The sequence below is a fragment of the Python bivittatus genome, unplaced genomic scaffold (genome assembly GCF_059951505.1).
Source record: "Python bivittatus isolate LINGU-HERP-01145 unplaced genomic scaffold, Pbiv_v1 ctg000470_np1212, whole genome shotgun sequence".
NCBI classification, from domain to species: Eukaryota; Metazoa; Chordata; class Lepidosauria; order Squamata; family Pythonidae; genus Python; species Python bivittatus.
Genome location: NW_028277065.1, coordinates 1638207 through 1741876, shown reverse-complemented (window position 1 = coordinate 1741876; position 103670 = coordinate 1638207). Strand labels below are relative to the sequence as shown.

At 35.8% G+C, this 103670-nt stretch overlaps 11 protein-coding genes and 1 pseudogene across 11 annotated transcripts; 9 read left to right on the top strand and 3 right to left on the bottom strand.

The window, feature by feature from the left end:
• Positions 1-7427: 7427 nt before the first annotated feature.
• LOC103057062 (olfactory receptor 14A16-like) lies at positions 7428-8384 on the bottom strand. Its single transcript, XM_007442072.4, has one exon. It carries the CDS (start codon positions 8382-8384, stop codon positions 7428-7430), a length of 957 nt encoding a protein of 318 aa, XP_007442134.4.
• A 6339-nt stretch (positions 8385-14723) lies between these two features.
• On the top strand, positions 14724-15668 carry LOC107326519 (olfactory receptor 14A16-like). The gene has a single exon (XM_088143060.1). The coding sequence runs from the start codon at positions 14730-14732 to the stop codon at positions 15666-15668; it is 939 nt and encodes a 312-aa protein (XP_087999186.1). The 5' UTR covers positions 14724-14729.
• Positions 15669-24022: 8354 nt separating this feature from the next.
• Positions 24023-24940, top strand: LOC103057307 (olfactory receptor 14A16-like). Its single transcript, XM_007442073.3, has one exon. The coding sequence runs from the start codon at positions 24023-24025 to the stop codon at positions 24938-24940; it is 918 nt and encodes a 305-aa protein (XP_007442135.3).
• A 5136-nt stretch (positions 24941-30076) lies between these two features.
• Positions 30077-31027, top strand: LOC148215570 (olfactory receptor 14A16-like). Its single transcript, XM_088143058.1, has one exon. It carries the CDS (start codon positions 30089-30091, stop codon positions 31025-31027), a length of 939 nt encoding a protein of 312 aa, XP_087999184.1. The 5' UTR covers positions 30077-30088.
• A 7620-nt stretch (positions 31028-38647) lies between these two features.
• LOC112542511 (olfactory receptor 14A16-like) lies at positions 38648-39598 on the top strand. Its single transcript, XM_088142974.1, has one exon. It carries the CDS (start codon positions 38657-38659, stop codon positions 39596-39598), a length of 942 nt encoding a protein of 313 aa, XP_087999100.1. The 5' UTR covers positions 38648-38656.
• Positions 39599-45317: 5719 nt separating this feature from the next.
• Positions 45318-46244, bottom strand: LOC112542512 (olfactory receptor 14A16-like). Its single transcript, XM_025175585.2, has one exon. It carries the CDS (start codon positions 46233-46235, stop codon positions 45318-45320), a length of 918 nt encoding a protein of 305 aa, XP_025031353.2. The 5' UTR covers positions 46236-46244.
• A 4641-nt stretch (positions 46245-50885) lies between these two features.
• LOC148215569 (olfactory receptor 14A16-like) lies at positions 50886-51836 on the top strand. Its single transcript, XM_088142973.1, has one exon. It carries the CDS (start codon positions 50898-50900, stop codon positions 51834-51836), a length of 939 nt encoding a protein of 312 aa, XP_087999099.1. The 5' UTR covers positions 50886-50897.
• An 11441-nt stretch (positions 51837-63277) lies between these two features.
• On the top strand, positions 63278-64219 carry LOC148215568 (olfactory receptor 14A16-like). Its single transcript, XM_088142972.1, has one exon. It carries the CDS (start codon positions 63278-63280, stop codon positions 64217-64219), a length of 942 nt encoding a protein of 313 aa, XP_087999098.1.
• Positions 64220-64935: 716 nt separating this feature from the next.
• On the top strand, positions 64936-65886 carry LOC148215567 (olfactory receptor 14A16-like; annotated as a pseudogene).
• A 9731-nt stretch (positions 65887-75617) lies between these two features.
• On the top strand, positions 75618-76574 carry LOC112542390 (olfactory receptor 14A16-like). Its single transcript, XM_025175082.2, has one exon. It carries the CDS (start codon positions 75618-75620, stop codon positions 76572-76574), a length of 957 nt encoding a protein of 318 aa, XP_025030850.2.
• Positions 76575-88167: 11593 nt separating this feature from the next.
• LOC148215566 (olfactory receptor 14A16-like) lies at positions 88168-89085 on the bottom strand. The gene has a single exon (XM_088143057.1). The coding sequence runs from the start codon at positions 89083-89085 to the stop codon at positions 88168-88170; it is 918 nt and encodes a 305-aa protein (XP_087999183.1).
• Positions 89086-98479: 9394 nt separating this feature from the next.
• Positions 98480-99430, top strand: LOC112542389 (olfactory receptor 14A16-like). The gene has a single exon (XM_088142971.1). It carries the CDS (start codon positions 98489-98491, stop codon positions 99428-99430), a length of 942 nt encoding a protein of 313 aa, XP_087999097.1. The 5' UTR covers positions 98480-98488.
• Positions 99431-103670: the final 4240 nt, after the last annotated feature.

Genomic DNA, 103670 nt, shown 5'->3' with positions numbered 1-103670 from the left:
ACTGCTCAAATCTTGCTCGAATAAATACCGCCCTAAGATATTTGGGCATTTCTGTGTTTAAATACTTGGCAATTTGGAAGGTGCATTTATAACAGCTCATCCATTTCAGTGAGCCAACCTTACTAAGGTTGGCTATGTTTTTCTCTGCTTCCATATCCAAAGATTCTTTGTGTGGCAATCTTTTTAGCTTGTTCTCTGGAAACAGTTGGCCATGAGATGGGGAGACCACAGCTCCTAATATAATTTGTCAATTGCATTATCCAAGAAGTCTGTAACTGAGATTTTGTCTGTTCTAACAAACAAACACAATTTAGGGAGTCTGTCAGTTTCCATAACGTTGATTTTGCACCAATAATTGCTAAAGAACAAATTGTGTGAATTCCCAATTTGGCTCTAACCTCAGCAGCTGAAGTTCTTTCATCCACACCGAGGATACTTCTTAGATGCTGTGATTGCATTTGTTCTAATAATGATATGTGTTTTAAGCCCCAAACTTCAGTGCCATATAAAAGCATAGGAGTAACCTTGACCTTGTATACTGTGATAATTGGGGCTAAGGAGCCTGGATAACTATGATTTATTAATCTGAGCACTAAATTCATACATGCTCTTGCTCTAAGTGTGCTCCTTTGCTCATGAGGAAGCCAAGATCTGGTCTCAAAGAAGATTACCCCTAGGTAATGGAAGGTATTAACTTGCTTTATTGTCTCACCATCAAGTAGCCATCTATCGTTATGATGTCATTTTCCAAAGACCATAATTTTTTACTTTGATTTACTAATGATTAGATAATTATTATGACAGTAGGAGCCAAGTCTTCTTAACAACCTACACAACCCAACTTGCAAAGTTGATAGTAAAATCATATTGTCACCTCATAGCAAGGTATTATGATATGTGTTTAACACCTTAGGCATATCTACTTCAGGGTCCTTCATTGGTCCTGGTAAGTCATTAACATATAGGTTAAATAACAATGGTGCAAGTATGCATCCTTGTCTTACCCCTTTACAAGTATCAATCTTCTTGTTATGGCTCCATTAATCCCAAACCGCACTTTCAAACTAGTGCTTATATAAAAGGCTTTGAACAACCCCAGCAGTCTGGGTTCCATTCCAAGGACAGTCAATTTCCTCCATAATATTTCTCTATTTACTGTGCCAGATGCTGAACTAAGATCTATAAAGGCAGCAAACAGTTGTTTCCCCTTACTGATATATTTTGTAACCAGATGGTTCAAGACAAAACAGTTATCAATAGTAGATCATCTCTGCTAAAGCCAGCTTGCTCTTCCATAAGAATACACTTTTTATCTATCCAACTCTTGACTCTACTCAGAAGGAACAATTTAGCCACAATATCTATTAGGCTAATGGGCCGATAATTTCTAGGGTCCTTTTTATTCCCTTTTTTGTATATTGGAACTACTATTGCCAACTTCCACCCAGCTGGGATATGGCAAGTATTATTTATATGTGTAAATAAACTTGTGAATAGAGAGGCCCACCAGTCAGGATATTTTTTGAATAGCTCAGCTGGTAGAAAGTCCTCCCAGGAGGGTTTATTGTACTTCAAGTACTTTATTGTACTTTTATGATAGATTTGATCTTGTTTTCTAATACTGGTGGCCAAAGAGGTGAGGCTTACGTAATTGATAAATCACGTAAGAAACTGTTTCTGAACAGGTTCTGATAGAGCGAACAGGTAATGATAGTAGTTTTCCCATTCCTTGGCAGAGATGGTATATTGAATGCAAATCTCCATCCTTTCAGGATTCCAGCTGCAGAATGCCAAAATATAGCCGAGTTACGACTTTTTGCCGACAGCTCAAGTCCAGAACAAATTGAGGCAGCATAGCTTTTTTCTTTGATTTAATGAGCTTCTTAAATTTGCTTCTAAGAGACAGCATCTTAGCTTGTATATGTACAGAGAGATGCCTTTGTGCAAGTCTCATATCTGCCTTTAATTTCTTTTTCATTAAATGGCATTCATTGTCAAACCAAGGAGATTTACTTATACAGAAACATTTGGAGAAGGGTTTAGTTATGAGGTGTTTCTTTAACTTATGGCACAAATGTTAAATGCATTGGAGACTGACTGCTAGTCAGCCATGGGTTACTGGGTTATTAAGGCCCAACTGACAGCATTCTCTGATTTGAGGCTATTCAGTATTGTCTTGGTATCTACTTTGGGCCATATTAACCTTTTATTTTGACTTGTTTGAGCTGTTAAGAGGCAATTTTTAGCAACCAGATCCAGGTCTCCATCAAAAATCCTCCTGAAATAAACACCATCCTCCCCTCTATCTCTGAGTAAAGCCTCATTTTCAGAGTAAGGGCATTCATCTACTTCCCAGTCCAAAGAGGAGTAATAATTGTTTACAGAGGTTATAAGGTGAGAAGGAGAAGGAAAAGGAGACTTACATGTAGTGTCCTTAAGCTGGAGCAGGTCCTTTATCTTTGGTTGCCTAGAGGTCATTGCAACCTTGTCTTGTTCGGGGTTTCCTCTCTTCTGGATCTCCAGTTTGTGCCTTCTTTTAATCTTTCTTTTCAAGTTCTTTTTTGTCCCTGCTTTATAATTTTGCATACTTGATTACTGTTTGAAGTTAGGATAGCAAGCTAATTACTAAAACTACTTGAATAAAACTACACAAAAGGACTAAAATGAGTAACAGTTCCAGAGCTCTTTACAGAGCTGTCACTCTATCACCATCTTGGATCCACCTCACTGGAAAATAAAAATCATATAAAGAAGCAGCTCAGTTATTAACAAAACATTTAATCTTGATCACATACATTAATATTGGTCAACCTTACATTAGGACAATTATTAGATCATATACAAAGAGAGAACACAGACCATCAGTCCAACTTTGCAAGGCCAAGATGATATTGTCTTTACACTGTGACAGAATAATCTTTTTCTTAGTTTCTTTAGTTTCTTTGACTCCTTCTGGACAGGAAAAGATTATCATAGGCAATTAATACAAGAAAGAAATATGGGTACTGTATTATACATAATAATAGTTATATATACATACTATTAAATCATACTGTTTCCAGTGTCAAGGTTACCCATTCTTAATCGGCAAAAGGGCACCTGAAACTTTTAAAAACATATACACAATGCTTTCTTTCCCCTCCTTTCTACATGGTATATGACAAGGTACATCAAATCCGCCTTTGTCAGAATGGAGTACGTTGACAAAAAGAGACATTTTACAGAAGGAGGCCATAGTAATGGGAAAAACCAAAGAAATTGAAAATATGCAAAATATTGGTTTTTAAGAAGGATTTTTTGCTAATGATCAACATACTAAATATATACTCTAAAATGTACCGATATTTCTTTTTTTGTCTTTCTGTATCCATTTTCCTCAGGCAAATGAATAATGTGGGTTTTTATGACATTTTTATTTTTAAAAAAGCTAGAAAAGGAATACATTTTGAACAGGAAATATTGAAAAATATATTTGGGGGGAGGAGATAGATTAGCTCTCCATTTTTATCCAAGTTTATTCCTCTTAATATCAGACATTATAAATTGTAGTGCTTGAAAACAAAGATATACACTTCAGAATATGTATATGTATTTATGTGTGTGTATATGTGCGTATATATACACTGTGTGTGTGTGTGTGTGTGTGTGTATTTAGCAAGGATGAAGAACTTCTTTACCTGGATCATATCTCAGATCTTAAAGCTGATCACTACATCTGTGAAAAGTAATAGGATTATATCACCCTAAATAAAAATCATGTTCAGTCAAAAAGGGGATTTTTATTACTTTATACATTATGGTCATCCTGTAAGCAATATTGGACAGTTATTTGATAGTTAAAATGCTGAGTACATAGGAATTATGGTCTTTACTTAAGTGTTCTACTTACTACTACTTTTGTTGCTGTTTTGAAATATGCTTGTGCTTTTCCACCATTTTATAGAGTCTAACTTTCTGCTAATAAGAACTGAAAGAAAGAACAGTTATGTCAATCTTGTTTTCTACTGTGCTTCAAGGAGCCACTCACTGGAGATTGATCTTAATTCTCATGCTGAATTGAAAGTCTAAATTACAAAAGAAGAAAAGGACTGATGGTCTTCTATTAGCTATCTTTCATCTTCCATTATACTTGATCATCTTGCCTGGCATCCTGCTGAAAGAGTGTCGTGGATCTTTTTCCTTGGCCCAAAGCCTAAGATACTCCAGTGAAGGCAAAATATTGGTGTAGAATACCAAACAGCATAATTTCCCACAATAATGCCAATGATAATATGCAACAAGGTGTTCTGATGTAAGACTATCAAGTTTCTTGAAATATTTTAATAACTTCAAGTAAAATCAGAGATTAAAAGTGCAGCAGGGACACTGTGAGGCATATGCAAAATGTTCCCCAGAAAGCTCTTCTAGATGGTCTTTAAGTTAGCAAAAGTTTGAATTCCATGTTGAAATGTCTGTCCTATAAAACTCTTTGTCTCATTAGAAATCCTCTAATGAATCTTGTGGCTCTCTAAGGAGCAGATACATTAGAACCTATTAGAAGATTGTTATTTTTATCTCCCAAAGTTACCTAAACTTATCAGAGATTTTGACAAAGAACAATTGGTCCAAGGCAGAGGTTTAAGATTTGGGAACAACTGCCAATGTGCTAAAATCACAGATAATACATTTATTTTTATTAACATCCTTATTCCTCATCCCCTCAACATTACAGATATATATGAATGCAGTTGAATTTTAAATTACCATCAGTTTGATGTATTTGTAAGTTTAATTTTTCTCTTAGACATGTTTTGTCTTTAGAACAAAGATCCATAAGAATAGTTCAGAGTGTAGCCCATGCTTCCTGCTTCTGCTCCTAAATATACAGAAAAAGAACAGAGAAGGGATGGAATGCAGTTCTCTTCCAAGTTTCGAAACACAATCATCCTTGTGAAATATTCCAGAGTTGTTCCACGAAGTATACCTTCATGCCTCAAACCTTCATTACTCATGACAAAGTAAAATGGCTATTTGTTTCCTCTGATATCTCCCTTGGCAGTTTTCATAAACACTTCCTGTTACTGGGACAGGCGGATGAGGTTTTGAAATGAACAAAGTGCATTGGTCACCTTCTCACCCTGGGAAAGAGAACCACACCAATTCACCCACTCATGTAGATTCCTGATTAGAATCCATCTTCCTATATGAACCTCAATTGCTCCTAACTTGTTTTAACAGCTGGAATAATTGAGCAGGTCAGCTATTTTATGGGAAAATAACTAATGAAACAGTTTGGTCTAACACAGATGTCTTCAGAGATGCTTCAGTTCTTAGTGAAATGCTTAAGAATAAAATCATAGCTTACTAAGGGGCTGAAACTGCAAACTCTGGGCCTATGTACCAGAGAAGAGGTACTTGGCCCCTTGGTGACCCATGTCAGTTACTCAAGGCTTGCTGACTAAACAACTCAAAAGGTGAAAATGCAAGGTTGGTATGGATATGGGTTTGGGACCTCCTGTCCATTTTCCTATAAAAAAGGCCTTTTTATGAGTTTTGCCTTGCCACTCGCTCAGAGGGCAGAACATTGCATTCTGTCTCCTGTGCAGTTCAACAAAGTTGGCTTAAGCAGATTGGGTCATGGGGAGTTTTTTCCCCTTCCACTGGGGGCTCATATGGGACTGAGTAGAATACTGAGGGAGGCCAGGAAACTTATTAAATTTGAGTCAAGCAGATTGTATGCTCACCACTCATCATCAGGGTCATGGGACTTTTTCCCTTCAGTCTTGTCTTGTCTGGCCACATGCTTACATGTTGTTTTCCTCTTCACTCTCCAATTCATACAAATCCATCTAATCTAATTTTTAATGCTGTATGGTTATTGGTCCCTGCTCCTGTACATGATAACTAGCATTTTTAAAATGTAACCTACTCTAAATCCACAGAGCAAGTCAGTGGCACATTCTGCTCACTTGGAACAACTCAAAATATCTTTGTACTATGGTCAAAAGAGAATTTTGGAAACATGTATGCTTCATTTCATTTAGTGTTTAATTTTTTTAAAAAAGAAAAATCAGTTATCAGTTGCTCCTTTGGGTACAGATGAGATCAAAAAGGAATTATTGATTACAGGTAGTACTAAAACACCAAGACTTCATGGGTATTCAGTTGAATGATATCAAGCCTTTGCTAATATACTTTTCCCCAAACTCTAGCAACTATATAATGAAAATTTTGACAGTTGCATCTTATCTTCTTCCTTGAATAAGCATATCACAATTATAACAAAATGTGGTAAAGATAATTTGTTATGTACTATTTCACTGATCAATGTAGATATTAAAATTTAAACTGTTGCTTTAGCCAAAAGACTTCAGCAAATTATTTCTTTAGCAGTTAAATATGATCAGGTTGATTTTAACAGAAATGGGCATGGATCTGATCATATTTGAGTAGTATTTGATTTGATTGGTTTGAATAAAGACTATAAAGACAAAGCCATAATTCTATTGCTTGGGGTGGAAAAATGTTATTGATTAAATCTACAGATAGCATATCTATGTTACCTTAGTCAGGTAGATAAACTTCTCCAAACCAACTTTCTTAAAAGGTGCTTGTTTGTTTCAGAAAATGAAATCCTGTAATATGTTGGGCTATGGTTATTACTGATTGAATAAAAATCATGGTGATCTAGTATACTTGATCACTGATATTGCTCTGCTTCTATATGAAACAAGGAATCCTACTATCCGTCCCATTACTTGAAAGTAAATATCTGTAACAGTGCCATGAAAGTAAATTAAAACCACACTTTTGGGAAATAGTACACTTTGAACCTACAGAATCATAAAGAATTATCTGAATATTAAAGTTACATTTATAAACAATTAGGGGCAAAGGACCCAGTTCAATATTTCTGCTGTCAGTCACTTGTACAAAGATATGTGTGATCTAGAATAATTGATTAATTACCTTGTTCTGCCTGTATATGAAACAAAGAGCCCCCTAATGTATCACATTACTTGAAAGGAAATACAGTGGTGCTTAAAAGTTTGTGAACCCTCTTTAATCTGCAATACTTCTGCATAAATATGACCTAAATCATGATCTGTTCTAAACACAAGTCATAAAACTAGATAAAGAGAAAGCCAATTAAAAAAGTGAGTCAAAAACATTATCCCTGTTCATTTAATTATTGAGGAAAAGGATCCAAATAATAAACATTATATTAATGTAACAATTGTAAACAATTAGGAAAAAAGGACCCAGTCCAATGTTTCTTATACAAATCACTTGTACAAAATATGTCCTAAATAATTCCCCCTCCCTTCCTTCACATCCAAATACTGTACCTGCAACATTCAAAGAGGCATGTGAGGAGGATCACTCAATGTTTCACAGGGACATTTCTTTTACAGAATATTATGTTTGTCATACTGAAGATGATTCAATCAGATTAGGCAATTCTTTTTGATTTGTGATGTTAATTTCCACACAGCTGCTTGAATGTCCTTGTTCCGGAAGCTATAAATGATGGGATTCAGAACGGGAGGTAAAACTGTATACGAAACAGCAGAGAGTAAGTCTAGAGTAGGAAAGGAAAGAGATTGTGGCCTCATGTATGAAAACAAAGCTGAAGAGATAAATAAAGAAAAAACTGTCAAGTGTGGACTGCAGGTTGAGAAGGCTTTGTATCTTCCTTCAGCTGATGGAATCTTCAGCACAGCAGCGATGATGTAGCCATAAGAAGCGAAAATGAATCCAATACAAAAGGAACCCACAATGAATCCAAATATCCAAATCAGAATTTGGTTAACTTTTGTATCTGTGCAGGAAATCTTTTGTAATTGAGGAATATCACAGAAAAATTGCCCAATTGTGTTTGGCCCACAGAAGTTTAATTGGAAAGTGATTATCGTTTGTAGAGATGCATATAGCAGGGAGCTGACCCAGGAAGTAACTGCCATTTGATTGCAGGTATCCCAGTTTAGGATGAGTCTATATTGCAGGGGATGGCAGATGGCTACATACCGGTCATAAGCCATGATGGTAAGCAAGGAGAGTTCAGAAACTGCAAAAGTAACAATTAACAAAACTTGAGCAACACACCCAGGAAAACTAATTATTTTGTTATTTGTCAATGAAACTGTCATTGATTTGGGGACAGTGGTTGTGATGTAACAAATATCAGTCAGGGACAGGTTGACCAAAAAGAAATACATGGGGGTATGAAGGTGGTGGTTCAGGATCACAACAAACAGAATGACTAAATTCCCAGTTAAGGCTACTAAGTAAATTGATAGAAACATGACAAAATGTAAAAGTTGTACATCGTGGTCATCAGAAAATCCCATCAGAAGAAACTCCATCACAGTGGATTGGTTGGCCATTTCAGCTCTTTCAATCATCCTGTGCACAAATAGATTATGATTGGAGATTAGTAGAGGAAACAAGTGCAATTACTCATATCAATTTACTGCCAGAACATAATTAAAAATCATTGTCAAAATTATTTATCACAAAAGTTAAATGGACATGATTAGTCAAACTGGGCTGAAACAGACTTATTCATTTCCTACATGTGGGCACTTTTTTACTATAATTCAAGATTCAGTAATACCAAATTTTGTGGAAATCCTCAGTTTGTCCCTAAGAATTCTAAAGAAAATGGAATACATTCCACAATATCAGGATGTGGATGAAGGGGAACAATGGGCTGAGAGGGACTCGGGGAGCAAATAGTATGTTTAGGATGATCCACAGTTCACATTATATTAAAATATTTTTAAAAGTATTCTTCGACATCTGTTTGCCTAAACAAAAAAGTGAAAGTATGTATATGTGTGTCTGTGTGCACACACACATGTGTTTGTCTGTGTATTTGTATGTTATTAAGTAACTGAAGAAAAAATGACAGAATCCATAATTGGCAACTCACATTAATCAGAACATCCCATCAGAAATAATGCTATTGTGGTGAATTGGTTGCTTATTATGTATCTTTGCATCACTGTAGACAAAAATAATGATTATAGATTATGAAACATAGTTACTGAAGGAAATAGAGAGAGAGGTATTATAGCTATATATTGTTATTAATATCTGTTTAGTATTTATCTGTAATTAAAAATGAGTATAAATTCAACTGCCAACCATAAGTTACTTACCCCAAAAGTAAAGGGTCACAATATTCAGAACAGGGGGTGCAAGTTTAAGTAGATAGATAGATAGATAGATAGATAGATAGATAGATAGATAGATAGATAGATAGATAGGTAGGTAGGTAGGTAGACAGACAGACAGACAGACAGACAGACAGACAGACGATAGATTCTGCAAATTTCCTCTCTACCTAGGATTCCAAGACAAAAGCCTAATCTTACACAATGGGATCAAATTAACAAGAAGGAACTGTTCTTTCAAACAATATTTTCTAGTAATTCAACAAATCAATAAATAATTTCCACCCACCCACCCTCCTTCCTTCTCTCTCACTCTTTTTTCCTGCAAAGGAAATTGTTGTGTATTTCTATGTATTTCAATTTGCTAACAAGTGGGACTTAATTCAATTTAACTGTTACAGAATTGGTAGCAGGTATTTTTTACACACAGTCAATACTCCTGCCTTTCAGCTATTTCTCTAAAATCTTACCCCAGCTGTCGAGCTCACTCACTTCAGAGTGATGACTGTTGGACAGGTGAGCACAGTTGGTAGACTGAAGATCATAATTACCTATCTCAGCTTTGTATCAAATTATTAATAAGATTTTCAGATTTCTAATATACTTATTCAAGCAATAAGAAAAGCCAGCTGATTACATATTGTATCACTACAAAGAAACAATTAAATATGCACCATGCCTTTCATTAGTATTATTTGATTTGGAGTCAAAGTATGACTAATCGATTTCTGATTAGAATTCTGTACGTACTTACCTGAGCCGAGAAATGCTCTATTTCAAGAGTAAGAAGATATCAACGTAATTCATCTTAATGCTCTGGATGAATTACAGGTACCCACAATTTGCAATGTTTTAATAACTGGAATGAATGAAAAAGAACTCTATTACCCTCTGAATTCTTTGACTGAGAAGAAGACTCTGCCAATCTCCTTAAATATAGATTCTCTATTATAGAAGAATTTCTACTCCATTTCAAGGAATCTCTCCTTTGAGATCACCACAATTCCCATGTTAATAAAGAAATATTAACTTCCCCTTTCATTCTTCTGTATTGGAAGATCTGCCATTAATATTTATCAAATGGCTTTAATGTCTCATTTAGCCCCCACCATACATACATACATACATACATACATACATACATACATACATACATATATATATATATATATATATATATATATAATACAGAACTTGTCATATGTTTGAGAAGCTGTCCACTGAAGTTATCATCCAAAGGCAAGCCTTTCTCTTTTATATGATCACTTAAGGAGCCTGTTGATAACTCTTCAACCAGCAGGAGGATGATAGGTGATGATTCCTCCTTTCCTCTGTGGGTTTATTAACAATAATATAAATCTCTAGTTATGAACTGCTTTATTTTATTACTTGCATATAGAATGCATAGCTATATAGGTTCACATGCAGTATAAAACAGGAACACAGAAAAATAATATCTTAAAACAACCATTTAAAAGCTCTTAAATTCTTTGGGAATGAATCTTTCAGTCCAGCCATTGACTCTAAGATAGCAGTTTTTTTTCTCTCTTCTCCAACAGCTGGAAAAGCTCCTTAAAAGGGCAGAATGGTTAAAAAGGACAGTACATATTCTCAACCCTTCAAAGTAAGTCAGGCCATGAAAGAGACAATGGGAGGATTACTGAAACTCTATGTTACTGTTGTAGGGTATAGTAAGTATCCCTTGAAAGCCTAACAGGGATCCTAATTGAAACGGGGTTAAAACAATAATACCTAGGATCAATACTGCTGAAGGAACAGGATCCCAATCCTCACCAAAGGATTAATATATTCCTTAAGAGGGATGCCTCATGAATAGTGTACTGTAGACCACTATATGGGTATATGTTTATCAAATAAATATTATTTATATTGGACAGATATGCATTTATCTGTGAAAGTAGTAGCAGGCATTTGGAAAAGGCAAAGGATAAAAATCAACCAACTCCAAATGTGTTGTATCAGGAACTGACATTGCTGCTAAATTTAAGAAATAATACAAATAATAATACTTTTTTTTTTTGCTGAAAACCAAATACTTTTATTGATCCATTTTCAAGCAGACTTACATAAAATTATTTATTTTTATTTTTATTTATAAAATTTTATATATATAAATATATATAATATACTTATATTAATATATATATATATATATATATATATATATATATATATATATAAATTCCCCTCTCACCCCTATGGGTGGTACATGCCTTCCTCAATCTCGGGTCCTCTACTAGAGGCCTGGGAGTTTAAGGGTTCTGCTCAGTATCTTTGCTGTCCTAGCACTGCATTCTTCTGCACAGAAAGCTCTGATGTTGTTCCTGGGATCTGTTGGAGCCACTCTCCCAGCTTGGAGTAACAGCCCTAAGTGCTCCTACCACCACTAGGACCATTTTGGCCTTTACTTTCCACATCCTCTCTACTTCTTCCTTCAGGCCCTGGGACTTCTCCAGCTTCTCAGACTCCTTCTTCCTATGTTGCTGTCTCTTGGCACCACTATCACTACCGCTGTCTTCTGATCCTTGTCTACTAACATGATGTCTGGTTGATTGGCCAGTACCTGTACACTGTGCAGATGTTCCTGTGCACAGTGCCAGCTACTTGGTTGTGCCATTCAGTATATGCTGTTCCTGCCTGCATCTTACATCCTGCCACTATGTGTTGGACTGTCTCTGAGGCCTGTTTGCACAACCTGCACCTTGGGTCCTGCCTAGTGTGGTAAATACATGTTTCTATGGATCTGGTGCTTAGTGCCTGTTCTTGTGCTGCTATGATCAATGCCTCAGTGCTGTCTTTTAGTCCAACCCTTTCCAGCCACTGGTAGGATTTCCCAGTGTCAGACACTTCAGCTATCTGTCGATGGTACATCCTATGCAGGGGCTTATCTTGCCATGGTACTTCCTCCATTTGAACTTCCTCCCACATCTGCTGCTGCCTCAGGCATTCTCTCAACATCTCATCTTTGGGTGCCATCTTAATGATGTACAGTAAGGTGTACACTCTCTGGGTGATGGATGTGGGGTAGGAACCTCCATACATTGTGAGGACCTTCCAGGTCTTCACATCCGCAGCGTCCATGTCCTCCTTTGGTCAGCTCACTATATCGGCAGAATATCTGATGACTTGCAGGGAGTACATGTTGATGGCATGGATCTTGTTCTTCCCATTGAGCTGGCTCTTCAGGGACTTTGGTGGTACTTGGATGTTGTACACTCAGGACAAGTTCTGCACAAAAAAAAAAAAAAAAAATGGGGGGGGATACATGACTCATTAAAGCCATCTGCAAAATATTAAGAATCAATGGCAGATCTTCCAATATTAGAAGAAAGAAAGGGGAAGCTAAATTTTATTTATTAACATGTAAAATGCGGTGATCCCAAAGGAGAAATTCCCTGAGCTAGAAGAGAAAACAGACATGTTGTAACTTCTTTCTGCAGAGAAAAACTTTCTTCTACAATAGACCATCTACATTTAAAGTGATTGCCAGAGTCTTCTTCTCAGTCAGAGAATTCAGAGGTAAGTGCAGTTCTCTTCCACACTTTCCAGTTATTAAAACATTGCCAAATTGTGGGCACCTGAAATTCACACAGAGCATCATAAGATGAATTACAGCTTTCCTGGGCTCAGGTAAAAAGTTACAAAACTGTAATCAGAAATAAATTAGTTATACTTTGATTGCAAATCATATTATAATTTATGAAAGGCTCTTGATGCAAACTCACAGTAGGTATTTAATGCTTTGTACTGTAGTAGCTAATTACTAGAATGAACATATATATATATATATATAATGTATATATATATTCATTCTATATATATATATATATATAGAATGAATATATATATATATATATATATATATATATAGAATGAATATATATATATATATATATATATATATATAGAATGAATATATATATATATATATATAATGAATATATATATATATATGTATATAATGAATGAATGTATGTATATATATATATATATATATATATAGAATGAATGAATGAATGCATGTATATATGTATATGTGTGTGTGTGTGTGTGTGTGTGTGTATATATATATATATATATATATAAATAAAATCAGCTAGCTATTCTATTCCAATTAATTAGAATTAAGTCCCAGTGATATTAGAAAAACACAGAAACACACATTATTTTCCTGTGAGGAAAGAAGGAAAAAAGGAAAGAAGGAAAGAAATTATTTATTGGATTTGGTTAATTAGTAAAAATATTCTTTGAAAGAACAGTTCCTTCTTGTTAATTTTATCCCATTTTATAAGATATGGCTTGTTCTTGGATTCCTAGGTAGAGAGGAATTTTAAGGAATTATATGTCTATATCTCTTCTCTATGGTTCTCTCTGTCTCTGTTTCTGTTTCTGTCTCTGTCTCTGTCTCTGTCTCTGTCTCTGTCTCTATCTCTCTCATTTATGTAATTATATGTATGTTGGATGAATAAACTTGTACCCCCTGTTCTGAATATTGTGACCCTTTTCTTTTAGGGGTAAGTAACTTATGGTGGACAGTTGAATTTATACTCATTTTTAATTACAGATAAATACAAACAGCTATTAATAATGATATACTGTATAGCTGTAATACCTCTCTCTATACATTTCCTTCAGTAACTATGTTTCATAGTCTATAATCATTATCTTTTGTCCACAATGATGCAAAGATGTATAATAAGCAGCCAATTCACCATGACAGAGTTCTTTCTGATGGGATGTTCTGATTAGTGTGCAAATTCTGCATTTTGTCATTTTTTTTTCTTCACTTACTTCATAACTGCAATTATACGAACACACACACACACACACACACATCCTTCACTTTTTTGTAGAGGCAAACTGATGTCAAATAATACTTTTAAAAATATTTTAACATAATCTGAACAGTAGATCATTTTAAATCTTGTACATAGATATTGGGTCCCACATTCCCCCTCACTCATTGTTGCTATTCATCAACATCCTGATATTGCAGAATGCATTTTCTTTTCTTCAGAATTCTTAGGGGACAACTGGGGATTTCTGTGTTACTGAATCTTACATTATAGTAAAGAAGTCCCTGTTTATAGGAATGAAAAGGCATGTTTCATCCCAAAATTGACTAATTGTGTCCATTTAACTTTTGAGGTAAATCATTTTGATGAAGATGTTTAACTATGTTGTGGCAGGAAATTGATATGAGTAATTAATTTACTTGCAGGGGCAAGACAAAATTTACCCAGTCCTAGAGATTGCTGGCACCTGGATGATGCTCCCTGAGCTACTGCCAGTTTAACATCTATTCTTGGATTTTATTTATTTTCTATTTATTCAGGACCTTTTATATTGTATTTTTATATCATTTTAACTGCTTTGTAAACTGCCCAGAGTCATTTTTAACAAGAAGGATTGTGATAAATTTGATAGATAGATAGATAGATAGATAGATAGATAGATAGATAGATAGATAGATAGATAGATCTGTATTCCTTTGCTCTCCTAATCTCCAATCATAATCTGTTTTTGTACAGAAAGATTGAAAGAGCTGGAATGGCCAACCAATCCACTGTGATGGAATTTCTTCTGATGGGATTTTCTGATGACCACAATGTACAACTCCTACATTTTGTCATGTTTCTATTCACTTACTTAGTAGCATTTACTGGCAATGTACTCATAATTTTTGTTGTGATCCTAAACCACCACCTTCACACCCCCATGTATTTCTTTTTGGTCAACCTATCCCTGACTGATATTTGTTACATCACAACCACTGTCCCCAAATCAATGGCAGTTTCTCTGACAAATAACAAAATGATTACTTTTCCTGGATGTGTTGCTCAAGTTTTCTTAGTCATTACTAGTGTATGTTCTGAACTTTCCTTGCTTACCATCATGGCTTATGACCGGTATGTAGCCATCTGCCATCCCCTGCAATATAGTTTTATCCTGAACTGGGATACCTGCAATCAAATGGCAGTTACTTCCTGGGTTAGTTGTCTGCTATATACATCTCTACAAACGGTCATGACTTTCCAATTAAACTTCTGTGGGCCAAACACAATTGGGCAGTTTTTCTGTAATATTCCTCAGTTACTAAAGATTTCTTGCACAGATACAAAAGTTAACCAAATTCTGATCTGGGTATTTGGATTCATCGTGCCTTCATTTTGTATTGGATCCATTTTCACTTCTTATGGCTACATCATCGCTGCTGTGCTGAAGATTCCGTCAGCTGAAGGCAGATACAAAGCCTTCTCCACCTGCAGTCCACATTTGACAGTTTTTTCTTTATTCATCTCTTCAGCTTTCTTTTCATACATGAGGCCAAAGTCTCTTTCCTTTCCCACTCTAGATTTACTCTCTGCTGTTTCATATACAGTTTTGCCTCCCGTTCTGAATCCCATCATTTATAGCTTCCGGAACAAGGACATTCAAGCAGCTGTGTGGAAATTAACATCACAGATCAAAAAGTATTTCCTAACCTGATTGAATCATCTTCAGTCTGAAAAATATGATATACCATTAAATGAATGTCCTTGTGAAACCATGGATGATCCTCCTCACATATCACATATCATTCTACCAAAACTGCATGAAGTCCTGATTCATTACTATTACTTATAATAAAAATTCTTTTTTCATCTCATCTGTATCCAAAGAAGCAACTAGTAGTGCTTTCATTTAACTTAAATTAAGATATATCCACAGTGGTGAGGATGTTAGAAAAATGGATTGTCACATTCAGAGGTATTGATTAGTTCATTCTCATTGCCATGGTTTATGCAGACTATATTAGCCATTTGCCTATAGAAAATATATCAGGATGCATGTTTTTAAATGGCTTCTTTCCCTTGAGTTTTCAAGATAACAAAAAAAAGTTATGGTCAACTTATTTACTGAAATTACATTTTTGATCATGTAATACAATCTTTGAACACTTCCCCCCCCCCCCCCATTATACAGTAGAACACAATTACTGATGTTCCCTTCCACTGGTACTGGAGCCAGTAAATCTCTCTCTTTTCTTGTTAAAATGTTTCCATAGTTGCACGTTTTAATGTTGTTTGGATTTCCCTTGAAGGTGGTAAACTTAAGCCAATTTAGGATCTCTATTCCAGTGGACACATGAGCCAAAGAAGGCAACAGAATGAATTTCCACAACAATTGCAAACACCTAAAGGTAACGGATACTCTGAAAAGAGAGCAATGTTCCTTCTTGAAACATTTGGGCATGGAATGCAAACCTGGTTGCTAATGTAGAGACCATCTAGAATAGCTTTTTGAGGACCTCCTGGACTGTCCCCAGAAAGTCCCTGTCAAAATTTTAGGAATGGAAACCTGGTTGCCCTCAATCTCTATCAGAACGTACTTGAAATTATTGCAATATTTCAAGAAATGTGAATCTCATTGAAGCATTATTGGCATTAACAGGAGAGAGCCCTGTGGGAAAACATGCTGTTTGCTATTCTGTAGTAATATTTTGCCTTCACTGGAGAATGGAGAATCTTATTCTTTGGGCCACGGAAAAAAATCCATGACTGGCTCTTTCAGCAGGATGCCAGGCAAGAAGTGTATATAATTCAGCTATTTTCTCACAGAGGGAGGGAGGGAGGGAGGGAAGGAAGGGGAGAGAGAGAGAGAGAGAGAGAGAGAGAGAGAGAGAGGAGTAACTTCTCTTGATATTTGTCTGATCTTACTAGTGCATCACTGAGGAGAGTGTTCGGCAGTCTACACTTCCAAACTTTCCGCTGGTTGATCTGGAAGAGAGATTCTCTATCTTGTTTAATATGGTTTTGGGAATAGGAATTGGGCTTCAATGTGTTGGACTGATTCTTAATTCAATATTGAAAAATTGGAATTTATGAAGAACTTGGATTTATTGTAACTTGTGTTTTGAAAAAGATGATTCTGTTACAGCAGAAAGACAATTTCATCCTGGCCTTATAAAGTTCAACTGATGATATGTCTTTGCTCCATCCATATGAATTGATTCTGTATTGACATAATGGAAGAATTCACCAACAGTAATCTATGTGATCAAGATTAAATGCTGTATTAAAAACCAAGCTGCTTCTTTGTGTGATTTTTAATTTTCCTTTTCTTGAGGGGGGTAGCATTTTTATGTTTTAAAGGAAATAAAATATTTTTTAAAAGAAAAATTATTAAGGTTGTGGCAGTTGGAGGAAGCTGACAAGTCAGCTATTCATTCAGGTAGCTTTTCATGGTCATAAGCTGATTTTCTTTTCTCATGAAAGGGAAAGCTATACATGAAAGTCATAGCTATATCCAGGTTCTTTGACTGCCATAGATTTTGAAGGATGCTTAGCTTATTCTAAACTAAAGAATTCTGTAGACTTCACTGATTCACCACATTTAAAAGAAGCATATCTAAGTAGATGAAGGACTTCCTTTAGTGACCATTTTGCTTCTGAAACAGATTGTATCAAATTGATTGATATCTGTGATATATGGTTCACTAACCAGGACTATTTATTTACTAATTAATATTATTTATTTACTAATTACTAATTAATATTCAGGGGGACATGGTGGCGCAGCGGCTTAATGACGCTGAAAGTTGCCGGCCAGAAATGGTCGACGCTTCAGCGGTTCGAGTCCAGCCTTCGCGTTAACAGGGTGAGCTCCTGTTTCCTCTCCAGTTCCTGTCAACCCAACAGTTCGAAAACTCACGTGAGTAGATAAATGGGGACTCTCACTCCAGTGGGAGGAAAAATACTGGCGGCAGCGCCTTGCAAAAAGGAGTTGGGAGCAGTTGCCGGGTAGCTCAACCGCGCTCACCCGAAAAGGGCGCGAAGCAACGGAAACCCTGCCTCCTGCGCTCGCCAGCTGGGCTCTGCTCTAGGAAGGAGGCACTGGCAAACCACTTCCGAAACACTTGCCTTGAAAACTGCAAGGACTCGTCCAAGCAGTCACTGCAGGGTCATTAATGACTGAGCACAGATTAAAAAAAAAAAAAATTCCTTTACTAAGGAAGAAAGGAAGGAAATTATTTATTTGATTTGGTGAATTAGTAGAAAACATTCTTTGAAAGACCAGTTCCTTCTTGTTAACTTTATCCCATTCTGTAAGATTTGGCTTTTTTCTTGGAATCCTAAGTAGAGAGGAATTTAGCAAAATTATCTATCATTCTATCACTATCTGTCTATACTAGAATTAACATGTATGTTGGATGAATAGACATGCATCCTCCTGTTCTGAATAATGCAACTCTTTACTTTTGGGGTAAGTAACTTATGGTTGACAGTTGAATTTATATTCGATTTTAATTAGAGATAAGTACCAAGTAAATATTAAGAATGACATATAGCTATAATATTATTCTACATATTTTTCCTACAGTAATTATGTTTTATTGTCTATAATCATTATTTTTCGTCCACAATGATTCCAAAATGCATATTTATGAACCAATTCAACATGAAAGGCTTCTTTCTGAAGGGAAGTTGTGATCAATTTGCATTTTTTTCTTCAGATCCTTCATAATCTTAATTATACAGACATACATTTTTCCTTTACTTCTTTGTATAGGCAAAGTGATGTCAAAGAATACTTTCAACAATATTTCAATGCAGTTTCAAGAAATTGATTATTTTAAATACTGTACACAGATTTTTCACCCCCACTTCCTTCAGTTCTGTATTTCTCTTCATCAACACCATGATATTTTGTTGTACTGTAAAAAAATTAACATAATCTTAAGGAATGGATCTTTTCAAATCTTATACATGAGTATTTTTTTCCACCACTCACACCCAACCTATTATTGCTTTTCATCGACATCCTGATGTTATGGAATCCATGTTACTTTCTTCAGAACTCTTAAGGAGCAACTGAGGATTTCTCCAAAATTCTGTATTACTGAACTTTGCACTATAGTATAAAAGTGCCCATGCATAGGGAATAAATAAGCATATGTCCTCTAAAATTGTTTGTTGTGTCCATTTAACTTCTCAAATCAATGAGTCTGACAATGATTTTTAACTATGTTCTGGCAGTAAATTGATATTAGTATCTACATTGAAAAATCATTGCCCCCATATTACGTTCCTCTACTAATCTCCAATTGTAATCTGTTTTTGTACAGAATGATTGAAAGAACCTTTACTGCCTGGAAACATGGAAAGGTCCCTTCTGTGGAGTCCTTGGGGTTCTCTGAGCTTGGTTCTTTTCTTGCAAATGTTTCATTACCCAGCTAGGTAACATCTTCAGTGCTAAAATGGGATGGGGTCCCTTCTGACCTCTTCCTCCACCCATTGTGTAGCTGTGGGCTATGCCCTCTCTTAGGTGACTGTTCCCTGGGCAGCATCCCTTCACCCCATCTTCCAAGGTCTTTCTCAGATACCATTACACATATACAGGCACAACAAGGTAATTGATCAGATATACTAGATCACAACCATATTTCAATAATAACCATAGCTCAACATATTACAGGACTTTTTTCTCTGAAACAGGCAAATAGCTTTTAAGAAATATGGTTTGGAGATGTTTATCTACCAGAGAAAGGTAACATACATATCAAGTCTATAGATCTTGTGAATAACATTTTTCCACCTCAAGTGGTCAAATTGTGGCTTTGTCTTTTCCGTCTTTATTCAGGTCAATCAAATCCAATACTACTCATATATACTGAGAAACATGTCCACTTCTGTTAAAACCAAGCTAATCGTATTTGACTGTTAAAGAAATTATTTGTATCATTCTACTGAAAACCCATGAAGTCCTGGTGCTTTACTATTGTTTGTTATCAAGTAAGCCCTTTCACACATTTTGATTTAATATTGTCTTTTAGCCAAAATTCTTTGTCTGTATGTGATTTTCCTAATTATCTTGATATTGTTAATTTATTTTTGGATATTTTGGATAGTTGAGTGCCAGTTAACTTGTGCTGGTTGATGACTGCAATAAACTTATTATATTGTATAATGTATTGTACTTGTAATCAAAATTTCTTTGTCATCTCATCCATGCCCAAAGGAGTATCAGTATCAGTATCAACTGATTTGTTTTATTAAACATTAAATGAAGTGAAATGTGTGTGTTTAAAAAAAAATTCTTCTGAGCCTAGTATAAAGATATTTTGAGTTATTCCAAATTAACAGAATGTGCCACTGACTTCTTCTGTGGATTTAAAGTGGTTACATTTAAAAACATGCTAGACAACCTGTACAGTAGCACAGATCAATAACCACTGTAGTATTAGAGTTTATATAAGATAGTTTTGTATGAATTGGAGATTGAAATGGAACCCAACATTCAAGCATGTGGCCAGACAAAACAAGACTGAAGGGGAAAAAATTCCATGACCCTCTTGACAAGTGGAGACCAGACAATCTGCTTGAGTCAAGTTAAATAAACTTCCTAGCCTCGCCCAGGATTCCACTCAGTCCCAGATGACCCCCCAATGGAAGCGAAAAAAACTCCCAACCCAATGGACAAGCAAAGACCGCCTGATCTGTTTGAGCCAACTTATTGAACTGCATAGGGGACAAAATGCAATGTTCTAGCCACTGAGCAAGTGACAAGGCTTATAAAAGGGTCTTGTTTACAGGAAAATGGACAGTAGGCCCCAGCCCATATCCATACCAACCTATCATTTTCAACTTTTGATTTGTTTAGTCGCCAAGCCTTGAGTAACTGGCATGAGTCATCAAGAGGCCAAATTCCCCTTCTCCGGTACATTGAGTTTGCAGTTTCAGCCCCTTAGTAAGTTATGATTTTTATCTCAAGCATTATACTAAGAACTGAAACATCTCTGAAAACATCTGTGTTACACCAAACTGTTTTATTAGCTATTTTCCCCTTCAATAGCTGACCTGGTCAATTATTCCAGGTGTTAAACTGTGCTAGGAGCAATTGAATTTCATATGGGAAGATGGATTCTAATGAGTGGGTAAGTTGGAGTAGTTCACTTTGCGAGGGAGACAAAGTGACCACTGCACTTGGGTCATTTCAAAATCTCATTTACCTGCTCCAGTAGCTGGAAGTGTTTATGAAAACTGCCGAGGGAGATTTCAAAGGGAAGCAACATAGCCATTTCACTTTTCCATGAGTAGTGAAGCTGAGTGAGGTTATACTTCATACAGCAACTCTGAAATATTTCACAAGGATGATTGTGTTTCAAAACCTGGAAGAACTGCATTCCATATTTTTTCTGTTTTTTTTTTTTTCCCTCTATATATTTGGGGACAGAAGAAGGAAAAATGGACTGAAATCTTAACTATTCATATAGAACTTTGTCCTAACAGCAAAACATGTAATTTTCAGAGGGGAACAGCCCACCTTATTACCTCTGTGGGAAAAAATAAACAAAAATATCAAAATGATAGTAATTTAAAATTCAACTATTCATTTATATTTTTATATATCTCTATCTCTATCTCTTTATCTCTGTATCTATAGGAGGGGAAATGAGGATTTATTAAAAGTAAATGTATTATCTGTGATTTAAGCAGGTTGGCGGTTTTCCCCAAAACCTAAACCTGTATCTTGGACCAATTGCTCTTTGTCAAAATCTCTAATATGTTTAGATAACTTTGAAAGAAAAATAACAACAATCTTCTAATAGTTTCTAATTCATCTTGTCCTCAGATAGCCACAAGAATCATTAGTGGATTTCTAAGAGGACATAGAGCTCTCATGGGAGTTAGATTTCAGCATGGAATTCAAAACTTTTGCTAACCTAGAGACCATCTAGAAGAGCTTTCTGAGGAACATTTGCATATGCCTCACAGTGTCCCTGCTGCACTTTTAACCCCCATCTTATTTTTCCTGAAGTTATTAAAATATTTAAAGAAATGTGATAAATCTCCCATTGGAACATATTTTTCTATCTTACCATTTGCATTATTGTGGGGAATTATGCTGTTTGATATTCTGTAGCAATACTTTACCTTCACTAGAGAATCTTAAGCTTTGGGCCAAGGAAAAAGATCCATGACTAACTCTTTCAGAAGGATGCCCAGGAAGATGGTCACTTAATTAACTTTTTTTCCCCCCTTAGAGTATGATGATAGAGGAAAGATAGCTAGTAGATGATCATCAGTCCTTTTCTTGTTTTCTAATTTGGACTTTCAATTCAGCATGAGAATTATGATCAATCTCCAGGGGGTGACTCCTTGAAGAACATTAGAAAACTAGGGTGACATAAGTGTTCTTCTTTCAGTTCTTCTTAGCTGAGGGTTAACATGTATAAAATGGTAGAAAAGCACAGGAGGATTTGTACAGTCACTTTTCAAGCATATTTCAAGAGAGCAACAAAAATACTGGTAAGTAGAACATTTAAGTAAAGACCACAATTCTTTTGTGCTCAGGATTTTAACTATCAAATAACAATATTGCTTACAGGAAGACCACACTCTATACTGCTGTAAAAATCCCCTTTTTGACTGAACACGATTTTTATCTAGGGTGATATAATCCTGCTATTTTCACACATCTACTGATCAGCTTTAATACCTGAGATAATGTCCAAGTAGAGAAGTTCTTCATCCCTGTTAATACACACACACACACAAAGATATGTTCGTGTGTGTATGTGTGTGTGTATATGCACACACATATGTATGCATGTATATATGTGACTGTATGTGTGTGTGTGCATGTGAAGTGTATGTGTTTGTTTTCAAGTATTATCATGTATTACGTCTGATGCTAAGAGGAATAAACGGGGATAAAAATTGATATATTAAGAAAAATATCTCAGCTACATCATCACTCACGATGTCATAATACTGAAAAAGAGCTCTTTCTAAGTATAAAAAAGTATTTTTGCTGTTTACTTTTTATTTATTTATTTTAGAAAATTGACTCAGTAAACACATAATAATGATCTGATTATGATATCAAATATAATTTGACACAGATCTTACATAATATATTAAGTCATTTACTTCTTTATGCTGCAATTGGATGCCCACTTACATAACTGTGGGCTCTACTGAATTCAGGGAATGTAAAGCACACAGACATATGTGTAAAACTCAGAAGGACTGTATAGTAATACTCTATAAAAGTGTCTCTGTGTGTGTGTGTGTATGTGTGCAGCACAGGACGGCAATCCTATATCCAGTTTAACTTAAGAAAATTTATCTTTTAATAGAAAACTGTAGCATTATAAAGTTAATATCTTTTCTCCCCCCAAACGTAACTGTAAATGTTTCCTGTTGATTCATGGTTAATTAAATCATTATTTAATTCCTTATTTAAAGAAAACTGAAAATACTTAGAGAAAAAAATTGGTTCCTAAAAGACATATGAATCCATTTTCTATCTTGTTAGCACCTTTTTTAAAATTAAAAAATACATATTCTAAAAACCTACATTATTCATTTATCTGGGAAAATGGAAAGGGAGAGACAGAAAGAGAAATTTATACAGTACAGTATTCGTGTTTTTGTCTATATAGTTAGTACATTCATCAGTAGCAAAATATCCTCCTTACAGACCAGCCATAACATATTGAAGTTTTCCATATCACCCATTTCTTTTCTTTTTCCCATTACTATGATCTCTTTCTATAAAATGACACTTCTTTGTCAATGTAATCCAATCTGAAAAAGGCAGATTTGATATACTTTTTCATATATAATATAGGAAGAAGGAAAAAAAGTCTACATTTTTTTGACAGTTTGAGGTGCCTTTTTCCCTTTTCAGATTGGGTAACCCTAACAGTGGATATATTTCAAATCCTGTGATAATTATAATTTAGTATTATGCATATATAATTCTTACTATAAAGAACTCTGCACCCATATTTCTTTCCACTATTATTTGCCTACAATCATCTCTTTCTCTCCAAAAGGAGTCAAGGAAACTCAATGGCCAACCAATCCACTGTGACAGATTTCCTTCTGATGGCATTTTCAGATGTCCGTGATATGCAAATTCTGTCTTTTGTAATGTTTCTTGTCATTTACTTACTAGCCTTAATTGGAAATCTCCTTCTTGTAGTTGCTGTGATCCTAAATCACCGCCTTCATGCTCCCATGTATTTCTTTTTGGTCAATTTGTCATTCTCTGATGTTTGCTTCATCTCGACGATGATTCCTAAAGCCATGGCCACTTCTTTGACAAACAACAAAGTGATCTCCTTTGTTGGATGTGCTGCTCAGGTCTTCTCCGTCTTCACCTTTGCAGGTTCTGAGCTTGCCTTGCTCACCATCATGGCTTATGACCGTTACGTGTCCATCTGCCATCCTTTGCAATACACGCTAACAATGAACTGGGATGTCTGTTTACAAAAGGCAACTGCTTCCTGGGTAAGCAATTTGATCCATGCTTTGCTACATACCACTCTCACTTTCAGGTTAAATTTCTGCAAATTACACATAATTGAGCAATTTTTCTGTGATGTTCCTCATCTACAAAAGATTTCCTGTTCTGATACAAGAATTAGTCAATTTCTGATTTGGGTTATAGGGATTACTGTAGACTCATTTTGTAGCGGGTTCATTTTTGTGTCCTACGGCTACATCTTCTCTGCTGTGCTAAAAATTCCATCAGTTCAAGGCAGATATAAAGCTTTTTCGACTTGTACTCCTCACCTGATCGTTTTTTCTTTATTTTTGAGCTCTGGTATGTTTGCATATATGAGGCCCCAAACTCTTTCCTTCCATACTTTGGACTTGTTCTCTACTGTTCTCTACACAGTTTTGCCCCCACTACTCAATCCCCTCATTTATAGCTTCAGGAACAAGGACATCCAAGAGGCTGTGTGGAGAATGTTAAAAAAATAAAAGTACAAATTTTATCTATGCAGAGATTTTTTTTCCTTTATAATCATAACTCTCCACATTAAAGCAAGCACTCTTCAAGTGTGTCCTCCATTTGCTTAGAAATGTTAATAAGTATCCAAATGATGAAGGGGCACTTAAAGATATGGCATAGAATTGTGCTACTATTGTAATATTTTGTTTAATATGGTTTTGGGAAGAGAAATTGGGCTTCAGTGTGTTGGATTGTTTCTGAATTCATTACTGAAACTTTGGAATTTATCAAAAAATGAAGAACTTTGGATTTATTGTAACTTGTGTTTTGAAAAGATAATTCTGCTACAGTGGAAAGATAATTTCATCCTAGCCTTGTAAAGGTGGACTGATAGTATGTGTTTGCTCCATCCATATAGAATCAATTCATGTGGATGGAGTAAACACATACCATTCTTGAGGGGGTAGAATTTTACATTGTATGTATTAAAGCAAGTCAAATATTTTAGAAAGAAAAGTACCTTAAGTTGTGGCAGTTGGAGCAAGCTGACAAGTCAAGTGTTCTTTCAAGTAGCTTTTCATGTTCATAAGGTGACTCTTTTTCCCCATTTGTTCCTGACATGAAAGGTAATCTATATCCAGGTTCTTTGAAGGGTGCTTAGTTTATTTCTAAGCTAAGGCATTCTGTAGACTTCACTGCAACACTGTATATAAAAGAAGGATACCTAAGAAGCTGAAGGACTCCTCATGAGCAGAAGCTTTCCAGAGCACATCTGGGCAATCTTCTATCCTCTCCTTATCCAGAAAGGTTCCAAAGAATTGGACTACACAGTGGTTCTCCAGTCTTTGCCCTGTTTGTCATCTCCAGTCTCCCAGAGAAATGTTTCAAATACCATGCCACTCCTAGAAATCCACTATACACTGCACTTAAAAAGAAGCTAAAGGACTTATTTTAGTGACCATCTGGCTTCTGAAACAGATCATATCAATCTGATTGATATTTTGTCATAGACGCTGCACTAACCAGACTACTTATTTATTAATTCAATTGGCCATCTATTCCCCCTCCTTTTTACTGGTATTTCATTAAAATATATTCAGCATTCTTCTTTTTATTCTGTTTGATTTACAAAATGAATCACTGTATGTAAAAGTCAAGATACTAGTTGAATTACATAAATTTAGAGTGCCATTTTCAATAATTTTATTCATGTCTTCTGGATAGTCCAGATTTAGAATAAAAGACCTTACTAACATTGTCATTCCAGAAAATGAACTATTAGTTTACAATTGGCGTCCTCAGCAAAGTGTCTAATCAGTGTTTCTGAGGTGCTCTTCCCTTCCCTTCCCTTCCCTTCCCTTCCCTTCCCTTCCCTTCCCTTCCCTTCCCTTCCCTTCCCTTCCCTTCCCTTCCCTTCCCTTCCCTTCCCTTCCCTTCCCTCCCCTCCCCTCCCCTCCCCTCCCCTTCCCTTCCCTTCCCTTCCCTTCCCTTCCCTTCCCTTCCCTTCCCTTCCCTTCTGGTATTTATGGAGAAAGGAACTATCTATACCAGTGGTCTATTGGGAGTCAGAAAGATGATGTGCAGGAGTTTGGCTGGGCTGTGCCATAGAACAAGAATTGGAAGCACCATTTCCAATATTCTCCACCAATAATTTAGTCTGCCAGAAGTAGTGCCCTTGGTAGCTACTGCTGTTTGTCCTTCTCTCAAAATCATTCTAAAAACTACCCGAAATCTACTTGAGTAAAATAACTCTAGATTTAAAAAAAAAAAAAATCAAAAGAAGTTGATGGATGTTCTTTGCTAGGGGCCAAAAGCCCATGTCCAAATAAATCTTAAACATTTATATACACAGAAAAAGCTCTTCTGGATCCATTCAGCAATCTGTCTGGTCCAGGATCCTATGTCACATCACAGACACATTATTCATTCCAGAAGCTTTCAGTCATGGACATGAGAACAGTAGCCTTGCTCCTCTGTTGCTGTCCAATTCCTCATGTTTTTCCTTTGGGAAAAAATTTGGAACATACTTGGCCAAAATTAAAAGCCGAGGTTTTCTTTTTAAACTTTTACAAAGTTACAGGTGTTTCAATTTTTTTGTTCTTTTCATGTATTGTTAATGTTTTCTTTTGTTTTTGTATACTGTAAATTGTTGACTTTTTATTATTGTTTGTTGTACGTCTGTTTGAAAATGGATCAATAAAAATATTTGGTTTTGGGGGAAAACCAAACTGACAATTATTCTGTATCACTGTATTATTATTATTATTAGATTCTTATCCCACCTTTTTTATATGTAACTCAAGGTGGTGAACATGCCTGATACTCCTGCCTCCTATTTTACCCACAACAAGTCAGCCAGCTTTCATGCCTAAGGGAGGCCTAGAACTCCCAATCTCCTTGTTTCTAGCCAAACACATTCACCACTACACCAGACTGGCTCTCTATTCAGAGACAAGATATCAGTAAGGAGCCCATTCAAACTTAAAGGACGGTTTGCTTTCCATTTGCAGTGTTTGATCTTGCCTCTGATACATATGTTGAAGATAAGTGATATTTATTCCACAAACATATACCCATATAGTGATCCCTAATACAATATTCATGAGGCATCCCTCTTAAGGAACATATTAATTCTTTGGTGAGGACTGGGATCCTGTTCCTTAGGTAGTATTGATCCTAGGAAATATTGTTTTAAGCCTGTTTAAATGGGGGATTCCGTTATTATACAGTACCTACAAGAATTATAGAGTTTCAGTAATCCTTGCAGTGTCTCTGTCCTGGTCTGACCTACTTTGAAGGGCTGATAAAATGTATTGACCTTTTCAACCAGTCTGGCCTTTTAAGGAGCTTTTCCAGCTGTTGGAGAAGACAGAAAAAAAGTGCCGTCTTCCAATACAGAAAAAAGAAAAGGGAAGTTGAATTTTATTTATCAACATGGGAATTGTGATGGTCCCAAAGGAGAGATTCCTTGAAATACAACAGGAAACAGAAATAACTTAAGTTCTTTCTGCAAAGCATAACTTTATTCAACAATAGACAATTCATATTTAAAGAGATTGGCAGAGTCTTCTTCTCAGTTGAAGAATTCAGAGGTAAGTGCAATTCTCTTTCATTCATTCCAGTTATTAAAGCACTGCCAAATTGTGGGTACCTGTAATTCACCCAGAGACTATAAAATGAATAATATTTATATCATCTTACTCCTGAAATAGAGCATTTCTGGGTTCAGGTAAATAGTTACAAAATTGTAGTCAGAAATAAATTAGTTATACTTTGCATCCAAATCATATAATACTTATGAAAGGCTCTTGATGCAAACTCACAGTAGGTATTTAATGCTTTGTTTGTAGGGATAAAGTGTCTATTCAGCTAGCTTTTCTTATTGTTTGAATAAGTATATTAGAAATACTACTTAATAATCATTAATCTGATACAAAGCTGAGATAGGTAATTATGAACTCCAGACTGTGCTCAACTATCTAGCAGTCCTCACACTGAACTCAGTGAGCTTGACATTTGGGGCAAGGTTTTATAGAATATATACATATCTAAAGCTAGAAGTATCTTTAACCCTTGGTTGTGTGTGTGTGTGTGTGTGTCTGTCTATCTATCTATCTATCTATCTATCTATCTATCTATCTATCTATCTATCTACCCAACATCAGCTAACAAATCTGTAAGAGTTAATTTGAATTTGAATTGAGTCCAAGTGATGTTAGCAAATTGGAATACACAGAAAAATATGTTATTTTCTCTTCTGGAAAAACAGAGAGAGATAGAGATAGAGAGATAGAGAAGAAAGGAAGGAAGGAAATTATTCATTGGATTTATTGAATTAGTAGAAAATGTTCTGTGAAAGAACAGTTCCTTCTTGTTAATTTTATCCCATACTGAAAGATGTGGCTTTTTCTTGGAACCCTAGCTACAGAGTAATTTTAAGGAATTATATGTCTATCTCTATGTCTTTCTATATTTCTCTCTCTCTCCCCCCCCCTTCATGTAGCTACCTTATTATATATAAGAAAAAAACATGTATGTTGGATGAATAAATATGCACCCCCCCTTCTGAATAATGTTGCCCTTTACTTTTGGGGTAAGAAACTTATGGTGGACAGTTGAAGTTATACTCATTTTTAATTACAGATAAATACAAACAGATATTAATAATGATATATAGCTATAATACCTCTCTCTCTATATTTCCTTCAGTAACTATGTTTTATAGTCTATAACCATTATCTTTTGTCCGCAATGATGCAAAGATACATAATAAGCAACCAATTCACCATGATAGAGTTCTTTCTGATGGGATGTTCTGATTAATGTGCAAATTCTGCATTTTGTCATGTTTTTTTCAGTTGCTTAATAACCGTAATTATACAGACACAGACACAGACGAACGCGTGCACACACACACACACACACACAGAGAGAGAGAGAGAGAGAGAAACACACAGATCCTTCACTTTTTTTTTGCAGAGGGTTAGGGTTAGGGTTTTAATACTCTTAAAAATATTTTAACATAATTTGAGCAGTGGATGATTTTAAATCTTGTACATAGATATTTGGTTCCACACACCCCCTCAGCCATTATTCCCTTTCATCAACATCCTGATATTGTGGAGTGTACTTTATTTTCTTTAGAAATCTTAGAAAGAAATTGAGGACTTCTGGAAAATTCTGTGTTATTGAATCTTGCATTGGAGTAAAAAAGTACCCATGTATAGGGAATGAATAAACATGTTTCATTCCAATTTGACAAATTGTGTCCATTTAACTTTTGAGGTAACTCATTTTGACAATGATTTTTAACTATGTTCTGGCAGTAAATTGATATGAGTAATTAATTTACTTGCATGGGGCAACAGAATTTTACCCAATCCTGGGAGTGCCTGATGCTTTGATGACACTTCTCGAGTTACTGCCAATTTAACAACTATTCTGGGATTTTATTTATTTTATATTTATTCAGGACCTTTTATGTTGTATTTTTAATTGATTTTAACTGCTTTGTAAACTGCTCAGAGTCTTTTTAATGAGATGATTGGTGACAAATTTTATAAATAAATAAACAAACAAACAAACAAACAAATAAATAAATATAAATAGTCCATTTGTTTCCTCTACTAATCTCCAATCATAATCTGTTTTTGTACAGAATAATGGAAAGAGCTGGAATGGCCAACCAATCTACTGTGATGGAGTTTCTTCTGATGGGATTTTCTGATGACCACGATGTACAACTCCTACATTTTGTCATGTTTCTATTCACTTACTTAGTGGCCTTAACTGGCAATTTACTCATACTTTTTGTTGTGATCCTAAACCACCACCTTCACACCCCCATGTATTTCTTTCTGAGCAACCTATCCATGACTGATATTTGTTACATCACAACCACTGTCCCCAAATCAATGGCAGTTTCTCTGACAGACAACAAAATAATTACTTTTCCTGGGTGTGTTGCTCAAGTTTTCTTAGTCATTACTAGTCTATTTTCTGAACTCTCCTTGCTTACCCTCATGGCTTATGACCGGTATGTAGCCATCTGTCATCCCCTACAATATAGTTTTATCCTGAACTGGGATACCTGCAATCAAATGGCAGTTACTTCCTGGGTCAGTTCCCTGCTTTACGCATCTCTACAAACGATCATGACTTTCCAATTAAATTTCTGTGGGCCAAACACAATTGGGCAGTTTTTCTGTAATATTCCTCAGTTACTAAAGATTTCCTGCACAGATACAAACATTAACCAAATTCTGAATTGGATATTTGGATTCATCGTGCCTTCATTTTGTATTGGATGCATTTTCGCTTCTTATGGCTACATCATCGCTGCTGTGTTGAAGATTCCATCAGCTGAAGGCAGATACAAAGCCTTCTCCACCTGCAGTCCACACTTGACAGTTTTTTCTTTATTCATCTCTTCAGCTTTGTTTTCGTACATGAGGCCAAAGTCTCTTTCCTTTCCTACTCTAGACTTACTCTCTGCTGTTTCGTATACAGTTTTACCTCCCGTTCTGAATCCCATCATTTATAGCCTCCGAAACAAGGACATTCAAACAGCTGTGTGGAAATTAACAGCACAAATGAAAAAGAATTTCTTAACCTGATTGAATCCTCTTCAGTCTCACAAATATAATATTCTCTCAGTGGGAAGTACTTGTGAAACTGTGAGTGATCCTCCTTGCATACATATTTCTCCACTTTTATAGTCTAATCTATAGGACAAACCTTTTGGTTTGAATGTTGTAAATATTTGGATGTGAAGGAGATGAGGGGGGAATAATTTAGGACATATCCTTGTAGAAATGACTGGCATTACAAGTATTGGACTTGGTCCTTTGTTCCTAATTGAGATAACTTTCTTTGTTACTGTAGGATCAAAGTGTATCATTTCCCAATGGAATAGTTTATTTTGCTTCCATGGCACTGATACAGATATGTACTTTAAGTTTCAAGTAATGAGATAGATAGTAGGGTTCTTGGTTTCATATGCAGGCAGAGCAAGACAATTGATCAACTATACTAGATCGCCACCACTTTTATTCAATCAGTAATCACCATAGCTCAACATGTAACAGGATTTCGTGTTCTGACGCAAACAAGCAACTTTTAAGAAAACTGGGACAAGTTGATCTACCTGACTAAGGTGACATACAAATAATTGATTTTATCAATAATTTTTCCACCTCAAGCAGTAGAATTCTGGGTTTCTCTTTTCTGCCTTTATTCAAATCAATCAAATGCCATTCTGGTCAAATATAATCAGTGAAATAGTGCATAAAAAATTAACTTTACCAAGTTTTGATATAATTATGTTTCATTAAATGGGCAAGATAAGATACAACAGTCAAAATTTTCATTATACAGTTAGAGGTTGGGAAAAAGTCTATTAAAAATGACTCTATATCATTCTACCAAAACTCCATGAAGTCCTGAATCATTACTATTACTTATAATAAAAATTCTTTTTTCATCTCATCTGTATCCAAAAAAAGCAATTAGTAATGCTTTCGTTTAACTTAAATTAAGATATATCCACAGTGGTGAGGATGTTAGAAAAATGGATTGTCACATTCAGAGGTACTGATTAGTTCATTGTCATTGCCATGCAGACTATTTTAGCCATCTGCCTATAGAAAATAAATCAGGATGCGGGTTTTTAAATGGCATCTTTCCCTTGAGTTTGCAAAATAAGAAAAAAAAAGTTATGGTCAACTTATTTACTGAAATTACATTTTTGATCATGTAATACAATCTTTGAACAGTTCCCCCCCCCCCCCCATTATACAGTAGAACAAAATTACTGATGTTCCCTTCCACTGGTACTGGAGCCAGTAAATGTCTCTCTCTTTTCTTGTTAAAATGTTTCCATAGTTGCACGTTTTAATGTTGTTTGGATTTCCCTTGAAGTTGGTAAACTTAAGCCAATTTAGGATCTCTATTCCAGTGGACACGTGAGCCAAACAAGGCAACAGAATGCATTTCCACAACAATTGTAAACACCTAAAGGTAACTGATACTCTGAAAAGAGAGCAATGTTCCTTCTTGAAACATTTGGATTTTTCTCTTCAACAGACTTTTTTCTGGTAATTACTTTTGAAGACAGCTTTAACAGCAGTGAAATGTACAGTGGGGGTTATTTTACTTTTTTTTGCTTGGTTGTCTAAAGGAAACCAGTTCATAACTCCCTCCCCCTAGAATATTTCAGTACAAATCTTCCACTGATACATTCTAAGAGTGGGGGCTATTAATTGGCTGCCATTAAAAAAAGTTCCTCAGCACTTTTATAGGACAGAGCTTTGGGCATGAAATGCAAAACTGGTTGCTAATCTAGAGATCCCATCTCATTATTAGCATTAACAGGAGAGAGCCCTGTGGGAAAACATGCTGTTTGCTATTTTGTAGCAATATTTTGCCTTCCCTGGAGAATCTTAAGCTTTGGGCCAGGGCAAAAAATCCATCACTGGATCTTTCAGCAGGATGTCAGGGAAGAAGTTTATTTAATTCAGCTATTTCCTTGCAGTAGGATGGATGGAGGGAGGGAGGGAGAGAGAGAGAAAGGAGTAACTTCCCTTGATATTTGTCTGATCTTACTAGTGCATCACTGAGAAGTGTGTTCAGCAGTCTACACTTCCAGACTTTGCCCTTGGTCAATCTGGAAGACAGATTCTCTAATACTCCAGTGAAACCACACCACTCCTCTTCTGGTCAGGGTGTTGTTAAACATCATTGCCCCTTTCATGGAATAATCTGAATATAATTGGGGGGAGATGGGCAGGGAGAAATTTAATAAACAAACAAACAAACAAACAAACACATACATACATACATACGTACGTACATAGCCTTGAAATGGGAATAGCTAAAGCTCAAATTAGTCTCTCTCCACAGTCAGTTGGGGATGAAAGGCTGTGTTATGTCCTCAAAAAGTAAGTGGAGTGAATCCATGAAGTAGATTCCCTTTCTATATTTTTCACAGTTTTTTTAAAATCATAAAACCCACATTACTCATTTGCCAGGTGAAAATGGAGTGAGAGAGGCAAATACATCTCTTTCTGTCCAGAAGGAGTTAAATCACCTAAATGGCCAATTAATCCACTGTGGCAGAATTTCTTCTAATGGGATTTTCTGATGATCATGATATCCAGATTCCATATTTTGTAGTGTTTCTCATCATTTAGTTAACAGTCTTAATTGGGAATTTTTTTCTAGTTGTAGCTGTGGTCCTAAATCACCACCTTCATGCTCCCATGTATTTCTTTATGGTATAAGATATAAAGCTTTCTCAACATGCACTCCCCACCTGATTTCCCCCCCTTTATTTATGAGCTCTGGTGTGTTTGCATTATTGAGGCCCCAAAGTCTTTCCTCCTCTACCTTGGACTTGCTGTCTGCTGTTCTCTACACAGTTTTTCAACCACCACCCAATCCTCTCATTTATAGCTTCAGGAAGAAGGACATCCAGGAAGCTGTGTGGAGAATGCTTAAAAAAAAAGTATAAGTTTTATCTATGCAGGGCCTTCCCTCTCTCCCTCTCTCTCTCTTTATAAGCATTATTCAGATAGCATACAACTCTAGCATGCAAACTCCCCGCACTAATGCAATCACTCTTTAAGTGGGTCCTCCAAATGCTTAGAAGTGTTAATTACTATATAAATGATGGAAAGGCCACTTAAAGATATGGCACAGAATTGTGCCACTATTGTAATATTTTGTTTAATATGGTTTTGGGAAGAAGAATTGGGCTTCAATGTGATGGACTGATGCTGAATTTAATATTGCAAAGTTGGAAGTTATCAAGAAATGAAGAACTTTGGATTTATTATAACTTGTGTTTTGAAAAAGATAATTCTGTTACAGCAGAAAGACAATTTCATCCTGGCCTTATAAAGACTCATGGTTTGTGTTTGCTCCATCCATATGAATTGATTCTCTATTGACATAATGGAAGGATTCACCAATATTAATCTATGTGATCGAGATTAAATGCTGTGTTAAAAACCAAACTGCTTCTTTGTGTGATCTTTATCTTTCCTTTTCTTGAGGGGGGTATTTGTTTTAAAGCAAATAAAATATTTTAAAAAGAAAACTGCTTTAGGCTGTGGCAGTTGGAGGAAGCTGACAAGTCAAATGTAGCTTTTCATGTTCACAAACTGATTTTCTTTTCCCATGAAAGGGAAAGCTATACATGAAAATCATAGCTATATCCAGGTTCTTTGACTGCCATAGATTTTGAAGGATGCTTAGCTTATTCTAAAGTAAAGAATTCTGTAGACTTCACTGATTCACCACATTTAAAAGAAGCATATCTAAGTAGATGAAGGACTTCCTTTAGTGACCATTTTGCTTCTGAAACGGATTGTATCAAATTGATTGATATCTGTGATATATGCTTCACTAACCAGGACGATTTATTTACTAATTAATATTTCCTTTACTAAGGAAGGAAGGAAGGAAGGAAGGAAGGAAGGAAGGAAGGAAGGAAGGAAGGAAGGAAGGAAGGAAGGAAGGAAGGGATGAAGGAAATTATTTATTTGATTTGGTGAATTAGTAGAAAACATTCTTTGAAAGAACAGTTCCTTCTCATTAATTTTATCCCATTCTGTAAGATTTGGCTTTTTCTTGGAATCCTAAGTAGAGAGGAATTTAGCAAAATTATCTATCATTCTATCACTATCTGTCTATACTAGAATTAACATGTATGTTAGATGACATAGACATGCATCCTCCTGTTCTGAATAATGCAACTCTTTACTTTTAGGGTAAGTAATTTATGGTTGACAGTTGAATTTATATTCGATTTTAATTACAGATAAGTACAAAATAAATATTAAGAATGACATATAGCTATAATATCACTCTACATATTTTTCCTTCAGTAATTTTTATAGTCCATAATCATTACTTTTTGACCACAATGATTCCAAAATACATAATTATCAACCAATTCACCATGAGGGCTTCTTTCTGAAGGAAAGTTCTGATTAATTTGCATTTTTTTCTTCAGTTGCTTCATAATCTTAATTCTACAGATATACATTTTTCCTTTACTTCTTTGTATAGGCAAAGTTATGTCAAAGAATACTTTTAAAAATATTTCAATGCAGTTTCAAGAAATGGATCATTTTAAAATCTGTACACAGATTTTTCACCCCCACTTCCCTCAGTTCTCTATTGCTTTTTATCAACACCATGATATTTTGGTTTATTGTAAAAATTTTAACATAATCTTAAGGAATGGATCATTTTGAATCTTGTACACAAGTATTTTTTCCATTGCTCACACCCAACCTATTATTGCTCATCTACCTGTTCCAGAAGCTGGAAGTGTTTATGAGAACTGCCAAGGGAGATCCCAAAGGGAAGCAATGTAGCCATTTCATTTTGCCAGAAGTAATAAAGATCTGTGAAGTTATACTTCATACAGCAACTCTGAAGTATTTAACAAGGATGTCTGTATTTCAAAGCTTGGAAGAGAACTGTATTTTATATGTTTTTTTCTGCTTTTTTTTTCTCCCCTGTGTATTTGGAGACAGAAGGAGGAAACATGGACTTCAATGTTAACTATTCTTATGGATCTTTTTCTAAAGAGAAAACACGTAATTTTCAGAGGGTATTAGCGAACAAACTTCCTTATTGACTCTATAAGAGACAAAATAAATTTACAAAAATATCGAATTTATGGTAATTAGAAATTCAACTCCATTTCAAATTTAGGTTAATATATATCCGCAGTGTGGAAGGGAGGGGGAATAAGGATGTTAGTAAAAATAATAATAATAATAAAATATATGATCTGTGTTTTAAGCAGGCTGGCAACTGTTCCCAAACCCTAAACTGCGTCTTAGACCAATTGTTCTTTGTCAAAATCTCTTATAAGTTTAGATAACTTTGAGAAATAATAACAACAATATTCTAAAAGGTTCTAATTCATCTTGTCCTCATATAGCCACAAGAATCATTAGTGGATTTTTAACGGGACATAGAGCTCTCTGGGAAAGAGGTTTCAGCATGGAATTCAAAACTTTTGCTAACCTAGAGACCATCTAGAACAGCTTTCTCAGGAACATTTTAGATTTGCTCCAGAGTGTCCCTGTTGCACTTTTAACCTCTATCTGATTTGACCTGAAGTTATTAAAATATTTTAAGAAATGTGATAATCCCCTATTGGAACATATTGTTCTATCTTACAGTTGGCATTATTGTGGGGAATTATGCTGTTTGATATTTTGTAGCAATATTTTGCCTTCACTGGAGAATCTTAAGCTTTGGGCCAAGGAAAAAGATCCACGGCTGGCTCTTTCAGCAGGATGCCAGGCAAGATGCTCACTTAATTCATTTTTTTTTCTCCTTAGAGTAAGATGATAGAGGAAAGATAGCTAGCAGATGATCATCAGTCTTTTTCTTGTTTCCTAATTTAGACTTTCAATTCAGCATGAGAATTATGATCAATCTCCAGGGAGTGACTCCTTGAAGCATGGTAGAAAACTAGTGTGACATAAGTGTTCTTTCTTTCAGTTCTTCTTAGCAGAGAGTTAGAATGTATAAAATGATGGAAAAGCACAGGTGGATTTGTACGGTCACCTTTCAAGCAAATTTCAAGACAGCAACAAAAATACTGGTAAGTAGAACATTTAAGCAAAGACTACAATTCCTATGTGCTCAGGATTTTAACTATCAAGTAATTGTGCAATTTTTTTTACAGGAAGACCATAATGTGTAATGTGATAAAAATCTCCTTTTTGACTGAACATGACTTTTATCTAGGGTGCTATTGTACTGCCATTTTCACAGATTGACTGATCAGCTTCAAGACCTGAGATATAGTCCAAGTAAAGTTCTTAATCCATATGTGTGTGTGTGTGTGTGTGTAGAGTTTATATATAATTTATATATGTAGTATATATATATATATATATATATATATATATATATATATGTGTGTGTGTGTGTGTGTGTGTGTGTGTCTGTGTGTGTCTGTGTGTCTGTGTGTGTATGGAGTGTATGTGTTTGTTTTCAACCATTATCATTCATTAGGTCTGATGGTAAGAGGAATAAACTGGGATAAACATTGATTTATGAAAAAAATGACAGCTACATCATCACTCATAAAGTCATAATACTAAAAAAAGGGCTCTAAGTATAAAAAAGTACTATTGTTGTTTATTTTATTTATCTATTTTTTTTAGAAAATTGACTCAGTAAACACTTGATAATGATCTGATTGTGATATCCATTTTTTTTTTTTAATTTACACAGAACTTATCTGGACCTATTAAGTCATTAACTTCCTTATGCTGCATCTGGATCCCCATTTACCTAGCTGTGGGCTTCACTGAATTCAGGGAACATAAATCACACAGTCATACAGTATGTGTAAAACCCAGAAGGACTGTATAGCAATACTCTATAAAAGTCTGTGTGTGTGTCTGTGTGTGTGTCTGTGTGTATGTCTGTGTCTGTGCAACACAGGATGTCAATTCTATATCCAGTTTAACTTAAGAAAACTTATATTTTAATAGAAATTTCTAGCATTATAAAGTTAATCTCTCTCCTCCCCCCAAATGTAACTGTAAATGTTTCCTGTTGATTCATGGTTAATTAAATCATTATTTAATTCCTTATTTATTTTAAGGAAACTGAAAATACGTAGAGAAAAGTATTGCTTCCTAAAAGATATATGAATTCATTTTCCATCAGGTAAGCAATTTTTTTAAAAAAATAAAAATCTCATAAAAACCTAAATTATTCATTTAACTGGGAATAATGGAAATGGAGAGACAGAAAGAGAAATATATGTACATTTTAGTATATATAGTTAGTACATTCATTACTAGCAAAAATTCCTTCTTACAAACGAGCCTTAACAGATCAAAGTTTTCTGTAGCTTCCATTTATTTTGTTTTTACCATTATTATGGTCTCCTTCTGTAAAATGTCTCTTTTTGTCATTATAATCCATTCTGACAAAGGTGGATTTGATATACTTTTTCATATACAATGTAGAAAGGGCAAAAATATTGGGTACATTTTTTTTAAAAGTTTGACGTGATCTTTTGCCTTTTAAGAATGGGAAACCCTGATACTGACTATATTTGAAACCCTGTGATAATTATAATTTAATAGTATGCATATATCATTATTACTATGAAGAACTCTGTACCCATACTGTATTTCTTTCCTCTATTAATTGCCTATGATCATCTCTTTCTGCCTAGAAGGAGTCAGAGAAACTCAATGGCCAACCAATCCACTGTGACAGAATTCCTTCTGATGGGATTTTCTGATGACCGTGATATGCAAATTCTGTATTTTGTGGTGTTTCTTGCCATTTACTTAATAGCCTTAATTGGAAATCTCCTTCTTGTAGTTGCTGTGATCCTAAATCACCGCCTTCATGCTCCCATGTATTTCTTTTTGGCCAATTTGTCATTCTCTGATGTTTGCTTCATCTCAACTACGATTCCTAAAGCCATGGCCACATCTTTGACAAACAACAGACTGATCTCCTTTGTTGGATGTGCTGCTCAGGTCTTCTCAGTCTTCACCTTTGCATGTTCTGAGCTTGCCTTGCTCACCATCATGGCTTATGACCGTTACGTGGCCATCTGCCATCCTTTGCAATACACGCTAACGATGAACTGGGATGCCTGTTTACAAATGGCAGGTGCCTCCTGGATAAGCAATTTGGTCTATGCTCTGCTGCACACCACTCTCACTTTCAGGTTAAATTTCTCCAAATTACACATAGTTGAGCAATTTTTCTGTGATGTTCCTCAGCTGCAAAAGATTTCCTGTTCTGATACAAGAGTTAATCAAATTCTCATTTTGGTTGTAGGGATTGCTATAGGCTCATTTTGTAGTGGGTTCATTTTTGTGTCCTATGGCTACATCTTCTCTGCTGTGCTAAAATTTCCTTCAGTTCAAGGCAGGTACAAAGCTTTTTCAACATGTATCCCCCACCTGATGGTTTTTTCTTTATTTTTGAGCTCTGCTGTGTTTGCGTATATGAGGCCCCAAAGTCTTTCCTCCCCTACTTTGGACTTGCTCTCTGCTTTTCTCTACACAGTTTTGCCTCCACTACTCAATCCCCTCATTTATAGCTTTAGGAACAAGGACATCCAAAAAGCTGTGTGGAGAACGCTTAAAAAATTAAAAGTACAAGTTTTATCTATGTAGTTGTTCTTTTGTTTACTGATAAGCATTATTCAGATATTTTCTTCATGGAAAGATTGACCAATATTAATCTATGTGATCAAGATTAAATGCTGTGTTAAAAAGTAAGCTGCTTCTTTATGTGATTTTTACTTTTACTTTTCTTTGGAGAGTTAGCATTTTTATGTTTTTAAGCATAAAGAGAGAAAAGGGTTTAGATTGTGGCAGTTGGAAGACAATTTGAAAAGTCAAATTTTCATTCAAGTAGCTTTTCATGTTCATAAACTGACTTTCTTTTCCCATTAGCTTTTATTTCTCACAGGAAAGGTAATCTATATCCAGGTTCTTTGAAGGGTGCTTAGTTTATGTCTACATTCTGTACAGCTCATTGATACATTGTATATAAAAGCAGCATATGTAAGAAGCTGAAGGTCTCCTCATGAGGAGAAGCTGTCTGGAGCACAGTTGGGCAAGATTTCATCCAGAATTATACAAATTTAGCATGCCATTTTAAATACTTATTTTGGGGCCTTTTGAATAGCCCAGATTTTTTGGGGGGGGGGAAGATATAACTAATATTGCCATTCATGAAAATGAACTATTTGTTTAGCCAGATGGTGGATGGGAGGGGAATTTTCCTTTTCCTTTCCTTTTCCTTTTCAGTCTCTGTGGAATTACTGGACAATGGAACTCTCTATTCCAGTGGTCTACTGGAGGTCAGAAGTATGAAGAGGAGGAGATAGGCTGGGCTGTGCCACAGAGTAAGGAGTGAAAGCACCAGTTCCCAGTGTAAATGTTTCTCCACCCATACTTTAGTTTGCCAGAACGAATGCCCTTGGTGGTAACTGCGGTTTGTCCTTCCCTCTCTCAAGCTACAATAAAATCATGCTAAGAAGAACCCAAACTCTGCTCAAGTGGAGTAATTCAAGATGAAACAAGCAAATGAAGTTGCCAGGTATTTTTTGCTAGTAGCCAAGAGCCCTAGCCAAAGGAAATGTTAAACATTTATGTACACATAAAAAGCCCTGTTGGATCCACTCAGCAGTCTGCCTGCTCCAGGGTCCCATGTCACACCACGGGGTCAATATTCATTTCGAATCTTTCAGTTGTGGACATGAGAACAGCAGCTGTGCTCCACTGTTGCTGTCTAACTCCTCATATTTTTCCTTTCGGAAAAATTTTGGAACAGGCTTGGTCAACATTAAAAGCTCAGATATTCTTCTTAAAGTTTTATACAGTTAAAGTTTTTTTTTAATTGTTGGTTCTTTTGTGTGTGTGTGTGCATTTTCTTGTTAAAAGATTTTCCTTTTCTTTCTTTGATTGTTTTGTAAAATAAACTGTGAGTGTGTATAATGAATGTCTGTTTGAAAGTTGATCATTAGTATTTGGTTTGGGTGAAAAAAATATTATTTGTATGATTTCTTAAATTTAGCACCAACCTTAATTCCTGATTCAACACATGTGGAGGTGGTTGAGTTTTATTCCATGCCTCTTCTAAATGCTGCTGCTAATTTCACAGATAAATGCAGTGAAATTTATTCTCTTTCATTATTCTTATTAGATTATTATCCCAAGTTTTTTATATGTAACTCAAGGTGGCAAACATGCCTAACGCTCCTTCATCCTCCTATTTCCTACACAACAACATCCCTGTGAGGTGGGTTGGGCTGAGGGAGACTGACTGGGCCAAAGTCACCCTTTCATGCCTAAAGGAGGCCTGCAACTCACAGTCTCCTGGTTTCTAGCCCAGCATCTTCACCAAACTGGCTCCATTCAGACAAGGTATCTGTAAGATGCCCATTCGATCTTAAAGGATGGTTTGCTTTCCACTCAAAATGTTTGATTTTGCCTCTTGTGCATATGTCAAATGTAAATATTATTTATTCCACAAACATGTACCTGTATAGTGGTCTCTAATACAGTATTCATGAGGCATCCCTTTTAAGGAACATATTAATCCTTTGGTGAGGATTGGGATCCTCTTCCTTCAGCAGTGTTGATCCTAGGAAATACTGCTTCAACCATATTTATATGGGGGAACCCTGTTAGGCTTTCAAGATTCTGTTATTAACCCCTACAACAATAACACATAGTTTCAGTAATCCTTGCAGTGTCTCTGTCCTGGCCTGACCTACTTTGTACAGTTGACAAAATGCACTGTGCTTTTCAACCATTCCACCACCCTTTTAAGGAGCTTTTCCAGCTGTTGGAGAAGACAGGGGGAAAAAAGAAACCTGCTATCTCAGAGTCAATGTCTGGACTGAAAGTTCATTCCAAATGAATTGAAGAGCTATGGTTGTTTTAAGATATTCTTGCGTCCATGTTCTTGTGCTATACTGCCTGTGTACCTGCATAGCTATCCATTCTTTATGTAAGTACTAAAATAAAGCAGTTTCCAAACTAGAGATTTACATTCTAGCACTGAAGATGTTACCTAGCCGGGTAATGAAACATTTGCAAGGAAAGAATCAAGCTCGGAGAACCCCAAGGACTCCACAGACTGTCTGGTCTCCACTCATCAAGAGGGTCATGGGATTCTTTCCCTTCAGTCTTGTTTTGTCTGGCCACATGCTTAAATGTTGTGTTCTTTTCAATCTCTAATTCATACAAATCCATGTTATCTAAACTCTTATACTATGGTGGTTATTGGTCACTGCTACTGTACAGGTTGCCTAGCATTTTTTTTTTTTTGAAATGTAACCACTTTAAATCCAAGAGCAACAAGTCAGTGGCACGTTCTGCTCATTTGGAATAACTAAAAATATCTTTGTACTAAGATCAAAAGAAAATTTTAGAAACACATGTTTCATTTCATTTAATGTTTAATAGCACAAATCAGTTGCTATTTGGTGCTTTGGGAATGGATGAGATGAAAAAGAAATGTTGATTATAAGTACAATACAATATACAATACAATAACTTTATTGCAGTCATTAGCCATCACAAGGGAATTGGCACTCAATTATCCAAAATATCCAAAAATAAATTGACAATAACAGGATCATTAGGAAAATTACATACAGACAACGAATTTTGGCTAAAAGACAATATTAAATCAAAATGTGTGAAAGGGCTTACTTGATAACAAATAATAGTAAAGCACCAGGATTTCATGGGTTTTCAGGAGAATGATATAAATAATTTATTTCACAGTCAAATATGATGAGGTTGATTTTAACAGAAGTGGACATCAATCTGAGTTTGTTTGACTACTATTGGATTTGATTGATTTGAATAAAGATGGAAAAGAGAAACCCACAATTCTCTCACTTCAGGTAGAAAAATGTTATTTGCAAAATCGATAGACTGGATATGTATGTTACCTTTCTCTGGTAGATAAACATCTCCAAACCATATTTCTTAAAAGCTATTTGCCTGTTTCAGAGAATAAAGTCCTGTAACATGTTGAGCTACAGTAATTATTGAAATATGGCTGTGATCTAGTATATCTGATCAGTTACCTTGTTGTGCCTATATATGTGTAGTGGTATCTGAGAAAGACCTTGGAAGATGGGGCGAAGGGATGCTGCCTAGGGAACAGTCACGTAAGAGAGGGCAGAGCCAAGAGCTGCACAATGGGTGGAGGAAGAGGATAGAAGGGACCTTCCCGAGCTTCCAGGCTGTAAAGGCACAGCATTAGGAGATTTGTACTTTCAGACTTCCAAGATTCTGTTAATGTAGCCTTGAAATAAAGTAGAATTAGGTCTTCTGGTTGTGTTTCCTGTCTGGTCTACCTGAGAAGGCTGACAATATAAAACAAGGAGCCCCATTAGAGATCACATTACTTGCAAGTAAATACAGTGGATTTGTATTTGTCATGAATCAATTTGAATTTGCAATAGTTCTGCAGAAATACCACCTAAAACATGATCTGTTCTTCACACAAGTCATAAAAACAAATAAAGAGAAAAACAAAGTCAAAAACATTATACTTGTTTATTTATTAAGGAAAATGATCCAAATAATAATTATTATATTAAAGTAACAGGTATAAACAAGTAGGAGCAAAAGACCCAGTCCAGTGTTTCTGTTGCCAGTCACTCATACAAAGTTATGACCTAAATAATTCCCCCTCTCCTCCTTTACATCCAAATACCTGCAACATTCATACTGAAAGGCTGGGAGATTGTCCTATAGATTAGACTATAGAAATGGAGAAAGATGCACACGAGGAGAGTCACTCATGGTAATTCTATTCCACTCTCCAGAAATTTCAGAGGGAAAGGAAAGGAAAGGAAAGGAAAGGAAAGGAAAGGAAAGGAAAGGAAAGGAAAGGAAGGAAAGGAAAGGAAAGGAAAGGAAAGGAAAGGAAAGGAAAGGAAAGGAAAGGAAAGGAAAGGAAAGGAAAGGAAAGGAAAGGACCCCTCAGATACACCAACTGTCACCTTGCTGAGGACTCCAGTTATAAACTAATAGTTCATTTTCTTGAATGGAAATATTAGCAAGGTTCCCCCTTCCCCCCTTTACATCTGGGCTATTCAAAAGACATGAATATAAGTATTCAAAATGGTAGACTAAATTTGTATAATTCAACTAGCATCTTGTATTTTACACAAGTGACTCATTTTGTAAATCAATAGGAATAAAGATAAGAAGAACATTGAATATACCTTAACGAAATACCAATTAAAAAGAGGGAGAGTGGGTGACCAATTGAATTCGTAAACAAATAGTCCAGGTTAGTGAAGTATGTATCACAAAATATCAATCAGTTTGATAAAATCTGTTTTAGAAGCAAAATGGTTGCTAAAAGAAGTCCTTCATCTTCTTAGATATGCTTCTTTTAAATGTGGTGAATCAGTGAAGTGTACAGAATGCCTTAGTTTAGAATAAGCTAAGCATCCTTCAAAATCTATGGCAGTCAAAGAATCTGGATATAGCTATGCCTTTAATGTATAGCTTTCCCTTTCATGGGAAAAGAAAATCAGCTTATGAACATGAAAAGCTACCTGAATGAACATTTGACTTGTCAGCTTCCTCCAACTGCCACAATCTAAAGCAGTTTTTCTAATATATCTATATCTATATGTATATGTGTATGTATGTATCTAGGTGTGTGTGTGTGTGTGTGTGTGTGTGTGTAGGTAGGTAGGTAGGTAGGTAGGTAGGTAGATAGATACATACATACATACATACATACATACATACATACATACATACATATATTTGCTTTAAAACATGAAAATGCTATCCCCCTCAAGAAAAGGAAAAATAAAAATCACACAAAGAAGCAGCTTGGTTTTTAACAAAGCATTTAATCTTGATCACATAGATTAATATTGGTCAATCTTTCCATTAGGTCAATAGAGAATCAATTCATATGGATGGAGCAAGCACATACCATCAGTCAAACTTTACAAGGCCAGGATGAAAGTGTCCTTCTGCTGTAACATAACTATCTTTTTCAAAACACAAGTTACAAAAAATCCAAAGTTCTTCATTTCTTGATAAATTCCAAATTTTCAATATTGAATTCAGCATCAATTGAACATCTTTAAGTTTAATTCCTCTTCCCAAAACCACATTAAACTAAATATTACAGCAGTGGGACAATTCTATGCCAAATCTTTAAGTGCCCCTTCCATCATTTAGATAGTAATTAACATTTATAAGCATTGGGAAGACTCACTTAAATATTGATTGTTTTCAGATGAAGAGTTTGCATTGCAGAGTTGTATGTTATCAGAATAAAACTTATAAATATATAAAGAAAAAAAAACCTGCATAGAAAAGACTTGCGCATTTATTTTTTTAGCATTCTCCACATAGCCTCTTGGATGTCCTTGTTCCTGAAGCTATAAATGAGGGGATTGAGTAGTGGGGGCAAAACTGTGCAGAGAACAGCAGAGAGCAAGTCCAAAGTAGGGGAGGAAAGACTTTGGGGCCTCATATAGGCAAACATAGCAGAGCTCAAAAATAAAGAAAAAACCATCATGTGGGGAGTACATGTTGAGAAAACTTTATATCTGCCTTGAACTGAAGGGATTTTTAGCACAGCAGAGAGGATGTAGCCACAGGAAATAAAAATGAACCCACTACAAAATGAGTCTGCAATAATCCCTACAACCAAAATCAGTATTTGAGTAATTCTGGTATTAGTACAGGAAATCTTCTGTAAGTGAGGGATGTCACAGAAAAATTGCTGAATCCTATATGACCTGCAGAATTTCCATTGAAATATGATTACAGTTTGTAGCAATGCATGCATCATACAGGTGAACCAGGAAGCAGCTGCCATTTCCATACAAGCATTCCAGTTCAGGATGAGACTGTATCGCAGGGGATGGCAGATGGCCACATAATGGTCATAAGCCATGATGGTGAGCAAGGCAAGTTCAGAACCTGCAAAGGTCAAAACTGAGAAGACCTGAGCAGCACATCCAACATAAGAAATCATTTTGTTGTTTGTCAAAGATGTGGCCATGGCTTTAGGAATCATCGTTGAGATGAAGCAAACATCAAAGAATGACAAATTGACCAAAAAGAAATACATGGGAGTATGAAGGTGATGATTTAGGATCACAGCAACTACAAGAAGGAGATTTCCAATTAAGGTTATTAAGTAAATGGCAAGAAACACCACAAAATACAGAATTTGCATACCACGATCATCAGAAAATCCCATCAGAAGGAAATCTGTCACAGTGGATTGGTTGGCCATTGAGTTTCTCTGACTCCTCCTAGGCAGAAAGAGATGATCATAGGCAATTAATAGAGGAAAGAGATATGGCTACAGAGTTCTTCATACTAAAAATGAATATATGCATACTATTAAATTACTATTATCACAGGGTTTGCAATATATTCAGTATCAGGGTTTCCCATTCTTAAAATTACAAAAGAGCACATCACACTTAAAAAAATGCACCCAATATTTCTGCCCTTTCTACATTATATATGACAAAGCATATCAAATCCACTTTTGTCAGAATGGATTACAATGACAAAAAGAGATATTTTACAGAAGGAGACCATAATAATGGTAAAAACAAAATAAATGGAAGTTACAGAAAACTTTGATATGTTATGGCTGGTTTGTAAGAAGGTTTTTTTTTTTTTTACTAGTGATGAATGTACTAACTATAAACAGTGAAATGTACATATATTTCTCTTTCTGTCACTTCCTTCCCATTTTCCCCAGGTACATGAATAATGCAGGTTTTTATTTTTATTTTTTTAAAGAAACTGCAAACAAGATAGAAAATGAATACATGTGACTTTTAGGGAGCATTACTTTTCCCTAAGTATTTTCACTTTTCTTAAAATGAATAAGGAACTAAATAATGTTTAATCATTTAATATGTTTACAGGAAACATTTATGGCTACATTTGGGGGGATGAGAGAGATTAGGAGCTCTTAATGCTAAAGGTTTCTATTAAACTATAAGTTTTCTTAAGTTAAACTGGATATAGGATTGCCATCCTGTGCTTCACAGATACACACAAACATTCATGAACATCTTTATTGAGTATTATTGTACAGTCCTCCTATATCTTATAGATATGTCTGTGTGATATATGTTCCCTGAATTCATTGGAGCCCACTATAGCATATGATACTATAATCAGAGCATTATCATGTGTTTACCGAGTCAATTTTCTAAAAAAAAAAAAAAAAAATTGTAAAAAAATAATCAATGGAAGTACTTTTGTATACTTAGAAAGAGCTCTTTTTTAGTACTATGACATCATGAGTTTTGATGTAGCTGACATATATTCCTTAATAAATCAATTCTAATCTCAGCTAATTCCTCTTAGCATCAGATATAATGCAGGTAATGCTTGAAAAAAAACACATACATTCAATATCATTCATTCATTCATTCATTCATTCATTCATTCATTCATTCATGTCTATCTATATCTCTATCTCTCTCTCTATCTCTCTATCTTAACAGGGATGCAGAACTTCTTTACTTGGATGTTATATCAGGTATTAAAGCTGATCGATAGATCTGTGAAAATAGCAGTACAATATCACCCTAAATAAAAATCATGTTCAGTCAAAAAGGGGATTTTTACAACAGTATAGAGCGTGGTTTTCCTGTAACCAATATTGTTATTTGATAGTTAAAATCCTGAGCACATAGGAATTGTGGTCTTTACTTAAATGTTCTACTTACTGGTATTTTTGTTGTTCTCTTGAAATATGCTTGAAAGGTGTCTGTACAAATCCACCTGTGGTTTTCCGCCATTTTATACATTCTAACTCCCTGCTAAGAAGGACTGAAAGAAAGAACACTTATGTCACCCTAGTCTTCTACTGTGCTTCAAGGAGTCACCCCCTGGAGATTGATCATAACTCTCATGCTGAATTAGAAGTCTAAATTAGGAAACAAGAAAAGGACTGATGATCATCTGCTAACTATCTTTCCTCTATCATCATACTCTAAGGGGAAAAAAAATGAATTAAGTGAGCAACTTGCCTGGCATCCTGCTGAAAGAGCCAGTCGTGGATCTTTTTCCTTGGCCCAAAGCTTAAGATTCTCCAGTGAAGGCAAAATATTGCTACAGAATATCAAACAGCATAATTCCCCACAATAATGCCAACTGTAAGATAGAACAAGATGTTCCAATGGGAGATTATCACATTTCTTGAAATATTTTAAGAACTTCAGGTCAAATCAGATAGAGGTTAAAAGTGCAACAGGGACACTCTGGAGCAAATGTAAAATGTTCCTCAGAAAGTTCTTCTAGATGGTCTCTAGGTTACCAAAAGTTTTGAATTCCATGCTGAAATCTCTGTCCCATGAGAGCTCTTATGTCCCATTAGAAATCTACTAATGATTCTTGTGGCTATATGAGGACATGATAAATTAGAACCTTAATGACTGTGTTTCAACCTACATATGAAATTGATGATCATTAGCACCTGCTTGGTATAATTGCTTAATCGTACGCCTGACTCTAATCCTTCAAGATCCCTGGCTTTGTGAAAGTGTATAAAGTGTGCAAGTGTAAGAATTGATGCTGTTTTGAAGGCAAAGGGTGGTCACACCAAGTAAAACTTTTGCACAGTACTGTATATTTAATAGACCCATAGAGGAAAGGGGGCACCATCGCCTCAAGTCCTCCTGCTGATTGGAGAATTGGCAGCAGGCTTCTTTAAGTGATCCTATAAAAGAGAAATGTTCTCCTCTGGATGATCACTTGAGTGGTCAGTTTTTTATCTCAGGACAAGTTCTGTGGAAAAAAAAGATAGGGGGTAAATGAGACATTAAAGCCATCTGCTACTGTATATATTAGGAGTCAATGGCAGGTCTTCCAATACAAAAGAAAAAAAGTGGAAATAGCCTTTATTTATTAACATGGTAATTGTGGCGATCCCAAAGGAGAAATTCCTTGAAATTATAAGATAAAACTTAGACAACATAATTTCTTTCTGGAAAGCAAATCTTTCTTCAACAACAGTTGTTGTTGTCTTCTATAGACAACAGAGCATCTATATTTAAAGTGATCGGCAGAGTCTTCTCAGTCAAAGAATTCAGAGGTAAGTGAAGTTCTCTTCCACACTTTCCAGTTATTAAACCATTCCCAAATTGTGAGTACCTGAAATTCACACAGAGCATCATAAGATGAATTATGTTTATAACTTCTTACTCCTGAAATAGACCATTTCTGGGCTCAGGTAAATAGTTACAAAATTGTAATCAGAAATAAATTATACTTTGACTCCAAATCATATTATATTTATGAAAGGCTTTTGATGCAAACTCACAGTAGGTATTTAATGCTTTGTTTGTATGGATAAAGTGTCTATTCAGCTAGCTTTTCTTATTGTTTGAATAAGTATATTAGAAATATTACTTAATAATCATTAATTTGATACAAAGCTGAGATAGGTAATTATGAACTGCAGACTGTGCTCAACTATCTAGCAGTCCTCACACTGAACTCAATAAGCTTGACATTTGGGGCAAGATTTTACAGAATATATAGATATCTAAAGTTAGGAGTATCTGTAACCCTACGGTTGTGTGTGTGTGTGAAGATCTATCTATCTATCTATCTATCTATCTATCTATCTATCTATCTATCTATCTATCTATCTATCTATCTATCTATCCCCAACATCAGCTAACAAATCTGTAACACTTAATTTGAATTTGAATTGAGTCCAAGTGATGTTAGCAAATTGGAATACACCGAAAAATATGTTACTTTCTCTTCTGGAAAAACAGATAGAGATAGAGATAGAGATAGAGATAGAGATAGAGATAGAGATAGAGAAGAAAAGAAGGAAATTATTCATTGGATTTAGTGAATTAGTAGAAAATGTTCTGTGAAAGAACAGTTCCTTCTTGTTAATTTTATTCCATACTGAAAGATGTGGCTTTTTCTTGGAACCCTAGCTACAGAGTAATTTTAAGGAATTATATGTCTATCTCTCTGTCTTTCTATATTTCTCTCTCTCTCTCCCCCCCCACCCCCATGTAGCTGCCTTATTATATATAAGAAAAAAATATGTATGTTGGATGAATAGATATGCACCTCCCTCTTCTGAATAATGTTACCCTTTACTTTTGGGGTAAGTAACTTATGGTGGACAGTTGAATTTATACTCATTTTTAATTACAGATAAATACAAATAGATATTGATAATGATATATAGCTCTAATACCTCTCTCTCTATATTTCCTTCAGTAACTATGTTTTATAGCCTATAATCATTATCTTTTGTCCACAATGATGCAAAGATCCATAATAAGCAACCAATTCACCACGATAGAGTTCTTTCTGATGGGATGTTCTGAATAATGTGCAAATTCTGCATTTTGTCATGTTTTTTTCAGTTACTTAATAACCGGAATTATACACAGACACACATATACACGTGTGCGGAAACACACAGATCCTTCACTTTTTTTTTGCAGAGGGTTAGGGTTAGGGTTTTAATACTCTTAAAAATATTTTAACATAATTTGAGCAGTGGATGATTTTAAATCTTGTACATAGATATTTGGTTCCACACATCCCCTCAGCCATTATTCCCTTTCATCAACATCCTGATATTGTGGAGTGTACTTTATTTTCCTTAGAAATCTTAGAAAGAAACTGAGGATTTCTGCAAAATTCTGTATTACTGAATTTTGCATTAGAGTAAAAAATTGGGATTTTATCTATTTTATATTTATTCAGGACCTTTTATGTTGTATTTTTAATTGATTTTAACTGCTTTGTAAACTGCCCAGAGTCTTTTTAATGAGATGGTTGGTGACAAATGTTATAAATAAATAAATAAAAAATAAATAAAGTCCATTTGTTTCCTCTACTAATCTCCAATCATAATCTGTTTTTGTACAGAATATTTGAAAGAGCTGGAATGGCCAACCAATCCACTGTGATGGAGTTCCTTTTGATGGGATTTTCTGATGACCACGATGTACAACTTTTACATTTTGTCATGTTTCTATCAATTTACTTAGTAGCCTTAACTGGGAATTTAGTCATAATTTTTGTTGTGATCCTGAACCACCACCTTCACACCCCCATGTATTTCCTTCTGAGCCACCTATCCCTGACTGATATTTGTTACATCACAACCACTGTCCCCAAATCAATGGCAGTTTCTCTGACAGACAACAAAGTAATTACTTTTCCTGGGTGTGTTGCTCAAGTTTTCTTAATTGTTACTTTTGGTGTTTCTGAAGTGTCCTTGCTTACCCTCATGGCTTATGACCGGTACGTAGCCATCTGTCATCCCCTACAATATAGTCTCATCCTGAACTGGGATGCCTGCAATCAAATGGCAGTTACTTCCTGGGTCAGCTCCCTGCTTTATGCATCTCTACAAACGGTCATGACTTTCCAATTAAATTTCTGTGGGCCAAACACAATTGGGCAGTTTTTCTGTAATATTCCTCAGTTACTAAAGATTTCCTGCACAGATACAAAAGTTAACCAATTTCTGATCTGGGTATTTGGATTCATCGTGCCTTCATTTTACATTGGATGTATTTTCACTTCTTATGGCTACATCATCACTGCTGTGTTGAAGATTCCATCAGCTGAAGGCAGATACAAAGCCTTCTCCACCTGCAGTCCACACTTGACAGTTTTTTCTTTATTCATCTCTTCAGCTTTGTTTTCATACATGAGGCCACAATCTCTTTCCTTTCCTACTCTAGACTTACTCTCTGCTGTTTCATATACAGTTTTGCCTCCCGTTCTGAATCCCATTATTTATAGCCTCCGGAACAAGGACATTCAAGCAGCTGTGTGGAAATTAACATCACAAATCAAAAAGATTTTAGTATATTAGAAATATTACTTAATAATCACTAATTTGATACAAAGCTGATATAAGTAATTATGAACTGCAAACTGTCCTCAACTGTCTAGTAGTCCTCACACTGAACTCAATGAGCTTGATATTTGGGGCAAGGTTTTACAGAATATATACATATCTAAAGCTAAGAGTATCTGTAACCCTGTGATGGTGTGTGTGTGTGTGTATAGATCTGTCTGTCTGTCTGTCTATCCATCCCCAACATCAGCTAACAATTCTGTAACAGTTAATTTGAATTAAGTCCAAAGGATGTTAGCAAATTTGAATACACAGAAACATAAATTATTTACTCTTGTGGAAAGAGAGAGAGAGAGAGAGAGAGATTAGAGATAGAGAGACAGAGAAGAAAGGAAGGAAATTATTCATTGGATTTGGTGAATTAATAGAAAATATTCTGTGAAAGAACAGTTCCTTGTTAAGGCTGGTGTGGGTCTTCCGGGCTGTGTGGCTGTGTTCTGGAAGTTTTGTTTCCTAACGTTTCGCCAGCATCTGTGACCGGCATCTTCAGAGTGCAGGAGCACAGACAGGAGCAGTTCTCTCTGTGCCCAGGATGATGTGACCCTTTTGTGGGTATTTATAGAGATCTGAAGGGGGGATTGGGGGTTAGGGGGGTTGGGGGGTGGGGGGTTTGGGTTAACGAGTGGCTGCTTGTTTTGGTGTCAGAACATGTGTGTATCTTCCAGGGGGTTAGGCAGGGTTTTTTCTTCTCTTGAGTTAACAAGTGGCTGCTGGGGGTGATTAGCATGTTCATTGTGTGAACTGTTCACAAGTCCTGGTGGTTGAGCTGAGTTCGTTGACCTTTTGCTAACCCCCAGGAAGATACATCACATCACATCATCCTGGGCACAGGTCACATCATCCTGGGCACAGAGAGAAATGCTCCTGTCTGTGCTCCTGCACTCTGAAGATGCCGGTCACAGATGCTGGCGAAACGTTAGGAAACAAACCTTCCAGAACACAGCCACACAGCCTGGAAGACCCACACCAGCCTTCGTATGCCGCCCGTGAAAGCCTTCGACAATACAGTTCCTTGTTAATTTTATCTAATTCTGAAAGATGTGGCTTTTTCTTGGAACCCTAGCTAGAGAGGAATTTTAAGGAATTATATGGAATTATATCTGTATCTCTCTCTGTCTCTCTCTGTCTCTCTCTCTCAGCTATCTTATTATATATAAGAAAAAAACATGTATGTTGGATGAATAAATTTGCACCCCCCTCTTCTGAATAATGTTATCCTTTACTTTTCGGGTAAGGAACTTATGGTGGACAGTTTAATTTATACTCATTTTTAATTACAGAGAAATACAAACATATATTAATAATGATATTCAGCTATAATACTTCCCTCTATCAATCAATCAATTTTATTTCAGTCATAGACCAGCATATAACCAATGACATAGCTCTTACGCTACAGTAGGTATAAAAACAAAAATCATGTTAATAGCATAAAATAGGATGTAGATAGAATTATTGGGATCAAATTGCAGTGTGAAGATATTATAAACAAAAAAATCCTTTGTAGTTACAGTTAGTTTTACAACAAATAATCTAAATACTGTAATTGACTAAAACAAATAACTATAAAATGGTACAAATAATACTAAAGTTTATAAAAGACTAGAAGAGTAATAATTTTTTATACTAACTTGTATCAGATCAATTATTATTTGGTCACAGAGTAGGAAGTTAGAGATAAGATTCACACCTGATTAGGGATGTTACAGCGTATTGTACAGATTGTAAAACAGAATTTAGCTGAGGACAATGAAATAAGATCAGATTGGTCTGATACGAGCAACTTAAGATAGAAGGAGTCCGAACGACCTGGGTGTTTATCAAAAAACTGGGATAATAGTTCCTGGAGAGCATCTGCACAGAGAGGGCAATATAAAATGACGTGTTCCATCGTTTCAATTATTCCTCTGCCACATGGGCATAGTTTTTGATTGAGGGGAATATTTCGATATCTGCCTTCAGTGATAGCTGTTGGAAGGGCGTTGAATCTGGCTAGGGATAATAATACCTCTCTCTATATGTTTCCTTCAATAACTATGTTTTATAGTATATAACCATTATTTTTTGTCCACAATGATGCAAAGATACATAATAACCAACCAATTCACCACGATTGAGTTCTTTCTGATGGTACTGTATGTTCTGATTAACATGGGAATTCTGCATTTTGTCATTTTTTTTTCTTCAGTTACTTCATAATCGTAATTGTACATACACACACATAAACACACACACACACACACCCATCCTTTACTTTTTTGTACAGGCAAACTGATCTCAAATAATACTTTTTAAAAACTTTTAACATAATTTGAACAGTGGATCATTTTAAATCTTTTACATAGATATTTGGTTCCACACCCCCTTCAATCATTGTTGCCCTTCGCCCACATCCTGATATTGTGGAATGTATTTATTTTCTTTAGAATTTTTAGGGAGAAACTGAGGGTTTCTGCAAAATTCAGTATTACTGAATTTTGAATTATCGTAAAAAAAGTGCCCATGTATAGGGAATGAATAAGCATGTTTCCTCCCAATTTGACTAATTTTATCCATTTAACTTTTCAAGTAACTCATTTTGACAATGGTATTTAACTATGTTCTGTTACTAAATTTATAAGAGTAATTCCATTTGTTTCCTCTACAAATCTCCAATCTTAATCTGTTTTTGTACAGAATAATTGAAAGAGGTGGAATGGCCAACCAATCCACTGTGATGGAGTTTCTTCTGATGGGATTTTCTGATAACCACAATGTACAACTTTTACATTTTGTCATGTTTCTATCAATTTACTTAGTAGCCTTAACTGGGAATTTAGTCATTGTGTTTGTTGTCATCCTGAAACACCACCTTCACACCCCCATGTATTTCTTTTTGGTCATTCTATCCCTGACTGATATTTGTTACATCACAACCACTGCCAAATCAATGGCAGTTTCACTGACAAATAACAAAATAATTACTTTTCCTGGATGTGTTGCTCAGTTTTTTTTAGTCATTAGTAGTGCATGTTCTGAACTCTCCTGGCTTACCATCATGGCTTATGACTGTTACATAGCCATCTGCCATCCCCTACAATATAGTCTCATCCTGAAGTGGGATACCTGCAATCAAATGGCAGTTACTTCCTGGGTCAGCTCCCTGCTACATGCATCTCTGCAAATGGTCATCACATTCCAATTAAACTTCTGGGGGCCGAACAGGACTGAGCAATTTTTCTGTAATATTCCTCAGTTACAAAAGATTTCTTGCACTGATACAAAAGTTAACCAACTTCTGATTTGGATATTTGGATTTATCATGCCTTCATTTTGTATTGGATGCATTTTTGCATCTTACTGTGATGGAATGGAATTATGAAGGCCGAGCTCAGGCGCATAAACATTTTCTTAGCTCGCCAGAACCGCGTGGGAGGAACAAGAGGATGAGACTGACACCTCCCTGAGGAATTCACACTGTGAATTGGCTGGAGGACTTTGGGAACTGGGGTTTTAGTCTGGGAAGATTCTTGCTAGAGGTTGTAGCTAATAAATATAGCTGGATTGCATTGGGATTGTCTCTTGGAGTTCCTTGGGCTAGGCCTGACACTTATGGCTATATCTTCTCTGCTGTGCTGAAGATTCCATCAGCTGAAGGCAGACATAAAGCCGCCTTGACCTGCAGTCCATACTTGACAATTTTTTTCTTCATCTCTTCAGCTTTGTTTTCATTTTTGAAGCTACAATCTCTTTCCTTTCCCACTCTAGACTTACTCTCTGCTGTTACATATACAGTTTTGTCTCCTGTTCTGAATCCCATCATTTATAGCTTCCGGAACAAGGACATTCAAGCAGCTGTATGGAAATTAACATCACAAATAAAAAATAAATTCTTAACCTGATTGAATCCTCTTCAGTCTGACAAATATAATATTCTGTTAATGGAATGACCTTGTTAAACTGTGAGTCAATACTAGTAAGATATACTCAGATTCATGTCCACTTCTGTTAAAATCAACCTGATCATATTTGACTGTCAAAGAAATTATTTATATCATTCTAGCACCGAAGAATTCATGCCTTTGAATTGTGGTGCTGGAGAAGACTCTTTGGAGTCCCTTGGACTGCTAGAAGGTCAAACCAATCAATCCTAAAGGAAATCAACCCTGACTGCTCATTGGAACAATTGATACTTAAGCTCAAACTCCGATACTTTGGCCACCTAATGCGAAGAAAGGACTCTTTGGAGAAGACTCTGATGATGGGAAAGATTGAAGGCAAAAGGAGAAGGGGACGGCAGAGGATGAGAAGGTGAGATAGCATCACTGAAGCAATGAGCATGAACCTGAGGAACCTCCGGGAGACAGTGAAGGACAGGAAGGCCTGGCGCGATATGGCTCATGGGGTCATGAAGAGTCGGGCACAACTTAAAAACTGAACAACAACAAAACCAAAAAACCATAAAGTCCTGGTGGTTTACTTTTATTTGTAACCAAGTAAGTCCTTTAGCACATTTTGATTTAATATTGACTTTTAGCCAATTATCAGAGTGCCAATCATCTTGTGCTGGCTAATGAATGCAATAAAGTTATTGTATTGTATATTGTATTGTACTTATAATCACAATTTCTTTTTCATATCATTCATTCCCAAAGGAGCAAGTAGCAACTGATGTGTTTTATTAAAAGTTAAATGAAATGAAAAATGTGTGTTTCTAAAATTTTCTTTTGACCATAGTACAAAGATATTTTGAGTTATTCCAAAGGAACAGAATGTGCCATTGACTTGTTATTCTGTGGATTTAAAGTGGTTAAATTTAAAAATTGCTAGACAACCTATACAGTAGCAGGGACCAATAACTGCCACATTATTAGAGTTTAGATTAGATGTATTTGTATGAATTAGAGATTGAAGTGGAACCCAACATGTAAGCATGTGGCCAGACAAAACAAGACTGAAGGACACAAACTCCCATGACCCTATTGACAAATGGAGACCAGACAGTCTGGTTGAGTCAAGTTAAATAAATGTCCTGGCCTCCCCCCAGCATTCCACTCAATCCCAGATGAGCCCCCAATGGAAGGGGAAAAAACTCCCCATGACCCAGTGGACAAGTGAAGACCACATGATCTGCTTGAGTCAATTTTGTTGAACTGCACAGGGGGGCAGAATATAATGTTCTACCCACTGAGAGGGTGGCAAGACAAACCTTATAAAAGGGTCCTGTTTACAGGAAAAGAGACAGTAAGCCCCGAACCCACATACATACCAACCTAGCATTTTTTACTTTTGATTTGTTTAGTCAGCAAGCTTTGAGTAACTGACATGAGTCATCAAGGGGCCACGATCTTCTTTTCTGGTACATAGGCCCAGAGTTTGCAGTTTCAACCCCTTAATAAGTTACTATTTAATTCTCAAGCATTATACTAAGAACTGAAGCATATCTGAAGTGATAGACCAAACAGTTTCATTACTTATTTTCCCTTTCAATAGCTGATCTGGTCAATTATTCCAGCTGTTAAAATATGCTAGGAGCAATTGAGGTTCATATGGGAAGATGGATGCTAATAAGAGGGTGAGTTGGTGTAGTCTTCTTTGCCAGAGAGAGAAAGTGACCAATGTACTTGGGCCATTTCAAAACCTCATCTACCTGTCTAAGTAGCTGGAAGTGTTTATGCGAACTGCCCAGGGAGATCTCAAAGGGAAGCAACATAGCCATTTCACTTTGCCATGAGTAGGGAGATATGAAGTCTGAAGTTATATTTTGGAGAGAAAATCTGAAGTATTGCAGAAGGATGATTGTGTTTCAAAGCTTGGAAGAGAACTGCATTTCATATGATTTTTCTATATTTTTCTGTATATTTAGGGACAGAAGGAGGCAACATGGACTGCAATCTTAACTGTTTTTATATCTTGGTTCTAAAGACAAAACATGTAATTTTCAGAGGGTATTAGTGAACAAACTTCCTTATTGACTCTGTGGGAAGAATTAAACCTACAAAAATATCAAAGTGATAGTAATTTAAAATTAAACTGTATTCATTTATATTAATATACATATATCTGTAGTTTGAGGGGAAGGGGAATAAGGATGTTAGTAAAAATAAATGTATTATCTGTAATTTAAGCATGTTGGCAGTTGTTCCCAACCCTAAACTTCTGTCTTGGACCAATTGTTCTTTGTCAAAATCTCTTATAAGTTTAGATAACTTTGAGAAATAATAACAATATTTTAAATGATAGAGGAAAAATCGCTAGTAGCTGATCATCAGTCCTTTTCTTGTTTTGTAATTTAGACTTTCAATTCAGGATGAGAATTATGATCAATCTCCAGGGAGTGACTCCTTGAAGCATAGTAGAAAACTAGTGTGACATAAGTGTTCTTTCTTTCAGTTCTTCTTAGAAGAGAGTTAGAATGTATAAAATGGTGGAAAAGGACAGGAGGATTTGTATGGTCACCTTTCAAACATATTTCAAGAGAGCAACAAAAATACTGGTAAGTAGAACATTTAAGTAAAGACCACAATTCCTATGTGCTCAGGATTTTAACTCTCAAGTAACTGTGCAATTTTCTTACAGGAAGACTGTATACTGCTGCAAAAATCCCCTTTTTGACTGAACATGATTTTTATCTAGGGTGATATAATCCTGCTACTTTTCACAGATCTACTGATCAGCTATACTACCTGATATACTGTCCAAGTAAAGAAGTTCTTCATCCCTGTTTTTTTTATACACACACACACACATACACACACAGACATATATATATAAAAATATACATATAAATATGCACATATATAGTATGCATATAAATATATATAGTATGTGTTGGTTTTCAAGCATTATCATCCATTATGTCTGATGCTAAGAGGAATAAACTGAGATTAGAATTGATTTACTAAGAAAAATATGTTAGCTACATCAAAATTCATGATGTCATAGTACTAAAAAAGAGCTCTTTCTAAGTATAGAAAAGTACTTCCACTGATTACTTTTTACACTTTAATTTTTTTAGAAAATTGACTCAGTAAAGACATGATAATGCTTTGCTTATAGTATCATTCACACACAGACACACACACAAACATAGATGTGTGTGTGTCTGTATCTGTATGATAGGTATCTTTTAAATCATTAACTTCTTTATGGTACCATTCGAGGTTTTACATAGCTGTGGGCTGCACTGAATTCAGGGAACATATATCATACAGACATATCTATAAAATCTAGGAGGACTGTACGATAATAATAAATGCATTAATGAATGTTTGTGTGTGTCTGTGCAGCACGGGATGGCAATCCTATATCGAGTTTAAGTTAAGAAAACTTATAGTTTAATAGAAACCTTTAGCATTAACAGCTCCTAATCTCTCTTATCCCCCAAATGTAGCTGTAAATGTTTCCTGTAAATATATTAAAAAATTAAACATTATTTAGTTCCTTATTCATTGTAAGAAAAGTGGAAATACTTAGAGAAAAGTAATGCTCCGTAAAAGTCACATGTATTCATTTTCTATCTTGTTTGCAGTTTCTTTTAAAAAAAAAAAAGATAAAAACCTGCACTATTCATTTACCTGGGGAAAATGGAAAGAAGGTGACAGAAAGAAAAATATATGTACATTTTAGTGTACATAGTTAGTACATTCATCACTAGTTAAAAAACAAAAAAAACTTCTTACAAGCCAGCCATAACAGATCAAACTTTTCTATAGCTTCCATTTATTTTGTTTTTTACCATTATTATGGTCTCCTTATGTAAAATGTCTCTTTTTATTAATGTAATCTATTCTGAGAAAAGTGGATTTGATATACCTTGTCATATATAATGTGTTGTTGTTGTTTAGTCGTTAAGTCGTGTCCGACTCTTCGTGACCCCATGAACCATATTGCGCCAGGCCTTCCTGTCCTTCACTGCCTCCCTGAGTTTGCTCAGTTTCATGCTCATTGCTTCAGTGATGCTATCTAACCATCTCATCCTCTGCCGTCCTCTTCTCCTTTTGCCTTCAATCTTTCCCAGCATCAGGGTCTTCTCCAAAGAGATCTCTCTTCGCATTAGGTGACCAAAGTATCTGAGCTTGAGCTTCATTATCAGTCCTTCCAATGAACAATCAGGGTTAATTTCCTTTAAGATTGACTGGTTTGACCTCCTAGCAGTCCAGGGGACTCTCAAGAGTCTTCTCCAGCACCGCAGTTCAAAGGCATCAATTCTTCGGCGCTCAGCCTTCTTTATGGTCCAGCTCTCACAGCCATACATTACTACTGGAAAAACCATAGCTTTGACTATGCGGATCTTTGTCGGCAAGGTGACGTCTCTGCTTTTTAATATGCTGTCTAGGTTTGCCATAGCTTTCCTCCCAAGGAGCAAGCGTCTTTTAATTTCATGGCTGCAGTCTCCGTCTGCGGTGATCTTGGAGCCCAAATAAATGAAGTCTGTTACTGCTTCCATTTCTACCCCTTCTATTTTCCAGGAATTGATGGGTCCAGATGCCATGATCTTAGTTTTTTTAATGTTGAGTTTCAAGCCAGCTTTTGCACTCTCCTCTTTCACCCTCATCAAGAGGCTCTTTAGTTCTTCTTCACTTTCTGCCATTAGGGTGGTATCATCTGCATATCTGAGGTTGTTGATGATTCTCCCTGCAATCTTGATTCCAGCTTGTGATTCTTCCAGCCTGGCATTTCTCATGATGTACTCTGCATATAGGTTAAATAAGCAAGGTGACAGTATACAGCCTTGTCGTACACCTTTCCCTATTTTGAACCAATCGGTTGTTCCATGACCGGTTCTGACTGTTGCTTCTTGGCCCGCATACAGATTTCTCAGGAGACAGGTAAGGTGGTCTGGTACCCCCATCTCTTTAAGAATTTGCCACAGTTTGTTGTGATCCACACAATCAAAGGCTTTTGCATAGTCAATGAAGCAGAAGTAGATGTTTTTCTGGAACTCTCGTGCTTTCTCCATTATCCAGCGAATGTTGGCGATTTGATCTCTAGTTCCTCTGCCTCTTCGAAACCCAGCTTGTACATCCGGTAGTTCTCGGTTCATGTATTGCTGAAGCCTAGCTTGTAGGATTTTGAGCATAACCTTGCTAGCATGTGAAATGAGTGCAATTGTGCAATAGTTTGAGCATTCTTTGGCATTGCCCTTCTTTGGAATTGGAACGTAAACTGACCTTTTCCAATCCCGTGGCCACTGTTGCGTTTTCCAAACTTGCTGGCATATTGAGTGCAGCACTTTAACACCATCATCTTTTAGTATTTTAAATAACTCAGCTGGAATACTGTCATCTCCACTAGCTTTGTTGTTAGCAATGCTTCCTAAGGCCCACTTGACTTCACTCTCTAGGATGTCTGGCTCAAGGTCAGTGATCACACCAGCGTGGACATCAGGGACATTAAGATCTTTCTTGTATAGTCCTTCTGTGTATTCTTGCCACCTCTTCTTAATCTCTTCTGCTTCTGTTAGGTCCCTGCCTTTTTTGTCCTTTATCATGCCCATCTTTGCACTAAACGTTCCTTTCATATCTCCAATTTTCTTGTAGAGATCTCTAGTCTTCCCCATTCTATTGTTTTCCTCAATTTCTTTGCATTGTTCATTTAAGAAGGCCTTCTTATCTCTCCTTGCTATTCTCTGGAAATCTGCATTCAGTTGCTTATATCTTTCCCTTTCACCCTTGCTTTTCGCATTCCTTCTTTCCACAGCTATTTGTAAAGCCTCATCAGACAGCCATTTTGCTTTCTTGCATTTCTTTTTCTTTGGGATGGTTTTAGTTGCTGCCTCCTGTACAATGTTACGGACCTCCGTCCATAGTTCTTCAGGCGCTCTGTCTACCAAATCTAATCCTCTAAATCTATTCATCACCTTCACTGTGTACTCACAAGGAATATGATCTAAGTCATACCTGAGTGGTCTAGTGGTTTTCCCTACATTCTTCAATTTAAGCCTAAATTTTGCAGTAAGAAGCTCATGATCTGAGCCACAGTCAGCTCCTGGTCTTGTTTTTGCTGTCTGTATAGAGCTTCTCCATCTTTGGCTGCAAAGTATATAATCAATCTGGTTTCGGTATTGACCATCTGGTGATGTCCATGTGTAGAGTCGTCTCTTGTGTTGTTGGAAAAGAGTGTTTGCTATGACTAGCTTGTTCTCTTGACAGAATTCTATTAGCCTTTGCCCTGCTTCATTTTGTACTCCAAGGCCAAACTTGCCTGTTATTCCGATTACTCCTTGACTTCCTACTTTAGCATTCCAATCCCCTTCGAAACCCAGCTTGTACATCCGGTAGTTCTCGGTTCATGTATTGCTGAAGCCTAGCTTGTAGGATTTTGAGCATAACCTTGCTAGCATGTGAAATGAGTGCAATTCCAATCATTCAAGCATTCCAATCCCCTATGATGAAAAGGACATCTTTTTTTGGTGCTAGTTCTAGAAGGTGTTGTAGGTCTTCATAGAAGCGGTCAACTTCAGCTTCTTCAGCATCAGTGGTTGGGGCATAGACTTGGATGACTGTGATATTGAATGGTTTGCCTTGGATACACACTGAGATCATTCTGTCGTTTTTGAGGTTGTACCCCATTACTGCCTTTCCCACTCTCTTATTCACTATGAGTGCAACTCCATTTCTTCTAAGGGTTTCTTGCCCACAGTAGTAGATATAATGGTCACCCAAATTAAATTCACCCATTCCCGTCCATTCGCTGATTCCCAAGATGTCGATGTTCAGTCTTGTCATCTCATGTTTGACCACATCCAGCTTGCCTTGGTTCATAGATCTTACATTCCAGGTACCTATACAATATTGTTCTTTACAGCATCGGACCTTCTTTTCGCTTTCAGATACATCCACAGCTGAACGTTCTTTCAGCTTTGGCCCAGCCGCTTCACTCTTTCTGGAGCTACTTGGAATTGCCCTCCGCTCTTCCCCAGTAGCATATTGGACACCTTCCGACCTGAGGGGCTCATCTTCCGGCGTCATATCTTTTAGCCTTTTAACATTGTTCATGGGGTTTTCTTGGCAAGGATACTGGAGTGGGTTGCCATTTCCTTCTCCAGTGGACCACATTTTGTCAGAACTCTCTGTCATGACCTGTCCGTCTTGGGTGGCCCTGCACGGTATAGCTCATGGCTTCACTGAGTTACGCAAGCCCCTTCGCCACGACAAGGCAGTGATCCATGAAGGGGTATATAATGTAGAAAGGGCAAAAATATTGGGTACATATTTTTTTAAGTTTGAGGTACCCTTTTGCAATTTTATGAATGGGAAACCCTCATACTGAATATATTTCAAACCCTGTGATAATTATAATTTAATAGTATGCATATATCATTATTACTAAGAAGAACTCTGTACCCATATTTCTTTCCTCTGTTAATTGCCTATAATCATCTCTCTCTGCCTAGAAGGAGTCAGAGAAACTCAATGGCCAACCAATCCACTGTGACAGAATTCCTTCTGATGGGATTTTCTGATGACCGTGATATGCAAATTCTGTATTTTGTGGTGTTTCTTGCCATTTACTTACTAGCCTTAATTGGAAATCTCCTTCTTGTAGTTGCTGTGATCCTAAATCATCACCTTCATGCTCCCATGTATTTCTTTTTGGCCAATTTGTCATTCTCTGATGTTTGCTTCATCTCGACTATGTTTCCTAAAGCCATGGCCACATCTTTGACAAACAACAAAGTGATCTCCTATGTTGGATGTGCTGCTCAGGTCTTCTCAGTTTTGACCTTTGCAGGTTCTGAACTTGCCTTGCTCACCATCATGGCTTATGACCGTTACGTGGCCATCTGCCATCCCCTGCGATACAGTCTCATCCTGAACTGGAATGCTTGTATGGAAATGGTAGCTGCTTCCTGGTTCACCTGTATGATGCATGCATTGCTACAAACTGTAATCGTATTTCAATGGAAATTCTGCAGGTCATATAGGATTCAGCAATTTTTCTGTGATATCCCTAACTTACAGAAGATTTCCTGTACCGATACCAGAATTACTCGAATACTAGTTTTGGTTGTAGCAATTGTTACAGACTCATTTTGTAGTGGCTTCATGTTTGTTTCCTATGGCTACATCTTCTCTGCTGTGCTAAAAATCCCTTCAGTTCAAGGCAGATATAAAGCTTTTTCAACCTGTACTCCCCACCTGATGGTTTATTCTTTGTATTTGAGCTCTGGAATGTTTGCCTATATGAGGCCCCAAAGTCTTTCCTCCCCTACTTTGGACTTGCTCTCTGCTTTTCTCTACACAGTTTTGCCATCACAACTCAATCCCGTCATTTATAGCTTTAGGAACAATGACATCCAAAAGGCTGTGTGGAGAATGCTTAAAAAAATAAAAGTACAAGTTTTATCTATGTAATTTTTTGTTTATTTATAAGCACTATTCAGATATCATAAAACTCTGTCCACATTAACTCTCCATGTTAAAGCAGTCACTCTGTAAATGGATGTTCCAAAGTCTTAGAAATGTTAATTACTATCTAAATGATGGAAGGGCCACTCAAAGATATTCCATAGAATTGTCCTACTACTGTAATATTTAGTTTTATATCGTTTTGTGAATTAAACTTAAATGTGTTTTATTGATGCTGAATTCAATATTGAAAATTTGGAATTTATCAAGAAATGAAGAACTTTGGATTTATTGTAACCTGTATTTTGAAAAAGATACTTCTGTTACAGTGGAAAGATAATCTCATCCTGGCCTTGCAAAGTTGGACAGAAGGTATCTGTTTGCTCCGTCTGTATGAATTGATTCTCTATTGACATAATGGAAGGATTAACCAATATTAGTCTGTGTGACTGGGATTAAATTCTGTGTTAAAAACCGGTTTGCTTCTCTGTGTGATTTTTATTATTCCTTTTTTGAGGGGATAGGATTTTTAGGGTTAGGGGATAGGACAAATTTTATAAATAACTAAATAACTAAATAACTAAATAACTAAATAAATAACTAACTAACTAACTAACTAACTAACTAACTAACTAACTAAATAAATAAATAAATAAATATAAATAGTCCATTTGTTTCCTCTGCTAATCTCCAATCATAATCTGTTTTTGTACAGAATAATTGAAAGAGGTGGAATGGCCAACCAATCCACTGTGATGGAGTTCCTTCTGATGGGATTTTCTGATGACCACGATGTACAACTTTTACATTTTGTCATGTTTCTATCAATTTACTTAGTAGCCTTAACTGGGAATTTAGTCATTGTGTTTGTTGTCATCCTGAAACACCACCTTCACACCCCCATGTATTTCTTTTTGGTCATTCTATCCCTGACTGATATTTGTTACATCACAACCACTGTCCCCAAATCAATGGCAGTTTCTCTGACAGAAAACAAAATAATTACTTTTCCTGGGTCTGTTGCTCAAGTTTTCTTAGTCATTACTAGTGTATTTTCTGAACTCTCCTTGCTTACCCTCATGGCTTATGACCATTACGTAGCCATCTGTAATCCCTTACAATATAGTTTCATCCTGAACTGGGATACCTGCAACCAAATGGTAGTTACTTCCTGGGTCAGCTCCCTGCTTTATGCATCTCTACAAATGGTCATGACTTTCCAATTAAATTTCTGTGGGCCAAACACAATTGGGCAGTTTTTCTGTAATATTCCTCAGTTACTAAAGATTTCTTGCACAGATACAAACATTAACCAAATTCTGATTTGGATATTTGGATTCATTGTGCCTTCATTTTGTATTGGATGCATTTTCGCTCCTTATGGCTACATCATCGCTGCTGTTCAGAAGATTCCATCAGCTGAAGGAGGATACAAAGCCTTCTCGACCTGCAGTCCACACTTGACAATTTTTTCTTTATTCATTTCTTGAGCTTTGTTTTCATACATGGGGCCACAATCTCTTTCGTTTCCTACTCTAGACTTACTCTCTGCTTTTTCGTATACAGTTTTGCCTCCCGTTCTGAATCCCACCATTTACAGCCTCCGGAACAAGGACATTCAAGCAGCTCTGTGGAAATTAACATCACAAATCAAAAAGAATTGCCTAATCTGATTGAATCATCTTCAGTCTGACAAACATAATATTCTCTCAATGGAATGTCCTTGTGAAACTCTGAGTGATCCTCCTCGCATACATCTTTGTCCTCTTCTCCACCTTTTGGTTTGAATGTTGTAAATATTTGGATGTGAAGGAGATGAGGGGGGAATGATTTAGGACATATCCTTGTAGAAATGACTGGCATTACAAGTATTGGACTTGGTCCTTTGTTCCTAGTTGTGTATAATTATTACATCAATGTAATATTGAGATAACTTTTTTTTGTTTCTGTAGGATCAAAGTGTATCATTTCCCAATGGAATGGTTTATTTTGCTTCCATGGCACTGTTACAGATATGTACTTTAAGTTTCAAGTAATGAGATAGATAGTAGGGCTCTTGGTTTCATATGCAGGCGGTACAAGACAATTGATGAACTATACTAGATCTCTGTCACTTTTATTCAATCAGTAATCACCATAGCTCAACATATAACAGGATTTTGTGTTCTGATGTAAACAAGCAACTTTTAAGAAAACTGGGAGAAGTTGATCTACCTGACTAAGGTAAGATACAAATAATTGATTTTATGAATAATTTTTCCACCGCAAGCAGTAGAATTCTGGCTTTCTCTTTTCTGTTTTTATTCAAATCAATCAAATGCCATTCTGGTCAAATATAATCAGTGAAATAGTGCATAAAAATTATCTTTCCAAGTTTTGATATAATTATGTTTCATTAAATAGGCAAGATAAAATACAAAAGTCAAAGTTTTCATTATACAGTGAGAGGTTGGGAAAAAGTCTATTAAAAGTGACTCTATATCATTCTACCAAAACTGCATGAAGTCCTGATTCATTACTATTACATATAATAAAAATTCTTTTTTCATCTCATCTGTATCCAAAGAAGCAACTAGTAATGTTTTCATTTAAATTAAGATATATCCACAGGGGTGAGGATGTTAGAAAAATGAATTGTCACATTCAGAGGTACTGATTAGTTCATTCTCATTGCCATGCAGACTCTATTAGGCAGTTGCCTATAGAAAATAAATCAGGATGCGTGTTTTTAAATGGCATCTTTCCCTTGAGTTTTCAAGATAACAAAAAAAAGTTATAGTCAACTTATTTACTGTAATTACATTTTTGATCATGTAACACAATCTTTGAACACTCCCCCCCCCATTATACATTAGAACAAAATTACTGATGTTCCCTTCCACTGGTACTGGAGCCAGTAAACATCTCTCTCTTTTCTTGTTAAAATGTTTCCATACTTGCTCATTTTAATGTTGTTTTGATTTCCCTTGAAGTTGGTAAACTTAAGCCAATTTAAGATCTCTGTTCCAGTCAACACGTGAGGCAAAGGAGGCAACAGAATGCATTTCCACAACAATTGTAAACACCTAAAGGTAATTTGAAAAAAGAGCAATGTTCCTTCTTGAAACATTTGGAATTTTCTCTTCAACAGACATTTTTCTGGTAATTATTTAGAAAACAGCTTTAACAGCAGTGCAATGTACACTGGGGGTTATTTTACTTTTTTTTCCCCTTGGTTTTCTAGAGGAGGCCAATTCATAACCCACCTACCCCCCCCCTTAAAATATTTCAGTGCAAATCATCCTCTGATATATTCTAAGAGTGGGGGGCTATTAATTGGCTGCCATTAAAAAAAGTTCCTCAGCACTTTTATGGGACAGAGCTTTGGGCATGGAATGCAAACCTGGTTGCTAATGTACAGACCACCTAGAATAGCTTTTTGAGGACCTGCTGGACTGTCCCCAGAAAGTCCCTGTTGAAATTTTAGGAATGGAAACCTGGTTGCCCTCAATCTCTATGAGAACTTACTTGAAATTATTGCAATGTTTCAAGAAATGTGAATCTCATTGAAGGATTTCAATTTGTTTGCTATTCTGTAGCAAATAATTATCTCATTATTGGCATTAACAGGAGAGAGCCCTGTGGGAAAACATGCTGTTTGCTATTCTGTAGCAATATTTTGCTTGCACTGGAGAATGGAGAATCTTAATCTTTGGGCCAAGGAAAAAAATCCATGACTGGCTCTTTCAGCAGAATGCCAGGCAAGAAGCTTATTTAATTCAGCTATTTTCTTACAGAGGGAGGGAGGGAGGGAAGGAAGGGGAGGGAGAGAGAGAGACAGACAGACAGACAGACAGAGAGAGACAGAGAGACAGAGAGACAGAGACAGAGAAAGAGACAGAGAGGAATAACTTCCCTTCATATTTGTCTGATCTTACTAGTGCATCACTGAGGAGAGTGTTCGGCAGTCTACACTTCCAAACTTTCCGCTGGTTGATCTGGAAGAGAGATTCTCTATCTTGTTTAATATGGTTTTGGGAATAGGAATTGGGCTTCAATGTGTTGGACTGATTCTTAATTCAATATTGAAAATTTGGAATTTATGAAGAACTTGTAAAGTCTGACTGATGATATGTCTTTGCTCCATCCATATGAACTGATTCTCTATTGACATAATGGAAGAATTCACCAATAGTAATCTATGTGATCAAGATTAAATGCTGTATTAAAAACCAAGCTGCTTCTTTGTGTGATTTTTATTTTTCCTTTTCTTGAGAGAGTAGCATTTTTATGTTTTAAAGGAAAAAAATATTTTTTAAAAGAAAAATGCTTTAGGTTGTGGCAGTTGGAGGAAGCTGACAAGTCAGCTATTCATTCAGGTAGCTTTTCATGTTTATAAGCTGATTTTCTTTTCCCATGAAAGGGAAAGCTATACATGAAAATCATAGCTATATCTAGGTTCTTTGACTGCCATAGATTTTGAAGGATGCTTAGCTTATTCTAAACTAAAGAATTCTGTAGACTTCACTGATTCACCACATTTAAAAGAAGCATATCTAAGTAGATGAAGGACTTCCTTTAGTGACCATTTTGCTTCTGAAACAGATTGTATCAAATTGATTGATATTTGTGATATATGCTTCACTAACCAGGACGATTTATTTACTAATTAATATTTCCTTTACTAAGGAAGGAAGGAAGGAAGGAAGGAAGGAAGGAAGGAAGGAAGGAAGGAAGGAAGGAAGGAAGGAAGGAAGGAAGGAAGGAAGGAAATTATTTATTTGATTTGGTGAATTAGTAGAAAACATTCTTTGAAAGAACAGTTCCTTCTTGTTAACTTTATCCCATTCTGTAAAATTTGGCTTTTTTCTTGGAATCCTAAATAGAGAGAGGAATTTAGCAAAATTATCTATCATTCTATCACTATCTGTCTATACTAGAATTAACATGTATGTTGGATGAATAGACATACATCCTCCTGTTCTGAATAATGCAACTATTTACTTTTGGGATAAGTAACTTATGGTTGACCATTGAATTTATATTCAATTTTAATTACAGATAAGTACCAAATAAATATTAAGAATGACATATAGCTATATTATTCTACATATTTTTCCTACAGTAATTATGTTTTATTGTCTATAATCATTACTTTTCATCCACAATGATTCCAAAATACATATTTATCAACCAATTCAACATGAAAGGCGTCTTTCTGAAGGGAAGTTGTGATCAATTTGCATTTTTTTCTTCAGTTGCTTCATAATCTGAACTATACAGACATACATTTTTCCTTTACTTCTTTGTATAGGCAAAGTGATGTCAAAGAATACTTTCAACAATATTTCAATGCAGTTTCAAGAAATTGATTATTTTAAATACTGTACACAGATTTTTCACCCCCACTTCCTTCAGTTCTGTATTTCTCTTCATCAACACCATAATATTTTGTTTTACTGTAAAAATTTAACATAATCTTAAGGAATGGATCATTTCAAATCTTATACATAAGTTTTTTTTCCCACCACTCTCACCCAACCTATTATTGCTTTTCATCGACATCCTGATGTTGTGGAATCCATGTTACTTTCTTCAGAACTCTTAAGGAGCAACTGAGGATTTCTCCAAAATTCTGTATTACTGAACTTTGCACTATAGTATAAAAGTGCCCATGCATAGGGAATGAGTAAGCATGTGTCCTCTAAAATTGTTTATTGTGTCCATTTAACTTCTCAAATCAATGAATTTGACAATGATTTTTAACTATGTTCTGGCAGTAAATTGATACTAGTATCTATACTGAAAAATCATTGCCCCCATATTACGTTCCTCTACTAATCTCCAGTTGTAATCTGTTTTTGTACAGAATGATTGAAAGAACCTTTACTGCCTGGAAACATGGAAAGGTCCCTTGGGGTTCTCTGAACTTGGTTCTTTTCTTGCAAATGTTTCATTACCCAGCTAGGTAACATCTTCAGTGCTAAAATGGGATGGGGTCCCTTCTGACCTCTTCCTCCACCCATTGTGTAGCTGTGGGCTATGCCCTCTCTTAGGTGACTGTTCCCTGGGCACCATCCCTTTGCCCCATCTTCCAAGGTCTTTCTCAGATACCATTACACATATATAGGCACAACAAAGTAATTGATCAGATATACTAGATCACAGCCATATTTCAATAATAACGATAGCTCAACATGTTACAGGACTTTATTCTCTGAAATAGGCAAATAGCTTTTAAGAAATATGGTTTGGAGATGTTTATCTACCAGAGAAAGGTAACATATATATCAAGTCTATAGATCTTGTGAATAACATTTTTCCACCTCAAGTGATCAAACTGTGGCTTTGTCTTTTCCATCTTTTTTCAGATCAGTCAAATCCAATACTACTCATATATACTGAGAAACATGTCCACTTCTGTTAAAACCAAGCTAATTGTATTTGACTGTTAAAGAAATTATTTGTATCATTCTACTGAAAACCCATGAAGTCCTGGTGCTTTACTATTATTTGTAATCAAGTAAGCCCTTTCACACATTTTGGTTTAATATTGTCTTCTAGCCAAAATTCTTTGTCTGTATGTGATTTTCCTAATTATCCTGATATTGTCAATTTATTTATGGATATTTTGGATAGTTGAGTGCCAATTAACTTGTGCTGGTTGATGACTGCAATAAACTTATTATATTGTATAATGTATTGTACTTGTAATCAAAATTTCTTTGTCATCTCATCCATGCCCAAAGGAACAAGTAGCAACTGATTTGTTTTATTAAACATTAAATGAAGTGAAATGTGTGTGTTTAAAAAAATTTTCTTCTGAGCCTAGTATAAAGATATTTTGAGTTATTCCAAATGAACAGAATGTGCCACTGACTTCTTCTGTGGAATTAAAGTGGTTACATTTAAAAACATGCTAGGCAGTCTGTACAGTAGCACAGATCAATAACCACCATAGTATTAGAGTTTATATAAGATAGATTTGTACGAATTGGAGATTGAAATGGAACCCAACATTCAAGTATGTGGCCAGACAAAACAAGACTGAAGGGGAAAAAATTCCATGACCCTATTGACAAGTGGAGACCAGACAATCTGCTTGAGTTAAGTTAAGTAAATTTCCTAGCCTCACCCAGCATTCCACTCAGTCCCAGATGAGCCCCCAATGGAAGCGAAAAAAACTCCCAGCCCAATGGACAAGCAAAGACCACATGATCTGTTTGAGCCAACTTATTGAACTGAATAGGGGACAAAATACAATGTTCTACCCATTGAGCAAGTGGCAAGGCTTATAAAAGTGTCTTGTTTACAGGAAAATGGACAGTAGGCCCCAGCCCATATCCATACCAACCTATCATTTTCAACTTTTGATTTGTTTAGGCAGCAAGCCTTGAGTAACTGACATGAGTCATCAAGAGGCCAAATTCCCCTTCTCCGGTAGATAGACCTTGAGCTTGCAGTTTCAGCCCCTTAGTAAGTTATGATTTTAATCTCAAGCATTATACTAAGAACTGAAGCATCTCTGAAAACATCTGTGTTACACCAAACTGTTTTATTAGCTATTTTCCCCTTCAATAGCTGACCTGGTCATTTATTCCAGGTGTTAAACTATGCTAGGAGCAATTGAAATTCATATGGGAAGATGGATTCTAATGAGTGGGTAAGTTGGTGTAGTTCACTTTGCGAGGGAGAGAAAGTGACCACTGCAGTTGGGTCATTTCAAAATCTCATTTACCTGTTCCAGTAGCTGGAACTGTTTATGAAAACTGCCAAGGGAGATTTCAAAGGGAAGCAACATAGCCATTTCACTTTTCCATGAGTAGTGAAGCTGTGTGAGGTTATACTTCATACAGCAACTCTGAAATATTTCACAAGGATGATTGTGTTTCAAAGCCTGGAAGAGAACTGTATTCCATATTTTTTCTGTTTTGTTTTTTTTTTCCTCTGTATATTTGGGGACAGAAGAAGGAAACATGGAGTGCAATCTGAACTATTCATATAGAAATTTGTCCTAATGGCAAAACATGTAATTTTCAGAGGGGAACAACCCACCTTATTACCTCTGTGAGAGAAATTAAACAAAAATATCAAATTGATAGTAATTTAAAATTCAACTGTATTCATTTATATTTTTATATATCTCTATCTCTATGTCTCTTTATCTCTCTGTCTATAGGAGGGGAAATGAGGATTTATTAAAAGTAAATATATTATCTGTGATTTAAGCAGGTTGGCAGTTTTTCCCAAAACCTAAACCTGTGTCTTGGACCAATCGCACTTTGTCAAAATCTCTAATAGGTTTAGATAACTTTGAGACATAATAACAACAATCTTCTAATAGTTTCTAATTCATCTTGTCCTCACATGGCCACAAGAATCATTAGTGGATTTCTAAGAGGACATAGAGCTCTCATGGGAGTGAGATTTCAGCAAGGAATTCAAAACTTCTGCTAACCTGGAGACCATCTAAGAGCTTTCTGAGGAACATTTTACATTTGCTCCAGAGTGTCCCTGTTGCACTTTTAACCTCTATCTGATTTTTCCTGAAGTTATTAAAATATTTCAAGAAATGTGATAATCTCCCATTGGAACATATTGTTCTATCTTACCATTTGCATTATTGTGGGGAATTATGCTGTTTGATATTCTGTAGCAATACTTTACCTTCACTAGAGAATCTTAAGCTTTGGGCCAAGGAAAAAAATCCATGACTAACTCTTTCAGAAGGATGCAAGGAAGATGCTCACTTAATTAACTTTTTTTTCCCTTTGAGTATGATGATAGAGGAAAGATAGCTAATAGATGATCATCAGTCCTTTTTTGTTTTCTAATTTAGACTTTCAATTCAGCATGAGAATTATGATCAAACTCCAGGGGGTGACTCCTTGAAGCACAGTAGAAGACTAGGGTGACATAAATGTTCTTCTTTCAGTTCTTCTTAGCAAAGAGTTAAAATGTATAAAATGGTAGAAAAGCACAGGTAGATTTGTATAGTCACTTTTCAAGCATATTTCAAGAGCAACAAAAATACTGGTAAGTAGAAAATTTATGTAACGACCACAATTCCTATGTGCTCAGGATTTTAACTATCAAATAACAATATTGCTTACAGGAAGACCACACTTTATACTGCTGTAAAAATCCCTTTTTTGACTGAACATGATTTTTATCTAGGGCGATATAATCCTGCTATTTTCACACACCTACTGATCAGCTTTAATACCTGATATAATGTCCAAGTAAAGAAGTTCTTCATCCCTGTTAATACACACACACACACACACACAGATATATGTTTGTGTGTGTATGTGTGTGTGTGTATATGCACCCACATATGTATGCATGTATATATGTGACTGTATGTGTATGTGTGTATGTGGAGTGTATGCATGTTTTCAAGTATTATCATGCATTATGTCTGATGCTAAGAGGAATAAACTGGGATAAAAGTTGATATATGAAGAAAAATATGTCAGCTGCATCATCACTCACGATGTCATAATACTGAAAAAGAGCTCTTTCTAAGTATAAAAAGGTATTTTTGTTGTCTACTTTTTATTTATTTTTTTTAGAAAATTGACTCAGTAAAGACATGATAATGATCTGATTATGATATCCAATATTTTTTTAAAATTGACACAGTACTTATCTGGACCTATTAATTCATTAACTTCTTTATGCTGCATTTGGATTCATGCGTGCATAGCTGTGGGCTCCACTGAATTCCGGGAACATAAATCACACAGACGTGTAAAACTCAGAAGGACTATATAGTAATACTCTATAAAAGTGTCTCTGTGTGTGTGCGTGTGCGTGTTTCTTTTAATAGAAATCCGTAGCATCTGTAACTGAAAATACTTAGAGAAAAAAAAATTGCCTCCTAAAAAACATATGAAATCATTTTCTATCTTGTTAGCACCTTTTTTAAAAATCAAAAAAAAAAAATCTCAAAACCTATATTATTGATTTACCTGGGAAAATGGAAAGAGAGAGACAGAAAGAGAAGTATATATGGTATTTAAGTTTTAGTGTATATAGTTAGTACATTCATTAGTAGCAAAATATCCTCCTTACACACCAGCCATAACATATTGAAGTTTATATATCTCCCATTTCTTTTGTTTTTCCCATTAGTATGGTCTCTTTCTGTAAAATGACACTTTTTTGTCAATGTAATGTAATCCATTCTGAAAAAGGCAAATTTGATATACTTTGTCATATGTGCTTTTTCTTGGAACCCTAGCTACAGAGGAATTTTAAGGAATTATATGTCTATATCTATGTCTCTCTATATTTCTCTTCCCCCCCCCATGTAGCTATCTTATTATATATAAGAAAAAAACATGTATGTTGGATGAATAAATATGCACCCCCCTCTTCTGAACAATGTTACCCTTTACTTTTGGGGTAAGTAACTTATGGTGGACAGTTGAATTTATACTCATTTTTAATTACAGATAAATACAAACAGATATTGATAATGATATACAGCTATAATACCTCTGTCTCTATATTTCCTTCAGTAACTATGTTTTATAGTCTATAACCATTATCTTTTGTCCACAATGATGCAAAGATACATAATTAGCAACCAATTCACCATGATAGGGTTCTTTCTGATGGGATGTTCTGATTCATGTGCAAATTCTGCATTTTGTCATGTTTTTTTCAGTTACTTAATAACTGTAATTATACACAGACACAGACATCCGCGTGCACCCACACAGAGAGAGAGAGAGAGATCCTTCACTTTTTGTAGAGAGTTAGGGTTAGGGTTTTAATACTCTTAAAAATATTTTAACATAATTTGAGCAGTGGATGATTTTAAATCTTGTACATAGATATTTGGTCCCCCACACCCCCTTAGCTATTGTTCCCCTTCATCAACATCCTGATATTGTGGAATGCACTTTATTTTCTTTAGAAATTTTAGGAAGAAACTGAAGATTTCTGCAACAGCCTGTATTACTGAATCTTGCATCGGAGTAAAAAAGTACCCATTTATAGGGAATGAATAAACATCTTTCATCCCAGTTTGACTAATTGTGTCCATTTAACTTTTGAGGTAACTCATTTTGACAATGATTTTTAACTATGTTCTGGCAGTAAATTGATATGAGTAATTAATTTACTTGCGTGGGGCAACAGAATTTTACCCAATCCTGGGTGTGGCTGGTACCTTGATGATACTTCTTGAGTTACTGCCAATTTAACAACTATTCTGAGATTTTATTTATTTTATATTTCTTCAGGACCTTTTATGTTGTGTTTTTAATTGATTTTAACTGCTTTGTAAACTGCCCAGAGTCTTTTTAATGAGATGGTTAGTGACAAATTTTATAAATAAATAAATAAAAAATAAATAAATAAAGTCCATTTGTTTCCTCTACTAATCTCCAATCTTAATCTGTTTTTGTACAGAATGATCGAAAGAGCTGGAATGGCCAACCAATCCACTGTGATGGAGTTTCTTCTGATGGGATTTTCTGATGACCGTGGTGTACAACTTTTACATTTTGTCATGTTTCTATCAATTTACTTAGTAGCCTTAACTGGGAATTTACTCATAATTTTTCTTGTGATCCTGAACCACCACCTTCACACCCCCATGTATTTCTTTCTGAGCAACCTATCCATGACTGATATTTGTTACATCACAACCACTGTCCCCAAATCAATGGCAGTTTCTCTGACAGACAACAAAGTAATTACTTTTCCGGGGTGTGTTGCTCAAGTTTTCTTAATTGTTACTTTTGCACTTTCTGAAGTGTCCTTGCTTGCCCTTATGGCTTATGACCGTTATGTAGCCATCTGCCATCCCCTGCAATATAGTCTCATCCTGAACTGGGATACCTGCAATCAAATGGCAGTTACCTCCTGGGTTAGTTGCCTGCTATATGCATTTCTACAAATGGTCATGACTTTCCAATTAAACTTCTGTGGGCCAAACACAATTGGGCAGTTTTTCTGTAATATTCCTCAGTTACTAAAGATTTCCTGCACAGATACAAAAGTTAACCAAATTCTGATTTGGATATTTGGATTCATTGTGGGTTCCTTTTGTATTGGATCCATTTTCGCTTCTTATGGCTACATCATCGCTGCTGTGCTGAAAATTCCGTCAGCTGAAGGCAGATACAAAGCCTTCTCGACCTGCAGTCCACATTTGACAGTTTTTTTTTTATTCATCTCTTCAGCTTTCTTTTCGTACATGAGGCCAAAGTCTCTTTCCTTTCCTACTCTAGACTTACTCTCTGCTGTTTCATATGCAGTTTTGCCTCCTGTTCTGAATCCCATCATTTACAGCCTCCGGAACAAGGACATTCAAGCAGCTCTGTGGAAATTAACATCACAAATGAAAAAGAATTTCTTAACCTGATTGAATCCTCTTCAGTCTCACAAATATAATATTCTCTCAGTGGAATGTCCTTGTGAAACTCTGAGTGATCCTCCTCGCATACATCTTTCTCCACTTTTATAGTGTCCTATAGTCTAATCTATAGGACAATCTCCCACCCTTTTGATTTGAATGTTGCAGGTATTTGGATGTGAAGGAGGTGAAGGGGGAATGATTTAGAACATATCCTTGTAGAAATGCCTGGCATTAAAAATATTGGACTTGGTCCTTTGTTCCTGATTGTGTATAATTATTACATCAATGTAATATTGAGATACCTCTTTTTGTTTCTGTAGGATCAAAGTGTATCATTTCCCAATGGAATGGTTTATTTTGCTTCCATGGCACTGTTACAGATATGTACTTTAAGTTTCAAATGGCATCTTTTCCTTCAATTTTCAAAATAATTAAAACAAAAGTTATAGTCAACTTATTTACTGAAATTACATTTTTGATCATGTAATACAATCTTTGAACAGTTTTTTTCCCCCTATTATACAGTAGAACAAAATTACTGATGTTCCCTTCCACTGGTACTGGAGCCAGTAAATGTCTCTCTCTTTTCTTGTTAAAATGTTTCCATACTTGCTCATTTTAATATTGTTTGGATTTCCCTTGAAGGTGGTAAACTTAAGCCAATTTAGGATCTCTATTCCAGTGGACACGTGAGGCAAAGAAGGCAACAGAATGCATTTCCACAATTGTAAATACCTAAAGGTAATTTGAAAAGAGAGCAATGTTCCTTCTTGAAACATTTGGATTTTTCTCTTCAACAGACTTTTTTCTGGTAATTACTTTTGAAGACAGCTTTAACAGCAGTGCAATGTACAGTGGGGGGTTATTTTACTTTTTTTTGCTTGGTTGTCTAAAGGAAACCAATTCATATTCCCCTCCCCCTAGAATATTTCAGTACAAATCTTCCACTGATACATTCTAAGAGTGGGAGCTATTAATTGGCTGCCATTAAAAAAAGTTCCTCAGCACTTTTATAGGACAGAGCTTTGGGCATGAAATGCAAAACTGGTTGCTAATCTAGAGATCCCATCTCATTATTAGCATTAACACGAGAGAGCCCTGTGGGAAAACATGCTGTTTGCTATTTTGTAGCAATATTTTGCCTTCCCTGGAGAATCTTAAGCTTTGGGCCAGGGCAAAAGATCCATCACTGGATCTTTCAGCAGGATGTCAGGGAAGAAGTTTATTTAATTCAGCTATTTCCTTGCAGTAGGATGGATGGATGGATGGATGGATGGATGGATGGATGGATGGATGGATGGAGAAAGGAGTAACTTCCCTTGATATTTGTTTGATCTTACTAGTGCATCACTGAGAAGTGTGTTCAGCAGTCTACACTTCCAGACTCTGCCCTTGGTCAATCTGGAAGACAGATTCTCTAATACTCCAGTGAAACCACACCACTGCTCTTCTGGTCAGGGAGTTGTTAAACATCATTGCCCCTTTCATGGAATAATCTGAATATAATTGGGGGGAGATGGGCAGGGAGAAATTTAATAAACAAACAAACAAACAAACACATACATACATGCATACGTACATACGTACATACGTACATACGTACATAACCTTGAAATGGGAATAGCTAAAGCTCAAATTAGTCTCTCTCCACAGTCAGTTGGGGATGAAAGGCTGTGTTATGTCCTCAAAAAGTAAGTGGAGTGAATCCATGAAGTAGACTCCCTTTCAATCTTTTTCACAGTTTTTTTTTTAATCATAAAACCCACATTACTTATTTGCCAGGTGAAAATGGAGTGAGAGAGGCAAATACATCTCTTTCTGTCCAGAAGGAGTTAAATCACCTAAATGGCCAATTAATCCACTGTGACAGAATTTCTTCTAATGAGATTTTCTGATGATCATGATATCCAGATTCCATATTTTGTAGTCTTTCTCATCATTTAGTTATCAGTCTTAATTGGGAATTTTCTTCTAGTTGTAGCTGTGGTCCTAAATCACCACCTTCATGCTCCCATGTATTTCTTTTTGGTATAAGTTATAAAGCTTTCTCAACATGTACTCCCCACCTGTTTCCCCCCCCCCCCCTTTATTTATGAGCTCTGGTGTGTTTGCATTATTGAGGCCCCAGAGTCTTTCCTCCTCTACTTTGGACTTGCTGTCTGCTGTTCTCTACACAGTTTTTCAACCACCACGCATTCCTCTCATTTATAGCTTCAGGAAGAAGGACAACCAGGAAACTGTGTGGAGAATGCTTAAATAAAAAGTATAAGTTTTATCTATGCAGGCGCTCTCTCTCTCTCTCTCTCTCTCTCTCTCTCTCTCTCTCTCTCTCTCAGCATTATTCAGATAGCATACAACTCTGCCTTGCAAACTCCCCACACTAAAGCAATCACTCTTTAAGTGGGTCCTCCAAATGCTTAGAAGTGTTAATTACTGTATAAATGATGGAAAGGCCACTTAAAGATATGGCATAGAATTGTGCCACTATTGTAATATTTTGTTTAATATGGTTTTGGGAAGAAGAATTGGGCTTCAGTGTGATGGACTGATGCTGAATTTAATATTGAAAATTTGGAATTTATCAAGAAATGAAGAACTTTGGATTTAATATAGCTTGTGTTTTGAAAAAGATAATTCTTTTACAGCAGAAAGACAATTTCATTCTGGCCTTGTAAAGTCTGACTGATGGTATGTGTTTGCTCCATCCATATGAATTGATTCTCTATTGTCATAATGGAAAGATTGACCAATATTAATCTATGTGATCGAGATTAAATGTTGTGTTTAAAACAAAGCTGCTTCTTTGTGTGATTTTTATCTTTCCTTTTCTTGAGGGGGGTATTTGTTTTAAAGCAAATAAAATATTTTTAAAAGAAAACTGCTTTAGGCTGTGGCAGTTGGAGGAAGCTGACAAGTCAAATGTTCATTCAAGTAGCTTTTCATGTTCACAAGCTGATTTTCTTTTCCCATGAAAGGGAAAGCTATACATGAAAGTCATAGCTATATCCAGGTTCTTTGACTGCCATAGATTTTGAAGGATGCTTAGCTTATTCTAAAGTAAAGAATTCTGTAGACTTCACTGATTCACCACATTTAAAAGAAGCATATCTAAGAAGATGAAGGACTTCTTTTAGTGTCCATTTTGCTTCTGAAACAGATTGTATCAAATTGATCTTTATTTTGTGACATATGCTTCACTAACCAGGACTATTTATTTACCAAGTCAATTTGTCACTCACTCTCCCTATTTTTAATTGGTATTTCATTAAGGTATATTCAAGGTTCTTCTTATCTTTATTCCTATTGATTTACAAAATGAGTCACTTGTGTATACTTCAAGATGCTAGTTGATTTATATAAATTTAGTCTACTATTTTGAATACTTATATTCATGTCTTTTGAATAGCCCAGATTTAAAGGGGGGGGGGGACTTACCAATATTTCTATTCAAGAAAATGAACTATTATTTTACAACTTCTGCCCTCAAAAAGGTGCCAGATGGTGTGTCTGAGAGGTCCCTTCCCTTCCCTTCCCTTCCCTTCCCTTCCCTTCCCTTCCCTTCCCTTCCCTTCCCTTCCCTTCCCTCTGGAATTTCTGAAGAATGGAACTGTCTATGCCAGTGGTGTATTGGGGGTCAGAAGGATTAAGTGGAGGAGTTAGGCTGGCTCTCTATTCGGAGACAAGGTATCAGTAACAAGTCCATTTGATCTTAAAGGATGGTTTGCTTTCTACTTGCAGTGTTTGATCTTGCCTCTTGTGCATATGTCCAATGTAAGTAATATTTATCCACAAACATGTACCCATATAGTGGTCTATAATACAGCATTCATGAGGCATCCCTCGTAAGGAACATATTACTCCTTTGGTGAGGATTGGGATCCTGTTTCTCCTTTAGATAATCACTTGAGTGGTCAGCTTCTCAAATTCAGGACAAGTTATGTGTAAAAAAAAAGGGGGGGGGGTTAAATGAGACATTAAGCCAACTACTAAATATTGTGAATGAAGTCCTGATAAAAGGGCCTTGATGCAAACTCACGGTAGGTATTTAATAGTTTTTCTGTAGTAATACAATATGTAATCAGCTGGGTTTTCTTATTCCTTGAATAAGCATATTAGAAATCTGAAAATATTAATGATAATTAAATTGATACAAAACTGAGTTAATTATTATCATCGGTGTGCAAACTGTGCTCACCTGTCTAGTAGTCATCACACTGAACTCAATGAGCTTGATAGGTGGGGTAAAATTTTAGAGAATATAAAAACATCTGAAGGCCAGGAGTATTTGTAACCCTATATCTATGTGTAAAAAATACCTGCTAGCAATTCTGAAACACTTAAATTGAATTAAGTCCCACTGATGTTAGCAAACTAGAAACACAGAAACAGAAAAAAGAGGGAAAGAGATGGAGGGAGGGAGGGAGGGAGGGAGGATGGAAGGAAGGAAGGAAGGAAGGAAGGAAGGAAGGAAGGAAGGAAGGAAGGAAGGAAGGAAGGAAGGAAGGAAATTGTTTATTTGATTTGGTGAATTAGTAGAAAATATTCTTTGAAAGAACAGTTCCTTCTTGTTAATTTTATCCCGGTCTGTAAGATTTGGCTTTTTCTTGGAATCCTAAGTAGAGAGAAATTTAACAAAATTATCTATCATTCTATCACTATCTGTCTAAACTAAAATTAGCATGTATGTTGGATGAATAGACATGCATCCTCCTGTTCTGAATAATGCAACTCTTTACTTTGAGCAAGTAATTTATGGTTGACATTTGAATTTATATTCAATTTTAATTACAGATAAGTACGAAATAAATATTAAGAATGACATATAGCTATAATATCACTCTACATATTTTTCCATCAGCAATTATGTTTTATAGTCTATAATCATTACTTTTTGTCCATAATGATTCCAAAATACATAATTATCAACCAATTCAACATGAAAGGCTTCTTTCTGAAGGAACATTCTGATTAATTTGCATTTTTTCTTCAGTTGCTTCATAATCTTAATTATACAGATATACATTTTTCCTTTACTTCTTTGTATAGGCAAAGTGATGTCAAAGAATACTTTTAAAAATATTTCAGTGCAGTTTCAAGAAATGGATCATTTTAAAAACTGTACATAAATTTTTCACCCCCACTTCCTTCAGTTCTCTATTTCACTTTATCAACACCATGATATTTTGGTTTATTGTAAAAAAAATAACATAATCTTAAGGAATGGATCATTTCAAATCTTGTACACAAGTATTTTTTCCATCGCTCACACCACACCTATTATTGCTCATCTACTTCTTCCAGAAGCTGGAAGTGTTTATGAGAACTGGCAAGGGAGATCTGAAAGGGAAGCAACCTAGCCATTTCACTATGCAACAAGTAGTAAAGGGGTGTGAAGTTATAATTTATACAGCAACTCTAAAGTATTTAACAAGGATGGTTGTATTTCAAAGCTTGGAAGAGAACTGCATTTCATATTTTTTCTGTTGTTTTTTTCCCCAGTTTATTTAGAGACAGAAGGAGGAAACATGGACTGCAATGTTAACTATTCTTATGGATCTTTTTCTAAAGAGAAAACACGTAATTTTCAGAGGGTATAGCAAGCAAACTTCCTTACTGACTCTATAAGAGACAAAATAAATTTACAAAAATATCAAATTTATGGTAATTCGAAATTCAACTCCATTTCTAACTTAGATTCATATATATATATATATATCCAGTGTGGAGCCGTGTGGAGGGGAGGGGGAATAAGCATGTTAGTAAAAAAAAAAAAAAGTTAAAATATATTATCTGTGTTTTAAGCAGGCTGGCAGTTGTTCCAAAACCTTAAACCTGTGTCTTGGACCAATTGTTCTTTGTTAAAATCTCCTAAGTTTACATAATTTTGAGAAATAAAAACAACAATATTCTAAAAGGTTCTAATTCATCTTGTCCTCAAATAGCCACAAGAATCAGTAGTGGATTTCTAACAGGACACACAGCTCTCATGGGACAGAGATTTCAACATGGAATTCAAAACTTTTGCTAACCTAGAGACCATCTAGAACAGCTTTCTCAGGAACATTTTAGATTTGCTCCAGAGTGTCCCTGTTGCACTTTTAACCTCTATCTGATTTGACCTGAAGTTCTTAAAATATTTCAAGAAATGTGATAATCCCCTATTGGAACATATTGTTCTATCTTACAGTTGGCATTATTGTGGGGAATTATGATGTTTGATATTTTGGAGCAATATTTTGCCTTCACTGGAGAATCTTAAGCTTTGGGCCAAGGAAAAAGATCCACGACTGGCTCTTTCAGCAGGATGCCAGGCTCACTTAATTCATTTTTTTCCCCCTTAGAGTAAGATGATAGAGGAAAGATAGTTAGCAGATGATCATCAGTCCTTTTCTTGTTTCCTAATTTAGACTTTCAATTGAGCATGAGAGTTATGATCAATCTCCAGGGAGTGATTCCTTGAAGCATAGTAGAAAACTAGTGTGACATAAGTGTTCTTTCTTTCAGTCCTTCTTAGCAGGGAGTTAGAATGTATAAAATGATGGAAAAGCACAGGTGGATTTGTACGGTCACCTTTCAAGCATATTTCAAGAGAGCAACAAAAATAGTGGTAACTAAAACATTTAAGTAAAGACCACAATTCCTATGTGCTCAGGTTTTTAACTATCAAGTAATTGTGTAATTTTTCTTATAGGAAGACCATAATGTGTAATGTGATAAAAATCTCCTTTTTGACTGAACATGATTTTTATCAAGGGTGATATTGTACTGCTATTTTCACAGATCTACTGATCAGCTTTAAGACCTGAGTTGTGGTCCAAGTAAATAAGTTCTTAATCCCTGTATGTATGTATGTATGTATGTATGTATGTGTGTGTGTGTGTTTGTGTATATGCATGTGTGAATGTATGTGTGTATGGAGTGTATGTGTTTGTTTTCAACCATTATCATTCATTAGGTCTGATGGTAAGAGGAATAAACTGGGATAAAAACTGATCTATGAAAAAAATGTTAGCTGCTGTACATCGTCACTCATGAAGTCATAATACTAAAAAAAAGAGCTCTAAGAATAAAATAGTACTTTTGTTGTTTCCTTTTCTTTCTTTTTTTTTAGAAAATTGACTCAGTAAACACATGATAATGATCTGATTATGATATCCATTATTTTTTTAAATTGACACAGAACTTCTCTGGACCTATTAATTCATTAACTTCTTTATGCTGCATTTGGATGCCCACTTACATAACTGTGGACTCTACTGAATTCAGGGAATGTAAAGCACACAGACATATGTGTAAAACCCAGAAGGACTGTCTAGTAATACTCTATAAAAGTCTCTCTGTGTGTGAGTGTCTTTGTGTGTGTGCAGCACAGGATGGCAATCCTATATCCAGTTTAACTTAAGAAAATGTATATTTTAATAGAAATCTGTAGCATTATAAAGTTAATCTCTTTCCTCCCCCCAAATGTAACTGTAAAGGTTTCCTGTTGATTTATGGTTAATTAAATCATTATTTAATTCCTTATTTATTTTAAGGAAGCTGAAAATACTTAAAGATATTGCTTCCTAAAAGATATATGAATTCATTTTCCATCATGTTAGCAATTTAAATATATACTGTGTATGTGTGTGTATATATATATATATATATATATATATATATATATATATATAATAAAAACCTACATTATTCATTTACCTGGGAATAATGGATACGGACAGACAGAAAGAGAAATATATGTACATTTTATTATATATAGTTAGCACATTCTTTTCTTTTCCCATTAGCTTTTATTTCTCACAGGAAAGGTAATCTATATCCAGGTTCTTTGAAGGGTGCTTAGTTTATGTCTAAATTAAGGCATTCTATAGACTTCATTGATACACTGTATATAAAAGAAGCATATGTGAGAAGCTGAAGGACTCCTCATGCGGAGAAGCTCTCTGGAGCACACTTGGGCAATATCTCATCACAATTATACAAACTTAGTGTGCCATTCTGAATACTTATTTTTGTGTCTTTTGAATAGCCCAGATTTAGAAAAAAAGACCTTACTAATATTGCCATTCATGAAAATGTGCTATTTGTTTATAATTGGAATCCTCAACAAGGTGCCAGATGGGATTCTTTCCCTTCAGTCTTGTTTTGTCTGACCTTACATGTTGTGTTCTTTTTCAATCTCCAATTCATACAAATCCATGTTATCTAAACTCTTATGCTATGGTGGTTATTGGTCCCTGCTACTGTACAGGTTGTCTACCATTTTTATTTTTATTTTTTTAAATGTAACCACTTTAAATCCAAGACCAACAAGTCAAGGGCACGTTCTGCTCATTTGGAATAACTCAAAATATCTTTGTACTATGATCAAAAGAAAATTTTAGAAACACACGTTTCATTTCATTTAATGTTTAATAACACACATTGGAAGGATCGATAATGAAGCTCAAGCTCAGATATTTTGGTCACCTAATGCGAAGAGAGATCTCTTTGGAGAAGACCCTGATGCTGGGAAAGATTGAAGGCAAAAGGAGAAGAGGACGGCAGAGTATGAGATGGTTAGATAGCATCACTGAAGCAATGAGCATGAAACTGAGCAAACTCAGGGAGGCAGTGAAGGACAGGAAGGCCTGGCGCAATATGGTTCATGGGGTCACGAAGAGTCGGACACGACTTAACGACTAAACAACAACAACAACAACAACAACACACATCAGTTGCTGCTTGCTGCTTTGGGAATGGATGAGATGAAAAAGAAATTTTGATTACAAGTACAATACAATATACAGTACAATAACTTTATTGCAGTCATTAGCCAGCACAAGGGAATTGGCACTCAATTATCCAAAATATCCAAAAATAAATTGACAATACCAGGATAATTAGGAAAATTACATACAGACAAAGAATTTTGGCTAGAAGACAATATTAAATCAAAATGTGTGAAAGGGCTTACTTGATAACAAATAATAGTAAAGGACCAGGATTTCATGGGTTTTCAGAAGAATGATATAAATTATTTAATAGTCAAATATGATCAGCTTGATTTTAACGGAAGTGGACATGATTCTGAGTATAAATGAGTAGTATTGGATTTGATTGATCTGAATAAAGATGGAAAAGACAAAGCCGCAATTCTATCACTTGAGGTCGACAAATATTATTCACAAAAACTATAGACTCGATATGTATGTTAACTTTCTCTGGTAGGTAAAAATCTCCAAACCATATTTCTTAAAAGCTATTTGCCTGTTTCAGAGAATAAAGTCCTGTAACCTGTTGAGCTACGGTTATTATTGAAAAATAGCTGTGATCTAGTATATCTGATTAATTACCTTGTTTTGCCTGCATATCTATAATGGTATTTGAGAAAGACCTTGGAAAATGGGGCGAAGGGATGCTGCCCAGGGCAGAGCCCACAGCGGCACAATGGGTGGAGGAAGAGGTCAGAAGGACCTTCCCGAGCTTCCAGGTTGTAAAGGAGACACAGCATTGGGAGATTTGTGCTTTCAGACTTCCAAGATTCTGTTAATGAAGCCTTGAAATAAAGTAGAATTAGCTCTTCTGGTTGTGTTCGCTGTCTGGTCTACCTGGGAAGGCTGACAATATACAACAAGGCCCCATTAGAGATTACTGTACATTACTTGCAAGTAAATACAGTGGTGCTTAAGATGTTGTGAATCATTTTGAATTTTCAATATTTCTGCAGAAATATGACCCAAAACATGATCTGTTCTTCACACAAGTCATAAAAACAAATAAAGAGAAAAACAATTAAAGTCAAAAACATTATACTGGTTTGTTTATTCATCAAGGAAAATGATCCAAATAATAAATATTATATTAATGTAACAGTTAAAAACAAGTAGGAGAAAAAGACCCAGTCCAGTGTTTCTGTTGCCAGTCACTCATACAAAGTTATGACCTAAATAATTCCCCCTCCCCCCTTTACATCCAAATACCTGGAACATTCAAACCGAAAGGCTGGAATATTGTCCTATACATTAGACTATAAAAATGGAAAAAGAGGCATGCAAGGAGGATCTCTCATGGTAACTCTGTTCCATTCTCCAGAAATTCCAGAGGGAAAGGAAAGGAAAGGAAAGGAAAGGAAAGGAAAGGAAAGGAAAGGAAAGGAAAGGAAAGGAAAGGAAAGGAAAGGAAAGGAAAGGAAAGGAAAGGAAAGGAAAGGAAAGGAAAGGAAAGGAAAGGAAAGGAAAGGAAAGGACCCCTTAGATACACCATCTGGCACCTTGCTGAGGACTCCAGTTGTAAATTAATAGTTCATTTTTTTGAATTGAAATATTAGTAAGGTCCCCCCCCCTTTTAAATTTGGGCTATTCAAAAGACATGAATAGAAATATTCAAAATGGTAGACTAAATTTGTATAATTCAACTAGCATCTTGTATTTTACACAAGTGACTCATTTTGAAAACTAATAGTTCATTTTCTTGAATGGAAATATTAGTAAGGTCCCCCCCACCTTTAAATCTGGTCTCTTCAAAATACATGAATATAAGTATTCAAAATGGTAGACAAAATTTGCGTAATTCAACTAGCGTCTTGTATTTTACACAAATGACTCATTTTGTAAATTAATAGCAATAAAGATAAGAAGAACCTTGAATATACCTTAATGAAATACCAATTAAAAAGAGGGAGAGTGGATGACCAATCAAATTAGTAAATAAATAGTCCAGGTTAGTGAAGCATGTATCACAAAATATCGATCAATTTGATACAATCTGTTTCAGAAGCAAAATGGTCACTAAAGGAAGTCCTTCATCTTCTTAGATATGCTTCTTTTAAATGTGGTGAATCAGTGAAGTCTACAGAATTCTTTACTTTAGAATAAGCTAAGCATCCTTCAAAATCTATGGCAGTCAAGGAACCAGGATATAGCTATGACTTTCATGTATAGCTTTCCCTTTCATGGGAAAAGAAAATCAGCTTGTGAACATGAAAAGGTACTTGAATGAACTTTTGAATCGTCAGCTTCCTCCAACTGCCACAACCTAAACCATTTTTCTTTTAAAAATATTTTATTTGCTTTAAAACAAATACCCCTCACAAGAAAAGGAAAAATAAAAATCACCCAAAGAAGCAGCTTTGTTTTTAACATAGCATTTAATCTCGATCACATAGATTAATATTGGTCAATCTTTCCATTATGTCAATAGAGAATCAATTCATAGGGATGGAGCAAACACATACCTTCAGTCGAACTTTACAATATCAGGATGAAATTGTCTTTCCGCTGTAAGAGAATTATCTTTTTCAAAACACAGGTTATAATAAATTCAAAGTTCATTTCTTGATAAATTCCAAACTTTCAATATTGAATTCAACATTAATTCAACATATTTAAGTTTAATTCCTCTTTCCCAAACCATTTTAAACTAAATTCTATGCCAAATCTTTAAGTGCCCCTTCCATCATTTAGATAGTAATTAACATTTAGAAGCATTAGGAGGACCCACTTAAATATTGATTGCTTTCATATGAAGAGTTTGCATGGCAGAGTTGTATGTTATCAGAATAAAACTTATAAATATATACAGGGGGAAAAAAAGCCCTGCATAGATATGACTTGTACTTTTATTTTTTTAGCATTCTCCACACAGCCTTTTGGATGTCCTTGTTCCGGAAGCTATAAATGAGGGGATTGAATAATGGGGGCAAAACTGTGTAGAGAACAGCAGAGAGTAAGTCCAAAATATGGGAGGAAAGACTTTGGGGCCTCATATGGGCAAACATAGCAGAGCTCAAAAATAAAGAAAAAACCATCATGTGGAGAGTACACGTTGAGAAAACTTTATATCTGCCTTGAACTGAAGGGATTTTTAGCACAGCAGAGAAGATGTAGCCATAGGAAACAAAAATGAACCCACTACAAAATGAGTCTGCAATAATCCCTACAACCAAAATCAGTATTTGAGTAATTCTGGTATCAGTACATGAAATCTTCTGTAAGTGAGGGATATCACAGAAAAATTGCTGAATCCTATATGACCTGCAGAATTTCCATTGTAATACGATTACAGTTTGTAGCAATGCATGCATCATACAAGTAAGCCAGGAAGCAGCTACCATTTCCATACAAGCATTCCAGTTCAGGATGAGACTGTATCGCAGGGGATGGCAGATGGCCATGTAGCGGTCATAAGCCATGATGGTGAGCAAGGCAAGCTCAAAACCTGCAAAGGTCAAAACTGAGAAGACCTGAGCAGCACATCCAACATAGGAGATCACTTTGTTGTTTGTCAAAGATGTGGCCATGGCTTTAGGAAACATAGTCGAGATGAAGCAAACATCAGAGAATGACAAATTGGCCAAAAAGAAATACATGGGAGCATGAAGGTGATGATTTAGGATCACAGCAGCAACAAGAAGGAGATTTCCAATTAAGGCTATTAAGTAAATGGCAAGAAACACCACAAAATACAGAATTTGCATATCACGTTCATCAGAAAATCCCATCAGAAGGAATTCTGTCACAGTGGATTGGTTGGCCATTGAGTTTCTCTGACTCCTTCTAGGCAGAGAGAGATGATTATAGGCAATTAATAGAGGAAAGAAATATGGGTACAGAGTTCTTCTTAGTAATAATGATATATGCATACTATTAAATTAAATTATCACAGGGTTTGAAATATATTCAGTATCAGGGTTTCCCATTCATAAAATTGCAAAAGGGTACCTCAAACTTAAAAAAATATGTACCCAATATTTTTGCCCTTTCTACATTATATATGACAAAGCATATCAAATCCACTTTATCAGAATAGATTACAATGACAAAAAGAGACATTTTACAGAAGCAGATCATAATAATGGAAAAAACAAAATAAATGGAAGCTACAGAAAACTTTGATATGTTTTGGCTTGTTTGTAAGATTTTTTATTTTTTTTTACTAGTGGTGAATGTACTAAGTATAAACAGTAAAATGTATATCTATTTCTCTTTCTGTCACTTCCTTCCCTTTTTCCCCAGGTACATGAATAATGTAGGTTTTTATTTTTATTTTTTTTAAGAAACTGCAAGCATGATAGAAAATGAATACATGTGACTTTTACGGAGCATTACTTTTCTCTAAGTATTTTCACCTTTCTTACAATGAATAAGGAACTAAATAATGCTTAATTATGTAATATATTTACAGGAAACATTTACAGCTACATTTGGGGGATGAGAGATTAGGAGCTCTTAATGCTACAGGTTTCTATTAAAGTATAAGTTTTCTTAAGTTAAACTCGATATAGGATTTTCATCCTGTGCTGCACAGATACAAACATTCATGAACACCTTTATTGAGTATTATTGTACACTATGGAGTGTATTGTACACATGGAGCCCACTATAGTATATGATGCTAAAATCAGAGAATTATCATCTGTTTACTGAGTCAATTTTCTAAAAAAAAAAAAATTGTAAAAAATAATCAATGGAAGTACTTTTCTATACTTAGAAAGAGCTCTTTTTTAGTACTATGACATCATGAGTTTTGATGTAGCTGACATACTTTTCTTAAGAAATCAGTTCTAATCTCAGCTAATTCCTCTTAGCATCAGATATAATGCAGGGTAATGCTTGAAAAAAAAAACATGTACACTCAAGATGATCAATTCATTAATTCATTGTTTTATTCATTCATATCTCTCTATCTCTCTATCTTAACAGGGATGAAGAACTTCTTTACTTGGATGCTACATCAGGTATTAAAACTGATTGGTAGATCTGTGAAAATAGCAGTATAATATCATCCTAGATAAAAATCATGTTTAGTCAAAAAGGAGATTTGTACAGCAGTATAGAGTGCAGTCTTCCTGTAAGCAATATTGTTATTTGATAGTTAAAATCCTGAACAGATAGGAATTGTGGTCTTTACTTAAATGTTCTACTTACTGGTATTTTTGTTGCTTTCTTGAAATATGCTTGAAAGGTGACCGTACAAATCCACCTGTGCTTTTCCATCATTTTATACATTCTAACTCCCTGCTAAGAAGGACTGAAAGAAAGAACACTTATGTCACACTAGTTTTCTACTATGCTTCAAGGAATCACTCCCTGGAGATTGATCATAACTCTCATGCTGAATTGAAAGTCTAAATTAGGAAACAAGAAAAGGACTGATGATCATCTGCTAACTATCTTTCCTCTATCATCATACTCTAAGGGGAAAAAAAATGAATTAAGTGAGCAACTGGCCTGGCATCCTGCTGAAAGAGCCAGTCGTGGATCTTTTTCCTTGGCCCAAAGCTTAAGATTCTCCAGTGAAGGCAAAATATTGCTACAGAATATCAAACAGCATAATTCCCCACAATAATGCCAACTGTAAGATAGAACAAGATGTTCCAATGGGAGATTATCACATTTCTTGAAATATTTTAAGAACTTCAGGTCAAATCAGATAGAGGTTAAAAGTGCAACAGGGACACTCTGGAGCAAATGTAAAATGTTCCTCAAAAAGTTCTTCTAGATGGTCTCTAGGTTACCAAAAGTTTTGAATTCCATGCTGAAATCTCTGTCCCATGAGAGCTCTTATGTCCCATTAGAAATCCACTAATGATTCTTGTGGCTATATGAGGACATGATAAATTAGAACCTTAATGACTGTGTTTCAACCTACAAATGAAATTGATGATCATTAGCACCTGCTTGGTATAATTGCTTAATCGTACACCTGACTCTAATCCTACAAGATCCCTGGCTTTGTGCAAGTGTATAAAGTGTGCAAGTGTAAGAATTGATGCTGTTTTGAAGGCAAAGGGTGGTCACACCAAGTAAAACTTTTGCACAGTACTGTATATTTATTAGACCCATAGAGGAAAGGGGGCACCATCACCTCAGGTCCTCCTGCTGATTGGAGAATTGGCAGCAGGCTTCTTTAAGTGATCCTATAAAAGAGAAATGTTCTCCTCTGGGTGATCACTTGAGTGGTCAGCTTCACAATCTCAGGACAAGTTCTGTGGAAAAAAAAAAGGGGGCTAAATGAGACATTAAAGCCATCTGCTATATATTACGAGTTAATGGCAGGTCTTCCGTTACAGAAGAAAAAAAAGCAGAATTAATCTTTATTTATTAACATGGTAATTGTGGTGATCCCAAAGGAGAAATTCCTTGAAATTATAAGATAAAACTTAGACAACATAATTTCTTTCTGGAAAGCAAATCTTTCTTCAACAACAGTTGTTGTTGTCTTCTATAGACAACAGAGTGTCTATATTTAAAGTGATCAGTAGAGTCTTCTTCTCAGTCAAAGAAGAAGACTCTTTGTTTTCATACATGAGGCCACAATCTCTTTCCTTTCCTACTCTAGACTTACTCTCTGCTGTTTCATATATAGTTTTGCCTCCCATTCTGTATCCCATTATTTATAGCCTCCGGAACAAGGACATTCAAGCAGCTGTGTGGAAATTAACATCACAAATCAAAAAGATTTTAGTATATTAGAAATATTACTTAATAATCACTAATTTGATACAAAGCTGATATAAGTAATTATGAACTGCAAACTGTCCTCAACTGTCTAGTAGTCCTCACACTGAACTCAATGAGCTTGATATTTGGGGCAAGGTTTTACAGAATATATACATATCTAAAGCTAAGAGTATCTGTAACCCTGTGATGGTGTGTGTGTGTATGTATAGATCTGTCTGTCTGTCTGTCTATCCATCCCCAACATCAGCTAACAATTCTGTAACAGTTAATTTGAATTAAGTCCAAAGGATGTTAGCAAATTGGAATACACAGAAACATACATTATTTACTCTTGTGGAAAGAGAGAGAGAGAGAGAGAGAGAGATTAGAGATAGAGAGACAGAGAAGAAAGGAAGGAAATTATTCATTGGATTTGGTGAATTAATAGAAAATATTCTGTGAAAGAACAGTTCCTTGTTAAGGCTGGTGTGGGTCTTCCGGGCTGTGTGGCTGTGTTCTGGAAGTTTTGTTTCCTAACGTTTCGCCAGCATCTGTGACCGGCATCTTCAGAGTGCAGGAGCACAGACAGGAGTAGTTCTCTCTGTGCCCAGGATGATGTGACCCTTTTGTGGGTATTTATAGAGATCTGAAGGGGGGATTGGGGGTTAGGGGGTTGGGGGGTGGGGGGTTTGGGTTAACGAGTGGCTGCTTGTTTTGGTGTCAGAACATGTGTGTATCTTCAAGGGGGTTAGGCAGGGTTTTTTCTTCTCTTGAGTTAACAAGTGGCTGCTGGGGGTGATTAGCATGTTCATTGTGTGAACTGTTCACAAGTCCTGGTGGTTGAGCTGATTTCGTTGACCTTTTGCTAACCCCCAGGAAGATACATGGGCATAGTTTTTGATTGAGGGGAATATTTCGATATCTGCCTTCAGTGATAGCTGTTGAAAGGGCGTTGAATCTGGCTAGGGATAATAATACCTCTCTCTATATGTTTCCTTCAGTAACTATGTTTTATAGTATATAACCATTATTTTTTGTCCACAATGATGCAAAGATACATAATAACCAACCAATTCACCACAATTGAGTTCTTTCTGATGGGATGTTCTGATTAACATGGAAATTCTGTATTTTGTTTTTTTTTTTTTCTTCAGCTACTTCATAATTGTAATTGTACATACACACACATAAACACACACACACACACACACATCCTTTACTTTTTTGTACAGGCAAACTGATGTCAAATAATACTTTTAAAAAACTTTTAACATAATTTGAACAGTGGATCATTTTAAATCTTTTACATAGATACTGTATTTGGTTCCACACCCCCTTCAATCAGTGTTGCCCTTCGCCCACATCCTGATATTGTGGAATGTATTTATTTTCTTTAGAATTTTTAGGGAGAAACTGAGGGTTTCTGCAAAATTCAGTATTACTGAATTTTGAATTATAGTAAAAAAAGTGCCCATGTATAGGGAATGAATAAGCATGTTTCCTCCCAATTTGACTAATTTTATCCATTTAACTTTTCAAGTAACTCATTTTGACAATGGTATTTAACTATGTTCTGTTACTAAATTTATAAGAGTAATTCCATTTGTTTCCTCTACAAATCGCCAATCTTAATCTGTTTTTGTACAGAATGATCGAAAGAGCTGGAATGGCCAACCAATCCACTATGCTGGAGTTTCTTCTGATGGGATTTTCTGATGACCACGATGTACAACTTTTACATTTTGTCATGTTTCTATCAATTTACTTAGTAGCCTTAACTGGGAATTTAGTCATTGTGTTTGTTGTCATCCTGAAACACTACCTTCACACCCCCATGTATTTCTTTTTGGTCAATCTATCCCTGACTGATATTTGTTACATCACAACCACTGCCAAATCAGTGGCAGTTTCACTGACAAATAACAAAATAATTACTTTTCCTGGATGTGTTGCTCATTTTTTTTTAGTCATTACTAGTGCATGTTCTGAACTCTCCTTGCTTACCATCATGGCTTATGACTGTTACATAGCCATCTGCCATCCCCTACAATATAGTCTCATCCTGAAGTGGGATACCTGCAATCAAATGGCAGTTACTTCCTGGGTCAGCTCCCTGCTACATGCATCTCTGCAAATGGTCATCACATTCCAATTAAACTTCTGGGGGCCGAACAGGACTGAGCAATTTTTCTGTAATATTCCTCAGTTACAAAAGATTTCTTGCACTGATACAAAAGTTAACCAACTTCTGATTTGGATATTTGGATTTACCATGCCTTCATTTTGTATTGGATGCAATTTTGCATCTTATTGTGATGGAATGGAATTATGAAGGCCGAGCTCAGGCGGATAAACATTTTCTTAGCTTGCCAGAACCGTGTGGGAGGAACAAGAGGATCAGACTGGCACCTCCCTGAGGAATTCACACTGTTGTGGCTGGAGGACTTTGGGAACTGGGGTTTTAGTCTGGGAAGATTCTTGCTAGAGGTTGTAGCTAATAAATATAGCTGGATTGCATTGGCATTGTCTCTTGGAGTTCCTTGGGCTAGGCCTGACACTTATGGCTATATCATCTCTGCTGTGCTGAAGATTCCATCAGCTGAAGGCAGACATAAAGCCGCCTTGACCTGAAGTCCATACTTGACAATTTTTTTCTTTGTGAGAAAAAAGGTGAGATAGCATCACTGAAGCAATGAGCATGAACCTGAGCAACCTCCAGGAGGCAGTGAAGGACAGGAAGGCCTGGCGCGATATGGCTCATGGGGTCATGAAGAGTCGGGCACAACTTAAAAACTGAATAACAACAAAACCGAAAAACCATGAAGTCCTGGTGGTTTACTTTTATTTGTAACCAAGTAAGTCCTTTAGCACATTTTGATTTAATATTGACTTTTAGCCAATTATCAGAGTGCCAATCATCTTGTGCTGGCTAATGAATGCAATAAAGTTATTGTATTGTATATTGTATCGTACTTATAATCAAAATTTCTTTTTCATATCATTCATTCCCAAAGGAGCAAGTAGCAACTGATGTGTTTTATTAAAAGTTAAATGAAATGAAAAATGTGTGTTTCTAAAATTTTCTTTTGACCATAGTACAAAGATATTTTGAGTTATTCCAAAGGAACAGAATGTGCCATTGACTTGTTATTCTGTGGATTTAAAGTGGTTAAATTTAAAAATTGCTAGACAACCTATACAGTAGCAGGGACCAATAACTGCCACATTATTAGAGTTTAGATTAGATGTATTTGTATGAATTAGAGATTGAAGTGGAACCCAACATGTAAGCATGTGGCCAGACAAAACAAGACTGAAGGGCACAAACTCCCATGACCCTATTGACAAATGGAGACCAGACAGTCTGCTTGAGTCAAGTTAAATAAACATCCTGGCCTCCCCCCAGCATTCCACTCAATCCCAGATGAGCCCCCAATGGAAGGGGAAAAAACTCCCCATGACCCAATGGACAAGTGAAGAACACATGATCTGCTTGAGCCAATTTTGTTGAACTGCACAGGGGGGCAGAATATAATGTTCTACCCACTGAGAGGGTGGCAAGACAAAGCTTATAAAAGGGTCCTATTTACAGGAAAATGGACAGTAAGGCCCGAACCCACATAGATACCAACCTAGCATTTTTTACTTTTGATTTGTTTAGTCAGCAAGCCTTGAGTAACTGACATGAGTCATCAAGGGGCCATGATCTTCTTTTCTGGTACATAGGCCCAGAGTTTGCAGTTTCAACCCCTTAATAAGTTACTATTTAATTCTCAAGCATTACACTAAGAACTGAAGCATATCTGAAGTGATAGACCAAACAGTTTCATTACTTATTTTCCCCTTCAATAGCTGATCTGGCCAATTATTCCAGCTGTTAAAATATGCTAGGAGCAATTGAGGTTCATATGGGAAGATGGATTCTAATAAGAGGGTGAATTGGTGTAGTCCTCTTTGCCAGGGAGAGAAAGTGACCAATGTACTTGGGTCATTTCAAAACCTCATCTACCAGTTCCAGTAGCTAGAAGTGTTTATGTGAACTGCCAAGGGAGATCTCAAAGGGAAGCAACATAGCCATTTCACTTTGCCATGAGTAGGGAGATATGAAGTCTGAAATTATATTTTGGAGAGGAACTCTGAAATATTGCAGAAAGATGATTGTGTTTCAAAGCTTGGAAGAGAACTGCATTTCATATGATTTTTCTATATTTTTCTGTATATTTAGGGACAGAAGGAGGAAACATGGACTGCAATCTTAACTGTTTTTATATCTTGGTTCTAAAGACAAAACATGTAATTTTCAGAGGGTATTAGTGAACAAACTTCCTTATTGACTCTGTGGGAAGAATTAAACCTACAAAAATATCAAATTGATAGTAATTTAAAATTAAACTGTATTCATTTATATTAATATACATATATTTGTAGTTTTGAGGGGAGGGGGAATAAGGATGTTAGTAAAAATAAATGTATTATCTGTGTTTTAAGCATGTTGGCTGTTGTTCCCAACCCTAAACTTCTGTCTTGGACCAATTGTTCTTTGTCAAAATCTCTTATAAGTTTAGATAACTTTGAGAAATAATAACAACAATATTCTAAAATGATAGAGGAAAAATTGCTAGTAGCTGATCATCAGTCCTTTTGTTGTTTTGTAATTTAGACTTTCAATTCAGCATGAGAGTTATGATCAGTCTCCAGGGAATGACTCTTTGAAGCGTAGTAGAAAACGTGTGTGACATAAGTGTTCTTTCTTTCAGTTCTTCTTAGCAGAGAGTAAAAATGTATAAAATAGTAGAAAAGCACAGGTGGATTTGTATGGTCATCGTTCAAGCATATTACAAGAGAGCAACAAAAATATTGGTAAGTAGAACATTTACATAAAGACCACAATTCCTATGTGCTCAGGATTTTAACTATCAAGTAATTGTGCAATTTTCTTACAGGAAGACTGTATACTGCCGCAAAAATCCCCTTTTTGAATGAACATGATTTTTATCTAGGGTGATATAATCCTGCTACTGATCAGCTTTACTACCTGATATAATGTCCAAGTAAAGAAGTTCTTCATCCCTGTTTTTTTTATACACACACACACACAGAGAGAGAGAGAGAGAGAGAGAGAGAGAGAGAGAGAGAAACATATATATGTAAATATACAATTAAATATGCATATGCATAGCATACGCATATGCATATGCATACGCATATGCATATGCATATGCATATGCATATGCATATGCATATGCATATGCATATACATATACATATACATATACATATACATATATATAGTATGGGTTTTCAAGCATTATCATCCATTCTGTCTGATGTTAAGAGGAATAAACTGAGATTAGAATTGATTTATTAAGAAAAATATGTAAGCTACATCAAAATTCATGATGTCATAGTAGTAAAAAAGAGCTCTAAGTATAGAAAAGTACTTCCACTGATTACTTTTTACACTTTTATTTTTTTAGAAAATTGACTCAGTAAAGACATGATAATGGTTTGCTTACAGTATCATTCACACAGTGTGTGCGTGTGTGTGTGTGTGTCTGTATGATACATATCATTAACTTCTTTATGGTACCATTTGAGGTTTTACATAACTGTGGGCTGCACTGAATTCAGGGAACATATATCACACAGACATATCTGTAAAATCTAGGAGGACTGTACAATAATACTCAATAAATGTGTTAATGAATGTTTGTGTGTATCTGTGCAGCACGGGATGGCAATCCTATATCCAGTTTAACTTAAGAAAACTTATAGTTTAATAGAAACCTGTAGCATTAAGAGCTCCTAATCTCTCTCATCCCCCAAATGTAGCTGTAAATGTTTCCTGTAAATATATTAAATAATTAAATATTATTTAGTTCCTTATTCATTTTAAGAAAAGTGAAAATACTTAGAGAAAAGTAATGCTCCCTAAAATTCACATGTATTCATTTTCTATCTTGTTTGCAGTTTCTTAAAAAAAAAAAAAGATAAAAACCTGCACTATTAATTTACCTGGGGAAAATGGAAAGAAAGTGACAGAAAGATAAATATATGTACATTTTAGTGTAGATAGTTAGTACATTCATCACTAGTTAAAAAACAAAAAAAACTTCTTACAAGCCAGCCATAACAGATCAAACTTTTCTATAGCTTCCATTTATTTTGTTTTTTACCATTATTATGGTCTCCTTATGTAAAATGTCTCTTTTTGTTAATGTAATCTATTCTGAGAAAGGTGGATTTGATATACCTTGTCATATATTATGTAGATAGGGCAAAAATATTGGGTACATTTTTTTTTTAAGTTTGATGTGCTCTTTTTCCTTTTAAGAATGGGAAACCCTGATACTGAATATATTGCAAACCCTGTGATAATTATAATTTAATAGTATGTATATATCATTATTAGTATGAAGAACTCTGTACCCATATCTCTTTCCTCTATTAATTCCCTATGATCATCTCTTTCTGCCTAGAAGGAGTCAGAGAAACTCAATGGCCAACCAATCCACTGTGACAGAATTCCTTCTGATGGGATTTTCTGATGACCGAGATATGCAAATTCTGTATTTTGTGGTGTTTCTTGCTATTTACTTAATAGCCTTAATTGGAAATCTCCTTCTTGTAGTTGCTGTGATCCTAAATCATCACCTTCACACTCCCATGTATTTCTTTTTGGCCAATTTGTCATTCTCTGATGTTTGCTTCATCTCGACTATGTTTCCTAAAGCCATGGCCACATCTTTGACAAACAACAAAGTGATCTCCTATGTTGGATGTGCTGCTCAGGTCTTCTCAGTTTTGACCTTTGCAGGTTTTGAGCTTGCCTTGCTCACCATCATGGCTTATGACCGTTACGTGGCCATCTGCCATCCCCTGCGATACAGTCTCATCCTGAACTGGAATGCTTGTATGGAAATGGTAGCTGCTTCCTGGCTTACTTGTATGATGCATGCATTGCTACAAACTGTAATCGTATTACAATGGAAATTCTGCAGGTCATATAGGATTCAGCAATTTTTCTGTGATATCCCTAACTTACAGAAGATTTCCTGTACCGATACCAGAATTACTCGAATACTGATTTTGGTTGTAGCAATTATTACAGACTCATTTTGTAGTGGCTTCATATTTGTTTCCTATGGCTACATCTTCTCTGCTGTGCTAAAAATCCCTTCAGTTCAAGGCAGATATAAAGCTTTTTCAACGTGTACTCCCCACCTGATGGTTTTTTCCTTATTTCTGGGCTCTGGAATGTTTGCCTATATGAGGCCCCAAAGTCTTTCCTCCCATACTTTGGACTTACTCTCTGCTTTTCTCTACACAGTTTTGCCATCACAACTCAATCCCCTCATTTATAGCTTCCGGAACAAGGACATCCAAAAGGCTGTGTGGAGAATGCTTAAAAAAATAAAAGTACAAGTTTCATCTATGTAATTTTTTGTTTGTTTATAAGCACTATTCAGGTATCATAAAACCCTGTCCACGTCAACTCTCCATGTTAAAGCAGTCACTCTGTAAATGGATGTTCAAAGTCTTAGAAATGTTAATTACTATCTAAATGATGGAAGGGCCACTTAAAGATATGCCATAGAATTGTCCCACTACTGTAATATTTAGTTTTATATGGTTTTGTGAATTAAACTTAAATGTGTTTTATTGATGCTGAATTGAGTATTGAAAATTTGGAATTTATCAAGAAATGAAGAACTTTGGATTTATTGTAACTTGTGTTTTGAAAAAGATAGTTCTGTTACAGTGGAAAGATAATCTCACCCTGGCCTTGCAAAGTTGGACTGGTGGTATTTGTTTGCTCTGTCTGTGTGAATTGATTCTCTATTGACATAATGGAAGGATTGACCAATATTAGTCTATGTGACTGGGATTAAATGCTGTGTTAAAAACCGATCTGCTTCTCTGTGTGATTTTTATTATTCCTTTTTTGAAAGGATAGGATTTTAAGTTTTATGTATTAAAGCAACAAAAATATTTATAGAAAAAAAATGCTTTAGGTTGTGGCAGATGGAGGAAGCTGACAAATGAAATGTTCATTCAGGTAGCTTTTCATGCTCATAAGGTGACTTTCTTTTCCCGATAACTTTTGTTCCTGAAATGAAAGGTAATCTATATCCAGGTAATTTTAAGGGTGCTTAGTGTATTTCTACGCCAAGACTTTCTGTAGACTTCGCTGCTACACTGTAAATAAAAGGATACCAAAGTAGCTGAAGGACTCCTTGCTAGGAGAAGTTTCCCAGAGCACATCTGGGCAATCTCCTATCCTCTCCTTATCCAGAAAGGTTCCAAAGAATTGGACTACTCAGTGGTTCTTCAGTCTTCAGAGAGTGGTTATCATCTCCACTGATGCTTGGTAATTGGTCTCAAGGCTTGACTAACTAGTTTATCCATGATCTTATGCTTCATATCATCTGCTGTACTCTGTACAACTGCAATGGAAGGGGTGGCAGTGATGTTCCAGCTTCAGATGTTGGCTGCACATCCAGTTGTTCTTTCAGGCCTGCTTGAGTCCAGGTTGTAATGTGGAGTTAGTCTATATCAAGTTGTGAAAGCAGCTTCCTCTTCACTATGTTGAAGCATTGGGTAACTAGCTGTTTCTCAGTTAGTGTGGATGTAGGTCTTCTATCTATCCATAATTCCCTCATATGTTTGATATATCCCCTCATATTAAGTCTACTGTTGTAGTAGCATTTCATCAATCCCAAGAATCTTGTTACATGGAATACACACACACACATACACAAATAGGCCCATAGAGGAAAGCGGGGACCATCACCTAAAGTCCTCCTCCCCTCCTGGTTGGTGAATTGGCAGCAGGCTTCTTTACATGATCCTATAAAAGAGAAAGGATCTCTGTGTATTGTCGAAGGCTTTCACGGCCAGCATACGATGGCTTGTGTGGGTCTTCTGGGCTGTGTGGCTGTGTTCTGGAAGTTTTGTTTCCTAACGTTTCGCCAGCACCTGTGACTGGCATCTTCAGAGTGCAGGAGCACAGACAGGAGCAGTTCTCTCTGTGCCCAGGGTGATGTGACCCTTTTTGTGGGTATTTATAGAGATCTGAGGGGGGGGGGATTGGGGGTGTGGGGGGGTTGGGTTACTGAGTGGCTGCTTATTTTGGTGTCAGAATCTGTGTGTATCTTCCTGGGGATTAGGAAGGGTTTTTTCTTCTATTGGATTGTTAAGGAGGGGCTGCTGGGGGTGATTAGCAAGTTCATTGTGTGAACTGTTCACATGTCCTGGTGGTTGAGCTGAGTTCGTTGACCTTTTGCAGGCTGTATTTTTCAGGATTGGTAGCCAGGTTTTGTTGATTTTTAGACTCTCCTCTTTTTTATTGAAACTCTGCTGGTGTTTGTGAATCTCGATGGCTTCCCGGTATAGCCTGGTATAGTGGCTGTTGGTGTTGTCCAGTATCTCTGTATTTTCAAATAGGATTTTGTGTCCAGTGTGCTTGAGAGCATGTTCAGCTACTGCAGATTTTTCTGGTTGCTGTAGTCTGCAGTGTCTTTCCTGTTCTTTTATCCTGGTATGGATGCTGCATTTTGTGGTCCCGATGTATACTTGCCCGCAACTGCATGGTATGCGGTATACTCCTGTGGCGGTAAGGCGGTGAGATTCACAAACACCAGCACAGTTTCAATAAAAAAGAGGAGAGTCTAAAAATCAACAAAACCTGGCTACCAATCCTGAAAAATACAGCCTGCAAAAGGTCAACGAACTCAGCTCAACCACCAGGACATGTGAACAGTTCACACAATGAACTTGCTAATCACCCCCAGCAGCCCCTCCTTAACAATCCAATAGAAGAAAAAACCCTTCCTAATCCCCAGGAAGATACACACAGATGCAGACACCAAAACAAGCAGCCACTCAGTAACCCAACCCCCACACCCCCAATCCCCCCTCAGATCTCTATAAATACCCACAAAAAGGGTCACATCACCCTGGGCACAGAGAGAACTGCTCCTGTCTGTGCTCCTGCACTCTGAAGATGCCGGTCACAGGTGCTGGCGAAACGTTAGGAAACAAAACTTCCAGAACTCGGCCACACAGCCCGGAAGACCCACACCAGCCATAGAAAGGATCTCCTTTGGATGATCAACTGAGTGGCCAGCTTCTCAAACTCAGGACAAGTTCTGTGTTAAAAATAAATAAATAAATAAATAAATAAAAATGGGGGGGGCTAAATGAGGCATTAAGGCTATCTGCTAAATACTATGAGTTAATGGCAGGTCTTCCAATACAGAAGAAAGCAAGGTGAAGTTGAACTTTATTTATTAACATGGGAATTGTAATGATCCCAAAGGAGAGATTCCTTGAAATAGAATAGAAAACAGAGATGACTTAACTTCTTTCTGCAGAGGATAACTTTATCCAACAATAGAGAATCCATATTTAAAGAGATTGGCAGAGTCTTCTTCTCAGTTGAAGAATTCAGAGGTAAGTGCTATACTCTTTCATTCATTCCAGTTATTAAAACATTGCCAAATTGTGGGTACCTGTAATTCACCCAAATATTATAAAATGAATAATGTTTATATGTTCTTATTCCTGAAATAGAGCAACTCTTGGTTCTGGTAGGTAGTTACAGAATTGCGATGAGAAATGAATTAGTTTTATTTTGACTCCAAATCATATAAAACTGATGACAGGCCCTTGATGCAAACTCATGGTAGGTTTTTAATGCTTTTTTTGTAGTGATCCAATATGTAATCAGCTGGCTTTTCTTATTGCTTAAATAAGTATCTTAGAAATCTGAAAATATTACTTACTATTACTATTACTATTACTATTACTATTACTATTACTATTACCATTACGTTGATAGAAAACTGAGATTATTATTATTATCAGTCTGCAAGCTATACTCACCTGCTAGCAGTCATCACACTGAACTCAATGAGCATGGAAGGTGGGATAAGATTTTTAAAGAATGTATGCATATCTAAAAGCCAGGAGTATTTGTAACTCTACAACTGTGTATAAACATTGGCTAAGAATCCTGTAACAGTTAAATTGAATTAAGTCCCAGTGATGGTAGCAAATTAGAATACAGAGAAAGACATATTAATTTCCCTTCAAGTAAAAGAGTGAGATAGAGAAGGAGGAAAGGAAGGAAGAAATAGAATTATTTATTGGATTTGTTGAATTACTAGAAAATATTCTTTGAAAGAACAATTCCTTCTTGTTAATTTTATCCCATTCTGGCTTTCTTGAAATCCAGGTAAAGAGGAATTTAGCAGAATGATATGTCTGTCTATCTGTCTATCTCTCTAAATAGATATTAAGACTAAATACATATTAAGGATGACATATAGCTGTAATATCGCTCTACCTATTTTTCCTTCAGTAATTATGTTTTACAGTCTATATATTATTTTTTTGTCCACAATCATTCAGAGATACATAATAAGCAACCCAGAGAGGCTTCTTTCTGAACAAATGTTCTGATTAATTTGCAAATTCTGAATTTTGTCATTTTTTCTTCAGTTGCTTCATAATCTTAATTATACACATATACATTTTCCTTCACTTCTTCATATAGGAAAACTGATGTCAAGTGATACTTTTAAAAAATATTTTAATGCAGTTTCAAGAAATTGATTATTTTAAATACCGTGCACAGATTTCTCTTTCCCACTTCCCTCAATGCATTATTGTTCTT

Bases quoted from the DNA above. Each gene is read 5' to 3' on its own strand.
- LOC148215566 (XM_088143057.1), bottom strand. From the start codon at position 89,085: ATGGCCAACCAATCCACTGTGACAGAATTCCTTCTGATGGGATTTTCT.
- LOC107326519 (XM_088143060.1), top strand. From the start codon at position 14,730: ATGGCCAACCAATCCACTGTGATGGAATTTCTTCTGATGGGATTTTCT.
- LOC103057307 (XM_007442073.3), top strand. From the start codon at position 24,023: ATGGCCAACCAATCCACTGTGACAGATTTCCTTCTGATGGCATTTTCA.
- LOC148215570 (XM_088143058.1), top strand. From the start codon at position 30,089: ATGGCCAACCAATCTACTGTGATGGAGTTTCTTCTGATGGGATTTTCT.
- LOC112542389 (XM_088142971.1), top strand. From the start codon at position 98,489: ATGGCCAACCAATCCACTGTGACAGAATTCCTTCTGATGGGATTTTCT.
- LOC112542390 (XM_025175082.2), top strand. From the start codon at position 75,618: ATGATCGAAAGAGCTGGAATGGCCAACCAATCCACTGTGATGGAGTTT.
- LOC112542511 (XM_088142974.1), top strand. From the start codon at position 38,657: ATGGCCAACCAATCCACTGTGACAGAATTCCTTCTGATGGGATTTTCT.
- LOC148215569 (XM_088142973.1), top strand. From the start codon at position 50,898: ATGGCCAACCAATCCACTGTGATGGAGTTCCTTTTGATGGGATTTTCT.
- LOC103057062 (XM_007442072.4), bottom strand. From the start codon at position 8,384: ATGATTGAAAGAGCTGAAATGGCCAACCAATCCACTGTGATGGAGTTT.
- LOC112542512 (XM_025175585.2), bottom strand. From the start codon at position 46,235: ATGGCCAACCAATCCACTGTGACAGATTTCCTTCTGATGGGATTTTCT.
- LOC148215568 (XM_088142972.1), top strand. From the start codon at position 63,278: ATGGCCAACCAATCCACTGTGACAGAATTCCTTCTGATGGGATTTTCT.